General features: G+C 38.1%; 2 protein-coding genes and 1 pseudogene across 2 annotated transcripts; 2 read left to right on the top strand and 1 right to left on the bottom strand.

The window, feature by feature from the left end:
• The first annotated feature begins 14,605 nt into the window (after positions 1-14,605).
• Positions 14,606-14,690, top strand: LOC124171965 (annotated as a pseudogene).
• A 47,909-nt stretch (positions 14,691-62,599) lies between these two features.
• On the bottom strand, positions 62,600-87,586 carry LOC124171385 (dnaJ homolog subfamily C member 21-like). Its single transcript, XM_046550556.1, has 11 exons — positions 87,402-87,586; positions 87,119-87,247; positions 85,841-85,949; positions 82,230-82,335; positions 77,276-77,500; positions 76,895-77,038; positions 75,018-75,154; positions 73,348-73,508; positions 70,318-70,475; positions 65,020-65,196; positions 62,600-63,135 (listed from the first exon to the last, which is right to left on the bottom strand). Exons 1-11 carry the CDS (start codon positions 87,496-87,498, stop codon positions 62,989-62,991), a joined length of 1,590 nt encoding a protein of 529 aa, XP_046406512.1. The 5' UTR covers positions 87,499-87,586; the 3' UTR covers positions 62,600-62,988.
• A 1,447-nt stretch (positions 87,587-89,033) lies between these two features.
• Positions 89,034-143,931, top strand: LOC124171043 (tyrosine-protein phosphatase 69D). The gene is made up of 25 exons (XM_046550192.1): positions 89,034-89,322; positions 90,245-90,395; positions 99,127-99,281; positions 100,870-101,011; positions 103,801-103,949; positions 104,646-104,755; positions 107,591-107,771; positions 108,081-108,389; positions 108,614-108,735; positions 109,668-109,814; positions 110,863-111,041; positions 111,135-111,266; positions 112,063-112,547; positions 114,028-114,268; positions 115,974-116,118; positions 121,684-122,074; positions 125,359-125,554; positions 127,752-127,887; positions 130,080-130,229; positions 131,931-132,101; positions 132,201-132,317; positions 133,573-133,710; positions 133,793-133,953; positions 134,739-134,874; positions 141,136-143,931. Exons 1-25 carry the CDS (start codon positions 89,235-89,237, stop codon positions 141,208-141,210), a joined length of 4,407 nt encoding a protein of 1,468 aa, XP_046406148.1. The 5' UTR covers positions 89,034-89,234; the 3' UTR covers positions 141,211-143,931.
• Positions 143,932-144,179: the final 248 nt, after the last annotated feature.

Here is a 144,179-nt window from a genome sequence, read left to right as displayed (position 1 = left end):
AAACATATGAGCGAATGGCTAATGGAGGAAGGATTTTTTTAATCGGGTTGGTTGGTGGCTATATTGTTGGCTTCCCATCCCGTGGGCTCGGGTTCAAATCCCGGCGGTGGCAGAGAATTTTCAGAGATTGCCTGATCCCTGCTTGAATGTTGTGTGGAGGACATTTCAAGCGCAACACTCCGTCCGTCGGATGGGACGTTAAGTCGCGGTCCCCTTGGTGCCTTTCGTTAAGAGCAGGCTGACGCCGACGCCGGGTTTTCCTCCACCCTTCCTTACCTACCCCTCCCCTCATGGCGCAAATGACCTCAGCTTTCGGTCGCCTCCTCCAAATACCATACCATGGAGCTTCCTGTGTCACTTAGCACACCACACTTCAATTGTGGCCACCTGAGAAGTGACTCGTCAGGTGCGTAGGTATTAAGAAAAGAAGTGTCTCCTCTGTTATTTCTTTCGTCTTTTTACAAGAATATTGAAAACAAATAAGTTGTGTTTACATAGTTTTAGCTACATATCATATTTTTGAAGACTATTGTGTTTCATTTAGTGCTATTGACAGCGTGGAATAATCACGTGTTTAGGCAGTGGAAATGATTTCATATGAAATGGCAGTCGCTCCTAAATCGCACCACGTTTTTCTATACCTGTGCGATGTAAGAAGTCTTAAAAAACCTGCCTTGAAAAGACTATTCTACAGCATAAACACTTCTACAAAAGACTTATAAATTATGTATCAATTATTTCAGATTCTTTATCAAAAAAACTACATCTATTATTAATGTCAAAGATATGACTTATTTAACCTTTTCCGTTCTTTATGTTAGGGGTATTTTAATGCACATGTTTTCTCTGTTTTGGGATCTAAAAATGACCTCGAAAAAGTTGCCTCTATATTTCTCATTGTCGTTGAAACATGATCTCCAAATTTTGGCCTCCAGTGCACAGTGGTCCCAATCGCTAATCTAGCGGGACAAAAGTCAGTTTTTCAACTTTTAAAAATAAAGTCGCCGTAGGTGTAGCAATATTATCCGCAATTAAATGCTTCATCATGATTGGTAACTTTTACAACGTTTATATAAGTTATAACAATGCTATGCAGCTGCAAAATCACGCGTTGGGATTGCCTACCCTCAAAGACCCAAATACTCAAGAAAGGACAAAATGAGAGATGTTTTTAACCTACTATTAGACACATTTGATCCTTATGTTTCCAGTATTAGTTCGTTGCACCCAAGGCATTGTTATTCCCTCTCGGTGGATGTCAGACAGCTTCTCAGGGAACCAAAATTACCTTTATCTTATGAAGTGAGTAATGTTAAAGATATGGAGGATGTGGAGTCGGTAAATTTCGGAGATGAAGGGAGTTGGGAGAGTAATAATGATGAAGGTGACTAATATTCCGCGGTTCACATTCTGTGAAAAACGATTTTATGTGTAAATCCTGTGTTTAGGAGTATATTTTTAACGTAATTAGTTCATTAAATCAAGAAAACCGCATTACTATAGATTTTTTAAATGATTTTCTGCATATATTTCTAAGTGTTGAGTAACACGAAATTATTTTGTAAATTAAATTTCTTTTTTTTTTCATAAAAACCACCTTGAAAAGACCTATGATAGTGTTATTTTGTGTTTTTGTCTATAATTTGGCAATTCGAAATGTTTTCACGACAAAAGCTCTAAGTTATTTGGGAAAAATAATTTTGTCCCGCTAGATTCGTAATTGGGACCACTGTGCAGTGGTGCGATTTGAGAAACCTGCTGCCTAAATTGCACCGTTTGCAGAGGTTTCAAATTGAATTTTTAATCATGTGTTCAACTTGGAATTGATTGTCCCCAAAAATTTTGAGAGAAGTAGACATTCCTCCTCGTATTAATCAGCGTCAAAAACGTATATTGCGTCTTTTATTTTTGAGTTGATTCGTTTTTTTCCTAAACTGGTGCGATTCAGGCAACCTTCCCCTACGCATTGTTTTACTCTTCGTAGTACTTGTATCACACAAGAATAACTACATTTTGCATCCCACATTTTATGACATGGATGTTTATTAATAAATTTTTAATGGATAAAGTATAATAAGTATTTTAAACAATGTACTGTAAAATTTTGCTATGGTTGACGTTGATGGATGCTCTGAAAATTTTGAATATTTTTCTGCTTCATTTGCTTAATTATTATTTTTAATTAATTATTGGCCATGATATACCTTACCATATGCATGGAGTTTTAACATTTCATATAAGGTTTTAAATAATTACCGATAGACAATAGTCATTGGCCCAGTATACAGAAATAAAACATTCCATTATCTGCACTTATGATATTCGTATTCTGAACAAATTTTATCCTTACTGTCCATAGGAACATATTTGTCCCAGACTGTATCTCAGAAACTATTTGAGATATCACGTTTTTGGAATCTACGCATCAATATTAGCCTTAAAACAAATTTTGTTATGTATCTTAATGGTTGCAATCCTTATGGACATCAAAGGGTTAAAGAAAAAATTGAATGAGCATTTGGCAAAAGGACAGATAGTGCTTTATCGCACGTGCTTCTTCACCTAAGAAGAAGATATATTGATTTTCAAGGAACCAAGAACCCATAAATGGGACAGATAAGGACGTCAGAATAGATATTTGAGAAGAAAGCTATAGCCCTCATTGAGACGATAAAGCAAACAATCGAAATGTGACGAATGATAAATGCTCCCACTAAATCCAAAGCTAAGGTCCCGCCGCGGTGAGTAAAGAATATGATCCGTTTGTCAAAGTCGAAGTGGAGAGAAGAAGTTAATCAAACAGGCGAACACTGCTCCAACTAATAAGAGAAAGAGGGGAAACCAACCGAGTCGAAAATTATATAGAGGAACATACTTAGAAACTTTTCCAAAAATGTCCCTTACTTCGTTTCAAATGCCATTTTGTGGTAAATTTTAAAGTGTGCATTCCTTATTATTTTATTCTTACTGCCATTCGATGACATTAGGTGATTTAACAGCATTGCGTTACATTTTCATTTAAATTTTTAGCAAATTTCGTTAATTTTGTATGGTCAGGGCACCTTCAGCATGGTATAAGGGCTCCTACAAAATGTAAGGAAAAACGGTTCCATGGAAATTAAGTGATTCACACTCTTCCGTTGCATTTTGATTCAAATGTTTCACTAATTTCGTTAACTTCGTATGGTGAGGGCACCTTCAGCACGGTATAAGGACTCCTACAACATGTAAGGGAAAACGATTACATGGAAATTAAGTGATCCACATTATTGCATTAAATTTTAATTCCTAATTTTCGCTCATTTGGTTAATTTCGTTTGGCGGTGCATGGTCATATGAATAAAATATGGTTTATTTTAACTGGAACATAAATGGCAAAAAACTAATGAAGGTGTTCCGTAACACAAAATATCTTTGCTTGATTAATGGAATGCCTTTTCGTGGTGAAAGTCTTTCTTTTTCCAAAAAATTCGTCACTATACATTTGTTGAGATTCAAATTTATTGGATTCATGCATTTTATCAACTTCATAAAATTTAATTGAGCTCGATCAAGACTCGTGTCTTGGTTTGGTTTATATTTTTTACCGTCCATCTTCATTTTTTTTTACCAAAGGTTACTAATCGATCAATCCACGGATCTCTCCATTTGTTTCCGCTGTCAACGCACTGCGATTTGTGAAACGTGGCATGACGATTCCCTCCTGAGGCTTTTTCTTTCACTCCATCCTCCACTTTCTCAATGTAAGCATTGAACATCAAGAGAGAAAGTGCGCACCCTTGTCAGTCCCCTCTTCCTGTTTCCGCTGAGATGGGTCCACATCTGATCACCACCTCCACCCGCCCTCACTGACGATGACTGTCCTCTCCTTATAACTTATTCCATTTACTCTCCTCGCACAATTCATTGCATTCAGGAGCAGTTTAATTTCTGACGAATTCAGCCATATCTTATGAACGCTAACATACTACGGTATATTAGATCGCGAATATTACAAAAGAAGATCCTCAAGTCGGCCTCTAAATGTGTTTTCACCCACCACGCGTTTAAATGCAGCGAGCATATGGGATCCGGTGCAGAAAGACTTAATCCGCGAACTGAATAAAATACAAAGGAAGGCTGCGCGTTACGTCAAAAATTGCTACGGGCGTACAGACAATGTTACCCAGATATTAACCGAATTAGGCTGGGAGCCGCTGGAGACTCGGAGGCTGCGCGCTAGGCTTAGATTGCTTGAACAATTGAGAATGGCTATCTTTAACAGCGACACAGAGAACATAATATTGGAGCTACACAATATTTCCAGGTCCTATAGAAGCGATAAATTAAGAGAGATGTTTTGCCGAACGGATTGATATGGGAATTCATTTTTCCCCCGAACCATAAAGGATTTTAATAAACGCTAGTCCCAACTTCATTAGAGCACTTCATTTTTTTAGCTGTAAACGGCTGGTGTCCTAACACCCACTGCCACACGCCTTTTAGGCGGCTTGCGGGGTATTATGTAGATGTAGATGAAATGGGATTACAAAAGTCACCACTCGCGTAACTGACGGAGAAATTGACCCGAGTTACTCGGAAAAATAAAGTATAAATAGGGGTATTGACCGAAATTTATACACATGATGATGTGATCTATCAAGTTCATTACATTTCAATACTATTTCTCGAGAGCAATACGAAATCCACGGAAAAACAGCCCTGCATCGTCCTCACCGCCCTGAGGACGATGGCCGAATCGGTCATCGAAACGTCGGCAGTTATGCAGTTCCTGACCCGGTGGCGATCCCGATAACTCTTCACTAAGATATTTTACTGGTTTTGACTTTCGTTTAGTTTCTATTGCGATCCCTGGTTCTTGGTGAGGAAATACCTCTGTTGATATACCCCCATCTTGATGCAATGGATTTCGAATCCATTTGTAACGTACCTTATCATATTTAATATTTATAACAGCCAAACACTTTAGTGGTGACTTGCAGGAACGCTTTCTCTTACAATGTGAACACGGACATAATCAGTTCTGCACACAATAGACTCAAATGGATTCATTATTTGGAATACCTACTTCTTACCACATTTTCGGCAATCGAAAGCACCAAATAAATAGCATCATCTCGATCCAAAAAGTTCACCACTAAAACGTGATTATTTAGCTTTATAAAGGGGATAAATAACTGACACCTATCACGCTGGAAATGGGTATGTTAAGGATAAAAACGGAGAAACGGTGAGGAAAAAGTAGATTTTTCTTAAATATTCACACAAAGGACATGTTTGAAGTTCATTATTTTCCTGATTTGACGATAAAGTGTTATACCCCATGGAGTTTGCGAAAATATTATTTAAAGGAATCTTTGCATTCGTTTCGTTTCACTTGCCATCCCTGCTTCAAACTCTTTCATATTCTTCGTTTTGCTCCACAGGAAAGAGAAGGATCATAATGAATTCTTAGGTGCTTGTACTTTTCTGAGAACCAAATAGAATGGCTAAAAGCATATTTTATGGGAAGAATTTTGAGAACAATTAAGAGGACGTATCATTCCAGCTCGACAAATATTTTTAGTACCACATTACCGGTTTAAAACCCCATCACATTGAATTGGTCAAAAATATATTCTTGAAATTTTCATGTTATATGAAAAATACACGCTGAACCAACACGAAAATATGTGCACACTTCCTTAAGATGATTTATTTTACGATTGTTGTTCCGTCAAACAAATTATATTGTAAGGACATTTCAAAGTATTCCTCATTTATGCCGACTGCTCAACGGACGTAAAATAAATCATCCAGTGTCAATTAATCAATTAATCGGAAAACAATTTATATTTGAGCTTCATTTAAGGAAAGCATTGCAGCAAAAGGGTAGTTTCCTTCATCAAAGAAAACGAAAGACATTGATTTTGATTCATCACCCATCATTAGTGCATTCATAATATACTAATTATTTGGTTTTAGAAATCTCAGTTTAGACGAATGATAATGGTCAATTTTAACCTTATTTGAAAAAGGCCAGATTGGCGCCCATGCGATTCCACTCCACGTGACGTCGCAGTTACCTAGTTTCTATACGAGCAGATAGGAGTTTAACATCGTCTTAGATTACCAATGCATGCATGAGGCACAGAGCTCATGGTAACATATCTTAATAATCACCTATAAAAATTACCCAGGGTACTCTGCTACCTGCTAGCAGCCTGCATCGTATCGCTCATAGCCTCGCACCAAGGTGGACCTACACGGCGGCAGCTGTAACCAGAATGACGTCACACGGGCTTTCCCCAGCATTCATACTAAGCCGTGGCGTTTTCGCGCGCTTGAAAATTTTCACTTTTCATTAAATCACGAAAAATAGATATTGTCATTTAAAAATCTAAAAGCGTGAAATACGTGCTCCAGGTGTAATAATCTTTCGATTTAAGCAATAAAAAATAGTAGGAAACCACACTATTATCAGAAATACGATTACGCAGTATTACCCATTTTGAGAATAATTATTTCAGAAAAATAATGGCAACTTTTTCGTCCAACCTAATTATTTAATGCCCTCAAAGATCCAAAGTATTAATAAAATGTCGAAAAGGTTGGATGCCCAAGAAAAACCGTTTTCATGGTATCTGCTGAGTGCATCCAAAAACATAATTGCGTTGTCATAGCCCAGTAACGAAGGAGTTGCGACCCCATGCTCATGGGTAAACAAATCTTAAAATTGTCTTCTCTACCATCCCCTGAAGTATTGCAGATTCCTCCTGAAACACTATGTATGCAACAAGAGTGAGAACTGTTATGAAAATAGTATATTTGGCATAGCCGGAGAAATTTAGGGGACGCAATTAGAGGGTATATGCGGGCCTTTTGTGCACGCTCCTACGCTTTCTAAGTCAGGATGGGTGTATGCTAAGGACAGTATTTCTTACACGACAACTGAAATCATGTCTTAGGTAGCAAATTAGCTTTAATAAGCTTTAGTCATCACCACTTTTAAAATAAAATTTCTGTCCAATTTATAAATTTATTAATTTTTAAGTATTTAAAATAATGTATAAAAGTTTTTAATTACAACTTAAATGCATGTAATTATCTTTTTTGTGCATCAGTATGAACTCCATTTACCTTTTCAAGAATTGTATGGTGTCCATTACATTTCTGTAGGTTCCTCTCTTGCAATTTTTGTTCCATTATCCGTCCAACATCTATTACATAATTTAATTTTATTGATAGCATTATTTTTAATAACAAGATAAATATTACATACAGGGCCCAGGCGCATAACTCAAAATATTGACAAAATTTGAAAAACAGCCTAAGAAAAAAGGTTTTGGTAACTGAAAAATCTTTTGATTCGGAGACAGCTCTCAAGTAATTCAAAAATGGCCATTACAAAGAACGAATCGCAATTTACTTATGTGCGTGGAAAAAAGGCATTGTTGCTCAAAACCGGGCGTGAAAAATTTATAAAACGTTATGCTTATGAAGACATTTTATGATGTCACCCGCCACCTGCAGAAAAAAAACTCGTGACGTCTTAAGATGCCACCTGCATGGAACGTGTTAATAAATTCCCCAGAGCCATTAAACTAATTTTTCCCTAAGTACTTAACTTGAGTTTCCGTTAATTTTATCTGTAAAGCGACCTTATCATCCAATTGCGGACATAGAAAAAACTCGAGGGGGGCGTAAAATATTTCTTGAGCTACCTTTACTTATATCGGAATGAACAATAAATCGCATGCTAAGTTTGAGAAAGTTTCATTTAAGATGATTTTACGCGTATACAAGATAATGCTATCTGATGACGTAAAAAAGTTACAATTATTGTTTTGCAATGTTAGGCAATGCAGGTGCAGTGGCAGCTTGCCCAATAAGGACTCTCGGACGCCGCACAGTGGTCTGGGGAGCGCTTTTTTCCGGACAAAAGTCCACTGTTCCATTTGTAGAGGTATATGTTGGTGTTAAACAACTTAAATATATCTTCTAATGCATGCATAATGACTTTCTCAAAAAATAAATACGCATTCGCTATTTTTTCTGAATAATTATTCTACAACGACGTGTGATGCAATGGTGGTATGAAAAACACTTACGCATTTATAAGTCGCCAAATCCAGTTTTACACGAATGAATGGATGTTTTCTCACTTAGAGATAATTACATGATATCTTTAATGAAAGTATTTCGTAGAATTATTAATTAATGAATCAATAATTAAGGGAAGCAAATGGATATGAGGAAGTAAAACAATTACTTCTCATCCGTAGTTTCTTCACTGTCTTTGTACACGGGTGCCGAGTCTACGTTTGGGGATGAAAGCAGTCGTAGCACCAAAAGAATTGCACAGGTTTTTTTACAGAAAGAATTTCTTCTTAGGGAGGATAAAGACTTGCTGCCATTAGAGATCTGGCCCCTTTCCTGATGGACATAGTATACTGATGTTTAGTCAACTTTGCCTCAATCATTAAGCCTAATGCCTCGTCTGCATTGTAGGGAAGAACTACCTTGGTGTCAGATCTATGGATATTACAAGCTTGCCTTATATTTCTGGCTCTACTGGGGCTTATATGAATTGCCTCATCTACCATATGAGCTGCATCGCTTTGTTTGTTTGGCCGAAGACTTGCGTTCGTCGCATAAACCAGCTCTTCAGTTGTTTTTGTGTCGAGCAATTCCGTGGTTCTCCTCCGCTTTGATCGCTCGCACAACGTTTCAGAATTCTTACACGGACGACTGAATGGACTACACACCTAAATAAAATCAATCTTCTGATAGGTAATACTCTCATTTACGTAAATGCTATAATACATCCCATTGATAACATTGAACTTACCCGAGGTAGAGGGTTGAGAAGTTTCCGAGCTCGTTATCTGGGGCTCGATTTTTTCCCGCCAAAAAATCAATATCTGAATTAAGCCACAGATTTTTTTTCTCCAAAAACACGTTTATTGTTCTTCGGCTCTTTTCCCATCTCAGTGTCGCCCGAGTAATGAAAGAAAACAGCCAGTTTTGAATTCTTAGCTTCCTGTCATTTTTCACGTCCGACCTTCCTTGTGACCTTAGAATAAGACACAAAAATGATATGATACGCAAGCTATGGGTTAATGAATCCACTTAGTACGTTGCACCTCGGAATTAAATCACTTCCACCTACCTTAAAATGTACTCGTATAGATGCTTGTAACGAACGCTGACCATCTCGGCCCACTTCTCTCGTAAATTGAAAAAAAATTCCTTCACGAGTGCCATATCCGAAGACTGGTTCACAGAAAATAAGTATTCAATTTTCACTGAACAATTAGAGGAATCTTAACAATGTCTGGAGTTGTCGCACACTGGGAGAAGCCTAGTGGCAGCCGAATTGTTAGTTTAAGCCGTGTCAAATAGGCTATATTGTTGCTGATATGGTCACTGAATCATGTAGTGTTTAGGCATGGATAAAATTGTTGCTGATAATGCTAATAAATGAACAAATTGCGTCTGATAGAGAGACTCAAAACGGAGGATTTTATCAGCGAAAGCGACTTGCCGAGAGATAGCGCGCCATGGCGTTAGGTTAGCCAGGCGTCTCTGTAACACATTTCGGCTTATAAATTTAAAAAAGGCAACTAAAGGCAGATAATTCTTTCTAAATTGCTTCAAGGATAGTATTTTCTTTGCATCCTATTACATGAGAACACAGTGGTAGAGCGTGGTTTTTTTATATCTCTAACTGTGCATAATTAAAAAAAAATATTGGCATATGATATTTTAGCGCGCTATCCTGACACCCCGGACGCTTTCATAACATTAGTAATTAGGTTTATGGATCATAAAAAAGGTGAGTTTGCTGAAATAAACTCAAAAGAAAACAAAAAATGGCAATTGGTTATGGTATTTATAAAGTTAAAAAGCCGTCAAAAATTTGAGAAATTACACTCCAACAACTTTCGCTAAAAACCACTCCTGTAATTCGAAAAATGGGCAGTAAAGGAAGATATAAAGTTCTATTTAGAATGGAATGATGTTTTAGCTTCACATATTTAGCATTTTTGGATAGTTTGAACGCAATCGAAAAATCGACTTTTGTCCGCCGAAAAGGGCATCTCAGACCACTGTGCGCCGCCCCTCCCAAATATTTGAAAAAGGAAAAAAATAAATACCCATTCAATTATGATTATACATCTAATTAATCAAAGTGTTTTTTTCAATCACATACATGGAAAATGCAGAAAAAATACGCAAAAAAAGCGCGAGAAGTTCGCTTTTGTAGCCGCAGGGCGCTGGCCAGAACGTCTCAATCCATCACCATGCAGTTATACGAGGAGTGGTAGAGGTGGGGGCTGCTGGTGCTATGACGCGTCTAAGCTTGTGCCTTATGGAGGTCTTGGGACGCCGTCCGAGTATGCGAAGAGCGACGTATCTAGTGAGTTGACATCGCCGCGACGCCCAGCGGCCGTATAATCTTGGTGTGTTGCAGAATTCCTTTGTTTTGGTGACCAGTCGACTTATTATTTGTAAATTGTTTTAATGTAAATATGCCTAGTTGTAGTTGAGTTAATCAAGTTAGTGATTGTTAGTGTTTTAGTGATAGTGATTGTTTTGTGTATTATTGAGTCATAATGGTCTCCAGATTGCCTTAAAACTCACTAAAATTCACAAAATATGTGAATTTTTTCAAAGATTTGAACAAAGATTTGAATCCCCGGTGGAGTGTGCCCCTCCCAGCAATTGACTCACGAGCCGCCACTGTGCAGGTGGCCCCACAAGGGGGGGGGGGGCGCGCCGTCTGCGCCCCCATATGTATCCGCCACTGTTAGCATCCCATTACGGTCCAGGCATTATCTCTCTATGCCTGCTCCCAAATGCTTGCAGCGTACTCTGGGTGGGGCCCGACGAGGGCGAGATGGTCGTCGTGGAAACATTGGATGAGGGGAGGTGGGAACATTTCACTGCCTTGGTTCCTCTCAAGGAGGTTGTAAATACACTGGAGGCGCTGTATTCGAGTTTTAAGCGTGGTCAGAATTCCGCCATCTTGGTTTGACCATTTTCGGACTTAGTCTCAAACCGTGTACGTATATGATCAAGTAGTCTTTTCTTTATATCGCCTCTGATTTATAAAATGAAAATGCAACAACTACTTCTTGAATGTCTTTGGAGTTTTCCGATCGCTCGTCATACCATTGTGTATATTAAACTGTCCATATAGTCATATCGTGGTGATAGTATATCGTCGTGAACATACTTTCATACTATAACTGCGACCGGTCCGCTATCGTAAGATCACTATTAGATTTAATCTTATAAATTACCGGTAGAAGTGCAGGGGAATGGATATTTTACACTTTTAAAATGTTATTTTCGGCTAAACTAGTTGCACAGCGGAACCGTGGTGATTGACAATAATTTTTCCTCGGGAAAAGATATTCGAGGCATATTTTCACAAAGCCTTCCCATAATGATAGAAAAAAAGGTTTACATTGTTCGTTTGCGATAGTTTGTTTTAACGTAACAACGATCATGACCGAATATTTCACCAAACAGTTAGCATTGGCTCTTATGGGATAATCAATGTTTTGGTCAAAGTAGGAACTTTGTTTGGATTTAAGTTTACTTTTGCTGTTGGTAATGATCACAATGCACAAGGTTCCTATTGGCTCACTATTTGCTTTGCAAGGATACCTAATAATGTAACAATGAATATTGGTGGCTTGGAGAGTTTTCCATCATCTCATGTTTTGTGTTTTAAAACTATTCAAATGAATAATTTTCAATCTTATCAGAAGGAGTATTGTACTACTGTTTCTTCGAATGTTTTAACATCTAAAAGGTGCATAAGGTTTAAACCTGAAGATCGTTTAATGGTATTTTGTAAAAGCAATATGACCCCAGATACAGCTTCCATTGGTGTGTTTGGTGATGTGCAATTTTATGTTAAAGATTAATAAATAATGTAATACATTATATCATTGTTTAACTTCCATGCGCATATTGCGCCCAGCGCCATCTTGGATTCTCTCGACTTAGAAAAATTTCATCTATCCTACCCAAGCACCCCCATTCCTGCCACACTGCGCTCAACGCCCGGAACCAGTGGTGCCCTCTCCAGTATATTTACAACCTCCTTGCTCCGGATTGACTTCACGGTACACACCACTCCCTGTGCTCAAGCAGTTGAACATTTCCCACGCGATCGCCGATCTTCTCAGCCTCCTTCACACCGCGTACCCTATCCCTCGGACCTTTGAGTGACAACGCCTCTTTTCTTTGTGGTTGTCAACCCGGTCACCAAGTTGTGCTTACGTAATCTGCCTTTCGTATTTCCCCCCCCCCCCCCTTAATCGTCAGGGATGGTTGCCTACGTCGAAGGCAGCAGCAGAAATGCTCAAGGGGCGTAATAATAGGCGTTGGGATGATGAAGGTCGTAATGCATGGAAGGGAAAGCGGGAAAGGAGTGGTTGGAGTGAAAGGGAAAGGACGGAAGGATGACAGCTCCGATGGCGGCTTTCCGACCACTCGAGTGAGACAGTTCCTCGCAATGACCCACACAAACAAGTAGCGGAGGAGCGGCTTTTCTAATGCCCCGTTCCGATTACGAATGTCGCATCGATCGTCCTCACCAGTGGCGCAGCGAGGGGGGGGGGGTTTGGGGGATACAACCCCCCCCCCCCCAAAGCTCAGAGAAATTTTTAAGTTTCATCCATTTTACTTAATTGGATTGATATTGCTAAAAACAATAGTGTGAGGATGAATAAAATATTCCTCAGAAAACCGTAAAACTTACCATTTCTAAACCATTTATCTTTATAATTACGCAATTTATTAATCTCGCACCTACCGCTTGTCCTGGTGGGTATAATATACTCCCACACACCCAGGTATTAGTTGCACCTAACCACCCCCCCCCCCCCAGCCTTAATCCCTAAAACTTCCGGTAAGGAGGACCTCGGCATAAAACCCCCAAACACCCAAGGCTGCCCCTGGCTCGTGGTACTATCTGTTAGGCCGTCGCGGTCCATCAAGGATGGCAACGCGAGGGTGAAAGGACTTTATTGAAGTCACAATGGTTTGAGAGCCTCAAACCTGCGCTAAAGCCACGCATGACGGTAATGTGCAATATTTCGAGCCTTCCGCGTGAACGGCGGTGAACTTTAGTTGGCATGAATTGCCATGGGAATTTAGGAATCTGGATATCGCAGTGGTGTGCGTAAAAATAGTTGCAGACTTGGCTCCAGCGATTCTAAATCATTTGGAAACAACTGTTTTGATCGGTTTTCAAAGAGGGACATTGAACTGTCTAAACTATTTGCATTTTTAAAAACAATGGCAGTCAAAGGTTGGTAAAAAAAATAATATCAAATTACGCTTTAGCGGCTCGAAGTCATTCACAAATAGCTGTTTTAATATATATTTTACTTTTCTAAAAATTCTATTGTTTAAATAACTTGGTAGTATAAAAGTGATATTCAAATATGAGCGAAAATAAGTGCAAACTCGACTTCAGCGGATCAAAATCTTCAAAAACAAAGGTTTCGGTTAAGGATAAGGTGTAAGCACAATCCAAAACGTGTTCTGAGGATAAAAATATTATGAAAATAGCAAATATAAGCAACTGTTGCATACTTAGTAGTTTTTGGTATTAATATTTTTCATACTCTCCATGATTTTATTTCATAACTTTCGGTTACGGAACGTCTTAATACGAACCGCCGGTTTTTTTATCGAAATAGTCAGTTAGAAATTGTCTGGTTACCAATTCTCGTAGTCACGAGATGTCGTGGTTACGAACTGTCCGTTCACTCAATTTCGGTTACGAAATAGTCCTTTACGCATTGCCATTGATACCCATGATGGCCCGGAAACTTATGGGTTCGTGGTTCTATTCCCGGTCCAGGGGAATTTTTTCTCATAGTAATTCGCATAGCTTGGTTTACACGCCTTGAGTTTACTGTTATTAGCTACGTAGCGAAATCTCGTTACCATACGGAATCCATACGGAAGTGTCCCAGGAAAGGGGATGCGCAGAGGAAGCACTTAGAAGCTTGATTTCTGTTGCGAAATAGGAAGCATTTTAATTGGTTTTCAAAAATGTCCGCAGCGCAGCTATAAGTCCAGAGCGATCAATTCATTTTTGATATATGCTATACAGTTTTTGCTCCCCCGAAGAATGGCATTGTAAAGTAATGAATTTGATGTATTCTATATTCACGAACATATTTTGCTTCTGGTCCTATAGCTGTATGCGACCAAATGAATAACAAAAAAATAAATTTGCTTTACGAGCTTCATTTAAATCACTTCATGGCAAACGGATTAAGGGCTCAAGGGGAGCCCTTCAGGGAAACAACACACCGGGGCCGGGAACCAAGTCAGAGACTTATACGCCCGATCACCCGGGGAGGGGCTGGAGAGGAAGGGAAAAGGAAAAAGGCGCCGCCGCGATAGGAGCACGTCGACGCCTATGGGGTAGGATAGGTTCGGAAGGGATGGGACGGGGAAAAACACCTCAATGCTATAGAAGCGAAGAGGGCCCAACTAAATAGCGAAACCAAGCAAAGCCATTACTATTCTAGCGATTTTGGAGGATTATTCTATGAGGAAGAAAAACCCATCGATCAAATCCCTAGATAACTTTGCGCTGTGGCGATATCGTAACCAATGAAGTTCTACTGAGGTGCGATTATAGCTAGTCGAAAACTTACTTCATGGCAGTCGTTCGCAGCCTAGCGCTCTACGCAGGAGAACCGCTCGTTGAGGAAAGAATCAAAGACAAGAGTGTAAACAAAACGTAATAACGCGAGGCCCATGAACAAGGCCAAGGAATAGCTGAGACGTGGAGACACCCTCCGTATAAGTTGGTGATGTCATCAAAGTATATGAGAAAGGGTTAATGCCATCGAATTTTCTCTGCGAACGGCTCGAAAAGTAGGCGACGGATTGAGAAACGTAAAAATACGGTCTCCTTGTTTTTGTAAGTCCATCATTATCGACAATAAACAAAAATATGTGAACCAGCTCGTTTTGGAAAGAACGTGAGAACCCATCTCAGCACACTGGTAACAGCAGTCTGCGATCAGGATTTTGATCCACTAGTCTACCCCTGAGATGGATGCTTCATGATTCACGGTGGTGATGTTGAAAAGTAGCATTCGTCGTACCTGGCTCGTTGCAATAAGAAAAAAACATTTCCTCGCCCTTACTTTTCTTTGCTACATGTGCCATCTGAGGTTGAAAAAAATAACCTTCGTACCTATGGCCTCGATAATCAGCCGTGTGTGAGTCTTCGAGACTGTAGCTCCCCAAGAAAATGGTCTTAGCGGTAGTAATTACTAGTGGTTCCCCTAAAAAAACGTTGAGGGAGCTCAACCACGAGTCTGCGATCCGGAAAAAACTTCAATGAATAATAATTTTTATGATGCTTTTGCATGTCATATCATCATCATCGTCATCATTATTCAACAATCGCAAGATTGGTTGGACCCAGCTCTCTACTCCTCTTTCCTATCCGCTTGCCTTTTCATGGTGACGTATTTCATCTCTATTACATCCTTTATTACCAGGGATGGTCGAATCGGATACCTCGGATCCAAATATCCGCGGATATAGCCCTTCATCGGATACATCGAATCCAAAGTCGCGGAAGACATCGGATCTGGATCCGAAATTTTAAATAGTAGCTTCAATGAATGCAACGCCCCATAAGGGTGGAAAGGTTTCCGATTCTAGCTTCGAATGCACCGTCGCATGCGATTCTTGTCCTACTCATGAACCGTTGTGTTTGAAAGCTCTCGCAGAGGTTATGTAGGAGAATTTCAGCCGTGGAAAATAAAAAAAGGCAAAATACGACTGGAACATAGTGTGACTCTTCCCAAGAGATTGACCAATCATCGGGGGAATCTCAGCGTCAGGAATTTGAAAATGCATTTGGATCCGAAAATATCCGATCCGAAAGATCCGGCTTCGAAAATCAAGGATCCGATCCGAATCCGAAAAAAATGCTGGATCCGTCCATCCCTATTTATTGCCTGTCCTATGTAACTGATTCGGGGCCGTCCCTTGCCCTTCTTCTTCCCTTCCACCTGTCTTTCCACGATTATTTTCATCAGGCCATCATATCTCTTAGTGTGGCCAACGAAGTCTTCTGATGAATTGTTTCCTTACTTTTATGCTTGCATTCTCAACCGTAGGAATATTCTTATTTTTGTTGCACGCCCTCTTCAACTGCGCCATTATACTGACGCATACCTCGTCCTGATAATAAGTGAAGTTATTCTTTCTAAGATGCAGATAAATTGATTAATGTTTTTCAATTCCGAGTTATTCTTGCTGCTTCAGTTGACGCAAGCTCAATTTTCATTCAGCTCATATGTACTCCAGTTGAATAATTCATTCGGTAATTATCCAGAAGATAACAGAGTAACGCGCCCATGTTTTTTTGTATTTCACTTGATCATAATATAATGGCGGATCTTACATAAGTTTCTGTTGCCAAAACGATATTGATATTAAAGTCGTAAAGTACATATTTTTCTCGTATACAAGCCTTGCTATGAGTTTATATGTAAAATAGCGATATTTCATAAAATTGAAGCCATGTTTTCCTCAATGGCACAAATCAACTATACAGTACTTTTGAATGAACATTTTTTAAATGTATTTGGGCGTAATATAGCTGTTGGTTCGATTTTTTTCTAGAAATAAACATTATCAGAAGTAGCATCTACCCACGGGGCTCCTAGAATGGAAAACTCCTGTCTTCCCAATCCAAGTTCCTCAACCCAGTCCCGGTAGGGGTTCAGTTATGTTTTCAGTGGAATCCTGATCGTCATTTGGGAGCAAAATGTTTCAATAACACTTCTTCGTCCGTCGAAGGAGACGTTAAGCCGTTCCCCCCTAGTGCCATTCGTTTAGAGCCGGATAAAACCGGCGTAAGATTTATTTCCGAAGTGAATCCTCTCCCCTTTCTACTGAGGAACATGTTATATTAGCTGTCGTTCAACTTATTTCACTAACCTTCTAATAGCTGCGAATCTTCTATCATGATATAATTGTTTAGTTCCTCCTGCGTCCTATCACTTCTCATCCACTGACTATATTCTTCCTTCCTCTTCCAATGTGTCCATGAACAGATTGCACGTGTCATTACTTCGGTTCTTTCTTTAGAAATTTCTCCTTTTTCAGGAACATGATGGCGAATACGAGGAAACAGAACTGGTTCACGAATTCCTAACGACGACTCCAAAATAAAACGAGACTATAACACAGTTTATGTGACGCATAACGGCGAGTTCATCATGCTTTAAAGAAGCAGGAAATTTTACATACGGTAATTGACGAGATACTTGTTCCGAAAACAAGGCAGCTCAACCATAAAAAAGTGGTCAGACCCGAAACTTTGGTGAAGGCAGCTCTGTAATTAAGTTTATAGGATATCTAGCTTCTCCCAAATAATATGCCCACGAGCGCTCGAGAGAGAACACAATTTACATATCGTCGTTGCTTTCCAGTGGCTAAAATATTCCCGTAGCTTGCTTGGATCGAATAGTTTGTAGCAGGTAGAATCATGAGAGTACACTTGGAGAGAGCTCACTCTATTCGCAATTACGCTAGCGTAGTTGTTTTCGTTTCCGGCACAATATATCATTCAGCGTAGAACAAGTTCCATTAAGCTCACCTAATGTTACAAAAGTGGCGGTCATAGGGATGTCTCACAACTTTGGCTGAGCAGTAATTTCCGGCAATATTTGATCTACTCGGAATTTTAGTAGGAAATTATTTGATAACGGATCAACTATTAAGCCACATTTTCTAACAATAGCGTAGGCTTTTAACCATGGTGATTCTTAATTTAATTATTTATTGTTTGAAAACTAAAGTTTCAATCACTTAAGGAGCTTGTTTCCCTAACATTTTTATCACTGCCCATTTTAACATATTGAGTCGGTAATTGGAACTATCGTCTTAACACGACGTATTGAATATATCCAGCAATAAAACCGAGTCACAATGGTAATTTAGTACAGGGTATACTATAGAGTTATTGTCTAGAGACGACGCATAAAACGTCATAATCACACGGTAACAGTTTGCATTTGTTCATGTGTATATTTCTCTCATAGTCTATTTTGTTAACTCAGCGCTTTCTGCGAGACATTGGAAATCCTTGGAACATATATTACAAATGTTTCATACTCAATCTTGATGTACGTACATCCATTGGGATATGCTTTGTCAGCGGTGTTGCATAAATGTAAAATTCGAATATTCGACGATTCTTATTTATTATGCGCGTAGAGTTGTCGCATCTGCTCTGTGGAAGCGATACGGTTCTATCGATACTCAACGAGAGAGTTGTTGGACTAGAGTGGTCGAGACAGCGGAAACATACGTGCTTTGCACGTTCGACACCAGTGGCGTAGCCAGGATGGGGGTCCGAGGGGTCCGGACCCCCCCTTCCCCCCGAAATATAAAAACACAATTATTATCCTTCATAAAAGAAAATTAAATATTTAAAATTCATGAATTTACAAAAATATTTTTTTTTCAAATGAAGGTTTTTCGATTATGAAAAGTGTTACAATTACTTTAAAACCCTCTACTTAGTAGCCTGTTTTTCAAAAATTTTCCCCCCTGCTTTTGGACCCCCTTCGAACGAAATTCCTGGCTACGCCACTGTTCGACACCAGAGTACTTACGTACTCATCTCATATTCTATTTTATTGATTCAAGTCCAGCAGGCTCAGATTATGAAACCTTCTTCCTGGAGCTTGGAACACCTTGAAACACCTAAGGCAAATCTTCAGAACTTATTCTTTGGAGTATAAATTGGAATGCGTGTTAGTTTAGGTGAAGAGTGGATTCAAAATTCTCCTGACATCCAGGGCTGGGCAAAATACAGGCCGAGGAGTATTTGAAATACGAAATACAAAATCTTGCTCCAAATGTATTTGAAATTTAAAATGCAAAAATACCTTTGACTTGGCTATTTGAAAAAAAGCTACAAAATAGTATTTTAAACACCTTTTAAAATAAAAAATACATTTGTATGGAAACTAAGAGATCTTATAAAAAAGTCTAACCTGCGGTGGCAAGTTATGGATAGTCGCAAACGTGACGAAAACGAAGTAATCTCTGAAACATAATGTTACAAATTTGTTATCAGTGCTACTTTAAAAGTATTTTACAAATGTATTTTTTATTTTAGAATGGGAAAATACCAAAAATTTGTATTTGAAATACAAAAAAATACAAGATACATTCAGATCGTGTACTTGAAATACCAAATACAAATTACAAATGTAATTCAAATACGTATTTTAAACTACATGTATTTGAAATACTTCTCAGCTCTGCTGACATCACACGAGTGTTGTCGCTTCTACCGCGTGGAAGTGAAACACTTCTGCCGATGTCCAACGAGAGAGCTGTTTAACTGGAGTAGTCGAGACAGCGTACGTATTTCGGACCTTCGACGCGAGAGCGATCAGTCAAGATGGCCTCCAGCGGCGGGTGCCTTATTAGGGCAGTGGGAGCGGAAGACGGCGACGACCGCAGAGGGCGGCCGGCCGTTCTAGTCTCCGCCCGTCACCACCGCCCAGCCCCCCTCTCCGCCGCGAAACACGCATCCGCCGTCCATCGTCGCGGGTTAAACTGGGCCACGGCGCGTCCCGTCCCCCGACACCGCCCCATTTCCCCCCGAGGCGGTGGCGCTGCTGCGACGGCCGCCGCCGCAACAGCTGTTCACGTGAGCCGCGTCCGCGCGTTTTTGTCGAGCCGCTCGAAATGGCTCCCCCGTTTTTGCCTCTTTCCCTTTCACTTCCTCCTCCGCCCGTAACTTTTCAATTTCATCGCACAAGTCTTCCCCACGACTCACTTCCTCCGCTCCGATCGGTTTCTCTCCCGAGTTTATTATTTAATACCTTGCAACGGGAAGAGAGACATAAAAGGTAACGGGGCCTAGGATATTTTTTTTGCCCTTTGTAGATTCCGTTTAGGTTCCATTTATTTGTTATAGTAACGGTCTGGGTGTGGATGATGTTGTTATTAATTGGACTACAAAAGACTTTTGTGACTTTTTTGATTTGATTAAATCCACTGTGAGCGATGTAATGCATGCAGTTAAAGAGAACCTTGCACCGGGAAGAAAGAAATAAAAGGTAACGGGGCCTGATTAGTTACTCTTCTGACATTTTTGTCCATTGCAGATTCTGTTTAGGCTTCATTTATTTGTTTTAGTAGCGATCTGGGTGTAGATGATGTTGCTAATAGTTGGTCTCCAAAAGCATTGTAGCTTTTGATTACATATAATGTGAACGGTGCATTGCCTGCAAGCAGTCATTAGCTTTAATGGTAACTTTTCATTTTCGTCACAGATATCTTTCTATTTATTTTTTGTAGTAAAGATTTGGGTGGAGATGATGTTGGTACTTGGAGAAGAATTGGAGCTATTGACTAAATCCACCGTGAACGGTGCAATTAAAGAGAACCTTGCAACGGTAAGAGATATAAAAGTTTACGGGGTTTGATTAGTTACTCTTTTGAACTTTTTCTCCTGTGCACATTCTGTTTAGGTTCCGTTTATTTGATATAGTAACGATCCGGGAGTAGATGACGTCGGTACTAATTAGTCTCCAAAATAATTGTAACTTTTCACTAAATTCACTGTGAACGACGTCATTCCTGCAATTAAAGAGAACCTTGCAAGGAGAAAGAGACATAAAAAGTGACAAGGAAATTTTAGTTACTACTTTGAATTTACTGCCCTTTGCAGATCCCGTTTAAGTTCCCTTTATTTCCTTAAGTCACCATGTTGATAAAGATGATGTTGGTACTAATTGGTCTTCAAAATAATTGGAGCTTTTGGCTTAAGTCTCTATGAACGGCGTAATGCCTGCAAGAAATGGTTTTTGTCTTTAAGTGTAAGCTTTCTTTTTCTTTCTAAGTATTCTCCGATAGATTTCCTCTGCTTCATCAATTCCTCTGCAGAGTGTATTGTTAAATGTCTTGCAACGAGAGGCGAGGAAATTGGCAAGAATGGCGACGAGTTCAGTTATTCTTGTAAAGTGTTCTTCTACTCGAGCTGTCCTTTGAAGCAGGGGCGCAGCTAGGAATTAAGGCTGGGGGGGGGGGTTTAGGTGCAACTAATACCGGGGTGTGTGGGGGTATGGAATACCCACCAGGATAAGTGGTAAGAGCGAGATCAATAAATTGCGGAAATTATATATAAATGGTTCAAAATGGTAAGTTTTACGGCTTTCTGAGGGATAATCTATTAATCCTTACACTTTTCTATTAGTAATATCAATCCAATTAAGTAAAATGGATTAAACTTAAAAAATTCCCTGAGCTCTGGGGGGGGGGGGTTTATCCCCCAAACCCCCCCCCCTCGCTGCGCCTATGCTTTGAAGGCTGTAGTGACCGATTGAAAGTGCGTAGAGGCAAAGTTGGTCCCAATTGATCCGCACAATAATTGAAGCCTCACTATATTCAATGCGAGCGATGCATTTCCTGGGAGTAATAATGAACTTTAATGTTAACTTTTCATTTTCTTCGCAGAAATCTTTCACGACTCCCTTCCTAGGCTCATTTCGTTTATTCTTTTAAATTTAAGTATACCGGGACTAGCCAAGGTGATAACTTTACGGAGCCACCCGAAACGCACCAATTGTGTGAAAAATGCACTCATAAAAAGCATCGCCTTGATCAGGATTTTTAACCCGGATCCCTCGAATTCCGGCCGAGTGCTTTAGCAAGTTACCGAGTCGTCATTCTCCCCTCTGGAAAATTGTGGACTACATATTTTTTTCTACTACCACTACTACTACTACCGTAAAACTCCTGACTTTGCCCCAAATATTTTGACTCCTCAGTTTATTTTTTGTTTAAATTGCTTGAAATATTTTTTAAAATTTATTTTCTTTCAGGTTAGATTGGTGATATTTTACAGTTACTTAAAATCACCTTTTTAGATCAGTAAAGTATTAAAAATATTCTTTTTTGTTTTTTAATGTCGTTGGAGCAAAGTCAGGCGGGAATCGGGTGACTTTTCCCCAACATTTTATTCCTATTGTAATACACTCAAGGAAAGATTTTTAGAGAAATGAAACATCATAGGAGTATTTTAAAGAGTTTATATGTTAGAATGTATCAACTTTAAGACTAGGCTCCTGGCTTTCTTTTATATTTAGAGGGCATTTTACTACCTACACCAAAAATGAACGAAAATAAAGTGTAAGGACATGGGAGGGGAAGGGAAAACAGAAAACTCAAATTCAACAGTAATTTTACGATAAAACATTGAACATTCCCATGCAATGAGAAACTATGTGACTTTTTTCCTTGTATTCAGAGACTTAAAGAGTGATACAAAAACTACCTCGGCTCTATTGCAGACACTCCTTAAATTGTAGAAGTCGAAATGATATCATAATACCACTAATAACAGGTTTTATTGGTTTGAAATGATCTTGAAAATCAATCGAGCCTAGGAAGAGGTTGATTGTGAACAGTTAGTTCTTGTGATTGATGGTTCCTTGTAATGATGGTACATTTTCAATTTCATCAAGCAAATCTTTCTTTACCCATAATGCTTGATCGGTTTCTCACTACTTCAGTTTATTACTTAATTCTTTACTGTCAATTGCGACGAGAGAACGGAAAAAGGTAACGCAGATCATTGACCGAGGTAACATAATTCAGTATTGGATCATTTCAAGTGTAAATAAAATTCTGATAAAACCCTCTAATGCTCCTAAAATATTGCCTGTACTGCTTTAATTAAAAATAGTGCAAAAGGTCCCAAGGATTAATTGTGATTGGAATTTTTTTATGCCTGTGCTTACCACCCGTTAAAATATTAGAATGTTTTGCAAGCTGAGGCGATTAATACAAATGCATTACTATTAGAGGAGTATACTTTTGTAGAGCCACGCCATGCCGAAATATCTTTTAGTTGTTGGTTCACCATTCCCAGCCATTGGCTGTCCACGGCATGTTTCAATCAATGTAGCTTCAGGTATATTAATATCACGGAATAGTCTTAGTGTGGCAGGAAGAGATAATTAAGAGGAAGGGATAGAGTGGGGGAAAAAAGGCGTGTTTGGGGTTTTTTGTGCTTATCTGATAATTTTGGTTCATACTTCCAGAGATTAGTTATGGTTTGGTTTGCATTCGTTGCCAGAGATTCACTAAAATATATCAGATTTGCCTTTAGTTCAGTTATAATTGGAGTTATTCGCAGGGCTTTTGTAGAACTCTCACCGCTCTCCAAGTATGATAGAGCTTCTAACGGAATACGGAGCGGACGATGCAATAGCTGCGAATCATAGTTACCTTCGAGACTGTCACTTTTCCATTTCATCGAACAAGTCTTCCGCAACTCACTTCCTTCGCTTGACCGGTTTCTCTCTTGAGTTCATTATTTAACGTCGTGTAGCAAGAAGCGAGAAGAGTACCAAAAACAGCCATTCGGAGCTAATTCGCAATTACTCCGCTGCAGTCGTATATTTATGACATGATAACAATGAAACAATCTCTTAACTTGCATGTGTGGCTTCATTTTTCTTTCGCGTTATGGCTATAAGGAGCTAAAATTGCACTTTATAAGGAACTGGTTGAAGTCCTATTGAAGTTAATGAATCTCTGCAAAGCGTTTTACGATGCTTACTCGTTTATTTAAGAAATAGGAATAAACTCTCTCAGCAAATGGGAATAATATTATGGATGGAGCCGAAAAAATGAGTTTGTTTATTTTTTATGCTGGTAGTAATGTGTGAATGGTGAGCAAATATTATAGATTAAATGAAATAAAGTTGCGTTCAATACTAGTCTAGATCCGGACAAGCCAAAAATATTTTAATATGTCATAGGCTGGATTATTCTCCCATACTTTGGTCGATAACTATGACAAAAAAGGGAAGAATAATACTTTTTTAGTTCTTTTATGGATTGCGCGAATTATTTCTACCCCGAATTTTTATACTTTTATTTATTTAATAATTTTAAGTTCAACCAAAATGAAAAAATAATAGGGTAAACTTTTTTCACAATCAAACATAGTTACTATCATAATACAAAAAGAACTTAGTACACTAATGGTGCAATTAATAACCAATAGCAATCAAGACCTACTGAATGTCACATACAAAATACTGTACACATTTATAATGTCGCTAACAACGACGACATTTGTCGGCGAAAAATTTCCTTAGTCAAGTTTATATTTAATTCTCTTGAAATTGTACTGAATATGATACATATTCTATTAATGGGTGCATTCATACAATAATTTTTATTCGCACGTCTTACGTTGAATATTCTTCTTAGCCTAGAAAAGGGCCCGAGATAGTTTTTGTACGTTTCAGTCGCATTGAAAACCTGGAGATTCTTACTACCACCAACGAAACCCATTATTTATGCTTTCTTTCCTAATTTTATTTTTAATATTTATTGACTCTGTTGCCTCATACCTTCATAATGTTCTTTGTTCCTATTTTAAATGTTTTTTTTCTTCAATTCCACCCTATCGCTCTACGGGTCACGTAGTCATTGTTCCCAGAAATTGCTAATGAAGCAAATAAGATGATGCCGTTGCTCTGCTTACCTTAGTCTAGTATAATTTCCTTTGACTCAGTATGATGTTTATTGATTTGAAGAAAATCGTTTCTTCTTTTCGAAAAAATATTAAATGTTAAATGATATTTTAAAATTGAAATTTTTGAGGAATGGAAATATGTCAACTTAAAACTGTTTTCTTTTCAATTCCAAGCTTTAATTCGAGGCATAAATCATTGCTCAACAATAATAAGGAGCAGATAAATAACGAAAAAATGGGATTCAAGGTACGGATTCTGGGCAATAAAAATACAAATTTAAAATATGGATGAGGCGAATGAATCTGTTTCATGACACTGTCTCAGTTTCTGAGTATGAGCTGATTTCCTATACCCTCACCCAAATTTCGATTTAACTCCGAGACCCTAAGGTACTATGATTTTTTAAGCTGAGGTGAAATTACCCTGTTATAAATTGAGTCTTCATCTCAGATTCAAAGAGGAATTTTATTTGAACACTTGGGTAGATGTAATGCAAAGGAAAGTTACCACAAAAAGTCTTCCCCATCCCGCCACCCTCTCAAAAAATTAAGATAAAAAAACTAGCGGATTGTTGCCCTCTCTGCATGAGTTGGTGACGTCATCTAGCCCATTTACTCGTTCAGGAGGAACCTTTCATTGAGAGACGGAATCACTCACAATAGTGTCAATAAATACGAGCCAAACGCGATCCATGCACGTGGCTGCGAAGTAGTGGAAAAGTGGCGGCACGCTCGGCATGAGTTCTTGACGTCATCAACTTATCTGCGAAAGGGTTGAGGCAGTTCGTTGCCCGTCGTAAATAGTTCGAGAAGTGGGTGACGGATCAAATAATGGAAAAATATTGGTCTCTTTTTTACAAGGTCGGCAGTAAAATAAAATCGGCGAACGAGTCCATTGTAATACTTCCCGTTTTAGCGCCATCTAGGCGGCGTGGGCGCAGCGATTGACGTAATGAGCTCATTCACCTTTTTTTATCGGCTGTGAGAGTCTGAACAGTAAATATTTAAAAAATAAAAAATATTAAAAAGCACGCTTTTTCGATATACAGTATATTCTGCACTAACAGTTAAAAAATAAGCTTTAACTTACTTGGAGAATAAAGAGTTGATGTTGATTAGATTTATTTAAAAATGAGTGTAGAAGAGCCTGATAGGTGAGCAAGTATTTGCACGCAATATTTATATCTAAACCTAATTCGCACCTACGCTTTATTCTCCGAGTGATGAAAAGATAATTTTTTTTATTTTTAGTGCATGGTATACTGTTTTTTGTAAAAAGCGTATTTTTATCTTTATTAAATTTTTTTATATTCTACTTTTTAGTGGTGAGTCATGTAATCGATTCAAACCAGAGCTGTTGAAGAAATTTTCGCCAAAATAATCCATTACTATATCCATATTCGGAGGAAATTTAAAACTACTTTTCTACTTAAAAATCTATTTAAATATTTAGAGCTTAATGGAACAAAATTTCAAATTTCTGATTATTGAGTCTTGTATCGTCATCGGTTGCAATCAATTTTGCCGTATTTCAATAAATGTTCCGATAAAGGGACGTGGGTTAAAAATCAAGCACAAGATTCTATCCATGAAACAGGAAGACGAAGCATGTAAAGAAAAAGAGTGTGTAATATATTTTTAAAAAATACCCGAACTTAAACATTTTTAGATCTGTCATCTACTTCTTGAGCTACTCATGCCGTAACGTTGACTTCTTAAAACCTTTCGCAGATTAGTTGATGACGTATTGATCGTATCACTGCCAGATACCCCTCGCTCCTTCGTGACTCGGCGTTGTTTTCACACTAAAGAGCGAATCCTTCCCTCAACAAGCGGTTATCGCGGAATGGGTTAACGAATCAGGACTCTAATGACGTCACCAGATCATGAAAAGTAGGCGGCAACATTTCATTATTTGATTTTAAAATTGAAGAATTTTTAATTTATAAAGGTATAATGGCCAATTTCTTAAGGCTTGTTTATACGATGCATTAACACGTACAAGTTAATGTCTGTGTTCACGAACGATTTTTGTGGACCGGAACGGTACATGTGCGAACGCATTAACCAAATTAGAACAGGTTCTATTTGCCGTACTTGCATTCGCACGATTTGTGTGGTTACGAGGTGCATTTTCGTGCTCATTCACGTATTCATGCATTTAGACATTAACTTGTATTGGTTAATGCACAGTGTAAACATGATTTTATAGTTAGCATTTAAATAGGATATGTAAGCCAAGCTAATCGACAATCCAAGGGTTTTATGCTCAAATTGATAATTTGCTTGGTCCTAGAGTCCCCATTAGATGATATAGACCCCAACTCTAGTGAAAAGCATGGGATATCAAACAGATGAAGATGCTAACTAAAGAAAAAGAAAATTGGCACTTGCACCATTATGAATTACAAGCATTCGATTATTGAAAAAAACTGATTAAGGTAGTTTTTTGTGTTAACTTATCCTTCCCTTCCATCTACCGAATTATATTGTTATGAATTGCGATTCCGCTTTTGAGCGAACGACCTCATTATTTCTCGGCCGTCTCGAGGAATTATCGGCTAAGCCCTTCACAGCACTCTTTGAGTTTTCGTCGAAAATCAAGTTCCCATTTTCTTGACTCCGTCATTCTTGCCGTCCCTTAAAAATGACTTGCATGATTTGAAAATGGTTCGTATGAAATTAAATCCCATTGCTACATTGAAAGTGTAAATTGATTTTGATTTTCCAGGATAATTGAATCCCAAAAAGTCTCCCGGGCCTGGTACCGGGTGAGGTTGTGTACTGATGTCGACGTTTTCAAAAGTGATTTCCAAAGGCAAGGGGATACTCTGCCCGAAGTGATAATAGGGTGGTTTCCTATTATATTTTTATTGCATAAATCGAAAGATTATTACTCCTGGAGTACGCATTTAACGCTTTTAGATTCTTAAATGACGATATCTATTTTTCGCGATTAAATGAAAAGTGAAAAATTTCAAGCGCGTGAAAACGCGGCGGGTAAGTATGAATGCCGGGAAAAACTCCGCGTGACGTCATTTTGCTTCCCGCTGCCGCAAGTGAGGTGACCTTGGGGCGAGGCTCTGAGCGCTGATACGACGCAGGATGCTAGCGGGTAGCTGAGTATCATGCTAGCTGGTAACGATTGGCTTAAATAAGGATTATTAATACCTTATCAAACGAAGAAAACTTTCCGACCTTAGCCAGTTTTAATAGGTGATTATTAAGACATATTTCCCTGAGCTCTGTCCCTCATGCATGCATTGGTAATCTCGACGAGGTGAAACTCCTATCTACTCGTATAGAAACTAGGTTCCTGTGACGTCACGTGGAGTGACATCACATGGGCGCCAATCTGGCCTTTTTCAAATGAGGTTAACATTGACCATTGCCATTCGTCTAAACTGGGATTTCTAAAACCAAATAATTTGTATATTACGAATACACTATTGGTGGGTAACGAATCGCAATCAATGCCTTTCGTTTTCTTTGATGAAGGAAACTAACCTATTTCTATTGTAATTGTTCCTGTTCTGATTGCCCCCTCCCGATTTGTGGGGGGAAAACGGTTGGTTTGCATATATGTGAATTCTGACACAGCGGTTAGAAAGAAACTTATCATTGTCGTCATTAGAAAAAATAATCACCCCGTCTGTAATCCGAGAAATGTTTATGCATTCCATTAGTGCGATAATACCACTGAAGAAACAAATTTAAGCATTGACCGGGATTCGAAGCCGGATCCCTCGATTTCCGGTCGAGTGCTTTAGCCAATTAAGCTATATTATTTTTTTAAATTATTAAATCATCGTTTACTGTATGGAAATTTTAATAAAACACAGTAAAAAGTATTTTTAATCATGGAAAATCTCCAAAAAGTTACTATTGGCGCTGTTTCAATGATTCATTTTTCTAAATCCAGCTTCCAAGTGTGTCCAGTGAAAGAGAAAGTAGGTAGGGTTTCCAACTTCCACGCCAACATTGTTTCCGACGCGATACGATCACATTGCCGCCCTATTGTCTTTCTCCTTCCCTTACGGCGTTACTTGCACGAGTTCCCCAACCAACACCCAGTGCTAATACTCTCGCTTGATTTGCGATGAGGCTCATTTGAATTCGCTCGTTTTTCCACTTCAAAAAAGGTTCTCCATCCCCAGCATAAAATGTACAAAATTGTTTTCAAACATATACGTTATGCAAAGAACTGCATAGAACAAGTGAATAGGGTAGTTCCCTTCATCAAAGAAAACGAAAGGCATTGATTGCGATTCGTTACCCACCATTAGTGTATTCATAATATACAATTTATTTGGTTTTAGAAATCCCAGTTTAGACGAATAGCAAGGGTCAATTTTATCCTGATTTGAAAAAGGCCAGATTGGCGCCCATGCGATTCCACTCCACGTGACGTCACAGAGACCTAGTTTCTATATGAGTAGATTTTTACATCGTCTGAGATTGCCAATGCATGCATGAGGCACAGAGCTCAGGGAAACATCTCTTAATAATCACCTATTAAAACTGCCTATGGTCGGAAAGTTTCCTTCGTTTGATAGGGTAATAATAATCCTTATTTAAGCCAAGCGCTACCTGCTAGCAGGGCACTCCGCTACCTGCTAGCAGCCTGCGTCGTATCAGCGCTCAAAGCCTCGGCCCAAGGTCACCTCACACGGCGACAGCTGGAACCAGAAATACGTCACCTGGACTTTTCCCAGCATTCCTACTTAGCCGTCGCGTTTTCGTGCGCTTGAAAATTTTCAATTTTCGTTTAATCGCGAAAAATAGATATCGTCATTCGAAAATCTAAGAGCGTGAAATGCGTACTCCAGGAGTAATAATCTTTCGATTTAGGCAATAAAAAATAATATGAAACCACCCTATCAGTATATCTGAGATTATGTTTCGTGTTAGCATTGATTTCGGCTTGCAAGCGCCAATGAACTGCCAATTCCAACGAATACTAAATCTTGCTTTCGAGGAGACTTTCTTAACCGTCATGACTTGGGATATTTGCTCGTCCTTAAACCCGACCTGGCAGCCACCGTAAGACTTGCTCATTCAACCCCCACCCCACGGCCAGGGTATTCCTGAAGCGCGTCCCTCCCCGCGGCACGCCCCTGCCCGAAACCTGCCCAACGAGTGGTGGCGATCCTCTTCCGGAGCACTTGCCTGCCTTTCCATTTCTCTCGGAATTAACCCGGTCAACATCCTTCGCTTCATCCTTCTGTCTCGGCCGCAGGCTCCCAAGTGGAATCTCTTCTGGCGGAGGCTTCCCCCCCTCAGATTCGGTTACTGCACGCAATTCACTTTCCAAATCCAACCGTCCCATCCCAATGAGCCTTTTCCATCGACCCACCCCAGACGTATTCTCACTCGCCTTCACCGGTCCAATATTTCGACCCTTCTCTCCTGTAGTTTGTATACCGTAAGTTGACGCACGGGCCCGCGAAGTACCAGAGCCGCGAGCAAAGAAGGGGAGGAAAGGACCGACAAAAAAAACTGTATGAGACCGACACAGGTAGCAGGCGGGTCCGTTCTGCCGTCCCTTTCCTCCCCCAGACGAAGGAAACTAGCACCTCTACAGGCCGTTTTACACGGTACACGGAATTGCGCAGGTTAGAGCTGCATTGATTTCTAAAATGGCGTGGAATTGCGCGAATGCATTAACGAAATTTGAACAGGGGCTATTTTGCCGTCTCGCATCCACGCATTCTCGCATGTGTTCCAGCAATTCACCGCTTTAAGGCCGTTTTACACGGTACACGGAATTACGCAGGTTAGAGCTGCATTAATTTCTAAAATGGCGTGGAATTGCGCGAATGCATGAACGAAATTAGAACAGGGGCTATTTTGCCGTCTCGCATCCACGCATTCTCGCATGTGTTCTAGCAATTCACCGCTTTACACGACGCAATTTTGATTGTGCCTTCGCACGTGCGTCAGACTGCGCAATTCCATGTACCGTGTAAAACGGCCTTTACACGACGCAATTTTTTATTGCGCCTTCGCACGTGCGTCAGATTGCGCAATTCCGTGTACCGTGTAAAATGGCCTTAATAGAATTATTAAATTTTTTTACTTTCTCATAACATCTCAATCTAAATAGCATATTTTTAAAGTACTAAAAAAGCTAAGAAGAATGACGTATAACACGAAGTGCTCCGATCATAAATAACGAAATGGTCGAAAGTTAAAACAAAACATTCAGTATAACGGTTAAAAAATAACTTTCGACCATTTCGTTATTTATGATTAGAGCACTTCGTGCTTTATATCATTCTTCTTAGCTTTTTTAGTACTTTACAAATATGCTATTTAGATTGAGATATTATGAGAAAGGAAAAAGAAGTTAATAATTCTATTAGAGGTGCTTGTTGCCTTCGTCGTGGGGAGGAATGGGACGGGCGAACGGACCCGCCAACTACCTGTGTCGGTCCCATACAGTTTTTTATGGTCGGTCCTTTCCTCATAGAATAAAATAAAATAACTTTGTTTATTTATGTATATATAAAATAACTTTGTTTTATACGACAGGTCGTGCTATTTAAAATAAAGTGTGGAATAAAACAAAGTTATTTTATTTTATTCTATAATGAAGCAATTCCACAAAGTAACGCCTAAGACAGTGTCTTATATTAACGGTCCTTTCCTCCCCTCCTTCGCTCGCGGCTCAGGTACTTCGCGGGCTCGTGCGCCAGCTTACGGTATACACACTATGAGCCATCGGTGCCGGTGGTTCATAACTATCTATATCTACAGCTACATTCTACCGAGGACTCCTCTACCTGCTCCTCCCTGATACTACCCCGCAAGCCGCCTCAATAGGCGAGTGTTCGGACGCCAGCCGTTTACATATAAATAGCGAATGCTCAAACAAAATTAGTACTTGTGTATTAGAGTCCTAAAGAGAGGGAAATTAATCTTAAATCGCTATGATGCAGAAATTGGAGATTGATAAATATCAAGCAAAATAGCAGCTATTGCCAGAAATTCTTCAATCAATGTCAATATTGCATTGTAAAAGGCTCTAAGAGATTACGGAGTGTAGTATATCGCATTGTTCGCTTGATCGAAAGTGTTGCCGATAATTTCGATAAATTGCAATCATGATTTCAATATATCGAACTCTCGAACAAGTTCAAGCGGAAGCTCTATCACATCACCTGGTAGAAAGGCAGAAGCATTTTATCGTCAATTTCAACCTAAAGAGTCGCATTTTTATGGATCTAGGGATAGACACGCATAACGGGAGTTCCAACGTTATAGAAGGGCATAGCAACGATGAGCAATAGCGTCTGGGGGGGGGGCACGTGCCCCCCCCCAGACGCTTAAAAAAAGAGATAGTTTTTTATACTGTTATCATTACGTTCGTTTTGTTTTGTGTATCACGAAGCCTCAATCATTTAATTTCATATTAAAAACATTTATGTTAAAATAAAGAGAATATTTCGTGCAGTAATTGTTGTATGTTGTTTTTAATCTCAAATATGAGAAGACCGTTTGCATGTCAGCCCCTTGTGCCCCCCAGAAAAAATCCTGGATCCGCCCCCTGACAACAAGGGCATAATAACAGTTTCAACTGGCGCTGAGTACATACTAACAAGCTCGTGTGATGAAGTTACAATTTGCAAAATAGATGGTCGGTCATATCAAAAATATTTTCATTAAAACTAGAGTCATGCGCCCACCCTTGCTCTTGCTAAAATCCTATGGAGCCTATATAAATACGTAGATACTCAGACTATGAAGATGCTGCGTAAATAATCGTAAATACACTCGGCATAAATTTGGTAAATAGGAAAACGAAAAGAGCAAATCCTTATGCCGATTCAAAAATCAAATTTCATCAAAAACAAATGAAAAAATATTTTTTATATTTCTAAAATCATACAATGATCATGCTGCAATAGAAATAAATGTGATGGACATGAAAACACGCAAATAAAAAATTCTTCATGCTAATAGAGATATCAAGTTTCATAGAAATGAAAGGAAACATTCTCAATTCTTATGGTATGTGTGTTAAGACACCATGCTTTATTAAAACATAAAAACGCAAATATGCACGTTGGAGAAGCAGGACTTTTCTAAGTCCCACCCAACATTTATTGAATTCCTTTATTTTTCGGAGAAAAAAACTGAACGGAACAAAGAAATAACTATCCGTCTTTGTCTTGCGAGCCGAAGGTCGCGGGTTCCATTCCCGCCTGGTATCATTGACAGGGATGTTTTTGTGCGTTGTTAATGTTCGAACTTCTGTTGTAAAAATCGTAAAGTGCTGTTTATGGGGGAGTTAGAATTAAGTCAAAAATAAGAAAGCTCCTGCATCTTCAATTTGTTCATTTATTTTTTATTCCAGTCTCCCCGCAAAAAGCCCCATTTACATCGGAGATGTTTCGAATGATAAATAATAAACGAGCAATAACACCAACGCCCTAAACAGTGATTACATACACAGTCGTGACTCGAATCCAGGGAGTAGGATGCTTTGCTCAGAAGCCAAAATTTGACAGCGCGATTAAACATTTGTTAGTCAAAGTCTCTGGCTTCTTCACTAGCTAAATGTCATTTAACACGAAAAAATAGTTATGTAAATTTCCTCAAAATTTTTATTTAACCGACATGGTTTTCGGCGAGTTAATTGCCATTATCAAGACCATGATTACAATTCGGCAAGTTATCAATCAGTAATGCAACCAAGGTTGTACCCAGGATCAAATCAAGGGGGGGCAAGCCATGGTTGTTCAAGTTGTTACCTTTAAGCATGGAAAAGGTGATTGAAATGAACATTATAAGGATGCCATAACAGCGCTTCTAAAATCATTTGCTTGAAAAAATTTGTCACGTCATATACCAATAAAAATATATTTCGTGGGTTCAAAGAAAATTTTTAGAAAACTTTCGTTTCAATCCAGTTCTGGTTTCCCTTAAAGACTTGCGATTTTTGCATCTAGTGGGGGGGGGCAGCTGTCCCCTCTTGACCCTCGCTAGGTACGCCCATACATGCAACGAACTTTATGGATCAAACAAAGTTGCTTTTATTTCTCTTTTATATACTAATCCTCATTAAGTCCGGAAGAATGGGAAGATTCTTTGCCAAGATGCCAGCCCGCAAGCCGCCTCACTACAATAGGCGATGTAGCGATGGGTGTCAATACAGTAGCCGTTTACAAAAAAGAACTCGCTTTCGCTCTCTCTGCCCGCCCTGCGGCCTTTTCTGGTCACTCTGCCAGTTTTCCCGCCGTTTGTTCCTGAAGGATAGTTTTTTCGGTGATATGTAACCTACTTAAACTGAATCCTAGGAATACCAAACAGTTCTTGGCTTCCAGGCTTTCTGACTGTTATAAGGTGTGGACTAATGGCTGCCACAATCAATGGCGCAGCGAGGGGGGGTTTTGGGGGATAAACCAGATAAACCCCCAGATCTCAGAGAAATTTTTAAGTTAAATCCATTTTACTTAATTGGATTGTTATTACTAATATAAAAGTGTAAGGATACATCCCTCAGAAAGCCGTAAAAATCACCATTTTGAACCATTTATCTTAAAATTCCGCAATTTATTAATCTAGGACCTGCCGCTTATCCTGGTGGGTATTCTATACCCCCACACACGCCGGTATTAGTTGCACCTGAACCCCCCCCCCACCCTTAATTCCTGGCTGCGTCCCTGGCCACAATGACTTTGGTGCCATTAACCCATTAATCCCCAGCGTTGCGTTAACGCAACATTATTTAATCCTAATTCTCAGAACAATTTTCTACTTCAGAATAATTTTTTCTTCGATTTAATGACCTTTTTTTAAGTATCTCTAGTTCTAATGTTGTCATTTCCACCAACATTTTCATTCATATAATTGTATTTTTATGACTGATGGCGTTTGGCATAAAAATCGATGCGTACATACGAGACACGCTAGGAAAAATGACATACCCCTGCATGTCCGTTGAAAGGCAGAATGGGGAATTTCCTCCAAAGGAATACTGATTAACTCCCGGCGAAGATGTCGAGTGTGCAAATCAAGATAAAAAATAAAAGACTTAACCCAAGTTTTAAAAAATCACTTTTTTGTATTTATTTACCGGAGTTTTTCCAGCGTTACGTAAACGCAGCATTATGAAAATCATATAATATGATGAAAATATTTTTATTCCAAAAATTCATTTTAATTAGGCCAAAGAAATCGGGAAATGCGAAACAACCGAAGCTAAAAGCTCTGAATCCAGTCTGGGGAATAATGGGTAAACAAGCTTCTTTGCGATTGAAGTGGATATTTAGTTCTGCTACTTTGAACTTCACTGACAGTCCGAGATGAAGCTTCATTTTATGTGGCGAACTCGTACTCGAAATTCAATCGAAACTTGAAGCTTGTGCGTGGAGAAAGGGCTCCATATTATCAATAACAGATAGTTTGTTACTTCCACAATATATTTGAAATTAGTTTTCGACCTGTTACGGCTGTTGCACTATTATCAAGTACCGAATACATATTTTCTGTACTTGATAATGGTGTAACAGCCGAAACCGGTCGAAAATTATTTTAAAATATATTGTGGAAGTGACAAAGTGTCTATTATTGTTAATACTTCTCTGCGATATTCAAATTCCTCATTGCCATCGAGTTTTTGACTCGCAAATGTACCCAAAAAGTAGAGGCAGAGCATCAGTTGGCAACACTTTAATTGGTAGAAAATATAAAAAACAGTGTTTCGGCAATGTTTTTCTAGGGTTTCAGACGATTTTAGAGGGATGCGCGTGGGAGATTCGTGAATAATGAGTCCTACCAAATTTTTATTTCAATCCTTTGTTTCTCGTTTGTTTGTTTTGGGAAAAGCGAATTCTTCTAGCTATCCGTTCGGGATAATATCTCTATTATTTATGGCTTCTGTCGCATTAAGAAAATTGTGGTGTTCTACTCGTATGATGTTGCTTTCCGTATCGCTCTGAAATATATCTGTTTTTAATTACTCAAGCACTTTTAAGCTTTGCACAAAATCTCCGAGTCTCAAGGTGTAGATGAGAGAAATGCGGTCAATTTCGCGTGATTAACCTATTTTCAAGATTTAAGGTCGGATTATTTTCAAGATCCATCCTTAGTGTTTAGACTCCCTAGTATTTACGCCTCATACACCCTATTTCCCGGAAGAAATAATACTTTTATAAAAAATACAAGCATAGAAGTAAGGAAAATATTCCAAGTAGGATTCCGCGGAGATTATGATGATATCTGGTGATTTTTCCGGGTATTCTTCCGCGTTTATCCATTTTGTAGGACAATATTTCGCCAACATTCCAGTTGGCTTCCTCAGGTCCACTGAAGTGTTGATGCAGAAAGTTGTTCATCTTATATCTTATCTCGCCAGCGTGTGGAAAAGGGTCTTCAAAGATCCTGACCAATCAGGGCACACCTCCACAAAAAAGGCGGCAAACGGGGTGTATATAAGATGAACAACTTTCTGCATCAACACTTCAGTGGACCTGAGGTAGCCAACTGGAACGTTGGCGAAATATTGTCCTACAAAATGGATAAACGCGGAAGAAGACCCGAAAAATCACCAGATATCAAGGAAAATATTCATCAGATGCCACACACACATGATGCAAGTAATTCTTAATAAGCTTGAAGAGGTGAGAGAGTTTCCTTACCTGGGAAGCCAAATTACGTTCGATGGACGAAGCAAGAAAGAAATAGTCAGTATAATAGCGCAGGGAGAGAGAGCTTTCTACGTAAAGAAGAATCTTCTTACAGTTAAAAGTAAAATCATGGAAGCAAGGGAACAATTCATCAGATGCTACATATGGAGCATGTTTCTCTATGGAAGCAAGGCTTGGACGTTGACAGCAGCAGAGAAGACAAGAGAGGAAGCATTCGAAATGTGGTGCTACCGAAGAATGATGAAGATAAAATGGATTAACCGTGTCAGTAACGAGGAAGTGCTAAGAAGAGTGGGAGGAAAGAGAAGCCTCCTAAAAACCTTAAGCAGAAGAGGGGACAACTTAGTTGGCCACATTTTGAGGCACGATGGCCTAGTGAAGACAATCGTTGAAGGACAAGTGGAAGGGAAAAAGGGTAAGGGACGGCCCCGGATGAGTTACATAGGACAGATTATAAAGGATGTAAAAGGGAAGAAATACGTCGCTATGAAAAGGTTAGCGGATAGGAGAGAGGAATGGAGAGCTTAGGATTGTTGACTCTTAAACTTTTTGAATTCATCGCCACTGAATAATTGAAGGTTTAACTGTTTATTAAACATGTTTTAAATACTTTATTTAAAACACTACGTTTTTGCAGTGAGATTTCTTCAGCACCGAAATGCCCATTTTCATGATTAAACAACAATCATTCATGATGGAATAATCAAATGTTTCGTTTTTGGAAAATCCATCATAAATGCTCCTGGATATATTATGCATAACCCTTGAAGTCATCAATTCTGAAGGAAACATGTTTATCTAGAATATCCCGCTCATTGGCATCGCAACCCCAGGATATAAGTATTGCAAGTGGAATTGTAGCATACATTTTGATCATGTATATTGTTTCCACGTTTCACAAAGGATCGCCTGAATTCACAAATTGGTTCTTCTTAGTGTATTATTTTAGCGAGTTTTTTAGAAAATCTAAATAATTTACCATTGCTCATCTGTCTTCTGATGATATTTTTTTAAACTCTGTGTGGTTATCAGCTATTAAAATTTAACCTTGTATTTTGCTTATTCTTGGTTGCTATCTTGGGAACAAACGGTTTGCAACTCTCATCAGGAAGTGTTTAAAATGTGATCGTTTATTGTTTATATCTCATTGCACTCGGGAAAGGTCCTCCTTATATAATTCTTAATGAAATGATTTCGTACTTACTGGGTCGTTTTATTGTAAATTTTTTACTTCCTTCTGTTTAATATGTATTTTGGCAGTGCTGTTTTGCTGATATATTTGCATATTTGTATTTGCATATCCATATATGTACACCTGATAGCAAACCAATACACTTCTTCTTTTTTGCGTTTTTCATGTGAATATTCCTATTAACCCTTTAAAGACCGAACTGACTTACCAACTGATTTTTATTTTTTATGCCCATCCAATTTATTTTACAACTAATTGTAAGATATTGTGACAGAAAACTCGAGCCAAAAGTTTTACATGCGTTTTCAAGCATGTTCCCATTTGGGAACACGCCACAAAATTTTGTTATTGATTAAAAATTAATATACACTTGACCAAAAATTTCAGCTTAACAATTCAATAAATATTGATTGATGTTTCGAATAAATGAGCATTTGTTACTGGAAAGCGAGTGTAGGGGAAAATATCGAATAAACCGCATAATCACAACGGAGTAATGAAAATAACCAATTTTGAAAAGATATAATTAACCATCACTTTATACACAAGTCATGCGATTCACTTTAAAAAACACTTCCATACTTTATTTACACAACAAAAGCTATAAAAGTAATCACATATACGAAATATAATTTTCATAAAAATGTTCCCGAATGGGAACCTTGGGTTGTAAAGGGTTAAGAGCAGAATTTCTTCCAACATAATAGATAACAACAATTCTGCACTCCCTATCTCTTCATTACAAAGGGCACATTTTTGAGTTATTGAAAGAGCAATTATTCTCATGACATACTAGCTGAATCCTATTTGTGCTCCGTATGTCGGTGAGACCGGTACGTATGCTACTTTCAATGCGTATCCCATCAGATTCCATGAGCGCCGTTGATACAGACCTCAATAACCAGTTATGTGAGCCGTATAAACGGTATCTTCCTAAGCAAGGGGTAAAAATTTAACTAATTAATGCAACGATCATTTTAATCTTCTATATTATTTCTACTGTATAGATACCTTTTTCTCAACTTATACGCAACCAAGCTATACAAATGAGGTACCAAAATGCACAGAATTTATCAGAGAACATGCAACGGCATGTCTTACTTCCTAAATATTGCTAGTTTCCTAAAATTGGTTTTTAAATAATTAAAAAAAACGGTAAATATTCCTGACGTTAACGGCGCGCAAACTGATACATTTGTTCATTTGCAACAATATCTCGCATTCTTTAAATAACTTTTATCAAAATGCGGCTAATTCCACATTCAAGTCTCCTGTTAATACGTAAGTATGAGTCATCATGTGCGTTTCACAGAGGATAGTGTAATTACTTCCAAGGTTGTGTTTAAAGAGGTCCTCTGACCTCAATTTGTACATGAACATTCCAACTAAATTTGTACATAAGACCCTGCCATTTTTTTCTACACTTTAAAATTAGAAACGCGCCTATCCCTCTGTGGACCTGCATTGAAAAGAGCGGGGGAGCCCGCTGGGAGCGGGCGCATCACGCTCGTTTAAGCAAATAACTGAAAACCAACGTTTGCTGGCAAAATCACTGAAACTTCGGAGTCAAAATGAAATGTACCCTCAGTATTAAACCATCATTGTATTTTTTTTAATATGACACATTTAAAAGCTGCAAATGTCATTTTCAGGTGGAGAAAGGTTTTCCTATAGATGAACTTAGTTTTCCCCACTTTGTGTCGATTCCCTCGATAGCGATGTATTACTCGATTTTCGATTTAATACGAAATCGATTTTTTCATCGTTAGACCCAGACAGTCCCGTGGATGCTTGATTAATGATGCCGCTTCAGTCCTTTTTAATCGGGTTTGAAATATGCTCGCAACGTAGAGTGTGCAAACCTAATGTTCTTCCTTAAACTCGCGAGTATTATTTAAAAAAATAAAAGATCGTGGTACTTTTCCACAAGATTGTGGATCTTGTGGAATCTTGTAATCTTGTGGAAAAGTGCTACGATCTTTTATTTATTTAAATATGCCTAACTTCCACTAACTGAAGCCTGAATCTGTTGAACTTATTCGCGAGTATTAGCTTTAAAAATGTTTGAATTCGACGGATAACATCAACTCGAATTTAAATTTCGACCAAAAGCCTCAATTATTTTGAGCAAGACTTGTAAAGGCAAAGGAAAATGTGAAAGACTGTCCATAAAAAGAAGTTCAATTGATAAAATTGAAATGATGTTGTAAAGTGAAAAGTCAAAGAGCCCTTCCACTAGCAGTTACGGAAGCAAAGAAGTGCCCGCTTCAGTCTTAAGTGATGCAAATGGACTTCCGGGGTGTGTTGCCCGCGTCGAATCAACTTAATGGCTGCATGCTGGCCGCGTTGCACACGGCCCGAGATCTAGATCCTCAGTGATTAACTTTCTCAACACTCCTCCTCTTGTGTTAATCTAACTTTTCCATCCTCCTCCGACGAAAGTCACCCCCAAAGGAGAGTACAGAGAGGAGGACCCAGACTTTCGCGTGGATTCTTGATTTATGATGCCACCTCGATCGCTTTTTAATCGGTTTTCTAATATGCTCGCATAGGGTGGTCCTTATTTTTCGATTTTTCGAATTTATTTCGGGGCACCCCCTCATTTTATGCACATTGGTGTAAAAACATATCCTGTAAAATATAATTGCCATTGAATAACGGGAAAACGTGCTGCATCGCACTCAAAGTTGAGAAATTTTGGTATTTTCGGCTGTTTTTCGGATATGGATGGCGATAGGAAGGCGCTGGTATTTTTCAACTGATTTTCTATGATAACTTTCAATACAATGGACATTAGGCGTGCTGCTTCTAAAATATTTTCCAATTTTGACCCGTGGTTCCCGAGATACGGCCCCATGAGTGAGCGCGCCCCACCCGAAGCAGACATTTTTGGTGGCACGCGGGTTGTATACGGTCAACATTTGTTGATCATTCTCGCTCATCGTAAAACCATAAAATTCTTTCGATAAACTTTAATATTCGTCAATATAACCTTTAATGTTATATTTATCACTTTTTATGGCCAACACGGGTTATTATTTGGACTTAGTGATTTATTCTCCATGGGTTTTGAAATATTTAAAACAGGGGAACATTAGTTTTAAATGTGTCCGACGACTTCCCGATCTAAGCGTCGAAGACACTTTTTAAAACCATTGAAATGAATTTTTAAAAGCGTTGCTCGCTCATATGCATTATTTATATTAGCTAATAAGCATTGCTCGCAGTTGACGTATGTATGCATGTTCTAAATGATATTGAAAACCCTCACTAACTTTGCTGGCAAGCTATCAGAATATTAAGCGTTATTGATTTGCGATTCGAAATCTCTGTATCAATTTATGGTAGGCTAAGGTAGCTCTGTTTTGCAATGTCTCATTTATGCCATGCCATTCTGTACTTACGAAGTTATCCATAGCATAAATGAATGGGGTATATCGAAGACGAAGAACGTGTCAGAATAGTTTTGGATATTAATTTTAATTGCATAAATCAATGAGTTCAAACAACTGCTGTTAAATTATTTTTTTAAGTTAATTTTAATTGCTTAAATCAATGAGTTCAAACAACTGCTGTTAAACTGTAAATGAATATGTTTGAAAGAAATTCAAAGTTGTATCAAAGTTGCCTTGGAAAAAAACAATAATGGGTCGTTGTTGATTTTGACGGGAGCTAGAGAACGCAGAAGTTCATAATTTTCGTACGTCAAAGTTTAAGATGAAAAATAAAAGAAAGAAAGATAACGAACTGTAAGTATGAAAATAGGTAACTTTAGGCAACTTTAATTTAGTGGTCAGAAAACTAATTATATTGCTGCATGACAAAGTTCATAATTTTTGTGCGTCGAATATTAAGAATAAAAATAAAGAAAGAAAGATAATAAACTGTAAGTAGTGGTCAGAGAATTAATTCTATCGTTGCCTTACGAAGTTCATAAATTTTGTGCGTCAAAGATAAAGAAGAAAAATAAAGAAACAACGATAATAAACTGTAAGTAGTGATCAGAAAATTAATTCCGTTACTGCATTACGATACAGTGCAAATATGAGGCCAGAGAGTGCAGACCTAATGTTCGTAATAATTATATGCACAGGGGATGAAATTAAGAACATTTGGTCTGCACTCTCCTCAGGGCTGGATACAGGATGTAGGCGGCCCGGAGACCATTTTGGTGGGAGAGCCACTGTTTCAAGGTGTTTCCAATTTGTAACATCATCATAAAAAGAAATGCAAGTAACACAATTTTCAGCAAATTTATTCAAAATTAACCAAACTGAGCTCTTCGTCTTCCTAAATACACAAAGAGTTGCGCGCAGAACTCATTCTTCCGACGACACCACTTGGCGTGCCACTGGTTGCGTTCAGAGCTACATGAACAACGACGATGGATAAAATGTTTTTTCCGCGGCGTTAATCATTTATTAACGTCAATGTTGATGACTGCATGTTAACCCTTAGAGCGCCGGGGAGCGCCATCGCTCTCGCTAAAAGTGCCAGGAGTGCGATGGCGCTCCTACTGCAACTATTTTTTTTACTATAAAAAATAACTCATATTACCAAAAATTCGTCAAATACTACATTAAAAAAGTGAAACCACATAATAAATATTTCCTAGAGTTTTTGAATACATACCTTTAGTTGTTTTTGAGACCTCATTTTTTTCCTAACCTACTGCAAAATTGGTAACAATACCTCAGCACTTCTAGCATAGTGCCCAGAAAATCGGGTGGCACTCAAAAGGTTAAATAAAGAAACCAGCTTCACTTCGAATCCCCTCATACATGATGGTTTTTTCTGTTTTTTTCCGATTTTGTGAGGTTTACGTCTATATTGGTGGAAAGCTTTTGCTTGGTGGGTGGCCCAGGGCCAGGGCCTCTTAAGCCCCCATTTTGATCCAGCCCTGACAATCTGTATTCATCTTCGCACAGCGAGCATATTTGAGAATCGATTAAAAAGCGACCGCGGTGGCAACAAATCAAGCATCCACGAGACAGTGTGGGTCCTCCTCTTTCAAGTCCCCTTGGGAGGGACTTTCGTCATCGGAGCAATGGAGAGGGAGGAGGATGGAGAATGTGGCGTAATACCAGGGGGCGCAGCTAGGAATTAAGGCTAGGGGGGGTTTTAGTTGCAACTCATACTTTGGGGTGTGGAGGTATTGCATACCCGCCAGGGTAAGTGGGACTTGCGGGGGACTTCCTCCAGAAAATTTTAAGATTAATGATTCAAAATGGCGAGTTTTATGGCTTTCTGAGGGATATTTGATTAATCCTAGCACTATTCTATAAGTAATACTAATCCATTAAGTAAAATGGATTAAACGTAAAAATTTCTCTGAGCTCTGGGGTGGGTTTTATCCCCCAAAACACCACTTGCGCCACTGCATAATACCATAGGAGAAGTGTAAAAAAATCTGGTAAAAATGAATAAAATACACACTTTCAAAAGGTGGAACACATCTTTCTAAGAAAAAGAGCGAGAGAGAAAATGGACGCCAAAAGTAGATAAAGACGAATAATAGCAAAATTCACTAACTCTTGATTTACTTTGTGGTATTCCATTATATGTTTTCCTGGATATTACACAATTACTTATAACACTTATTTTTACAGAGCGCGACCCGGGCTTCAATTAATTATCATCATCTTATATTATTATCATCTTATTATTTGCGCCGGAAGATGATGATAATTCATTGAAACCCGGGTAAAAATAAGTGGTATAAGTAATATCCAGGAAAACGAATAATCGCATTCAAATGGAAGAAAAAAGATCTTCCTCGTTGGTTTGCTTCCGACGTCTAACTACACGCATCTGTCCACGTGATCTCCTGAAGATCTATTTGAATTGCTCTTCGATGAAGACGTCATCCATTTTCTAGTAAATGAGTCGAATGATCACACAATTTTTAAGAATGAACCAATTTCCAGCATTATTCCAGAATAAATTTGACATATGTTTACTAAATTTGATTCAAATTGTACATATGTCGAATCGCAGAGACTTTAAGCACAGAATTAATTCAAATATCCCAAAAGCAGTGTAGAACCACAAAAAAACTAGGCGCCGACGCGCATTTAACAGAAAAATAAATATTTATTCTTTCAAACGGATAGAAATTGTAGAAAAAGCTTCTAATATGGTAAATCCAATCGATAAAATTATTTTGGTAACATATTCAAAATTACCCCATATCCTGCGCAGGCAAATAGATAATGCGACATTTATTAATCTATAAAGTCTTTTGATCCGAAAGTTAAATTAAGTTTTACATGGATGAAGACGTACATATATACACGAGAAAGAATAGTAACTAACTTTAAAAAGTAACGGACGGTAATATGGAGTAAATATTCACTTACCGCCATTAAACATCTCACTCAGTCCTATCCGGTAACCACAATGATTGTCTTCCAAAGTAAAATAACAAGAATAGTAGACGAGTATAGCCTTAAGTGGCAATGCGTTTACCATTTGACTGCGATTGAATTATTAGTCAACCCCTAACATTGTCGTACACTCAGCCCGGCGTGATGTAGCCATATGGCCATGGTGGGCGGTAATGGGAAATATACCATTTCGGCGCTCCAATATCTACTGTCGATTTTGCTGAAGAAATATGAGCCTCTCTTTCTCAGTACCTCTTGTAAGGGAAACATGAGCAAGAAATCTGCTGGCAAGCTATCAGAATATTAAGCTTTATTGATTTGGGATTCGAAATCTCTCTATCAATTTATGGTAGGCTGAGGTAATTTTTAGCTCTGTATTGGAATGTCTCATTTATGCCATACCATTATTCTGTACTTACGAAGTTATCCATAGCATAAATGAATGGGGTATATCGAAGACGAAGAACGTGTCAGAATAGTTTTGGATATTAATTTTAATTGCAAAAATCAATTAAATGAGTCCAAACAACTGCCGTTAAACTGTAAATGAATGTGTGTTTGAAAGAAATTCAAAGGAGTTTTTACGCACGTTTATGTCTCTCACTGCATCGTAACTTCTTCGCGTATTTAGAAGCGAACGGTTAAGTATGGCTGCTCATAAATATCAACATTCATGCCGCACAATGCTTTGTCTGAAAATCGTTCACTTTTCGCGGTAAATCGAATTTTGGAATGAAATTAAGTAAGCTATGTATGCCCATTGTCGTTCCACGAAGTACAGTTACCTCTGCCCCGATCCGCAATATCTCGAGAATGGCCACTCGAAGCCTTAAAAACAACGTAAACACTACCCTACTCCAAAGAGCCATTAATTTCAAACGGTGAGTCGTGAGTCGAGAAGAAATTGAAAGGGATCGTTTGCGTCCGTCACTCTCCAATTACGTGTCGATACGTCGGCTCGTCACGAGCTTCGCCAGCTGGAAGAGAATGGCCACTCAAAGAACAATGTAAACACCATCCTCCTTAAGAAGACGAATCACTCACGCTCGGACGGTCGTATTTTGTTTTTTTTTCCACGAATTACTCATTCGAAACTTTGTGCCATCACATTGAATTTGCAAAGTGAATGGAGTGAAGCCTCGTCATCGTTTTTTGTGTCTAAAATATGAATGCATCGCATGTGATAAAATACTTTTTAATGGTAGAACTTAAAATTTAAAAATAGTAAAATGTTCAAATTTTACATACAGACTTATATAAAATATGGTACACTCTAAATGGTTATTATTAAATTATTCTACCGATTAAGGCAGGTTTCCATGGAGTACTTTTTTAGTAAAATTACACAAATGATGGTTCGTCGGGAATCTGTTTTGCTAAAACATATAGGTGGAGTAGAATAAATTTGTTTCATAGGTTAATATTTTTATGTTAAAATAAATTGATTAAAATTAGTTGTGCTTACCTCTTCAGTTCACAATATGGACTACTCCCTTTCATCCTATCTAAATATTCTCTTCTCTTCCTTCCTCTCCCTCGTTTAACCAGCATTCTACCCACTAACACTGTTCTCAACATCGCCTCCCGACTAAGTACTCGCACCATCCACACCTTCGGTCTTATCCATAACTCGTCTAGAAGCTGTCTCTATTTAATAATGTGGGTAATTCAAGATGATAGAGTAGGTATTAAATAATAGAACTAGATTTAACGGGTGTGTTACGTGATGATTTTCAACCGAGAAAGAAAATAAATGTCCTCTTATAAGTACACATAAAGTATTCTCTTAAACTCTTCTGACTGACTTCCTAAGGAGCCTGGCTTTTCAGACTGTTCATATTTTTAACCACGCTGAAAAATCCGCTTAACTGTCTGAACTCTTATGAGAGATGATTGCCCATGCAGGCGTATGCATGCGTAATGCAGTTTACAGGTAAGACATGGATGTATTTTCAAAGAAAACTGATTCTTAATGCGTCGCAACCCATAGCATAAAAGTATTTTATTGCAATTTGAGTTTTTAATTACGTTTAAAAATCTGCAAAGTTCGATTAGCTCTTACTCGCGGTGACTTTCTGCTTTTGCGTATTTTCGGAAAAAATTACATACGATGCAAGATACATAGTAAATCAGTGATAGTATTAGAACATGATTTTGAAACAGACTGTTCACCCATCTAATCTCTAAGTAATTGGCAAATTTGTTCTGTAATTTGAGTCACGATAAGTTACTAATTAGAAACTGGCGAAAAAATCTGTTCATACTTCTGGAAAAAATGAATGTCTTTATATTTTTGGCATTTCTACTCTATTAGCCTTAAATTTGTTTATTAGCATCATGAGAACTGGATATTTGCATATCCATTGTGCACGCATTTACACTCTGTATTTTCCACGCATGGACAGTTATAAATCAGACGAGCTCATTGAAGTTTGCAGTCTTTTAACTCTAAGTAATTCTAAATATATTTTATTATAAAATATTTGCATTTCATGAGTTGCAACGCATTGTGTATCGGTTGGTTTTCTTTGAAAATCCATGCACATTTTAGCTGCCATCTCCATCTTGTAAACATGCACAAGTTTAACGAGGGAATGGGACAAAGTAGTCGCTATGGATCGTATGGTGGCGGCAGATCCTCGTTGCAATCGTAACTTTTAGCGGTAGCCCGTGCGATGGTAGGCAATCGAAAGCTTTTGTTTGCGTCCGTTAATGCCTCGTTCACATTACGATTGTCGGAGCGATCGTCCTAACGATAGTTGGCGGAACTAGCCGTGTGAATGCATGTCCTGACAATAGTTCACGTAGTACCGAACGTTGCCACTTTACGATGGTTTAGGCGCCGGGAGACCGGAAAAGGAAGCGACAAGACAAAGACGATAAGTTCGTGTAGCTCTCTTCGCTCTATTTTTTCATGGATTTGTCCTAGGAAGGAAGAATACGGGCGGAAGAAAAATTATTCGGTAAATACACGTTGAACACAGTAATATCTTGACCCTGCATATCTCAACAGCTAACCCTCAATTTCCCGTTCAGTTTAGATGTCAGCACTAGAGGGCAGCACAGGTTTTAACCATAGTCGTATGAATGCACGATAGTTCCAACGATCGCTGGAACAATTGTAATGTGAATGAGGCATAATAATGTCCAATAAAGTGCCGTTTCATGTGCACACCGAGCGTCCCGCCAACTGCGATGGAGGAGAATGGCCGCCGGAGAAGGCTTTAGCCGCGCACCCAGGCCGTAAAATCTTTTTGGCGGGCTCCCATGCGGAGGCGCTGCCGCGTCGGTGGGGACGACGCACTTGCGCGGGTGGCCGTGGGGGCGGAAGGGGCGTGGGGGGCCGTGGAGGCGGAGGCCCGCGTGTCACCACGCCCCTTTGGCTCCGTGCCACCCACTCGTGGGTGTAGTGTCGGTCCGGCGTCCGCCGAGATCTTCCTCCGCCCAGAAATGTAATGGAACTCCCTGCACTTGTTGCAATTTTGCCGCGAATCGAATCTGATAAGGGAACTTTGATGGATACTTTCTCATTTTTGCAAACAAACGAGCCGAAATTTTTAATAAGCTGCGTGATATAATGTTATGTGGAGGAGGCGACTGAAAGCTGAGGTCATTTACGCCATGAGGGTAGGGTATAGAAGGACGGGTAGAGAGAAACCCGGCGTAGACTTTTTCCTAATCTCAACGATTGACGCCAAGGGGACCACAGTTTAACGTTCCATCCAACGGACGGATTGTTGCGCCTGAAATGTCCTCCACACAACACTCAAGCAGTGATCGGGCAGTCTTTGAAAATTCTCTGTCACCAGAGGGATGTGAACAATAGTCCACGGAGTGGGAATACAACACTCTAGCCACCACACCAACCCAATCCCCGTGCGATATGGAGTTTAATAACAAATAATAATAAACATTTATTGACATGGACTCATTGGTCCTTTAGACATTGACAAATCAACAACTGAAATAATACAACTCAAAGATCCTGAATAAATATGAGTATATATGGGTCGTGCACATATTAATATAATAGTTAACCTGACTATGTTTTACTCCTTTATTTCCATTAATATTAGATTTGACATCCACAGCAAAGTCAGAGACCATGAATACTCTCTTTCTGTTGCTTTTTCAAATTAATTCCATTCCAGTTACCGGATGAAAATTTATAATTTTGAAAACCTGAAGTACTACTCAACCTTAATTATTAGATGTTCTTGCAATTCATTGCGTTCCAGGGAATTAAATTCAAAGCTTGATTTCCATCATTTCTCTGCTCAAAAATTGTTATTTATTCAGTAATGAGGTGGGAATATATTTTTAATTATAATTTATTGGTCACTAAAGAATCTTCCCGCGTACAATCTTTAGAAGTCTGGGGAAGTGTTTCACTCCAAGGTCTAGTTTTTCTTCCTCTATAGAGATACTTCCATTCTTCTCTAAGTCACTCACCCCGTGTTGGAGGTGATGCTAGAGATTAAGTACCTCGGATCACCCCGGCGTGGGTTCAGTTTCTTTCTCTGAGCCACCTCGCTCATCGAGGATTTTTGTTAGGAGCTACCCAAAGGCGTCACCGGGGTTTAAACTCAAGACTATTCTTTCAGCTGTCAAATGTTCCAACCACGGGTCCACCATAATCCCCATTCCTCCTATTTTTAATTTTAAAAACGCTTATTTTGTGAACATCAATTGCTTCTTAAACAGTGTTACACTGTAGAGCAGGTAAGGTGAGCTCCACGGCCACAATAGTGAAGCAAAAAATTGTCTACTATGGCCGGCCATTAACCAAACATTGAAGACTGTTTTCTGTACCTGTGTTACACTGATTTTTTGGAATAAGGTTGGAAACTCGTACGACACGGGCTAGGTATAGATCTCTCACGTTATTAAGAACAGATAGCTTCCACAGCGACTCAGAAAACAGCATCATAGAACCGCACTACATTTCCAGTTCCCTAAGAACGATAAAATAAAATAGATAGTTTGCGAACGGAGAGGTGTAGGAATTCACTTTTCACCCGAACAATAAATCACTGCAATAAATGCTAGGTAGAATTCAAATCGCCCAACTAACACATACGAAATAGCAGTAATGCAAGAATCGTAACTCCACACGCCGATTGAGGTATGTATCTAGCGGGAAAGTGTTGAGGAGGTTCAAATCGTAAAAAATGATCTGTTCCTTCATTTTTAAGTATTTATAACCTGAGCCACAGTCAAGTGACAGCCACATTTCGTAGACACAGCCAAATTTTGCACAAGCTGGTGCTAATTTTGCCATTTGTCCAAGTTTTCAACGTTAGTTATTTTTTTCAGTTCCGTCAGTTTCAGGCCCCTAGAAGTGGCATCTAATTTTTTTATAAGGATGCCAATAGACTTAGAATCTGTTCAGGGAACAAGACAAAAATTATATTTCAATTTTTAGACCATTTTATTCGATTCGATTCCAAAGCATGCATATTGACGTTTTGGAATCAAATTATATTCAATTGGAAAATGAATTGAAACGTCATTTTTTGAAAAATATGATATTTTATACGGCTTCACACTTTAGTTGGAATACTACCAGGCAGGCTCGATAAAGGAACATTTGGTCCCCGCAGGAAAAACTTTTATATTGCCACGAGTAAATTATGCTAGTTCAACACTCTCTATCTAGTCAATATTCCATTTTTCGATTTCACCAAAATCACTTGTATCCTAAAGGACCGCACCACGCATAGCATTACGGGAAAAAGTGCCCGGCGAAAGGCGTGGGTGAGAATTAAGTCATTACGGTCTTGGGGATAAGAAAAAAAGGAGGAGAAGGAACGGAGGGAAAGTGGAATGGGGAACTGGGGGCTGAAGGGAGGTGTTATGGATATATAGATTTTTTTCAAGTATTCTACCGAATTTGGTAAGCCTGCATATAGTATTTAACCTTTTCTAACCCAGAGCTGCTTCTGGGAGAAATTAAATGTCAACACTTCTCATTTTAAAATTTTGAACATTTTCTACTCAATCATAATTATTGAAGCAGCTACATATTTCGCCAATTAACTTTACAGCACAAAAGAACATTAATAATGAGAGACACTTTGTTTCTTCCACAAATTTATAAAAATTTAAATTTTATGACCGGTTTCGGCTATTACACCACTATCAAAGACTTATATATAAATAGGCATTTGATAATGGTGTAACAGACGAAACCGATCATAAAATATTAATTTTTATAAACTTGTGGAAGAAACAAAGTGTCTTTCATTATTAATATGGAGCCCTTCCACCACGTACGTGCTTCAAGCTTCGATTTAATGAAAGAACATGTAGTATAAATCTCTCCTAAATTGGCCTTAAAATATATACATTCTTGATGTTACTTATGAGCAGGGGTCTCCAAAATACGGCCCGCGGGGGGCTTTCATCCGGCCCGCGCACTCGTTTCAAGTAGCGCGCGATTCTCGCTCGTTTAACTCTGTGAGACGCCGCTAGGAGTATTGCAGCGCTGTACTGCACGTCAAAGTCGTCTTCAAGTGTTCGTAAATAAGAAATACGCCACCGGATTCTTCTGTAGACGTTGGTATCGAATACTTCAGTTATCGGCAAATTTGCTATCCGGCCCGCGGGGCGATTCGGAACTTAGAATGTGGCCCTCGTGGCCTAGTACATTTGAGACCCCTGCTTAAGAGCAATATTGGGTTATAATGAGTTAAAAAGTATTCTGGCAGTCTCTCATCCCTACCTGGGCTTCCCTATTCAATTCAAAATTAGGCCTTCTCCTTTTCGTTCTATCTAAAAATCCTATTCCCTTCAAGTTTTCCTTTCAAATTCCTCATCCCTATTCTCTTCTTCGTGTAACCAACATTCTACCTTCTAGCACCGTCTTCAATATTTTCGCCCCGCTCAACACTCGCTTCATTCAGTGGCGTAGCCAGGAATTTCGTTCGAGGGGGTCCAAAACCAGGGGGCGGGAATTTTTTAAAAACAGGGTACTAAGTAATGGGTTTCAAACTAATTTTAACACTTTCCATAATCGAAAAAACTTAATTTGTTAAAGAAATGTTTTCTAAATTCATGATTTTTCAATATTTTGTTTTCTTTTATGAAGGATAATGATTGTGTTTTTATATTTCGGGATGGGGGGGGGGGGGGGGTCCGGACCCCCTGGGCCCCCCCTGGCTTCATCCACACTTTATGTCTCCTCCGTATCTCATCAAGAATATACCCACCATGCCCAGCAGTCCGTCGTTCCTCCTCCTTTCCGTCCTCTTCACCTTCTCCATTCTCCACACCCACGTCTCGAACGCCTCCAGTATTTTCTCGTCATCCTTCCCAAGTGTCCAACGTTTCCGCTCCGTAAAGCGCTACACTCCAGATTAGTCGATTGCATTTATTTTGATATTCATATCGGACAACAGATCACAATTTTTATCGCACGACTATTTTCAAATAAACTAACTAACACACACGAAATAGCACTAATGCAAGTATCGTAAAGGCCGTTTTACTTGGGGCACGGAATTGCGCAGGTTAGAGCTGCATTAATTTCTAAAATGGCGTGGAATTGCGCGAATGTGTGAACGAAATTAGAACAGGGGCTATTTTGCTGTCTCGCATCCACGCATTCTCGCAAGTGTTCTAGCAATTCACCGACGCAATTTTATTGCGCCTTCGCACGTACGTCAGATTGCGCAATTCCGTGTACCGTGTAAAACGGCCTTAAGACCACACGCCAATTGAGGTATGTAGCTTGCGGGAAAGTGTCTTTTCTTTAAACTGTTGCATAAGGATCCTCTGATAAGTTCCTTCCTGTTCATGAACGCCTGCTTTGCTAACGCAATTCTCTTCCTGATATCCCTACTGCTGTATCCGTTTTCCTCTAATGTGCAGCCCAAATAGTTGAATGCTCTACCTGCTCAAGTTTTTTCCCACCTACTTTTAACTTGAGAATTAAATTCGTAGCTCTTAATATTTAACAAAATCGCATAACCTTGGTCCACTGGATATATGGATAGAGGATACAAATGAAATGGAGTGCTAATTTCTATAGGAGCAACTTGGCACGCTAAAAGGAAATGCAGTGTTTACATTAGCAGCGGCCTCCTCACACTTCCTAAAATTGACTGGTTACCGCGAATTATATTTATCTCACGAGTGCGGTACTAGGAGTCGAGGGTAGGTCTGGGCGATACATAAAAATATCAACAAATAGATGAAACAGACAAGTTAAGATAAAGCATGTAATAATATCAGGACATGCATTGAAAATCTGAAATTGAGTTTTGAGCATTGGCTAGATTTAGTCGTGCGATAAAAATTGTGATCTGTTGCCCGATATGAATATCAAAATAAATGTGACGGTTAAATATTTTGCTATACCATTCGATAAAAAATCGCCGCTCGATAAAATATTTCGGTATGTTATCCGATAAATTTCTATGCTATGATGTATAGTCCGATATATCGCGATAGGGGATGATATTTTGTAAGGAGGTGATTTTTTATACTTTTGACACGCAATCACGATATTTTATCTCAGATGATTTTTAATGAGGTGACGCATCATCATGTTTTATCGTGGTATTTTTTCTGGTCCCCATAAGGCGTTGGCTATCGTCCTGATATTACACACTTTTTCTTAACTTGCTTTGTCTGTTTCATCGTTGGAATCTTGTAAATGAATTTTAACTCACTTCCCATTGTCAAATCGCCTTGAAATTTTGCGCATTTTCTTGTTCGTGATGACAACACGATATCCAATAATCAATCATTTGAAATTATCCGTCAGAAATCATTTGGCTGTCAGAATCGTAGCCCAAAAACCATACAAACATTCATGCAGACCCTTATTCAAAGGGCTAATCCTTCTACCGCTTCCTTGAATTTACATAATGATCACAGTTTTGAGCATAAAATCGAATATTGGTAGCTTTCTCCTTAATAGTGACATCACTCCCATCACATGAGGAGCAAACACGATATACACTACACAAATATAAGAACATAAGAACAAACCTTAACAAACTTTGCCCCAGGGAAATGAGGATACGACGACTTACAAAAAACTTCCTGCTGATATAAAAAATATTTAAAATTTTAATACCTTTAAAATGCAATTAAAAAGGTTCCTTCAACTAGGATGTTATTATCCCTTGGAGGAATATTTATGTGAGTAAAGGAAGGGCTTTAAGAAATGTTTACGATATGTTTTTTTGGATTGGATGTTAATTATATGCGATACATGTTTAGAATGATTTATTATATATTTTTAAGCAATTAGTGTTTATGATTGACTTGTTTTATATCATTGGACAAATGTGCCTTGGTCTTAGGGTAAATAAAACCTGTTATTTATCATTATTATTATTAATAATACTGGTATATAACGAATAGTAATCAATGCCTTTCGTTTTCGTTGATGAAGCAAACTACCATATTTTCACTTCTGCATTTCACGTGCATCGCCTTCCATCGCCCTGCTACCACTCTCTTTCCCGCATTCCGTTACAGTATTTACCTTTCAAATCCCACGCATCGATTCTCTACCATTTCCGATATCTTCACCCAATCTATACTGCTTCCAAGACAGTGTATAAGAGGGTACTCATCCATTAAATTTTTTTACCGGAGCTATCTCCTTTTCTATTCCCATTTGCTGGCACGTTGCATTCTTTCTTGAAATCCACTTTCCACCCACATCCACTTCGGATACAGGTTTTACGCTACGCATTCAGCTGATTCGCTACGCACGACGTTATCTTGCTGGTTCTCAAAAGTTCATCCGAGTTTGAAAATGGATGATGAAATGATAATGAATTCTAAAAGACAATTTGCACGATATTAAAACGTACGAATTAATGTGAGAACACGTGAACGATATTAGTGGATATTAGTGGACCGTAACGGAGCATATACGGATGCATAAAACGAATTAGAGCAGTTTTTATTCCTTTTCGTATATTGGTACGGGTTGAGTGTTTACACGGTGCATTTATGCGTTCATTCTCTCGTTCATGCATTTACACATGAAATCGTTCGTATTGTAACCAGGACTTCACAGATAGAAAGTGAATGATATGAGTCTGTCCCTCGGCCATATATTAAATATTGTTTAGAGATATGAAAGAAACTCTCTTTAATCGAAGATTTTGTTAATGTTTTATGTTCTAAATGTGAAGCCGTCAGATTTTGGAGGCATTTACTCGTCAGGTTTTGATGGTGGAGCCGCTGGGGCACCCCTAATCAAAAGAATATTTTACTTAACATCTTTCTTCTGCCAAACTAGAGCAGTTTCTATTTTCTGTCCGTGCATTTGTTCGAGTTGAGTGATTACAAGGTGCATTTTTTCGTTCATGCGTTTACCGATTAACTTGTTCGTGTAGTAGCCAGGACTTCATAGCTGGAAAATGAATGATATATGTCTTTCCTTCGGCCATAAATGAAATATTACGGATATAAGAAATACTCTCCTTAATAGAAGATGTTGTCAATATTCTATGTTATATAGGTGGAGACCGGTACCATCACTCTATGAGAACTGTAGAAACTAAAACTGGTGAAATGTAGATATAACTGAAGGAAATAATAATCCGAAAGACTATAAAAATGGGTAGTATAGTATAGTATTCTTTTACATCAATTTTTGGCTGTCATAGACAGCTATAAACGGGAAGTAAAAGTAGCCTTTTACCCCAGGGGGGCAAAACAGATTATAATCATTCTAAGTATCGTTGCCGGCCTCGGTGGCGGTGAGGTAAGTCCTCGCCTGCCAGACCAAAGGTCGCGGGTTCGAGTCCTGCCTGGGTAGTTGCCTTTATCTAGGGCATGGATGTTTGTGATCGTCCTCCGTTGTTGATTAATGTAAAAACTTCCCTGTTGTAAAGGCCTGTTTGCTGTTTTCTGGGTGACGAAAAATAAATAAATAATATTTTTCGTGGAGAACACAAATCATGATCTATGATCCGACTACGCATAAACCTGTTTTTTCACTTCATGCATGCTCGTTCGTTGATCAAAACTAACCACATATGGATGATGACGCACATTAAGCCTTTGCAATTTGGGGAAGGAGTTCGAAAAGCTATGTTTGAGGCTGTTATGCAAATAAAATTAGTATAATACGTGAATAATAATATTGATGCCAATTTATTGCTACAAACAGTAGTCTTAAAAAAACATCTGAAACTTTTTGGAAGGGGGAAGCAAGCCATCTGATTTTTTGGGTGTTTGGTCGTCACGTTTTTATTGGGCAGCCGCTGAGGCACCCCTGATTAAAGAATATTTTTTCCATCTTATTATCTAAACAGTTTCTCTGTGGGAAAAACTGCGAATCATGATCTGCTTTTAGTCAATATACTTCACCAAAGGGAGTCCGAAATCATCGGGGGCTATTGGATAGGAACAGAGTTGGTGAATAGAACTAATGACTTGAATCATCAATGGCCTGACATTCCCAATGGAAAATTTGCGCCTCCCTCGAAAATTGTTATAATCCAGCCCTATTCAGTCTGTTATAGCATCCAAAATGTAGGTACTGAAAAGTAAATTTTTCAAAATAGGTGCTTATTACTTTTTCCGTGCTGAAAATGGCCTTATTTCTAAAAATTAGCACTTTTTTGGGCGTTAAGTTATTACTTTGCGAGTTTTATATAGCCTAAATTAAAAAGGCAAGGGTTTGTACCAGTGACGTCATCGCAAAATTAGTAGTGCCGGAACGCAATTTCCTTAACTTTCTTTACAAGTGAAATATTACTCTGTGCGTTTTTTATCACAAATCATTATATACATTTTATTACATTTTTTGTTTTGGTAACGAATGTATATATTAGAAATTTTCAGGCAACAAAATTGGTCAACGTGTTATTTGACTATTATATCTTTTGTTAACCAGTGCCGTTCCGGCGCGTTCCGGCACCATGACACCACTGGTTTGTACACTGTACAGCTAAGCTACTTAGTGAAATGCTTGGTGTTCAGGTTCTGCTCTTTCTCAGCCTTTGCTGAATTTCTTGTTGAAAATACGTCCACAGGTACGTTATTCGTCATTATAATTGATGCTAATTTAAAATAATTTACCTCAATATCACTTGTTGTGGAATTATTTACTACTATATGATGACTTATTTACTAAATAATGAAATTCATTCGAAATAAATGTTATTTTATCTGCAATATAGCCCCCAAAATGGATATTCGAAACGATGCTCTACCTAGGCAAAAAATGAGTTGTGTTGCGCGGGTGGTCTATACTCTAATTTTGTTATAAGACAAGGTCTCAGGCGTTACTTTGTGGAATTTCCTGGACCTGATGATAGCATTAGATGCTGAAACCCGGGTCGTGCTATTTAAAATAAAGAGTGGAATAAAACAAAGTAATTTTATTTTATTTTATTCTCTAATTTTGTTGTTTATTCATAGAGATGTTTGAGCCATAGATTTTGTCAAATAAACTTCAATTTTCATTTTTGTAAACTATAAGCATGTATCCACTCTTTAATATTATTCATTATCCCATATTTGTATAAAATTAGTCTTCATAACCGTTTGATTCTGATATCAGCCTAAATTTCAGCAGAGTTTTTTAACTTTTGAGCTCGTGCGGCAGTGGTTAATATCATCCGTTTTGAAAAAAAATTGTGCGCGAGATCCTGATATCATTTCGCAACTTTCTCGCATGGGGAAAATTTGATCAGGGGAAGAACCCTATCGCACACTCCAAGACTGGTACTGTGATTGGGACCCGACCGGAGAGTTTGAGAGATTGGTCAAATAAAATGTCGTTTAGGGCTCTAATGCTGGATATTATAAAAAATTAATCCTGAAAATCAAATATTTTTGCGAAGATTTTGCAGTTAGAATGATTTTTATTCTCCTTCACAGGGAGGTCTTGCATATTGATTAGTGATGCAGTACGCAGTGGACGTGAGAGATTTGACGCCAAAGCTCCTCATGAATACAAAACTGGTAAGATTACAAATTTATTAATTAATATTAATCTATGTAAATAATAAATATCTGTAATATGTAAATAATATTTGAATTAATAACATTAATACAAATATTATTTACAATTTTACAGATTTCTGACCAGATAACAAATGTACATAAACGTTAATTTAAAAAACTTCATTTTTTGGAAAATTAGTAACGAGACAACTAGGGATGGTCGGATCGTACACTTCGGATCCAAATATCCGCGGATATTGCCCTTCATAGGATACATCGGATCCAAAGTCGCCGAAGACAACGGATCTGGATCCGAAATTTTAAATAATAGCTTCAGTGAATGCAACCCCATAAGGGTGGAAAGAGTTCCGATTCTATTATTCAACGTCAGTAAAGAAGTAGCTTCCCATCAAGCAATTCAGGATTGCAAGAAATACATACACAGGAAAATTCTTGCAACATTTATTCCATACTTTGCAAGACTGATCAAAATAAATGACCCAATAAAATTGAAGAATGTAACATTTGAAAGTCATACTGAACTTAATTTAAGCAGGAGCTACATTTAGGATGAAAAAAGATGTACAAATTTTAAATTAGGGATGGTCGGATCGGATACCTTGGATCCAAATATCCGCGGATATTGCCCTTCATCGGATACATCGGATCCAAACTCGCAGAAGACATCGGATCTGGAACCGAAATTCTAAATATTAGCTTCAGTGAATGCAACGCCCCCTAAGGGTGGAATGAGTTCCGATTCTATCTTCGAATGCACCGTCGAATGCGATTCTTGTCCTACTCATGAACCGTTTTGTTTAAAAGCTCTAGCAGAGGAGAGGAGAATTACGTAGGAGAATTTCAGCTGTGGAAAATAAAAAAGGCAAAATACCAATGGCACATAGTGTGACTCTTCCCAAGAGATTGAACAATCATCGGAGGAATCTCAGCGTCAGGAATTTGAAAATGCATTTGGATCCGAAAATATACGATCCGAAAGATCCGGCTCCGAAAATCAAGGATCCGATCCGAACCCGGATCCGAAAAAAATCCTGGATCCGTCCAACCCTAGAGACAACCTTAAAGTGTTGTTACAAGCTTTCAAATTCTCAAAATTTTCGTAACCTTCCGGGCCCCCACTACTGCTGGGACGTTACGCCCTAGGCCCCTCACCTAGCCTCCCCCCTGTCACTATCCTGCGGATCCGCCAATGCTCCTTCGTACGGGACACCCAAAGTCCCTTTTAACCCTCTCTAACTCAGAGCTGATTCAGGGAGAAATCAAATTTCAAGATTTTTCATTTTGTACACTTGAAAATTTTACTCTCAACTATAATTATCGTGGAAGCTAAATATTTCTTCATTAAAATTTACACTACAAAATAATTGGTAGTCTAAATATCTCCTAAATAGATCTGAAAGTTTAAACATTTTTGATGTTGCTTAGAGGCAACATTGGGTTATAAAGGGTTAAATGAAAGAAGTACTCAGAATCCAATATCGTTCCAAGATCCAAAACCCACCAGCATCATTTTTTATGCGTTCTACCTTCTTCACTGGCTCACAAAAAATAAAATCAAGAATCTTTTCCCTAATCTTTCAAAAATGCCCACTATTGCCAATATTTCCCGCGCTGTCCTAACCTTATTCTGTGAGTTATACTGTTACATGGAGAATTCTTCAAGTATTCCACTCTGTCCGACGGATAAGACCCAGGGGCGACTTTGGGGGAGGGGTTCATGACCTGGGTTGGGGAGTATGGAATATCCCCAGGGTTTTCCGGTGTAAATTTTTTAAAAACACCCGTTCTCCACACATTTTGGAAAATAAAATTTAATTTTTATTCTTAAAAACAGATGAAATTGAACAATTTCAGACATTTAAGGGCACGAAAACTAATACAACTATAAAACTAATACAATTTTTTTTAAATTTGATAAAATTGGGGATGGAGTCATGCAGGGGCGCAGCTGGGAATTAAGGCTGGGGGGATTTGGGTGCAACTAATACCGGGGTGTGTGGGGGTATGGAATACTCACCAGGATAAGCGGTGGGTGCGACATTAATAAATTGCGGAATTTTAAGCGTAACGGTTCAAAATGGTGAGTTTTACGGCTTTCTGAGAGATATTTTATAATCCTTACACTATTATATTAGTAATATCAATCCAGCTAAGTAAAATAAATTAAACTTAAAAATTTCTCTGAGCTCTGGGGGGGGGGGGTTTAACCCCCAAAACCCCTCCTCGCTGCGCCACTGGAGTCATGACCCCATTGATCCCCCCTAAATCCGCAAATGACATGACCGTAAGATGCGGCTTTCATTTAGCGCTTTAATTATTCCTCTCTTTACAAATCAGTACTTGATGAGGTCGTATCGCGTCTACTTGATCACAAAAATAATTTTCGCTAATGTTAGGGAGCATCCATTAATTACGCGAGATGTTTAGGGTTGGAAGGGGTCACGCCGATTCTCACCCAATCTCACGTGGGGTAATCACGTAATTTGTGGGGTGGCAAGTATCACGTAATTTTTTCCGCAAGAAACAGTGTAAAATTGCCTTCTTAGTAATCTTAAATATTAGTCCTAACTAATCTTAAATATAAATAATGACGATTGTATTTTTAATAAATAAAACGCAATGAATCATATATTCAAGGGTTTACCCAGGAACAAAACTCATGGGGGGGTAAGTCATGGTTGTTCAAGTTGTAGGTAAGATTTAAGTATGGAAAATGTGAATGAAATCAAAATTTTAAGGAAACTGTAATAGCTCTATTAGTTTTTAAAATTATTCGCTTGAAAAAATATTATTTTCCTTAAAGACATTTGCAATTTTTGCAAATTTTGTAGGGGGGAAAGCTGCCCCCTCCTGCCCCTCGATGGGTACGCTCATGCATGCATTGATGTATTTACACTGAAAATACACATTTTAAACAATATCACGTGATATTAGAGGGAGGGGGTCGAACCAAATCTCACGATATCTCACTAAGGGGGCAAGGGGGTTCCAAAAATCGCCAAAGACACCTCACGTAATTAATGAACGCCCCCTTATTAAAAAAAATTATTTCCCGATAGAGACAACATCCATCATCATCATAAGTCATAAATCTGAAGATTGGCTTCACATTCGTAATTACTTTTCCTATGTAATTCATTCGGGGTGGTCCTTACCTTTCCTCCTCTTCACTTCTCCGACGTTAAGTCTTCACGAGACCGCCATGCCTCATGCTTTGGCTGATGAAGTTGTTTCGTAGTTATGGAAAACTTCTCCCTCACCCCACTCGTTTTAGCGCTTCCTCACTACTTACTCGGTTGATTCATTTTATCTTCATCATTCTTCGGTAGCATCACATTTCGAATGCGTCCACTTATGACACTTCAGCCGCTCTCAACTCCCATACCTCTCCCCCGTAAAGGTAGAGGCTCCATAGAACCATTTTTTAAAACAGAGGATAAAAGCATAGATGTAATATGGAAACACTTCTTAGAAATTCTGCGCCAAGGTATCGACGAATATATTCTGCAAAAACTGAAATGTGATAATAAAAAACCGCGCTGGTACAACAAGAATGTCAGAAAGGACCCTAGGAAAACGAGAAAACTATACAACTTGTACAAAAAGTCCATTACGTTAGGTAATAAATCGAAGGAGCTTGAAGCAACAGAGAGCTACGCTGCACAACGCTCAATAACCAAGAAATCAATGCGAAAGTTCAAGGAAATCGTCCAACTATAACCATGTTAATTCTGTGGACAGGGGCGCAGCTAGGAATTGAGGGGGGCTTTAAGGTAACTAATACTTACGGGTGTAGGGGTATTGCATACCCACCAGGGTAAGCAGGAGTTGCGGGGGCCCTCCTCCAGAAATTTTTTAAGAATAATGGCGAGTTTTACGGCTTTCTAAGGGATATTTGATAAATTCTAACATTATTCTATGAGTAATACTGATCCAAATAAGTAAAATGGATCAAACTTAAAAATTTCTCTGAGTTCTGGGGGGTTTTTTATCCCCCCTCGCTGCGCCACTGGCTGTGGATGGTATTAACATAAAGGCAACATACGAAGTGAAGTACCTAGGAGTTACGATAACCTCGAACCTATTGTGGGGGACGCATTTTCGGCATAGCCCTGAAAAAAATAGGATTCGTCAAGCGTATTGTGGGAAGATTTTCGGATGAGAAAGTAGAAGAAAGGTGCTATTTCGCACTCGTTTGATCGCACCTTCATATGCAGCGAGCGTATGGGATCCAGTGCAGAAAGACTTAATCTGGGAACTGAACAAAATACGAAGGAAGGCTTCGCAATTCGTCAAAAACCGCTACGGTCGCACAGAGAGCGTTACCCAGATGGTAATCGAATTAGGCTGGGAGCCGCTGGAGACTCGGGAGGCTGCATGATAGGCTTAGATTGCTTGAGCAAATGAGAATGGATATCTTTTGAGAGTGACACGGAGAACATAATACTAGAGCCCCACTATATTTCTAGGCCCGACAGAAGCAATAAATTAAGAGAGATGTTTTGCCGAACGGATAGATATTGGAATTCGTTTTTCCCGCGAACCAGAAAGGACTTAAATAAATGCTAGTCGTAATTTCGTTTGAGCATTTCCTTTTTTGTGCAAATGCCTCGTATCCTAACTCCCCCTGCCACACGCATTTTAGGCGGCTTGCGGGGTAGTATGTAGGTGTAGCATCGAATGAATAGTTTCTTGACTTCTCTGCTTTTACTCGCTGTTACAGCCTCTTCTGGTCACTGTCAATTCTTACAATTTTGTCTGCCGTTTGTTCATTGAGAATTGTTTTTTTTGTGATATCTAGCCTATTTAAATTGAATCCTAGATACCAAATAGTTCTTCACTTTCTGTTACAAGGCGTGGACTAATGGCTGCCATAATGACTTCGCTGTCGTTAACAAGCCTCTTCGCGATGTTCAAATTCCTCATTACCATCGATTTTTGACCCACAAAGGTACCCAAAAAGTAGGGGCATAAAGGCAGTTGGCAACACTTTAAGAGATAGAAATTTTAGAGTTTTGCCAATTTTCTCTAGTTTCAGACAATTTTAGAGGGTTTGATTCTATGACTTTTTGTCTCGTTCACCCAAAATATTTGTATGAATCTGTTAGTCAGTGGTTGAAAATATAGGGATTTATAGTAAAATAAATTCTCCGCTATACGTAGATCCTTCTTCACGCAACATCTTCTCTGAGCTATTCCACTGACTGCTAATTCATATCCGTGGATGCTCCCCCGGAATTTAGGCAACCCGTCAGTCTCCATTCGACGCCCGTTGAGAAACGCATTTTAGGCCAGAAAATGGGTATTGAACTGACAAAATTTTATATGAAATGAATTTGAAATAAAATTTTTGAAATTCCCAGTTGGAGCAAAAAAGCATGATTAATTCCAGGGAGTAAACCTTCACGCATAATTCCAGATTTTCCTGGTCGATGTTCACCATGTATTTCTTCCTTTGAGTTCTTAGGATTCAAGTTTGCCTTTCATGCTTGATTCTTAGGGTTTTAAAGGTTACTTTTGCAGCTCTTAAAGGCCTGGTTACACGATACATTAACACGTACGGGTTAATGTCTAAATGTATGAATGCGTGAATGAACACGAAAATGTACCGTGTAACCACCCAACTTGTGCGAATACTTGTACGGAAAATAGAACCTGTTCTAATTTGGTTCATGCATTCGCACATGCTCCGTTCCGGTCCACCAAAATCATTCACGCAAACGTACATCAACTTGTACCTGTCAATGTACCGTGTAACCAGGCCTTAAGAGATTGCACGTGGCTGTGGATGGGTCAACAGTTGCTATCAAACATTCATAGGTAATGGGTTTCATTTGAATAAAAATGGACATAATTAAAAAACCATTTAATAACTTGAAATTTTGCATCTAACACTTCTTGTACAATGTAACAAAGAAGTGCTCGTTAAGAAATAAATAACTGAACGCCTTCACACAGTGTAAACATTAATTAATACACTGTTGAGCAGATAATTTTTTTAAGGTAAGACATTGGGATTTACTAAATTTAAAAAAATGCTAATTTGGAATAAATTTTTTCCTAATTATTCATTGGTCACTTCTCACAAATATTTATTTAACTATACGAACTCACAGCCATTGAGACGACACAAGCACAGAGGCAACTGCAACACTCCTACTTGGTCCAATAAATTATTCCACTTCCGCAACAACTTCTTCGTTGCAATATAAAGTCCCAACACAATGGGAATAATTTCATTTACTTCCTACGCCTAGAAGGTTTTTCCTCTTCGGTTGAAGATGACTTTGGAATATACACTGAATGTCCCGTAGATTTAAGGTGGTTGAACAGTTTATTTTTGGACGTGAAGGAACTGTTGCACACAGCACAAGTGTTTTTGAGATCCTGGAAAATATTCAACCAATACACACATTTGTATTGAAAATAATCATTTCAGAGTGAGGGATGCATTCCAGCAAATGACGCAGCAACCAAGCAAAAAATTCTTCCTTGAAATCAACTACTCTATGGCTACATCAGGCCTTGTCAAAACACTCATGGCCATAAATAAATCCAATTGTTCAGGTGCATCTAATATGTAATCACTAAGACTATTTGATAATGAATTAAATTTTCAGAGCACTTTCTTTGAAAGGAACCGTATGCATTATTACATTAACTGTTTTAACCCTTCACATTTTGAGAAAATTAAAAGTTATTAAGTGGCTCCTATTATTTCAATACTACCTTTTGAACACCATGGGCAAAGTTCTATCAAGTAAGTATGTATTGATGGGTCCATGCAATTAATTTATTCTAGACCCAATATTGGAATAAAGAGTCCAGTACTTCAAATACGAAAAACTGATTCTTTTTTAACAAATACTTGTAACCATGAAACTTCTCCACTACAATTCTCCCATAGATCATTTGTATTTTCGAGCCGTGCAGACATACACTTTGACAAAATGCCCCTGAATTGGTATATTTTAAGGAATATGACACATTTTTCTAAGCTTATAAAAAATTTGAAACAATATACATACAGTACTCTCTCGATTACACAACGTCACTGGGACCAGAAAATGGTCACTAGGTAATATTGAGTTTGGTAATTTCAAACCTTTGTAACAAGTCGCGAAAAAATGCTTGCTTTTCTTCCCATTGCCATTTTTCTGTCTTAAGTGGGCTTGACTAACGTTTTCGGTGGCTATCTATACCATTTTTCTGAACTGACGGTGGCTGACCTTGAGTGTGCTCGAAACCCACCCACTCTTCCAGCCAATCACAGAAGAGCGACAGGAGAAAGTGTGTAGGAGCCCGCAGTCTCTCCGAACTCCAGATAGCCACCAAAGTACAGATGAATGTGTCATATTCCTCAAAATATACCAATTCAGGGGCACCCTGAATACAGAGCACACACGAATGTTAATGACCCTATATTTTCCCCAAAATGAACTACGTTATTTATTGAGCCACAGTTTACCACATGAATTTAAAAGTGAGCACTTCATGTTAGCTTCATTTCTAAAGGCCGCTATACACGGGGAATGATTTCATTCACATTATCATTCAGCATGGTCATGAGCATGATCATTCACCATGTATCACGGAACAATTTGCAAATGAACCTTCGTGCGCATGATCATTCAGTGAAAATTAGAACATGTTCTATTTTGCTCTCATGATCCTGTGAATGATCACGTGATCATTCAGCATGATCATTCACCGTGCATAGCGGCCTAAACTGATCGCCAGCAATTAAAGATTAGGGACTCTTGGTGAAGGTTTTCCGGCAATGGAAACTCTCGCTATGGCGAATGTCAATCCTAAAAGGGCCTCGTAAAAATGAACTTTTTTACATGCTAATCATAGGGTCAATTGACGGTGCCTCGGCTATCTCTTGTAACGGTGGGGGTCTTGCAATAAGCCCATTCTTGCTTAAATGTAGTTCCACTGTATTTTAATTGAAGAAATTGGAATTAGGAAAATCAGTATCAAAATGAATAGAAATTATATTTTCAATGCATCCCTCATCACTACACACACAATAAATGATCCTGGATACGATGAAAAATAAAAGATCAATCATCCCTAAGTCGAGTTTTCAACCCCTTAGACAGACATTCTTACCCTGGTCATGATGTTAAGGACGGGTCGGAGACTGTAACTGAAATACGTTCCCAATATTACCATTCCCTCATGCATTTTAGGCAAATACTGCTCTGTATTCAGGGTGTAGGAGAACTAGTGATGAGTGAGTTTAGCTAAGGAATGTCAGGCCCTCACCTTTGAACTATCTTTTGCAGATTTGTTCTGGTTATCCGATTGCACCTTTTTCTTCCTTGTCTCAGGCATTTTCTCAGGCCTACTGATTGGTTTGGGAAACTGTTCAGCTTCTTCACACTTGGAATCATCATTCTGTTGAGCAATTACCTCAGTATCTACCGATTCCACCTTGGAGTTCTGCAATAAAAAAGTAAAAAATTATATTCACAGTTGAAATAAGGTATTGTCCTCCATTTGCATTGAGAGAAAATAGCAAGGGCAGGTGAAATACCATGAAGCTTCAAAGTAGGCTTCAGTATGTATTGGAATTTGTACAGTCAATTTCAAAATTCGGTAACCATAGCCAGCACGAGTAGGATTTCCACTGAGCTTGAGCATCACTTATTGCTAGGGACATGCAAAAGGTGGGGTTATTTTATAGCCAAAAGTGGTGTTATTTTTCTACAAAAGCGATGTTATTTTGCCCTGAAATCGGTGTTATTTTAACGGCAAAGTAATTTATGTTGATTGAGAGCCATCCTTCCAGTGGCCCACCCATTGCCCTAAATTTAGGATATGATTGATCGGGAATAATTAAAGCAATAATGTACATGAAGTATTGACTGAATTAACCTATTTTACATATTCATCCTTCACATATACATATATCTAGCTTACATAGAGAGAAATTACTTTTAAATGTCTGTAATTTCAAATGAAATATTGCTATTGTGATCAAGTTGTCATCTTTTACATTTGTTCTCTTATCTGTTAACACAGTGCTATAGCAGGAAAGAAATCTTTCTCAGTCCATGTTTGCAGAAGGGATCCAAATTGCTTAAAGGCACTTAGATGCAAACGATGTCTCAGACATTTGAGCTCCTGGATTGCTTTAATTACATCCACTGAACCGCGGGAATTTTGCTTTAGTAGTAGTTTCTGTAATTCTCCCAACCCCAACATCAACTTCTCTGTCTCCATTGATTCCAGGCCATGAATTTTTTGTTTTTAAGTGTCTGTAGACGGAACTTCTTGGGGATCAAAAACTGAGATCTTTTCAAATACCTATTTTTCTGCTTAGGTCTTCTACCATAAGAGAACTAAGTTTGGTTGATGCTTTTTCAGCCATCTGCATAGGTATTGACTTTACAGCAGCTGCTTTAGAGGTTTTCATGTTTTGCAGATGTAATAAGTGGTTTTATCTAAAAAAAAGTACTCTTTATGAATTTTCTCGAGGCTCATTTTTAACTTCCTTAACTCTTTCTAAATGGTGGAGCACTCTCCTTAACATGAATGCGGGACTGCGCTCCATGAGACTCTTCTGTCCCCTCTGTATGGAGCATTTATGTTGGACATCTGTTAAGAAAGGTCTTGCAGATAATCAAACACTCTCTACACCAACCTTTTCTGATCCTTCCTAGTGGGCATTTTGCATTATCTTGGACTCTGAGGGTAGTTGGTCTCCCTCCTTTCGTGGTTTACAACCCTACCAGCAGCATTGGTTCACTGTCAACTCATGCTTTGTTTATGTGGATAGCTACATGGATGATTGTTGCTTGCACGTAAATTACAGACTTTCAATTGAATTCCTCGATTTATTCTGAGAATTTTAAAATTTTGAATGAAGCTCTACCGTTAGCATTAACGAATTTAATGCCTTAACAATTTCCATGTTGATTTTATACTGAAATCGAGATATAAGTTAATATTTATGGTAGAATTTCGTTTAAAAATTTGTAAACGCTGCCATAAGACAAAGAATTCAATTCTTCGTTTATATTTTTTGAGAAAGAACCATATATTTATTTCGCAAACTAACTGAATGAACAATTGTATGACTGCGGTCCCTTGCCACAAAGAGGGGTAATAAGAGACGAGGGTCTAGGTTTATGCTTCCGGATTTCGGAAGTTACAGATTTTGCCAGTCCATGGTGTTGGCCTGTGTTGGGTCCCGAAACTAAGACTTTGCGAACCCACGAATGTCATAAAAGGAGGAGAGCAAGGAAACGTATTTTCGGCATTAGGCCTGCGTAGGAAAATCTCAGACGAAAATTTTCGCCTTTCGTCTCCCGGGTCAAGAAACATCCTGCCGCACATTTTCGTCATTAGTAGCGAAAGGGTCAACTCTTTATAGAATGTGAGGACATATTTGGATAGTTTGAACCCTCCAGTAATTTTATTAAGTCAACCATCAGATTCCCATGGCATTTTTGCTACTTTGTAGACATCGTGAATTCGGTTTAGACATCCTCCGGACAAACAAGTCGCCTTATTTCCTCGAGGGTGTTTCTTTGTGGAAACCATGAATTTTCTCCAATTCATGGGCGATTTTCACCAACTCAGACGCAAATTTCATCGTTTTTTCCTTCTGCTCTGCATGAAATTGTTTTTCGATGCGTAAATTTAAGCCGTAATTTTTTCACGGCATTGGCCGCTCACAGACGCGACTAATTTCCGCGGGCCGCCGTTCCCGCCACAGCGCCGTGAAATCCAGAGAGTCATCTTGTCGGAAAGTGGCCTGAATTTTACGGCGCTGTGCAGGGAACGGCGGCCGGCGGTAAGTCGTTTTGGCACAAAGCTGCCACAATGTAGCTCGGTGTGTATTTCACGGAATAGACGGCGCACAGCCACTTTTTGCCGCTTTCAGACTTTTGCTTTGCTCCGGCCGTCGTCAACGGCACGGCACTGTGCTTTCAAATAACCATTGGTCTCAATGCATGTCTTCAAGCGAGTCGACTCGCGCAGTTGACGGCACGGCGTTGTTGACGGTCAGCAAGGCAAGGCTCAATCCGGCCCGGCGGTGCACCGTTTATGCCGTGAAATACACATCGTGCTACCTTGAGGCTACTTTCAAACGCGACGACTTTTCGCCGGCCGCCGTTCACGGCACGGTTCCGTGAAATTCAGGCCACTTTCAAACGAGACATCTCACGGCGCTGTGCCGTGAACGGCGGACCATGGAAATTCGTCGCGTCGGAAAGCGGCCAATGCAGTGAAAAAATTACGGCTTAAATGTACGTCTCGAAAAATAATTTCGTGGGAGGAGCATGAGCAGAAGAAAAAAATGGTGAAAATCGCGTCTGAGTTAGTGAAAATCGCCCATGAATTGGAGAAAATCGCAATTAATACGAAATTCGCGTATTCGCGGGAAAACCCCGGAAATCGCGTATTTCGCGGGAAAATCCCGAAATTCGCGTTAAGATTCGCGTTATCGCATTTGCGACTTTTGCATGTCCCTACTTATTGCTTATACCCTCTGTACCTTGTAAGAGCTAGGTTGACTTTGACCATCCACTTAAGTCTTACCGAGGATTTCTTCGCAAGCCCTAAATTCCTTAAAAGTTCTCCTTGAACCCCTCTGAAAGAGGATTCCCTCTGAAAAAGGATTATTAAAGTACTCTACTTAGCAATCGTCTAGATAAGGTCTTTAACACACGATTACCAAATACAATCACTGTACATATATGTATTGCTCTATTTTAAAGTATTTTAGACATTTCTTCACTCTGATTGGCGCATTCATTATTCTTAAAGCATTTGCTTTGGATGTATGTTATTCCACAGTTTTCTAAATGTCTCATCACATGATACATCTAAAATATTATTGTGCACAAAATTACTATCTTCACTTTGGCATGATACTTATTCCAATCAATACTAACATTTTCACAATCAAATACATATTTAAATAATACCTTACATATTTCATGTATAAGTATGTAATTTACCCACATTTTCATATTTATCAAAAGTTCAAATGTCTAAATAGCTATCAGAAATATATTTTTGATAATTTTAAAACTATTGGAAGCACTAATTACATAACTTGTTAGCCATTTCTCAACATTTAAGTAGTTTCAGTGATAGTTTCGATGATAAAAAAATTGTCTCGTGCCTATGCTTGCCGCAATTAAAATTAACGAAAAACTCGACGCCGTGTGATCACAATGAAGACGACAAAATTAACTGCCGAGACGAAGGCCCGGACCCTGGCCCCCCAGGTGGGTATCACGTACGCTGCCACTACCCCACCTGACCCGTCTGCAGAGTGGTGAAAAATTTTGAAATTATACACGGCTTGTGAAAAATACCGCATGAAAATTAATTAATTACAGCCAAACTAAGGCCCATTCAATGGAACCACTACTAGTTCAGAGATGTGCTCACCATTCCAAAGGCCGTAAAAAATACGGCATTGAAAAAGGCGGAGCAAGGTACGTGGTCTCCCCTTGTAAGTGATCTGTTTAGAATGCTGTTGGTCATTCACTAACAACTTTCACATATATACCGCATTAGATCCTTAGATTCGATTAACTATTTCTGGATACATGTGTATAAGCTACATTACAGTCCCTCTCTCTGTTGCTTCTGACGCTTAAAACTACAACACAGGTTAGATACCTATATGCTGGCAAGTACATATTCAGCTGTTAATCTCAATGACATTTCCCAACCTATCTCTGAGGTGGTCACTCAAATATCAAACCAAAATTCATCCACTTTTCCAAACAACCAACAAAATTTTCCACACGGTTTCAGAGTACATAGGTATTTATTTCATGGAATATAAACTAATTTAATAAAGTATTTCACCAAAAGATAATCAACCCTTTCACTGCCACCGGGCCGATATATCGGCCCATGCTGGTTGAGCGAAAACTGCCAGGGGCCCGAATTATTTCACTTTTTTTCATGATTGTGGCCTTTTCAACAGCTGTAATTTATGTAAACCCCCATAATCTATCTATGGTTATAAGATATAAATATATCTTAACACCTCTTGGTCCGGCACCCTTTAAACTAGACTAGCCATTGGGGCCGGTCATATTATATGCCATAGGCCTCAATATATGTTCAAACTATTATAACGTCTATAAAAAAGACGTCAATAAGAAAAACTTTCACAAAAACAAACAGTAAAGCTACCTGAAGACGCACAAACCAGAACTAGGTCGAAATAGTTCCAAAAAAATCCGTAGAGGTCAGCAGGAGACTGCACTGCATTAAAACCATGAAAACGTAAAAACGCGTGATCGGCACATAAGCGCTGGCGGCGGAAACACTTAAAAACACGTGTGCGGACCATAATGTGTTAAGAACTGGGAAAAAAATCGAGACATATTGAATAAAATTAAGTAGCTGTAAAACTATTTAATGCGAAATGTTGCTAATTCCAGAAAATAGCCTTGGCAGTCTTCGTACATCCCACCAGAAATGGGCTGGCAGGAAAAGGGTTAGCACAATGTTGTACACATGATTGAAGCCCCTAACATTTTACACCTAAAAAGCTGAAAGAAATACATATAATGCATCTCTTACCCTCCTCCTGCTCTTCTTCTTGGATTGCTCTGCTGACTTTTTAAAGGATTCACCCTCGCTTGAATCTAGATCCAAATGAGGGCTGCAGCCATTACTCAGAGAATCATCTATAGGTTTAAGAACTTTTTTGCTTTTTTTCTTCTTAGAGCTCGATTTTACTGCAAAAAAAGAAGGAAAGTGGAATCTAAATGTCCAAACTGGAAAATCTGTGGAAAGAGATAGAAATCTCCAACAAATTTTTTCATGATAAATTGAAGATATTTCAAAAATTCATCTAAATACTGCCCTGTGAACCTCATCATTGGCATACAGTAGGGGATGTTATGATAAAAGCAATGAAAAAGGTGGTAATGACAAGCTCGAGATGTTTTTAAGTAAAGGTCAATTATTGCTACAGTTATTTTGACTGTAAAGAAAACAAATTCAAGAGCTAACCTGCATGAACATACATATCTTCCTTGATTTACATATGGGCCATTCCACTTCAATTAAGGCATTTAATGTGTAAATAATTAATTAAATACCATTGCTTATTATTTTTTATTTAAATGTTTTAAAAAATTCTAATTGACTTTCCTGAAATATTCCACCTCAGAACTGGCCCAAACTTGTACTTTATCACCTAGACGTATTAAAAAAATAAAATTTAGATGTAAGTCATGAATGATTTTCTTCGATATTTAGAAGTTAAAAAAAAATAAAAATTAAAATTAATTTTTCTCCTATGCAGCATTCCAGCTCCTCCGTTAGAAATGCATACCGTAGCCTTATAACAGAAGCAACTGAATGATATAACTCCTCCATACATAGTTCCGTATAAGCGCGTGTAAGAGGCGCACCTTTTTTCCCAGATATTGCAGCCGAAAATAGGGGTGCGCCTCTTACACAAACTTCTTATCTTCCCCCCCTCCCCTTCACCGGTTGCAAGTTCAAGGGGAACTGAGTGGCCTTGGTTTTCAGCGTGAGTCAGTCATCTGAAACCCTGGGTCAAAATCAAGCGGCAGGCAGGGGAGTTTCTCCCTTAGTGACGTATTTTTAAAATGCTCCTGTTTGAATTTCTTGCAAGCATCGCGCCGTCACGTCGGTACTCCAGAGGTGAACATTGAAAAGATCGCGCGGGGTGATTCGCTCCGGAGCGCGCGCTAAATTTATTGCCACGAGTGGGCATCCCGCGGCATTTATACTGCATATAGTAATATTGGTGTCACAACCTGCGGTTGAAAAAATTCGAACGAGTGTGCTCATTTTTGGACTTAATGGTGGTTAGAAGAAATCGGAAATGCTTATAAGTGAAGAGCGCTGAAGGAGAGGTCGAGGGGAAGAGGGCTCCCTCCCCTCCGTATTTAAAGCTACGAGCGAAGGAGCAAGGGAAGAACACGTCCGATCTTGCATGTGACGTCGTTGCCTTAAAGCGAAGGGGCGAAGGCACAGCAATGTGATATACGCAGTTTGCGTTGCCTGAGTTTCCAGTCCGTCTCGTCTTGTTTGAATGCGCTTATGCTACGCTTGTTTCTTCCGAAATTGTGCTGTTTCGACTATGTTGAATATTAGTAGCCTTATTTTAGCTATAAATCTTTGTGTCAATCAATTAGAGCTCAAAAAACTTAAATGCTGTAAGATATACGTCGCGTTAGGTCTAATTCTTTTTAGAACCTCGTGCGTGTCATACAATTGCTGAAAGATATCGAGATATCCTCTAGCTCAGAAGGTGACTCACGTAGCATTTGACCTCCTGAAACTCGGGGAATTGAACCTGGTAGACCGAAAATATTTTCCTGTGGTCTCGGAAAGGAAAAAACGGCAGAGGCATTAGCTGATGGAGAGCCGAGTGCAGTTCCGTTAGGCCCCTTGCACACACACCGATTTTGGACGGCCGGTAAAATATTGGCCGATATTTTACCGGCGAAGCGATGCTTGCACACACGCAGGATTTTTACCGGTCAAATGATACGTTGCTAAGTTTTTGAGCCGGCGTCGGCGATCCACAGTGACAATAGCAGGCAGCTAACCGGCATTTTGCCGGTGCCGGCGTGTGGTCGGTACGTGTGCAAGCTCCAATGCTCTCCCATTGTTCACTATTGGAATGTGGACGGCCGATATTTTACCGGCCGTCCAAAATCGGTGCGTGTGTAAGGGGCCTTAAATCTACGACGTGGTTATTATCCTACGGCGCTGAGATTGCCCTGATTGTTGTTCAATCTCTTGGGAAAGCTCATGCCATTTGCCTGTCGTGTTTTGCCTCAAAATTTTCCACGGCTGCAATTCTATTGCAATACTCCTGCGAGAGCTTTTAAACAAAATTGTTCGTGAGTGGGACAAGCAACGTAGAGCGATGGCGTATGCAAAGAGAGGATCGGAACTCTTTCTACTCCCTCTTATGCCGCCGCAGTTATCAAAATTTCCTCTTTCAAATAGTACTGAAAGAGGACATTTCGATAACTGTCGAAATTCCAGGCAACACCGCACGATAGGATAAAAAAAATGTCGCAAAATTTTTTTTCTTTATAGCTTCGATCCTCAAAATAGGGGTGCGCCTCTTACACGTGTGCGCCTCTTACACAAGCTTATACGGTATTATGACCTTTGGCTTCAATTATAAACTATCAATGTTGCCTACATTTGCTATATATATTATTAACAATGTGATCTTTAAGAGCCATACATGAAAGTCACACAGAATCTTCAGGAGAGACAATCAGCTAGAATGATTTAATTTTTTATTTCCCTCCAGTAACAATAACTAGTTAACATATAATTTTTTTCTTGTACAGGTGAGATATTATTTAAAAATATATAATTAAAACATCATTAGGAGTGATCCCATGGTACATAATAAAGTGCTCATTTTTCTCTGTATAAATATGATCCCCTTTGACTTGATCGGAGGCTAACTTTTTTCCTATGGTATATTTTTGCAAAATGGTCAAGATGTATTTTGCTTTTTCATCAAAATCAGAGACCCTGAGACAAAAACATTGGCTGTATTGAGTTGGAATGACCCATAGTAGCAACAACTTTTCTCTAGCTTACCCTCTTCTATTTTGCTAGGTTTTTCCTCCTCTTCTGAATTCAAAATCTCATCTTCCTCCTCCAGACCATTTAGATCATCATCCTTTATATCACAATCAACAGTTAGATTAAGAGCAGCCACATTTTCTTTATGCTTCTTGGAACTTTCATGGTTCGCGAATCTGAAAAAAGAAAAATAAGCATACTGAAAAATAAAACAATAAATGTAAGAACTAAGCCTTAGCTCAAGAAGCAAGGGCTAAACAAAAAAAGGACCTAGCCGTGAGGTTGCACTGGAGATAAGATTTTAGGCACCTATTTTTGGATGCTGATCATAAAATCTAAGGTTTCTCTCCAAAATTTCTGACCAGGAAATCACTTGTATTTGAATTCTTACAATATTAGTGCAGTTCCTTATCATACAGTATTTTTTGGGTACAAGAGTCACAGAAAAATTAGTCGCACATTTGATATCTAGATAAAATTTCGCACAAACTTGATTCCATTCATTTCTACAATGGGAGGAACAGAAGTCAAACATGATAAAGTTAAAATTTAGTCAAGCCATGTGAATTTTCCCAGAGAAAATAACCTCAATCCGAACATATTTATAATTATTTTTTTAACATCGCTCCTAAATAAATTAGTGAGTATTTTGCTATTTTGAAAAAGAGCACATGACTTTTTGTAACTAAATCACAAAAAAAGTCAAACACTCAAGCATTTCTTCCCAATATTTAATACTTGATTGCAGTAACAATACATCATATTTTTCATCACACTTAAGCATCGCTTTCACCATCTTCTAAGGCTGCTATATTTTTTTTAATGCTACATTTAGGTGCAAAGAACAAATCCATTTCTGCATTCATGGCAATTACGAAGAATGCATGATTTGTGGGTATGCAATGACTCTGTGAAATCAGTAATGGATGAATGAATTCTGTCATTCCTGATATCTGGGAATTACACCATTTGAGGCCGATTAAACCATCATCTAGACTTTGTGAAAGTATACACCTTGATTCTCCGTGGTTATTTCTAAAAGTGTCAAATATGCATCAAGGTATACGTTTACCGGAAAGTCATTATTAATAGCATATATATTTCATGAATCAAATAATAACCTCCCCTGATTTCCAAGATTAAAAAAATTCACTAATGCCCAAGCCATATGCCCTCCAAGAGGAGAAAACCTTTATGTGTACAGAAATTTTCAAACAGACTTGAAAAATGAATCTAATGCTCTGCTGGTGAGTTAAATTTTCTTCCTTTTTCTAAGAGATGGATACTCAATTGCACCCAATCTTGCATACTGTTTATTTTTACATTTCCTATTGCCACTGTAGGTGATAATGTTGGAGTGTATTGTTTTCAACCATCTGGGCTGATGACACGTTTGGTGAAGAAATTAAGACATGCTAGCTTCACGAGAAGGGAAATGTTCCCGTAGAATTCTGAGATGGAATAAAAGACAATAATAAAATCAAGAGTGTAGACAATGAATGCAGATTGACATTTTCCACAGTGAATGTCAGAAAATTATTATATTTGTAAGGAGTCCAAGTTGCTTTCAAGCATTGAGATGCACCATTTGGTATTGCAGCTAGTAGTCACCAATCTTTAATTAAAAATTCACTTTATTTGCTCAGAAAATTCCTAGAATAGCATAAACATAAAATACCACTTACGAGTTTTCATTCTTGAACATTTTGTTACAGGCCACACAATACAGGTGATTAGATGCACTGGAATTACCATCTTCCTCGTCAATATCTTCTTCTGTGGTATGGTCACCAAATTCATCTGCTAAGTGACTTTCTATTTCCTGGAATTAAAAGAGCAAAAATTAGTGATGGCCAAGAAATAATGAACTGAAACAAAAACAATCAAAAAGCACACAGAGAATACATTTGAATTTCAATAATCTATCATAACAGAGCAGAAAGTACATACAAATAAAAGAAATACAAAATATACCCCAAGTATGATGGCAGTTGCATAGAAGATTTTTATGATGACTTTTATCAACTACAGTAGAATAGAACTTAAAGCAGAGGAATTTTGGGATAAAAACCAATTCAGATTCATTAAAATATGTAGCTAGGATAAATGAGAAGCAATAATGGCCCTCAGGTTGTTCACAGAGAAGAGAATAGAGAAGAAAAACTGACATAAATTTTACTTGCAGACTTGGAGAAGACTTTTGATGGAATAGAATTCAATGCTTTGGGTTACGAAAGACATTAGAGCGCTCTCTAATAACCAACAAATTAAATGGTTTAAATAAAAACCAAGTAGCAAACATTAAATCTGAACTTAGTAGCAACAACGCAAGAAAATAGAAAAGAATGAGTCAAGATTGTCTACTGCCTCCAGTTATTTTCAATGTTTACAAACAAACAAATCATCAATGAAATCAAATAGGATACTTCTAGGAGAAATAACTAAGAGGTAAAAACAGGCACACTGCAATTCGCCAACACCATAGAAGTCACAAAGTAGCAGACACAGAGAAGAATTTGAGGAACCTTCTAGAATATATGAGCGGCAAATAGCAATTTGTACGCTTAAAATTATCACAAAAAAACTAAAATACCTATAAGTATGCAACAGAAAAAAAGAGGCCAAGATAAATTTGGAATTATGGGGGAAAAACCCTTAAAGATGAAAAAGAATCTGCGGATACAAATGACCCGTGACGTATGAAGCAAGAAATAAACTGTCAGGAGTCAAATGTATAGTGTGACACAGAAAAATGATGAAAACCAAATGGATTGACCAAACCATGAAAACAAAATGGATATGGAGTGAACAATAAGAGAGGGAAGTCTCATGAAAACCTTTGGGAAAAGGCCAAAAAACTAAATAATGAACACCTTGAGGCAAGTTGGCCTGATGAAGGCAACCATCAAATGACAAGTGGAAGGCAAAACGGAAAATAAGGCCTGGGATGAAATACATTAAACAGGTGATGAAGAGAGAGTAAACGTAATTATACAGGCGTGAAAAGATTACCTGATACATAGAAAAACAGAATGGAGAATTCTACTCAATCTTAAGGCCGTTTTACACTGAGCACGTCATTGCGCAATCTGACATGTGTATGAAGGCGCAGTCAAAATTGCATCGCGTAAAGCGGTGAATTGCTAGAACACATGCAAGAATACGTGGACGTGAGATGGAAAATTAGCCCCTATTCTAATTTCGTTCATTCGCACACGATTCCACACCATTTTAGAAATTGGTGCAGTTCTAACCTGCGCAATTCCGTGCCCTGTGTAAAATGGCCTTTAGGGTTGCTGACCTCGAATTATGATGCATTTTGCAAATGATGTGCTATTAGTTCCACATAAACAATACATTATGTAGTGAGATAGTTATTTTCTCATTAAATTACTTGTTCTTTGAAGTACATACTGATATTCTCTTCAACTTCAACTGTATATCACAGAATTTATGATTAAGACAGACTCAAAAAAATCTGAATAAACCATATAAAAACTAAAAATACAGCCATAAAATGGGTCTCACAAGATAATAATGCATTATATGGATGCTTCCTTACCTGGAGTTCTCTTTCGATGTTGTGCATTTTCACCCAATCTGCTTCTTTTGCTTCCGCAATTTCACGTTTCCTCTCTTCTAGTTGCCTTCTACGATTCATCTCCACTTTCTTAGCATTCTCTGCAGCCTTTTCAGCCAAATTTTTCTATAGGTGGCAAATCAAATATTCTTTTTACAACAGAAATTTAAAAAGAAGAATAAGAGACACAATTTCTGCACTTTTTCTAACATAGAACCATGCATCACATTCATGAGAATATTAGAAGTCTTGCAGGAGGTGACCAAACGTTAAATAGTTACTGGGATCTTTCCATGAGTAACTTCAATAATAAATCTTTCACCCATTACGTAAATAGCATTAATTTAAAGTACTTTCACCGACCCTATGTTCCTCTAGCCTTTTGTCCCTCTTCCGCACAAACCGCACCAACTGCCGAATTTCTTCATTGCGCTGTTTCTTTGCTTTTTCTCTAAGCTTCTTATTCTCTTTTTCCATTAATCTCATCACCCGCCTGTTTGGTGCCTCCCTGACATCAAATTCATCTAGCCAAACATACGTCTTCGTAGTGCAGTAGTTTTCCCAATATGCATAAAATGGATGTACTACCTAGAAGTAAGAATAAACATACAAGAAATGAGAATTAATTGCATATGATTCATTGAAATTTCAGCATTAACATCAATCTAAATAACTTTTAAAAGTAACAAAAATGACAGAATGAACTAAGCAACTAACAGTACACGTTTAAATGCCAGCCACTATTTTTTTACAAAAATCACACATTATCCAATCATTATTTCAGCTAAATATTCAGATATTCACTTTTAAAATATAGAAAGCTTGCAAACAACCATCACATATGATTATACTAACAAGCATGCAAATATGATTTTTCTACAACACCTAGCACCATGAGCCTCGCTATGATTGCCATGGGAATTAAAGAATCTGGATAGCGTAGGGGTCTGCAGTGTCCTGGGAAGCCAAAGGTCTGTGGTTCGATTCCCAGTCCACGGGAATTTTTTCTCATGGCAATTCTTGTATATTACACCTCAATTCACACGGCAGGATTAGAAATATTACACATCACCTTTCAGTTAACTATATTTTCATCCAAATAAATATGTATGTAATCATCAGGATGATGAATCAGCAAAATTACAAATTTGAGTTGCTTCAATCTGTCGCAGCATCGTCGAAATAACCAGAATGGCTCCCAGCCAAGTAGATTTATATAGACTTGGGCAAGATGAGACTTCATCCACAATACCATATCCATGTTTGTGACAAAAATTCCCATCATATCCACTAAGGAGTCTGGACTGGGGGCACCACTCTAGATATCTCAGCTAGAGGCCCTGATTTTACCACATAGCTTTCTCAACCTACGTCTTGGAGGGAATCATAGCAGTCTCGCCACAAACTTTTTGTATTCGAAAACTTGCTGGAGGGTTACAAGAACAACTTTCAGAGAGAGGTTTCTTGAACATTCTCTACAGTGAAAGGGCTGTAAGAGGAAGGTATAGTGAAAAGTTAAGAAATAAAAACAATTTTCATACAGAAGTCAAATGACTTGCCATCATTTTTGCATGCTTGTGATTCCAAAATTTCCAATGCAGTAAATCAGTTTTCAGATTGTGGTTAGGATTAACGATGAGAAATAGTTGTCATAACACTAAAATACTCCCATGAAGGGGTTGTTTTGATAGTGACAAAATGTAGGACATTGAGGAAAAGAATCTTTGAAATACAGCCTATGATAAACTACTACGAGATTGAGACTGTCCCAAATGTTCTACAAAAATTTCATCTGACTGAAACTAGGTGGCTCAATTCCAAGATCAACTCAAAGGACATATCTAATTTGCACAGTAGCTACATAGTTATGCAGGGCATACATCCCTTCATTATTGCCAGTATGATTTTCTACTATTCATATCCTCTAATTAGTTTCTCTGTCTATGAACACTTATGTTGGGACCACCTTGTGATAAGGTTGACTCCTGCCAACATACAATGCCCTTATAATCATTCCCTTCCCTCGACCATTTCTTAATACAAGGCTACAAAGTGGACCCTCTACCTCATGGGAGCGGGACCTGAGAAATTTGACTAGCTTCATTACAATTTCTACTAATTGAAATGAAAGTTAGCAGCACTTTTCCACAGTAATTTAATATGGACGATGCATTTCGACTTACAAAGCCATCACCTGGTACACGACATTGCAGTAGGTAAGAAAATCACATTTATACCTTTGAGGAAGGGATGGGGGAGGATTTGATAGGTTTGAGGAAGGGGTGGGAAACAGGCGTACAGTAGGGTGATAGTGAGAAAACATTCAACTAAAGAGATACCGAAAAACCCAGGGGTGGAAGGACTCTAGTCATAACTGTAGAATAACAATACAGGGGAAAGAACCACAGAAACAGGAGGGCCAAGGTAGTGGAGAAGAATAGAAAGGGCAGGGTAAAAAAAAAGCATGTTAAGAAGAGTGTGTCATCAGAAATGGAGAGGATGGGGATGGAAGTCCACCAAAAGAGTAGCTGAGAAAGGATTCAGAATTAGCAAGGATGGGGTTGTAGGTTGAAGAAAATGGTCAATACAATATGGAGGGAGGGTGGGTGGATGGATGGAAAAACCCTGTGGAAGTTGGAGTCAGTTAAGAAGTGGATGAAGAAAGAATTTTACAATTTGCTTTCAGGAAGGGGATATTAAGGAGAACATATCCCAAAATCAAGATCCCGGAAGTAAACTTACATACCTATTTTATCACTTCGATGGAGAAATAAAATCTCAAGAGGATTTTCTCGGACAAAGCATGAAAATCCCAGATGCTTTAGATTTTTCCTGACAAGTGACCCATTTCCCCTGAATTTCCTGATTTCCCAGACATGTGGCCACCCCAGTCATATATGTACATATTCAGTCTGCGAAAGCTACCCCAAGTAACAGCATACGGTTGTTACCCAATTCTGATAGCAAGTTCGAAACTATCAGAACTTGAGCCTTGAGTTAGAGAAAACCCCTCAAATCACTTCCAGCAAGCTTATCTAGAGTATTTTTGCCTTTTGCTGCTAGCCAAAGGTTCATTTTTTTCCCTGAGATTGTGCATACTTCAACAGGCAGGAAATCAAGGCAAAAGTGAAGCCTAGTTTTGGAGACCAAAATTCGCACAGCAGTCAAACTTTGAATGCCAAGCCAAACTGCCAACAAGGTTGTGTCTGCCACTCCCACAGCATATGCTCAGGAATCCCAGAAGAGTGTATGGACTTGAGATTACAAAGGAGTTCAAAATGCAATATTGGCTTCATTAACACATACAGTGCGCAGCACATCAATTGACGTGCTCTGCCTGTCGGGCCGGGAGCCCTTTCACCGCCTTCGTACGTCACTAATATCTGCTACTGAGTCTTCTGATTCAGTGTATGGCATTGAGCAAGCTTCCCTCTTTCAAACCGTGTGCGCCATTTGTAAATAGCAGTATTTGAATGGAAGTTATGGCGTGGAAACCTCCCTCTACTTTTCTTTCTTATTTTAATGGCCAATAGGATGGTTTCCTATTATTTTTTTATTGCCTAAATCAAAAGATCTCCTACTGGATTATGTATTTCACGCTTTTAGATTTTTAAATGACCATATCTATTTTTTGCGATCAAATGAAAAGTGAAAATTTTCAAGTGCGCGAAAACGCGCCGGGTAAGTATGAATGACGGGAAAACTCTGTGTGACGTCATCCTGGTTCCCGCTGCCGCAAGTGAGGTGACCTTGGGGTAAGGCTCTGAGCCCTGATACGATGCAGGATGCTAGCAGGTAGCAGAGTACCATGCTAGCTGGTAGCGCTTGGCTTAAATAAGGATTATTAATACTTATCAAACGAAGAAAACTTTCCGACCTTAGCCAGTTTTAATAGGTGATTATTAAGAGATGTTTCCCTGAGCTCTGTGCCTCATGCATGCATTGGTAATCTCAGACGATATAAAACTCCTATCTGCTCGTACAGAAACTAGGTCCCTGTGACGTCACGTGGAATGGCATCGCATGGGCGCCAATCTGGCCTTTTTCAAATGAGGATAAAATTGACCCTTGCCATTTGTTTAAACTGGTATTTCTAAAATCAAATAATTTGTATATTATGAATACACTAATGGTAGGTAACGAATCGAAATCAATGGCTTTTGTTTTCTTTGATGAAGGAAACTACCCTATTTTGAGGACTTTAATGGAAATCGGGCCCACATTGAATGTGTTAAGCAGAAAATCCACTACATAAAGATGGAAGCCATGCCTGAACCTTATCATCACAGTCAATTACAATTCTATTCATAATTCCACCATATCAATTACAATTCAATCAATTTGGGTGTTTTCATTTTTCATTCGAATTAAACTGGTTGTTTAAGGCAAGATATGGTGGAACCAATCCATCATAAATGAGATAGATCTTGAGAATTGAGCAGAAAAATTTTCTTCACTACACGTTGTTTAGTACATACAATTTTACAATTGGAATTCCCAAGATCCCTTTCATTTATGACATTCATTGTTTATGTTTGCAGATTTTCTTATCAATGGTATTCAGCTGCCTTATGAGTAAAGCCTGGTTCAATAATAGTGTAACACTTGGCTACCTTTGTCCATAGACATTACATCCTAAAATATTATTGATACACTTAACAAGAGGAAGAAAAATGTCATACAAGTGTTTGAAAGTTATAAGAAGAAATTCAAATGAATTTTTTACATAGGCTAGGTAGACAGGTAGTGTACCATAGCACTAAGAACAACAGTGGTTCATGATGATGCGCGAAGATCTTTTCAAATTAAACTTAATTTCCCCTCTATTACAATAATTTATTTGACTCATGAAAATTGAAAGTACATACCTATACTGGCATGAGGTTTTTCATAATGATTCAGCTCCAATTATAAATATGTAATGCTACAATACATATAAGGGAGCAAGCTCTTCAAAGTTGGACAGGGGTACCTACATGATCCATTCTCACCAAGAATTTAAATGTGAGTGTTCCAGTATTTTTTAAAGCCGAAATTACCTGCATTGACTTTTAACAAATAAATTCAATTTGTTTCCATTATCCATACCACTATACTTTCCCCGCACTTTTTATGCGTGAAGAAGTCCAATAGAATGAAACAGTAAATATTTTCTTTCTTTTTTTACCCAGCCTTTGCACGAATAGCAAGCAGGTAGCCACACTTGTGTGATTAGGCTAAACTTCATCAGTTGTCTATAGCTTCAGTAATGAGCACTCACAACCTATTGATCAAGAATTAAGCACTTGAAAAATCTAGTATTAGTATTAAATGTTACCTCTTCATAGGAGCTATCTGATTTTCCAAATGTTGGGACGGATTCATCCGGTTTTTCCTCAGGATCAAAATCCACATCCTCAGCATATATTTGATGAAACACTTCCCTGGATTACATAAAAAAGAAAGAATGCACATCTCATATGAGGACTTGAACACAATAGTGACATTTTACACACCCATTTTGCTAGGTAGCGCTAGCAGAAAATATTACAACATAAAAATAACACCTTTTGGAATGCAAATACCGTATATCTCCGAATATAGTCCCCCCTTTTTTTCCAAAAATGGCTGCGGAAAAGTAAGGGGGGGGACTATAATCGAGTGTAATCCAATTTAGCATACTAAAGGTGACCATAAAGTAATAAATAACGGCATAATGGCTAATGTTCTCGTAGTCTTTCTATTTGAGTATATTTATGAGGATTATAATCGGAGATATTAGTAAATACTGCCACGTTTTACCGGAAATTAAGACAATTTTTACCACAAATGTTGTACAGATACGATTATTCCGATTCAAATAGCATATCGAATATGCGTTTTCACGGAATCCATCGGGTAGCCGCTAATTTTTCTTGGAAAAGTATTGTTAGAATAATTCAATCGACACTGATCACTTAATGACGCAAAACAGTAAATAATTAAAATGAAAACTAAACACACACTATCATTACATTAATCGAACACTAGAATTGAATCAATAGTATATGTACCCGTCGCTCATTTAATAACTACACGATTTAAATAATTGCGAAAAATAAACAGATAAAGTGAACCTTTCATGACGATTTAGCATTTCATTGCGTCCGTAGCTACTATACGTCCGTGCGGTTCGTGTTTACAACCACTGCCTTTACCGCCTTCACAGAACAAGAATGCGCAATAGGTGATGCATTTGTTTCTGAAAAGGCGCAATAATCAACGACTTTAAACCAGAAGCGCCGGCATTACTGCATTTGATCGAAATACAGCGACTCAGCATCGAAAGTGTAATCAATTTATTGAGGAATATCTTCAATTCGTCAGGGTAAATAGGATCGATAAATTACGTCGCATAACGTTTCGCAATTATTTCCGCGATATTTTCTTTATTAAAAATTATTTTACGTTCAACAGTGAGGTGATGGATCAAGTAGAAAGATGAGGATCAATCCTGCCGCAGATTAGAGGCCTTCAAAGACGGAGTTTCGATGCCAATTTAAAAATAGCCGTTGCAGAATACGCCGTAAATCATAGTATTTACAGCGCTAGCAAAGCGCTAATACATCGCGGAAGTCATTTCGGGGGTCTCGATGCGGCAGATTCAAAGAATTAGAGGAAAATATCGTCGAATTTGTGCGCAAATGCAGAGCAGAAGCTCTTTGTGTAACTTATGCAATGATTCGCGACGAGGCATTGAAAATTGATATAATTTTTTTTCAGTTTTAATGTTTGTTGGAAAAAGTTTATTTCTTAATTTTATTACTTTGATATTTGTAAGTCCTGTAGTTTAATTGTTTTGCGTAGCAGGCATTTGATAGCAATATTTTTATAATATTTATAATTTATTTAACACAATTTTATTTAGATTTCCTAAATTCTTCAGGTCACTTGGATTTGTGATGACTTGATGGGTGTGTTACACTGGATCTAAGGAAGTTTCAGGGCCAAATGCAATACTGTTTATGGGCTTTAAGTAAAAGCTTATATATTGACATTGTCTGTAGTCATTTGGAAATCAAAAATATTAATAATTTGTGAAGGTTTAAAAAATACAATAGCCTTGGATACTTAAAAAAATTTCTCATTTCTTCATTACATCTGGTTAAGGAACTATAAATTACTGATACATGCAATGGATCACAACATGTTTTAGGTATAGTTATTTTGTTGTGATGGAAAATATGTGAACAGATTTGTTCTTAATCTTCACAGAAAATAATAGTTTTTATCGAATCTAGAATCTTAACTTGCTAACCACAGAAAAATTGCCTTCCTTTACATTTTAAAATTTTTCCCAAAACTGGACTATATTCGGGGGGGGACTATATTCGAAGATATACGGTAGTAAAAAGCAGTGCCACCTACTCATAAAAAGGAATATCCAAAAACTTCTGACAACATGTAGAAATGAAAAGAGAAGAGTAAAGCTGATGTCCCACCGTCAAATTTGCATCAAAATATTTGCATCAAAATTTGATGCAACTGACCCACACCCTGTCCCACGGTCAAAATTTCATCCAACTGGCTTTTGGTCCTATCGTTTGTACAAATCACCGATTTGTACAAATGGATAGGACAGGTTCTAAATTTTCATCCAATTGGATGAAACCAACCAATCACAGGGCCTTTGACAAAAAAGCATCGCCAAGCGCTGACACACAAGCCAAATAGGTTAAACTTATTTATCGTCTGCATGAGTATTTTAATTAATAATTATGTATATTATGGACACAAAAATAAACTTTGTTGTTATCCACACAGTATGCATTAAAAACCCAACCAGTTTCCACCTTTTCAGGTCGTTATCCTAATTGTAAACCTCTAGATAAGGATCTGAAAAGGTCGAAATTGGTTGAGTTTTTTCATTAGTACTGTATGCAATACTAAAAGGTTTAGTTTTCAATTTATAACATCACCATACCACGAAGTGAATTCACAAAACATTATTTCAAATGTATATATACGTTAGTGATCGTCTATTTCATCGCCTGGTGTGGTCCTAAAAGTAAATATGAGCAAAAATTGGTCTTCATGATAGGCGATAGAAGCTCTCAACTAGGAAATCCGTAATAATTAGTTGATCTTTAGTAAGAAGGAAGCGATCTTTAGAATCGCAATACAAGGACGGATGTTTTGGAAAGAATAAAATATTTACTTAAGGTATCGAGGCCGAATTTTACAAGCTAGCTTTGTGGAGGGCATACAATGAGAGCGAGCAGCTGGAGAAATGACTAATATGAACTGACGATTATACCTGTGAAACACTACAGCTGCCCGTTTCTATTACTATGATAAGGACCTTATTTTAGCAACTGCTAGATTAGGAGAGAAAAATGTGATTTAAATGCACGCTTACAGCACTATTCATAACATCTCCTCAACCACAATGTCCATCATTTATTAATAACATTTTCCTCGCGGGAATAAACTGCCTCACATTTGTATCCTGGCGTTTTATTCTGCCATCAACCTTGCTGATAAGGGACATGAAAATATCCTCACTTATCGTCAATTATTATCTATCGATAATAAACGGGAACATCGGCGACCAACTCCTTCTCCAACATGTTTATCATGCTTATCCCAACGCTTTCATACCCCCTTCCAGCCAAGGCCAAGTTCAGCATTCCTTCTGTTTTCTTTTTTCCGCATCTTTAATGTTCAAGAGGCCTGTTCAGACAATTTCGCCTGCTAAAAAAAGACAGAATCCCTCACCTCCACAAGTTTCCAAATTTGTTTACATAAATATCATCTTTCGTTTGTTTTTTATCAAAATGAGATGCATCGTGGGACACCGGCCAGTTGCATCAAAATATTTGGACAAAAATTTTGATGCAAATATTTTGATGTAAATTTGACCGTGGGACACCGGCATAAGAAATGTGGAGTGGTAGGGAACATATTTACCTGTACACAGCATAAAATCCCTTGTCATCATCTCCATATCCTTGATAACAAGATGAGGAGTAATACGGGAAAAGATTAATGCTATCATCCTTGTAGTCCTTTCCTAACCCTATAAATAAAAGACAGATGGCTGTTAAGTACTGATATTTAGGTCCAAAACACTTCAGATATCATTTATAAGGCTATACATAAATATCTATGCAGAACATTCAAATATCCGTCCAAAAAAGTAAAACAACACGCTATCAAATTAAGAAATTAGTAACATGGTCCAGTACCACTAAAGAGGGAAAGTAATTTTAACAGAATTGATTGTTTGAGGCATAACTTGATGAAAGCGATTATTAATTAAATTAAAAAGAAGGACTTTGTGCTTTCACATTAATATTTATTCACAACCATGGATTCAACGTTAGACGTCATCATCAGGTGAACTCTAAAAGGATGTGATGGACCTCTATAGAGTTCACCTGATGATGACATCTAACATTGAAACCATGGTCGTGAATAAATATAATGAGAAAGCACAAAGTCCTTCTTTTTAATTTAATTAATTTTAACAGAGAAAAATGGTAAGAGAGGGAAACACTGGGTAATAAAATTTAACACGAAAGGAACTTTAATATTAATTCCAATTTTCCTGGATAATGTCAGAGATCAATACATTAAACTATAAATATCCGGTTGTCACAGCATATTCCTGGCTATCAATGACGATAGGGCATTACTCTTTATTGATTAGGGAAGGAAATTATCAAGATTTGATTAATACGCACAATGCAATCCTAATCAAAAATAGCGAAGTATAATGAAGTATATGAACTGCTTCTTTCGGACTCTAGTCTTAAACAGCAAAGTTGAACGCATCATTCATGCCATCAGATCACACATAGAAAAAAAGGTGAAAATTTTAGCCAAGAAGCAACCTCGATTCATGACGACAAGCTTTCCTGATTGGCAAATAAGTTTGAATGGAGATGCAACCGCATTTGGTAATGGGCAAGTTCAGCTGCCAAAAATAGCTCAACAATACACAAGGAAACTAACTTCATCTAACTGTCAAGTTTCGCCAAGTTACCCCTAATCATGACAATTTATACAAGGCTCCCCATCAAATAATACCTCATAAATATAATGGTAGGGTAGAAAGTCGTGAAAGGATATTGCAAAAAGGCTAAATTTTTTAGGCAAAATGACAGCAAAAATCAAGGACTAAAACTTCAAGCAAAAATTTTGCTGGCAGTAACACAAAAACTTTACAAGCCTACTGTTCCTTACCTCCTTTGAGAATAGCCTCACGATGTGTGTCGTACCAAGCACGCTCATGAGGGTCGCTGAGTACTTCAAAAGCCTGTTGCACCACTTGGAATTCCTCCTTTGCCTTTTCTACATTATCCAAGTTCTTATCTTAAGAGACAAAGGAACAGTATTTACAGAATGAACATAACGTGAATTAAAATACAATCGTACAAGAAAAGTATTCATCACGTAAGATACGAAACAGAACGCATGAAATTATTACAATGTAGATACTGCTTAGGCTCTAGAGTAGATTTATTACCTGGATGCCATTTCAAGGCGCACTTTTTATACGCAGCCCTAAGTACTTGTAAGTCGGCATCCCGTGGCACTCCCAATACTTCATAGTGGCAACGCATCGGTGCAATTGTTGTTTTTGTATATTTTTGCAGCTGTTTACAGAACAGTTCCCACCTGAGATGTTCCCACGCTGCAACAATGGGTACTTTCTTTTCTTTTTCTTCTTTGAAAGACACGATGCGCAATTTCTTTTTAAATGAAAAATGAGGCGGCTGATGGCGCCAGCATCACCACAAATTCGGCGCGGGAGCGACGCGCCCCAATCAAATAATATCAACATTTATCGGATAAAGTTATAAGCGTTGTAAAGGTCCACGATTGATAGTGACCCATCGCACCATGATTAATGTGATTTCCAGATAAAGATATTTGATTTTACATATGCTGAAAAACAAGAATTATTTTCAAAAGTTTCCATTTACTACCTTAATGAGTTGATGTGTAAAAATGTAAATGAAAACCGTGGTGACTCCTGAGTGATTCCTTTGCAGTAATGCCTGTTCTCTTGCCATTAAATTATTACCATCATATGGTTCTCTTGATGCTTTCAATTAAGCTATCCTGCCTCCTTCACTAGGTTTTCAGAAAATATCTCTTTTCATCCTATCTTTGGACTTCCTCGCACTTTTTACTCTCAATGCATTTGATCTACATGCATTATTTCATGGCACCTTAGCTAGCTTAGGTGCTTCCTCATACCCTAGAATCTCTGCTGCTGTTTTTTCATCCCTCAATGCCATAGAGAAGCATACTCGAGTACAGATCTGTACAATAGTTCCGATATTTTTTTCATACTTATAACAAAATATATGGAACAGGCAAAGAAAGGTGTGAAAGAGGAGAAACACGTAGGTGTGAAAAGGCTGATAGGACGATTGAGTGGAGTGCGTCAAACCAATCTGAGGACTGTTGACAAGTGATGATGATAAAGTTGTATCTCCCAGCTTTTGCTTTTCTTCTTTTTGCAGAATGCCCTCCGCCTCAGCTATTTCAAAATTACCATTTCTTTCTTTCATCTTTCATTTTCACCACATGTTATCCAGCTTCCCAGGAAGAGTATCTTCAGAACCTATTGACCTCTAAAACGAGCAGAATAGTCATCAGGGAAGTGGAAAGTGCACTTGAGAGAGAAAGGAGTCGACGGGGATGGAAATGATCAAGTAGTCTAATTTTGTTCAGAATTACAAGTATTGAATTCCAAATTGCTCCCTCTTTCACAAAATACACCTTTCTCTATGTTGTAGTGTAAATGCCACCAGGCACTTCATGCAGTCAAAAGCCTTCCCTGAATTCACATATGCTATAAACGTCAATATCGTAGTATGCTGAAGCATAGCTCCAGCCCACTATGATACTGCCTTGAGGATTTTAATTTTGATTGGGCGCCAGAAATTTCGTTGATTAGCAGTAGCAGCACTGTCGATTACACTGATGTGAGTGTATAATCTTTCATTTTCTTCTTGAATCTTGAATCGATATGATGGCTGTCGATAGTAACTATCGACAACTATCATATCGATTTGACTACTAGTATCGACTCTGTCGCGAACCTATCATCCAATCGAAAACATTTCAATTTTCTAACCAACTCGCTTCAGACGATTGACAGTGGACAGTCCATGGGACAGCGTAGTTAAAGATCTAGAAAACAACCTCTTGCTGTATTAACGTTTCCTATAGTATGACTCCAGAAGCATCATATTTCGTCGTGGGATTTAACCTATATGTCATGACGGCATAACGTCCTATAGGCTTCAAATAAAATTATATACACCGTAGCTACCGGTGGGTCGCCATGATGGGAAGCCAAGCCCAGATGCCGAGCAGAATGTTTGTTGTCATCTTTCTGTCATGTTTCGTGCTTCAGATATATGTTACTGCAGGTCAGTTCCAGCTGGCACGTATTACTTGTTATATCCTTTCCAATGGATTTTCGATGGAGTTTGTTGTTTACTTTTTTCGATGTAAACACGATACACTAACATGGCTGTTGATAGGGCTGTTTGAATACTTGTCTTATATTTTGTCTTAAAATTCTTATGTTTTGGAATAATTCCATAGTTAATGTGTATTTTAATGAATTATTTTTGCCTTGGCGAATTATTCCTCTTATGAATCACATATATTTATCTTGAAGTCATCATTGTCTAATCAAGTTTGCAAGATTTCATGCATGAGTATCTCACTGACCTGCGAAATTATATCGGATAGTATTGTTTAAGTTGTATAATACAAAATGTGTATTTCCAGTTAGTTGCTAAAATCTTGAGATGGCCTCATGGAATCATCTTAAGATGAAAGTTCAGTTAAAATATGGAGTATCAATTGTTACTCTCAAACGTTTACTGTTTATAATATATTGACGCAGTTGAGGTTCCGATTAGCTGTGATGATTGACAGTTCAGTTCATGGCTAATGGTGGCAATGGTCAGCTTTCTTATCAAAATCCCTCATGGTGTCAATTTGGGATTTGAGGTCTGGAAATCTCAATGATTTATGCGTCACTTATGCTTATTTTACACGTTGAATGTCTTGTATTATGTTAGTGTTGGAATACATTAATGTTTTGGGTGTGGGAATATTCATCGTTGTATTCTAAAAGTGCACTTATGTCACTGTCAAAAGTTACCCTAGTTCTAACCGTAAACGGTCATGTTTCAAATTTTTGACCAAAGCGGGGACGTAACTAATGGATGATCGATCGTTTGAGTGGCTCAATCAAAATTTAATTCTTTGGGTGGTACATGCAATTTGTATGATATACCCATATAATTCAGAGACTAATTCAGAATTGTCATTTTTCAGACCAACCAACGGTGGAAATCACAAAAATTCCTTTGGAGAGAAGTGATTACTCTGAATGTGAGAATGTGACCATGATTTGTAAAGTGGCACCTACTGATTCCATCATCTGGTGGGAAGATGGTGATGGCAGGAATGTTGTAGATGATAGAAGGTAAATATGTGTATCATTTACTGTGTTCATCATTTTAATAATGCATTTTTCTCTATTTAGTCATTGTGTGAGCTGGTTTTCTGTGATTGGCTTCTCTGATAGTTACGTTAACCTTCTTCTCTGTCTCCTTTCACAAAATGCACCTTTCTCAATGATGTTGTAGTGTAAATGCCACCAGGCACTTCACATATAATTAGCAATACACTGACGCTGTTGTGTGATAATTTCTCCCAATATCCAAATTCATCAGTTGGCACAAAGAAATAATTAAGGGATTTACGTGATAATATGTTTTGGTCGTGTGAGATGTTGAATTGCCTACACCACTGGTGGCATGGTTCGAGTCCTTGCTTGCTAATTCTCGGGTTGTGGGTTTTTATCTCTCACCATATGGTCGTGTGTAAAGTTCTGTTGGTCTGATCCCTGGAAAATGTGATGACAGACCATGGGCTGTAGGAATTCCAGGGCAAACTGGCCAAAACATTATTTGGTTAGAAAAAAGGAATATTAATGGGGGTCAGAGTAACTGCAGAAGTGTAGTAGCCTTGTGGGTAGAGTACTTAGGTTCTGATAAAAGAGTCTCAGATTCAAATCCCAGGTGAAGCATTTGGACACCCCAAAAGAAATCTCTCAAGAGTGAAGTGGCCCAGGGAAAGCAACTGTCCCTCCTACCCTGAATTTGTAATTTTCACATTCCTGTGGTTGTGATAACTCGGGGGTGAGCTCTAGCCTCACCTATCTAAACCAACCTTTGGTTTGAACCACTGAGTGAGTGAAGGAGATACACTAAGCCACTGTTTATCAATCTTCCGTGTTGAATGTTATTATTTTTTTGTGAATATAGAGCATGTTGCTCAGTAGACAGGGTTCCCACTCAACCGTGAAAACCTTAAAACCGTGAATAAGCCGTGAATTTCTTCTACCGTGAAAAAACCTGAAAAAACCCGTGAAATTCATCATGAAACCTTAAAAACCTCTCAAACTTGAATAAAATCAACAGATTTAGGCGTTACTTCTTGGAACGATGAGATATTCATGGTTAAATAAAAACACAGTACTATTCCACAGCCTTATGGCTGTGGAATAGTACTGTGTTTTTATTTAACCATGAACTCTCAAACTTGATTGTAGAACTACAATTGGCCGTCCAAAAGAAAAATCGATATGTCGATCTTGTTTCGAGGTCAGCAATTTGCAGACACCGTCCACGCATTTGCCTGCACATGCATATTTGAAGCTCAATTATTGGTCCGAGTGCTATGACGAGACGCAGACCTTAAGCCTGTGATTGGAAGACCGGTAACCAAAGTGTTCATTAATCCTTGCAAAAAATCAGACACTTCTTCACTTCCCTACCACCCTGCTCTCTCCAATTTCCCACTCACAACCTTTAGCCGGCTCTAAATTTTGCTAACCATAGGCGACGTAATAAGAGCACTTTCATTGCTGCGTTTTGCATTCCTGGCGTTTATCGCGTTTGCTATGTTTTTAGTTAACGTGCGGCCAGTGATTTTTATGAGATCAATATTTCTTCCTAAAATGGCATATCAAACAGACCGTGAATTTGACGCAATATAGACCGTGAAAACCTGGAAAAAACCGTGAATTTTATAATTCAGTTAGTGTGGGAGCCCTGGTAGAGAGCCTGTGGTGTGTAATTGGGAAATCTAACTCCTGCCCGTTATTGCAAAATGAGGAAAAGAATTAAAATATTATGTACTGTCATCTGAATTTGTTTGATTAATTATATATGATGGAATAGCTGTTGCATGAAGTGATTCTCAGTCATGTGGATAATTATTCCTATTTATTTAAATGTGAAGTATAATGAGGTCTCCTTGTTTAAAATAAGTTATCGAGACCTTACAGTGATCATGACATTCCCCCCGCATCTATCATTGATCCATGAACTTAAGTTATTGCTGAGCATTGTTAGGCCAGGTTCATGTGAGAGATAGAAAACAGCGAATCCGAGGAGCCGAAATTGATTTACTGACTTTGTTGAATATTCTTGAATTGCTTTGATAGGTGCGATTGCCTCTTGTCACTGAGGTTACACTCTGCATTTTGGCCTTAACAAACTTTGGAGAAGCTAATGGTAGTCCCCTCAGGGATGAATACAGTGGAACCCCAATCTATCGTTACCGCATTGATCGTTTTCCCGATTGCATCGTTCGCCGTTCCTGGTCCCAAATGAAGTTCCGTAAAGGCAATGTAATTTTTTCCCGCATCTATCATTCCCCAAAGTATCATTTTCCCACATTGATAGTTTGAAGATCGTGGTCCCGACGTATAATTTTCCCGCATCCATCGTTTGACAAAAATGGGACGAAATGACTACGTGTCATTTATGGCTAATAACAACAGGCACACAGATTGAATCTTCCCTAGGAGATGAAATTATCATAGAGAGAAGCTCAGTTCCCTAGGATAGTAACATTAGCGCATTTCACAAGATCCGCTATCACCCTCCATTCAGCACTCACCTCCCCCCTTCTGAGGCTTTCCTCTTATCCGAAATCAAACAAAAGGTCCCAGCTCACTCAGTGATCATATTACGAAGACCTTACCTTCGAAAGAAAATGTCAAGTTACATGAGAACAATAGAAAGTGTTTCACGCCCCCCCTTTTCTCACCCACTGACCTTTTTCAGCCTACCTGCTGCAAAGTTTCCAGTTTCTGGAGGTCAACTGCTGCATGAGTCACCTATTAGCACAAAAGGTGACTAACAATGACTTTCGGCAATTGATATTACACCTTTATTGGATTGAAATATTAGTAATGTGCGCGTAATTTCAAAAAGAATAAGACCAAACACGATGTATTTCTGACTTTATTTAAGCATTTTACGAAAGGAAATAAATGTCAAAACACAACAGAGACTTAGCATTCTGGTGAAACTTGATATCCTTGCAGCTGAGCTTCTCGGAAGTTGATGCAGTATTTTTTTTCGAAAACATATTTCAAGTTACAATTTATGAGTAATGCTATAAATCTCTACTGTTACAGTCACAGACGAAGGGATATTTTCTCAAGATATTTGGTTTCTCCCTGCTAGCAATTCGAATTCATCTGCTTATCTCGTGAGAACTTCCAAAGATGGACTGAAAATAATCGAAGAAGAAAATCCAGTGGAGAAGCGCGCGTATTTTGCAATACGCTTCAGATTGTCCGCTAGCACTTAACAGTAGGACTGAGGGTAAAGTGAGCTTCCTGTTGAAAATTAGAAATTCGATGAAGCCAAGTATCAGATCAGCATGCCGCTGAAATGGTGTTTGGTAGATAAGAGTATATACATGAGACAGAAATCCATCGTAGCAGTGTAAAGGCCGAGATGGCATGCAATCATTTTTTCACGAGGTGGTGTGTCCCCTTAGGATATTTGAAAGAGATGTTAGTTGAATCAACTATATGCCCAAATTGTTTCCATAAAATTAAAATATTCCATTAATCAGCTAAATTCCTGTTTGAATCCTCTAAAGGATATCTCAATTACTCGCCAAAATCCTGGGTTTCCTGCTGCATAGGCAACCCAGTCAAACATTTCTGCAGTCATCGGTTTTTTCGTCCCCCCAGAAAAACGACAGATCGAGGTTCCACTGTATACCTCTTTATTTATACATTCATCAAGGTAAATAGAAGAAAAAAACATACGTTCAATATGCTTTGCGCAATTCTAGTATTCGAGGTATTCGAATATTCGAGCAATGATTTAATATTCGAATTCGATATTCAAGTTTAAGAAATCTGCTATTAGACCCATCTCTACTTTAAACTCTAAGTCAGTGATATGCCAAATTCATGATTTAAATTGACACATCAGCTTATAGTCAATATTTACCCATAAATTATTTCTTTTATAAATTAAGGCATTGAATGAAAGGAGACAGTAAAAACCTGCTGACTTTGATTGTAGGTGACTTGGTGATAAATTAGAGAACCTGGTTTAGTGATTGTGGGCTGTCTTCTGGTGAATGGACCAAGGTACAAATCTTTTGGGTGGAAGATATTTTTTGGAGATAACTAATCCTCTTCTTCATAACAAATCAAAACCTGAGATTTTCCCAGATTTTGCAATCTGATAAGCGTGCTAGGTTAGCCTAAGTGTGTAAACATCTGCAAATATTTAGGAGGATAGGGAGATCCAGAGGAGAACAAGTAAATCCGTGAGTGTTGCTTATACAGTGTCTGCAGTATATGGATACCCAGTACTTTTCAATACTTTCACTGTGTCATTACTGAAAGGATTGGCACATTCTCGGTGGCAACGGCGCATTGAAAATACCACAGTCTATGGAGAATTCATTAGCAATCTATGTCTACTGGGGTAGGGCATTTTGTATTGCCATTTTGTCATGATTTTACAAATAGTTGTATGTATATTGTTATGCAAGATAGCAAAAACTCATCTTGTTTTGGAAACAGCCTTTTAAAGAAGCACTAGACAATAAGCTGCCTGCGAAACCTATACACTTCAGTTTTTTTGACACCAAAGAAATATAAAAAGATCTGAAGGTTTTACTTAGATCAGTACAGACATCCCCCGAGTTACGAATTTCTCGACTTATGTAAATCCGTACATACGTAAGTGATAACCGTATTTCAAGTGATTGCGTTAATTTTCGAATACGAGCGCGATGAAGTAGATATTCGCTCGTATAACCAATGGCAGAAAAAATATCGAACAGTTATCAAGTTTAATACATGCTAAACAAAACAAAGTGACCCATTATTATCATTCCTCGAAGGAATTATCATTAATTTCTGTAGAAAAATCACTTATAAATCCCAAGTCACCAATCAATGTGAAAATTTGCATTTTTAGCAATGGAAGTGGTTGCACTCACTCCTGTACGATACAGCTTGTTACAACTCCGACTTTCAACTATTTAAAAATTGTATCCTTAAGTTTGGACATTTCCATCTGTGGATCATCATCACTGGTCAACAATCCTAGGATTGGTTTGACGCAGCTCTCCACTCAGTTCTCCTATCAGCTAATCTTTTCACACCTACGTAATTCTTCTCTTTCACATCTCTCTTTACTTGTTCCATATATTTTGTCCGAGGTCTTCCTTTTCCATTCTTGCCTTCCACTTGCCCTTCGACGATTGTCTTCAATAGGCCATCATGTCTCAAGATGTGGCCTATAAGGTTGTTCCGTCTTCTTATTAAGGTTTTCATGAGGCTTCTCTTCTCTCCTACCCTTCTTAGGACTTCCTCGTTACTAACTCGGTCAATCCATTTGATTTTCATCATTCTTCTGTAGCACCATCTGTGGAATTAAAAGAAAATGAAGTTCGAGCAGAAATCCTTATTGTGGAAAAGAATTGGTTAGTACCGACGTAAAGGCATTGAAATTTTGAGTGTTGGCAATGAGCACTGCGAAAAAGTGAAGAAAAAGTTGACACACGATATTAAATGTTGTTAACACATGTGCCAATGTAAATTAACCTTTTTGCGCCGAGCACCTTTGCGGGAAGTTGGTTTTGGCTCTACGAAGGGTTTGAGATTTTCTTTTTCGCCCCGTACGGAGTTTTTTTCGGCTCGGGACTGACCAGGTAGTCGCTTCCTCCCCTTAATGACCTTTCCTAGCGGGGTCCCTCGGCAACTGGGCAAATATAATCCTCGACCCTTTTCCCCGAAGGCAGTCCATCCCGGCGTACTTTTGCGGTCAGTTTATTGTTGCCAGTGCAATTTTAATTTTTTAAATTGTTACTGTTGCATTAAATGTCAGTTCATCAATGTATTCCTTTTATTTTGCAATGCCTGTAGAACTTTTAAACGAAGTTCTACGGTTATTTTTAGGGTTTTCAGCAAAACGGCACTATATTATAGCCAAATGACCTTTTCCGAGAAGAGTGAGGTTATCATCTTCCACGTACATATATCAGTATGAGAATACTTACACCAATGAGAGTACTTACAATATGAGAGTAATTTTAATATAGAGAGAAACCTGGGTAGAGCAGTTCTTATTCCTGCAATGGTATGGAATGCTTCTCACAACATGTGTCTACGTAAAACATTCCCTATTGGTACATTAAATTTACGAATTTTTAGGGTTTGCATTAATCAGTATTTATAGCGAAATTCGTTTATAATACCTTTGTATTTAAAGGTTGGTAAGAGGTTATTAAAAATAGCCGCTGTAATTTTGGCTCACGACAAAGAACTGAGGGAATGAAATTTTATTACATTACGAGGGCTTTTTTTCATAGAAGTTAAATCGGATATTCTATCGAATTTCACCGCAAATGTACACTTAGAATGTAGCTAACAGAGTAACGTATACTTTAAGATGTAAATCATTACAATATCTCTCCTATAAACTTGCTAGTAAGTTATAAAAATAACAATTAAACATCTAACCTTAGCGTCTCCAAAAATTGTACTAGGTGATGATAAACTCCGTTAATATGAACGCTAGAATTCCGTTTAAAATATGGAACCAATCAGCAGAACATACAAAATGTAATTACTCGCATTGATTTTCAAAAAATGCAACATTTACGTTTTTAGTTATTCCACCTTATAAACAAATAAGTGACCATGAGCACCTTCCTTGAGTGGGACACTGAGAGCCGGAATGGGCCGAGATAATCCCCACGCGGACAATAGGAAATGGTCGAACCTCTCACGCTGAGGGACCCTAATGGCGGTTGGGACCCACTTGGCATGCTTGACCGCGAAACCGTGAAAAAACGGCCTTTGGCCTTTTGCTTCGAAAAATTCCAGCCGTGTAAAGCCGGCCTTCCTTCTTTAGCATCAGAAAATTCAGGCCGTGAAATCACGCCCTGCGTAGGGAAGAGGTTAATACAGCGTTTTGAAAGCTTTTCCCCACTAACTTTGTTGCAAGTTAATGACGGAGTTGGCTGAATAAAAGCTCACTTTTAATTAGCTTCGTGCATTGGAAATACTCTTCGATGTTTCCAGTGAATTAAATATTCAAATGATGATATTTTCACGTCATTTTATTGAGATATGAGAGAATGAAAGTATGTTTATGTGTGTGAAAGATTGAGTGTATGTACGTGTGAATGTATCTAAGAATATAGTGATTTACTGGTATTTTTTGTGTGTTCCTCGACACCCCTCCTACGTGTATTAACTGTGACACCAGATTCATCAATCAACGTAATATATAAAAGACAGTAGATATAATGATTAAAGGTAACTAGGCAATGCAAACTATGGGCCCTTACATTGCAGTATAACATAATGAATCGATTTAATTATTCAGTTTAGTAATGTAGCGTTGGGATACCATACTTTCCCAAATCCACGCGATCGGTCAATTCGGGGAATAATAGTATGCATTTTCATTGGCAATGCTCGAGATGCAACTCTCAATAAATATTAATGTTTATTGATTTTGTATCTAATAACGTAAGAATACACAGAAGAGTTCATGAATATCACAGTGAATTGAATGAAGCTTCACCGAGAATTTACCGCGCATTTCTCCGCTAAGAATTCACCCCACCGATCGAAATCTCTGAAGCACTAATGCAGAATGTTCGACTTACGTAAATTTCGACTTACGCAGAGTCTGCCGGAACGCATCTCTTACGTAACTCGGGGGATGCCTGTATATGTTTCATCAATTAGATACCCATTTTCAAGATTCAGTTAAATAAAATTGAGATATTTCAACAGATTATTTGTAGTTTATCCACCCCTCAAAAATCTATTTAAAAAACAGAAATATAATTTTTTAAATTTGGATGCGATTTGTTGACTGCCAGTTTTTTTAACACCTGGGGTACAGACGACACAATGACTACTGGTCTGTAATTCCTGAAATCTCTTTTGTTGCCAGGGTCTACTTGACTTCATTGCTGGTATTTCTAATACTACTCCTTGATTTTATTTCACAACATGTGTAGTTGTATATTTCCATAAAATCTCTGTATGTGACTACTGATAAAACAATTTTATTGGGAATTTAGCCGTTTAAGATTTTGGGAAAGCTTTCTTTTAATAGATGAGTTTTTTATATTGATTTAGTTCACCTTAGTTTGCTTGTGGAGTAGGGTGGTTTCCTATTATTTGTTTATTGCCTAAATCGAAAGATTATTACTCCTGGAGTACGCATTTCACGCTTTTAGATTTTTAAATGACGATATCTATTTTTCGCAATCAAATGAAAAGTGAAAATTTTCAAGTGCGTGAAAACGCGACGGCTAAGTATGAATGCTGGGAAATCTCCGTGTGACGTCGTTCTGGTTCCCGCTGCCGCAAGGGAGGTGACCTTGGGGCGAGGCTTTGAGCGCTGATATGACGCAGGATGCTAGCAGGTAGCAGAGTACCCTGCTAGCTGGTAGCGCTTGGCTTAAATAAGGATTATTATTCCCCTATCAAACGAAGGAAACTTTCCGACTATAGGTAGTTTTAACGGGTGATTATTAAGACATGTTTCCCTGAGCTCTGTGCCTCATGCATGCATTGGTAATCTCAAACGATGTAAAACTCCTATCTACTCGTATAGAAACTCGGTCCCTGTGACGTCACGTGGAGTGGCATCGCATGGGTGCCAATCTGGCCTTTTACAAATGAGGTTAAAATTGACCTCTGACATTTGTCAAAACAGCGATTTCTAAAAGCAAATAATTTGTATATTATGAATACACTAATGGTGGGTAACGAATCGCAATCAATGCCTTTTGTTTTCTTTGATGAAGGAAACTACCCTATTAATAATTTCAACTAATTATGCAATTTTTTTCAGGTACATAATGAGCAATGAAACTATTGGAGATGTGGTGAAATCATCCCTCCATATTCTGTGTTTAGGGCTGGAAGATGCTGGAAATTATACCTGTCATGCCTCCGATAATACCTATTCTGAAAATGTGACTGAGGCTTTTCTAATTAATGTAGAAGGTAAGTACTTAATTCCATTTTCCTTTCCAGTAGACCTTAATTTTTTGGGTGATTATTCATCCAGTGAGATTCATTTTCGCTTTTCTTTTGTGAAGGGGAATTTTGATTAGATTCACTGCCAGAAATAATTTGGTTTTGAATTCTGGAAACTACAACATTCGACCTCTTCTCCTCGTAATAATTCAGAATGGCTCAAACTCTTTCTGCCACTGCCTCCAGGTGTGAAGCTTTCACTCCTGGGCTATGATATAAATTATATTAGAGTAGTTCTAGGACACGGGGGGGGTTTCCGGAACCCCTCCCATGAGCCTTTAACCCTTTCACTGCTGTGGACGTACCTAGTACGTCCGCACGGCAGACTGCTGTGAATGTACTTTTTCATCCTCCCTGCCATGCACTTTTGCAAAAGCACTTTGAAGGGTCCTTAATCCTGGACCCTTTCCTCGACGAGCTCACCCATGCAGGGCCATCTCATCGGCCCTACCAGCGGTGGCCTCCCTTCCGAAAAGTGACCCCTCTGACTGCAATTTGAACATCAATCAATCAATCTGATCATCAAAAAATGATTGTTTTCATTGCACTCCTGCCAATCAAGCAATCAAGTGCGTCTTTGAACCGTGTTTCTGCGATGAAAAATAACGATTTTGTTAACTTTGCTAAAATGGCCATTTTCCGGTGGACCGCAGCCACGTTTTTAGCAAAGTTAACAAAATCGCTGGTAGGGTCGATGAGACGGTCCTGTGTGTGTGAGCCCGCCGAGGATAGGGTCCCGGATTAGCGACCCTTTGGAGGGTGTACCACGCCAATTATTGAAGTACCTGCTCCATGGGCCCACGAAATGCATTTTAACCTTTTCGCTGCATGTGAGAAGGTTTTCGGAGATTGAATAGCAGCAAAAGTGTTAAAAGAGGTGCCTAAAACAAGTAAGATGGCTTCAATGAATAAAAAATACTCTATTTTAGCAAAGTCTCGTGCAAAATTACATTTTTTGAGTCCTAAAAATAGCGTTTTCAACTTCAAAAATCCCTAAACCCCCTTTAACCCTGGAGTGTTTTCCATACATCCGGGGAGGACCCTGCAATCTTCAGTAAACCCCCTATTTCAAAATCCTGCCTGCCTGGACATATGGTTGACTTTTATAGAACAAATCATCCAATATTGACAACAATAAGGGCACTGAAACAACATACATGCATATTAAAGTCTGACCTCTTCTGATTGTATAAAGTCAAAGATTTCTTCTTTTTGTACTGTGTTCATGTATTGTGGTGTTTGTGACATATATTTTGTTTTTTAACATTCCTCTTATTTGCTTAAGCTTTTCCATGATAGACTTGACCCTCGCATATATCATTAAATCATCAATATGGTTCCAAATGTCGGAAATGAGTGCTGCGAAGAATTATATCAATATTGAAAATTAAGTAAATGCATGTGATACTTATGAATGACCTTCTGCTGGAACTTAAAACTATCTTTCAGTTGTATAGGATTTGGATTAATTTTAATTATTCTTTCCTGATTTTCCATCTTTATTTGATGCATATAGCTCACATTAGTACTGTGTTTGACTTTTTGTATTTTTCAGTTTTTGCAGAAGTTTTGGAAACTAAAGGTGCTAGAGAATTGGAGGATAAAGAGGTTATTCTTTCTTGCTTATTGAAAGGATATCCACTCTCTCTCTTTTACTGGCAGAAGGGCGATGATGACTCCACAATTGAAACATACAAGTGAGTATATACATTTCCGTTAGTAAAGAATCGACTTTCCTCTTATTTTTCCTGTTGACTCAATTCATCTGACCTCTGTGGTACATCATTATGAGTAACTCTTCTGTAGCAGTGATGACATCGTATCAAATTTAATTTTTATTCCCCGAGTTTTTAGGGATTCATTTTTTTCTATTTTTCTACTATCGTCCATCTGATGAAGACATGGTCAGTGGAACAACTGCCAATTTCGCTCCCTTTTTATTTCCCTGGTTTTGCCTCCTGAAAACTTATTCCATGTATTACCGTATGTGTCTGAATATGGTCCCCCCTTTTTTTCCAAAATTGCTTGTGGCAAAAGTAATGGGGGGACTATATTCAAATGCATTTTTTTTACTTTTACCGAAACTGAAGCTTCAAAATAAGGGGGGAGGGACTATATTCGGAGAAATACGATACTTAGTAGGTATAATTATTGCATGAAATAATTTTAGGAATGCAGATTATGGGATATTTAGAATGACCAACACAAAAATAGAGGTGATGCACATGGCTAATTATTTAATAAGTCAGCTCAATAGAAAGAACATAGGTGAAGTGGAAGAGAGGAAGTGGAAGTTTGTGTACATAGAGTACCAATATCTCGATAGTATTGTAATCAATTCCAATTCGATTGTATCATCTACTGCGATAGATCGCAATCTGTCGCTGATTAAGGATCAAGTCGGCCCAAAATACAATTATGACACATTTTGTACAATAATTAGTTAGATAGAAACTGAGAAACACAACAAAAATTAAGTATGAGTTGGGAAAAATCTTCTCGGGATTGCGCGCGGGTTAGATTATTTAAGAGCGCCGACGTTTCGGGTATCGACTCGCTACCCATTCTCACGGCTACTGATAGAAAATTCGAAAAGACCGTTGAAGCCCAGCGTTAGGAGGAGCCAGATTGGTCGAGATCCGATTGTTGTCGCGGAAGACCGTGGACCAGCGTAGACTTAGCTCTGGCAAGCATAACTCTTTTAAGGGTTCTATTCCAAGAGCTGCTGATCGAAAATCCGGTGTCTCTGTTTACTTTCTTATTTTCAACTATAATTTCAATCGCCTCTTTGGTTAAACGATCCCAGAAATGATCCGATCGCCATAAAACTCTGGTGTCATCCCACCGTATTTTGTGGTCCTCATCCAAGCTATGCTCGACTATGGCTGATTTTTCCGGTTGACCAAGTTGGAAATGCCTTTGATGTTCTTTGAGACGAGTAGATATTGTTCGCCCAGTCTCACCCACGTAGACATTACCACACTCATAGGGGATTTTATAAACTCCAGGAGTCATAAGGCCAATTGGATCTTTTACACAGACGAGGCGATCTCTTAAACTCGTCATAGGGCGATGGATGGTTTCGATATTATACCTCCTCAAAACCCTAGAAATCTTGCCCGAAATAGTGGAAATATAGGGTAAAAAGGCCCTGGCTGTTGGTTTAGGTTGGTCTTCCTTCATAACCGAGCTCTTTGCAGTTGCGGAGGATTTTCTGAAGGCCAAAGTGATCTGCCGCTCTCCGTACCCATTCTGGCGGAAGGTATTCTTAAGATAGTCCAATTCCAATCTCAGATCTCGACCAATCCGGCTCCTCCTAACGCTGGGCTTCAACGGTCTTTTCGAATTTTCTATCAGTAGCCGTGAGAATGGGTAGCGAGTCGGTACCCAAAACGTCGGCGCTCTTAAATAATCTAACCCGCGCGCAATCCCGAGAAGATTTTTCTAAAGTTATTCACCGGGAAAGTGTAAAATCATATATAAAGTATGAATTGGTTCCAAATTAAATGAGAAGGTGTAGGATTGTAAGAATTGGTTCTATTGAAGAATAGGCTATAGGCTTCTAGTTTTAAATTCTTATTGGAATATCCTTTAAATATTGTAGTTTCCACATTGTTAAAAACTTTCACTTGAAATGCTGTTTATGAAGTGGAAATGTGTTAGTTTAGAACAAATAAATGAGAAGGTCGATTATAACAGGACCTTCTGTTTATCTTTTATGTGTACCTTGCCTGTGGAGTTAGTATGCATTTGAGCTTTAATTTTCGCAAAATTAGTGTTTTATGTTATGGGACATACATGTCCCTATTAGGGAGCGAGAATAGACATTATTTCACATCCCAGACTGTATCTCAGAAAATATTAGAGATATCGTTTTCATATAAATGTTGTTCAAATCTATGGATTAATATTAGCCTAGTAACTTATTTTGTTATGCAATCTAAAGGCTGCAATCTTTATGGACCTCAAAAGGTTAATGAGTTTAATGTAAAAATAGCTGCTTATGTGTATTTCTGTATTTACGGAATACAATCCAGATATTATTTTCCTTTTTGCCTATTTATTGTTGAAGTCAATGGTGGAGTTTTTTATTCGAGGGATCCTAATCCGTACGCGTTCTGCATAGACGATAGTTCAAATTCATTTGTTTAGTCTATTTAGAAGAGGTGTTACACCAAGCTCCCCTCCATAACCTTTGTCCTGAGCAGTCTTATGCGGATGCTAGGATGCTCTTCGCCCTTCCTGTCTTTTTGCTGTGAAACTTCAGTGGTTGGTCACCTACATGCTGGCTGCCAAAACATAAATGTGACTTTAATATTACTTTAAAAACATTTTTTCTACCATATGTCTATTAGATTACCTCCCCAAGGATTTATTTGACAAAAGCAGAAGCTTTTTTATAATTCTATGAAACCCTCATATTTATAATTATTATTATTAATAATGTGCTTACATTTATTCCCTTAACTTTATTCTACTATTCCAGGAATTTAATGGAAATAGAAACCAAAAACCAAACTTTAGTTGAGATGAAATTAAAAATAAACACATCTGTGAAAAGTAATGGTACATATTACTGCAAAGCCATGGGTCCTCAAGGAGAAGTCAGCGGATCAGTTCCTCTTTTTGTTCGGCGTAAGTACTATGCTTGGTTTAAATGACTTTGTACCTTGATTCTTGCTCTTCTTTTTCCAGCCTTTATATCAACTCACCAACCTGTCTGTTTGTCTGTTTGTTTGTCTGTTTGTCTGGTACAAATCTTGTAACTCAAATTTGACTCACTTCCTGTGAAGCAAAAACGCTGAAATTTTGCACACTTCTTAATTTCCGATGACAATACATGAAAATATAACTTTTTCTCTCCAACCCCCCTTTTACCACCCCCCAGTCAACCTATAGCCCCCCAAAACATGTTTTTGATCTAAGAAGTTCCAAATGGTCGATTTTCTTGTTTTGCGACCACAGTAAAAGTTATCCACTTTAGGCATATCCACATAGTAGGCATTTAAAAGCATAGGGGTGGCATTTTGAAACATAGGGGGCTTACCATTCACTGAAAATTTAATAAATATAGTGACTTTTTTAATACGTCACTTTTGGTTTTTCGGGGTCACTGAGTTTTTTTGCTTTGTGTCATATATAAACGTTGCTCATCCCCTGTAATCTAAATATAAAGGCTGGTTTTAAAAAAAAATTTTTTTATAAGAGCTTATTATGTGTGCATTGATAGAATTGTGCATGCAAGTCTCCATTGTGGGAGTGGGAGGGCCAATAAACCTCAGCCAATGACAGTGACATGTGATTCTTTACATTTTTACTCTTCTTTTTTAGATAAACCTCAAGCCGTGATTGATTTCGTAAAAGCAGTTGGTTCAACGAAGATGTATGTGAATTGGACGGTAAATTCTGGTAACGAACCCATCCTCAACTATCTAATCTGGGTTAGTATCTAAAAATCAATCAAATTTCCCTTTCATTATGGATTAGTTTTTGGTCATCCCCTATTTTATTCAGTGTTCAAAAGTGTAAATGTTGGTAAGAAGTAATATACTGTCCATGGGCCCTTGAGATTCATATTTATTTGTAAATATTCAGAAAGGGGAAATTTGTGTGATTTATTTTTGTATTTCTGCTTCCAGTCTGCAGTGGTGAGAAAAAGTCCTCGCTTGTAAAATTGAAGGTTTCAGGTTCGAGTCCTGTCTGAGTAGGTTAATTCTTTCCAGGGCATATTTTTTATGATTGTACATTGTTAAATTTTTCAATCCCTTGATTTAAAGGCCATCATGTGCTGTTTTTAGGGATCCTTGAGATACATAAAATAAAAAAGTAAGTCAGGAATATTTGAAATTTATTTACGAGAAATCCTAATTTTATCATTGATATTAGCAGTGGTGGCAACTGCATGAAATGATGTAATGAAATAGGAAGGCAAATTTCAATGGCTATAAGTTTAGTATTGAACTGAATTAGCTCTATTTGGTCAAGTTAACTATTTAGTGCCAATATTGAACACAAATTTTCATTATTTACTAAATATAGAGTGGAATTAATTTTATGAGGTACATTTGCAAGTACCCTAAATTCCCAATTATAGAGTGCACTCATGCATAATGCTTAAGCCAACATTTGGCTTTCATCCATGGCTCCAAAATTTCAAATATAACGTGCACTCATGTATTACCCTCTGGACACTACCAGAACCTTGACTGAAGAAGTTCATATTCCCAGAACAATGAAAATGTGCATTTTTTCATTTAGGTAGAGGAAAATTCAAAGGAATTGCGTACGGGAATGCTTAAAGATATTTCTATTTCCGTTTACCTTCGTAATTATGTGCATAAATTAACTTTGAGAAAAAACTGGGTATAGTGCATGATATTTAGTATTTGGTACTTTATTATTTAGGATACTTATGGGTATCTCAGCCCTGTAGATTGGCCAAATTTTCTTCACATTTTCTCAGTAGACTGTATTTAGATGATTTCATTATTGTATTTAATCTAAACATAATTTCTTTTGGCATTGGATGAGGGTGGAGATGAAAATTCTTTTTGAATCGGTGCAGTCTTGTGGATATCAACTACTAGTGTGTATGTTGAGTTTGGATCTTTACTGCAGTCTGAGAGAAATTGATTCAAATACTCTCTGGCTGGATTTGCCAAACTGCGCACCTTGCCTTTAATGGTACAAAAGAATGTAATGGCACCATCTAGGCAAATGGTAATGAAAGCAGTCTTTTTTTTTTACTTCAGACAAACTGAGCTGAGGAGTTTCAGCTACAGCAAAATCCTGATTATCCGGGCTAACACTGGGTAGAGGGGGCACAAATAATTGGAAGACATGAATAACCCAAACTTTCACCTCATTTTCTTGTAAATTTCATAATTTAAGTAAATCAAACATTCTATTATTATTTATGCACATTGTCTGTGATTTTAGATTTCTTTCCGGAATCATTGAGAGCTTTCTTTTCTCAATTGCGATCTTTTTAGCGGCGATAGCGCAATTGTACTCATTTTTGTACTGCTCCATATAGTACCTGGTGTCTGCAAACCATGCATGCGTGGCTGCGAGATCACGGATTCAGAAAAGTGGTTTGCGTGAATGCTTCAAAACCACTGCACAAAGTCGGAAACTACACTGTCAGGTACCACGCCGTGTAGTTGCATCTCGCGCAAATTGCCTGGGATGCAACCAACCCGGGATGATACAACTGCTGTGGGATGCGAGTGTGTGAGGGTGATTGCTTGCCGCTGTGCTTGGAAAAAAGGAACACAAAACTCCCATGGAGGTAACTGACTCACGATCACGCCATTGCGCAGCAGCGGTTATAAGAATCGAGGGCTTACAGCAAACTGTCTACGCAGGCGAGTACCTGGCCGGGACTGGAGCTGTCTCTACTTCCACTTTCCTGGCTACCTTCACTTCTACTATTCCCTTCCTCTCCAGTTTGACCTTGGCTAGTCACGGTGTTAACATGTCCGAGTGCAATGAAATCTCCAGTTTCCTTGGGCCGCATTAAACAGCATGTAAGGCCACCGCAATAATTGCACATTTGCGCTATGAAATATACATTAATAGGTTGTAGATAACATTTTTCTTAACTTACAATTGGTAACCATTGAAGAATCTTCTATCAAAATTTTTTTCCCCGCCGCTGACTGTCATTTGCAATGCTAGAGTTCACGTCCAAGCAGGGGCGGATCCAGGATTTTTTCCTGGGAGGGGCACAAGCAAGGCCGTATCCAGGATTTTGTTCAGGGGGGGGGGGGGGGCACAAGGATACCTTGTCATACAAAACGAACGAAATGATAATGGGACCATATTAAAAATCTAGCATATTCTTAAGGGTCTGGGGGGGGGGGGGGGGGCACGTGCCCCCAAGCCCCCCCACTCCCCTGGATCCACCTATGCGTCCAAGTAACCTTGGAACATTCCTTGTCAACTAGTAAATGAAATATGTACTGTCATTTTATGAAGGGAATTCCAATGGAAATAGTAAGCAGGTGTTGTGTTACATTAAAATGCAAATATCATGGTGCTTTTTCGTCCAATTTAATTTTCTATGAAGATCGAGGAAAGCATCAAAGGTTGTGAACTCGTGCGCAGATAATCCACAACACGGATAAACTGCAGCCGGATAATCAGGAGTGTGCTGTACTTCCAAAGCCTTCTCATTTTGAGAAAATCATCATTGCATAATATCCAAAGATATTCGCCATTATTCTTGCTGTAGTTGGGGCAATTGGCTGACATTTATTTCTTAATTTTTGCAGTACATGACAAATGAATCAGCACAATGGACATTATTTAATGAGAAAATTTTAGGAGACAACACCAGTGCCATTATTACTGGACTGAAACCTAATCATTCATATGATGTGAAGCTACAAGCCCGCAATGTAATTGGGGATGGAGAATCAAAGTATGGCAGATGGGTCAGGACGTTAGAAAAAGGTAATGGATCCCCTTTGGGTGTTAAGATTATGTTTGACAGAGTATTTCAAGTACACACACATCTAATGGTGAACAGTGGAGTCATTGGATGAACAGACAGTGGATGAAGTATGAATGGATTTAAATTTGTAATAAAATAAAACCGTGGAAAGAGTAAGTCATTAATTAATACTCTGTCAAATCATTTTATTTATTTTATATCTATACTTCCTTCTTCTGTGTCAAAATATTAAACTCAATAAAATGATTTTGTGACCATAACAATTCTTCAATTTTTAAAATCTACTTTCTGTACTCTTTTTATTGCAGATCCTGAGTTTGTTCCTTATATTGAAGTGAAAGGTGTCTCTCGTAGTTCAGTGACAGTTGGCTGGTCAGCCCCACCTCCTGAAATTGTAGATCTTGTGCATTACTATGAGCTAAAATTGCAGGACAATAATACTGAGGAAGAAGCTGACTATCCCACATCTGACTCGCCTGTAGATTCCAAGCCATCATACTCATTTGAAAATTTGTCACCAGCCACTACATATTACTTCAAGGTTAGGGCTTGCAGTGAATATGGCCGGCATTGTTGGAATTGGACAAAGGGAGTAAATGGAACAACGATGGATGGAGGTAATTCACAAGTTTGGCTTTATCAGGTATTTAAGGTCATATTGTTCCCATTCAGTCTTTTAGGAAGAGTAATTGTTATATAGGAAGTTCATAAGAAGTCTGTTTTATTGACATTTCTTTGTAAAAGTTCTGAGTTAAATTTTGTGAGAAATTTTTCTCCAATTGTTTACCCTTCCTGTATTTGTTTTTCATGAGCTAAAGTGGGTTATTTTTAATGATTCCAGAGCCTGGACCTCCAAAAAATGTTAATGTTTCCTGTAAGTTTGACAGTATAAGTCGGAAAAGTATTGTCTACGTATCATGGGAACCACCTACTCAGATGAATGGAAAAATTATGCACTACAGGGTGAGTTTGTATGAAATGCTATTTTGCATAAATGCATTTGAAATGTTATGCAGATAATCTATGGTTTCATTAGCACAACTTCTGGGCACCTAAATGTGCAACAAATGATGGCTCAGTGGAGGCCACAGTAGGATAATTACAGTGAATGATTAGTGTAGATGGCCTCCAAAAGATAAATCAATGAATTTTGGCTCGAATCGTCCTTTGGAGTTATTGAGACACTTTAAATACTAAGCTCATTTGTGTAGTGTTTCAGAAGTTGTGCTCAAAAATGTGATTTTGAAACTGAATAAGATGAAGTTTTTTGGGACAAAGCCATAAAAAAATTTCTTTTTAAGATTGGGAAAAATGGGTCTAAATTTCAGTGAGTGTGTATGATGTTGTCTGAAATTCTTCGTGCTTGTTTCAAATTCTATTTCTTAGCCTCAAAATATGTAATCCCCCTTGTAACCTATGGGCTACCTTAACTAAATTGATTGTCATACAATCGGGACATTTTTACCGACAAAATTATATGAAAATTAACGAGTATCATTATAAATCATTGTCTGATATTGTTCTAATATACAAGAGTATGTATTCTCATAAGCAAGAATAACATTCTGGTAAAAAGGCGATTTCTAAATAGCTGCACAATGCATAAATGGAAGCTGGTTGTTGGAGAGAAATTGCAGTTGGGCATATTGCTTTACGAAAAATGTTACCAACTTTTGTGCATAATGACTGGAAAAAACCTGCGTACATTTTCTGATGCTTGTAAAATATGGAGTGACTGAAGTTTTATACTTTCTCTCTTCTAAATCATTTATTTGTGATTAGAAATTTGTCATCTTATTTGCATGTTTGTACTAATACAATTCAGAAATTTCTACCCGTTTTCAAATTTCAGCCATTAGCATTGAATTGGATTTTCATATTTTTTTTCTTTCTAGGTTATTCTGGAAGGTGATTCTATCTACAAAAACGAGAAAGGAGATTGGGGGAGATTAACTTTACCAATCAAGTCAAAAAGTGTGGATGAGAAATACCGTAGCATCCTGTTTGATGACATTCCTCCAAATACCAATTACACGGTTAAGGTAAGCTTTACATAAGCATTCCCATAAATTAATCTTTGATTAACTGATCGAATTACTAATTCAGTGATTAACCTAAGGAAAATAGTGATGTTCAAATTTTTTTTCAAATGACTGCTCCTTGCACCAGAAATTTGCAGTCATTTCGACTTGAGTTCAGATTTTATAAAGCAAAATCTCCTGTATTCTCATTATTGGAGTCTTTCGTTTTGTGATTCTTCAAACTTTTTTAAGGTGTTTTTATTTGGTTTTAAGGATTTTGAAATGGCAAATTTGTTCCTTTTTAAAAACTAATTGTATAAAGAATTCCTTAGTAGTCATTTATATTGCAGATGCGACGTGTAAACATGAAATGTCATGCTTTTTTTCTGATTCACCTTTTAATTTTTATAGAAATTCTATTTTGGAGTGAATATGGTATTTAATGATTTTGATTGCCAGTACAGCCCTATAGTCTTTTAGTACGATGGATTCCTGGGGGTGAGAGAACTAGGTTTCCCATTGTTTTATATTTGGGTACATTATCACTTGCTATTTTTAACTCTAGATGATTCTTGTAGATTCCCAATCCTGCTTCACAACCATCAGTTGCTTTGAAAAATTCTTTAATATGGTGAACTAAGCTATGAGATAAGATTTCTTGGTCGTATGTCATCATTCAGGTTAACGTGTATAGTTACTCATTTTTAGCAAAAATCTCGGAATATTCAAACTGCCTCTTATTAGGGCAAAATATCAGCTTTTTTTGATCCATCAAAATTGTATCTGGTGTTACGGGTAGAATATATGGTTGCTTTTTGGGTATCAGCTGATTATCATCACCAGGAATGTAAGCATGGCTAAGTATTAATGGATTACTACAGCTGAGCATTGCATGAGTTTACTTTGAATACAAGATGAAATTTCAAGTGAATCAATATGTATATGCTAGTTGATGTGAAACTCTTAAAAAAATATAGGAAAATATCTACAAATATGAAGAAAGTCTAGCCTAGTAAAGGTACTGCTAAGGATTAAACAAAGGCCTGAAGTAAGTTGGTTTTTGTTACAGGTATCAGGTTTCACTCGTAGCAGAACCCCTGGGCCTGAGGTGAACAAAACATGTAGTATGCCTCCTACAACACCAGATAAGCTGAAAGATATCAGATGGAAAAAGATTGAAGAGCAAGGGCTTATTAAATTATTTTTACCTCGAGTCTCGGAAAGAAATGGCCCTATTTGTTGCTATAGGTTGGTATTTATCAGGATTATTTGTAGTTAGTATGTACATAGTTATTTCATGATTACAGTTATTTCAGGCATTAATTTATTTTTCCTTTTTAGAATAATTCTCATCAAGTTGGAACCTCAACAAACCACTACGTTCCTCCCAGCCCCACAAGATGTGCTGATTACAACATATGATGATGTCCATAACAAGAAAGGAGGTGCATATGTTGCAGAAATGTTTGAGAGGTGAGCTATATTTTATTGAGGCTATTCAGTAATCTCAGGGAATGATCATAATATTCTGGTGCTTACTCCCTCGAGGACATTTTAGAAAAAATAAAAGAATATCTGTATTCAGTCTTTTATACTCACAGAAAGAATACCTTTACCTATAAATTGGGGGTCAGCACCAAATTAACTTATGGTGTTACCCTGATTAGTGGTTGGTGGCATCGCTAAATACATAGTTTTATTACCTGTGGAAGTCCTTTTCTCTTGCTTATCGTTCTGGCTAAAGGAATTAGGAGTGGAAAGTGATTCAATTATATCAGAGAATCAACATCAAACATGTAAAACATCAAGGTCTCCATACTTTTTGCTGGGGCTCCCTTTTGGCTACATAATTTGATCAATATTGTAAGGCAAGGGTTCCCAATATATGTTACATCAGTGGTGCAGCGAGGGGGGTGTTTTGGGGGATAAAACCCCCCCCCAGGGCTCACAGAAATTTTTAGTTAAATCTATTTTACTTAATTGGATTAATATTGCTTATAGAATTGTGTGATTATTAACAAAAATATCCCTCAGAAGGCCGTAAAACTCAAAGTTTTGAACCATTTATCTTAACTTTTTTTCTTGCGGAGGGCCCCCGCACCTACTGCTTACCTTGGAGGGTATACCACACCCCAGGCACCCCAGTATTAGTTGCGCCTGAAACCCCCCCTAGCCTTAATTTCTAGCTGCGCCCCTGTATTACTTTGCTTTAGCGTGGTGATGTAATTGTGCTAAATTTTTTTTTACCAAACTTCCTCTTTATTTTCAGTGATAAGCTTGCGAGTGAAATTTTCCTTGGTGATGGTATCACATCAAACGTGGAGACAAGTCAGTGCCGAGCTTGTTTGGCTACACAGCCTCCTCCTGAGGAAGCGACCACTAGCTTTGCGCCCCTCCCAACCCATCCACCCACAACTGCGTACGTCTCTTCGAATGCTCCCACGACCACCCCTTCAACCCCTCCCACGTCTGCACCCAAAACACAGCATCCCATCACTCAAACCACCACGCCTGCACCAGCGACAACCTTTGAAGTTATCAAGACTGAAACGAATCCACCTAGTACTGCCGAACCTCCAGCTGCCTTCCTTTCGGAGACTGTAACCACCGCTGGACCTCCTTTGAGTTCCTCAGTGGATTCGATAATTTCAAGAGTGCTGAGAGAACTCAGATCAAGCAGGCCTTACATGACAAGGGTACAAGATGGGCAGCTGGATCTGAAAAGTAATTACACAGGATTTGTTGAAATCACAGGTATGTTTAATGCCCTGCCGTTTTGCATAATTGGTGCCTCTTCTTGCATTGATTTGATTCCAAAAGGAATTTAAAATAGGGATGGACGGATCCAGGATTTTTTTCGTATCCTGATTCGGATCGGATCAGATCCTTGATTTTCGGGGCCGCATCTTTCGGGTTGGATATTTTCGGATCCAAATGCATTTTCAAATTCCTGACGCTGAGGTTCCCCTGATGATTGTTCAATCTTTTGGGAAGAGTCGCCCTTTGTGCCATTCGTATTTTGCCTTTTTTATTTTCCACGGCTGAAATTCTCCTATGTAACCTCTGCGAGAGCTTTCAAGCAAAACGGTTCATGAGTAGGACAAGAATCGCATGCGACGGCGCATTCGAAAATAGAATCGGAACTCTTTCCACCCTTATTGTTAACGCCCCAAGTTTTGGGGCGTTGCATTCACTGAAGCTATTATTTAGAATTTCGGATCCAGATCCAATGTCTTCCGCAAGTTTGGATCCGATGTATTTGATGAAGGGCAATATCCGCGGATATTTGGATCTGAGGTATCCGATCCAACCATCCCTAATTTAAAATACATCTTTTTTTCATCCTAAATGTAGCTCCTGCTTAAATTAAGTTCAGTATGAGTTTCAAATGTTACTTTCTTCTATTTCATTGGGCCATGTATTTTAATCAGTCTTGCTTAGTGTGGAATAAATGTTGCAGGAATTTTCCTGTGCATGTATTTCTTGCAATCCTGAATTGCTTGATGGGAAGCTACTTCTTTACTGAGGTTGAAGTCTTTTATGTGACCAAGTTGAGCACCCCCCTTGCGTTATAAACGTGTCATGCTTCACCTTACAGTTCATCTACTTAAAAAAAACCAAGAGCCTTGCAATTCCCTCTCCTGTTTTTATTATGTAAATTCTTCGAACATTGTTTATTAACTGTTCTCAAATTTCTTGGCCAAAACTTATTTTCTTATCTAGATATAACATTCTTAATAATCCAGAAATAAAGTTTTGTGGAAACTCATAAATTAATTTAAAAAATATTTATGCCCTTACATTTTTCTCCCATTCTTGTTTTCCTGCTCTCCCCATTAGAAATACATGAGGTAGGCTTTTTATAATAGTCTTTGGATGTGCTAATTACTCCAGGCCATGCTAATATGATGTATTGCTTCAATGTTAAACTATCATGACCGCCAGAATTTGTCATTCATATTATAAAAAAATGTTCTTTTGATGAAGTTCATGCAGGAGTGAACTGCCATTGCTCAGACTTTACCCCTGCCATATTGGTTAAATAAAATATAAATTAATGTCATGTAAATATGAGATATTATTTCAACAAATATTTAAACATTTTAATGCACACATGTAAATCAAAAGAAAAATGAAAAAACTACATATGTTAGGGTATTTACATAGTTTGAGGTGAATGTATTACTCACCTACTTTCATTGCTACTATTTACTCTCTTACAATTATTTTTCAGTTCTTGGGCCTAACAACAGTGTCTATACAGCGTACAGCGATTATTTTCCTCAATTGAATCCGGGTCCTCAGGTGATAATAGCCGAGTCATCATCTCAACTGGTTTCCATCATCTTGCAAGTGTTGTGTGCCATAATTTTTGTGGTGCTTATTCTTCTCCTAGCCATTTGTTTACTTCAGCGATATACGAAGCAAGTGGCGGAGGCTCAGGGAGTGGAGATGACTCTAAGAAATTCATTCAGGTGAGTGTGTGGTAATCCTGTAGATTTCTATTGCAGTTTTGAGTGGGCTTGGTCAAAGGCAGCCTGCAGATGTTGGGTCTGTTTAGATAATTAAAGATTGTGGGGTTCATCACTTGTATGAGATGCAGTACTCTCCCGAATATCCGGGCTAATGATGGGGAGAGATGGCACGATTAATCTGAAAACACGAATAACCCAAACTTTCACTTACAAGGGGAGACCACGTACCTTGCTCCGCCTTTTTCAATGCCGTATTTTTTATGGCATTCGGAATGGCGAACACATCTCTGAACTGATTGTGGTTCCATTGAATGGGCCATGGTTTGGCTGTAATTAATTAATTTTTGAGCGGTATTTTTAACAAGCATTATATAATTCCAAAATAGAGCCATCCCTCCATCACGGTCAGTTGGTCTGGAGGTGAGCGGGTCCGGCTCTCTACCGGGGGGCTCGGGTTCGATACTTTGTTACGGCAGTATATTTTATAGTTTTCATTTTGATCATTCGGCGACAAGTTTTTCACTAATGTTAATTGCTGCAAACATAGGCATGGGAAAAATTTTTTATCATCGCAGGTATTTAAGCAGTGTCATTTCGAGCGCGGCCTGCTCCCGTGAATGCAGCTAGCACACGATTGCTTCCATTTTACGAAGGGGATTCTAACGGAAATAATAATCCTGATGTATCCTAGCATTAATGCAGAAATTCCAATGATTTTGCTTTCGATTTTATTTTTTTTTATAAAGATCGTGGATAAAATTGAGCGAGAGTAAAAATCATGCACGGATAATCCAAAACCCGGATTAACCGCAGCCGGATAATTGGGAGTCAGCTGTATATGTCACATTGAGGGTAAGGTGAAATTCATATCATTGTTTTAATGGCCTGCTTCTGAAGGGAGAAAGGCTGTGGGAGCTACAGTTACCCCTGAAAAAGATCAGGTATTTACATGATATTGGATTTATTAAAGAAAAAAGTGAGGGTGTATGGTACTTTTATCAGAATTCAGGTCTATTTGCAGTTGTATAAGGAGCAGTAAATGTGATTAGTAGTTGTATCATATGTATGAAAAAGAAAACATGGCTAAAATGAACAGCAGTGAGATCAAATTATGACCATTCAAAATCTGTGACAAATTACCACATAATATCAAATGTCTTCCTCCTGTACCATTTAAGAATGCTCCGAAGAAGTATTTAATGAGCAACAGGTACTAGCCTGAAGGATTTCATGTTGGGCTGTCACTAATTTTTGTCCATCTGCTACTAAAATTTTGTAACTATTCCTATACCTAATTTATTGTAACTATTATTTTTTAATGAATTGGATGGATGAGGCAGATACTTTGTGGAGATCCATTATGAGATATGAAGTAAAACACTTAGCACTTTCCACATTAAAATTTATTAAACTACAGGCGACATGTTTCACTGCACTGCGGCATTATCAAGACTTGTCTTTGACTTTGAGTCTTGATAATGCTGCAGTGCAGCCAAACATGTTGACTGTAGTTTAATAAATTTTTATGTGGAGAGTGCTTAGTGTTTTACTTCATATCTATTATTTTTTTCTTTTTTTATGACTTCCATTGTCACATGTACATGTAATCTCTAGGAACAATGAAATTGTTGTTATTATTATTTGGATGAATTGCCTTGAATTACTGTGTAGGCTAAAAATTGATGTACTAATTTATAATTTTCAGGCATCTCTGCCGAGGCTTGCGTGGTGGACATGTATTGGTGTCATCGAGTCCACCAGACATGACGCCCATTGCAAAAGAGAATTTGGTGGCTGCTTTTATTGAGAGACATCGTGACTCAGATTATGGATTCCAGCATGAATTTGAGGTGTGTAAGGTCCCTTTTTTAACTCATGTTTTCATGCTAATAATTAGAGATGTGTGAATAGTATCCGCGAATACCTCGAATACCAGAAAGTATTTGATACTCGAGATCTCGAATAATTATGCTGAAAGTAGTATCTCGAATACTCGAATACTTTGAATTTTGCACCATACACTGTCGCACGCACGTTGGTAGTAGTTGACTCGGAAACAACGTAGATGACTCTAGTCGTTTTGTGCATGCGGTACTGTATTAGACAAGTTGACGAACTACATCAAATTCGCAGAAAAGAGTGGTGAACAGATATCGTTCAACGTGGGGGATTGAAAATGATCGGGGGGAAAAATCTGAAAATGAACGTTTAGTATGCTTTGCGCAATTCTAGTATTCGATGCATTCCAAATTTGAGATATTCGAACATCCGAGGTATGATTTAATTAGAGAAATCTGCTATTTGACCCATCTCTAGTTTAAACATCATCATCATCACTGGTCAACAATCCTAGGATTGGTTTGACGCAGCTCTCCACTCAGTTCTCCTATCAGCTAATCTTTTCACACCTACGTAATTCTTCTCTTTCACATCTCTCTTTACTTGTTCCATATATTTTGTCCGAGGTCTTCCTTTTCCATTCTTGCCTTCCACTTGCCCTTCGACGATTGTCTTCATCAGGCCATCATGTCTCAAGATGTGGCCTATAAGGTTGTTCCGTCTTCTTATTAAGGTTTTCATGAGGCTTCTCTTCTCTCCTACCCTTCTTAGGACTTCCTCGTTACTAACTCGGTCAATCCATTTGATTTTCATCATTCTTCTGTAGCACCACATTTCAAAGGCCTCTATCCTTGCTTTCTCCGCTGCGGTCATTGTCCAAAATTAAATTTCTCTTCTAGGTTTATGCTTTTTCGTGATAGCTTCTTGATTTTTTCTACCCCCATTCCTATTTTTTGTCATTGTTCCCTTGGTTTGTCTTCCGTATGGCTCTATCGAAATCACTTTCTGCTGGGCAACTGCTGCACTCTATTCTTGAGATGCAGAGGGCCGACAGATGCTGGGAGGGAATGAAGCCATTGTGTTTGAGACTCTCTAGCGGACACTTCTATGTGTTGATGCTATTCATACGCAACTCGGGCACCGCTCTATTTCTCCCCCATGAATACCGATGGCCTTGAAGGCTTGAGGCGTAGACCCTCTACGTTGAAGTCAATTCGCCCAATAACCTATGATGGCAAAAATTACGTCTCAAACAGTATTGCTTTCAAAAATCTCATTTCCACTAGCTCAACACCAAATTAATGATCTAAATTCACTAATGTCATTCTCATAAGGAGGCGAGATAAATGGCTTTGATAGGCCGGCTATCTGGACGGCATGATGAGTAATGCTTTTGGCCATTGCTCAACAATGGATTTCGATTAAAATATAAACAAAGAAGAAGATTTGAGGCCAGCAATACTATTTATCTGCGTAAAATGATAGCAATTTCGTGTTTACGTAGCGCAAGTTCACATTTTATGAAGAGAGTGTTAAAGGTATTTGATTAGGCTACACAGCGTTGGGATGTTTCCCTGAGGAACGATTTTGCACTACCGACATTGCGCTAGGTGAGGCATGGGTGTACCGTGGGTGAAGGCAGAAATCTAAGTCTCCATTGCATTTTTCCAACTACAGTAGAATCCTGATTTAAGGTTTTTCAGCGGGGACACAATTTAAAACACTAAATGCGGAAAAACACTAAATGAGGACCTGCCATTTTTTTCAGGTTTTAGGGTCTGTAATGATTGGAATGGCATTTTATGAATAAAAAGTATTATTTTAAGTAACTAAATGGTGCTGAATGCAGCAAAAAATTCTTTAATGAAATGTTCTTTGCCCTATGAAGGTTGGATAATACTTTTCAGGAATCAGCTAAAAAAATGGGTAGTAAAAATAAGTAATGATCAGAAGATGACAATTGTTTCAATGAAATATTTTAAGAAAATTATAATATTCATCAACTTAAAAGCATTCCCACACGGAATATTATTATGGAAATTAGTGATTCCATTTTACGCATATTTCAGTGGCCTCGAAGAAAATTTAAAATTTTTTCTGTAAAAGTGACATGTAGGTGACTATAGCATTTCTAATATAATAAAAAAGGTGTAAGTAGGTACTCGCAAAAATCGTCATTTCATCAATGAAGATGAGTGAAATAAAGGGACAGCAGAAGATCGCTAATCCCGAATTCTAAACTACCGAATATCTAGGAAAAGGGAGATTTACTGGAATTTTGCCAATTTAACGTTTTCTGTTGCCTCGGCGAAACGAGCGATTTATGAGCCTCCTGTGCGCACATTTTGGATTTCGAGGCCATCCAAAAATGGAGAATCTTTTTTCTAGTATGCGTACAAGTCGATGGTGATTCAACTCGATGACAACACCAGACTCGTTGTCATATCCGCGGCCTCATACAGGACGAATGGAGCCGGGAGAAGTTGCTTAGGTACGCGGCGCGCTGATCACCTTGACTCCGACTCACCGTTTCTTGGCAGCTTTTAATAAAATTTGGTTGGACCTTGAATAACGATTAGCTAAACTCTGTTAAGTGAAAAGTTTTAATCTTCAATAGAACTGGATTTCATCTGAAAAATTGTCAGTGCCTCCCGAGTTTGTCAATTTCGTCCGAGTTATGATGTCGCAGTCAACCACCAAGGGATTTCTGGACCTGCTGGATTTTCGTATTTTTCCGCGCTCATCTATTTTACCGTGGTTATGCGGTTATTTTTTTCAGCATGAGCGATTTATTTAGAGTCATGGACCGTGATAGTTCGTCAAAACTCCCATTGTCATTCGCTTTTCACATAAAATAGCACCAGATAAATATCTTTGAACCGGCAGCGATATCAACCAGCCGCATGTTGGTATATGGGCTCCGGGATATCTAAATTACGATGTAAAATAATGTTGTTCCGTTAGGAAAAAATGCTTTCACTCACGATCATGACAGGGGAAACACTTCCTCGGTTCTTTCGCTGTTCCTCCGTGGAAACTGACCTTGGAATGGATTATAAAAAGAATCTTCTAGTGAACTGCGCAAATGATATTGGGCCTCTTTTGAAAAGAGAAAGTAGCCGACTGGAAAAATATTGGGCTAACAATGGACCACCCGTAGAGAGTAGAGTTGAAAGGGGCATAAGCTGTCAGTTGAAAACATTACGAGGAAACCATCATTGTAGCGGCCCTCGGAGTATAACTCGTGTCATCAGTCGTCACGTATCATCGAAGTTCACGAAGTGCAGGATAAGGTAGTTAAGAAGTTATTAAGGGATGAATTTGCTCCATTAGATCGGATCTCATACAAAAAGTGTCTGGTGTTTGGATCAGAAGGGGAGCGAAACATTACGAGAAGACAAATCACCTAGCTTGCGAGTTGAAGGTCCCAGCGCTGCGCTCGCGGAAGAAAGCAGTTGAAGAAGCGTTCCCCGGTAGATTCTATTGACTCTTGGTAAACTTTCATGAGACTCTTCTTGTTGATGAGCAGAAATTCGAAGATTTGGATAATCATTTGCATGAGCCGTCATGAAAAAACGTTAAATCGGGCAAAATAATCTTGTGCGGGAAAACTTTTTACAACCATAAATGCGGAAAAACGCTAAATGCGGAAACACTAAATACGGATAATTTTTACATTGCCCTAATAGGGAATGAATCGGGACCCTAAAAAATAAATGCTGAATGCGGAAAAACGTTAAATGCGAAGACGTTAAATCCGGATCCGACTGTATTTCCTTGCTTAAAATGCATAAATAACCTAATAAGTACGCCGTGTTTGGTCTCATTCTTTTTTAAATGATGTGCACATTACTAATATTTCAATCTAATAAAATAATAATACCAATTGCCGAAAGTCATTGTTTGACGTCTTTTGGGCTATTAGGTGACTCATGCTGCAGTTGACCTCGAGAAATGGGGAACTTTGAAGGGGGTAAGATGAAAAAGGTCAGCAGGCGAGAAAGGGGGAGGTGTGAAAAAAGGTTTTTTGTTGTTCATATGTAACTTGGTATTTGGTATCCATGCGTGACCCTGAATCTTTTGTTTGATTTTGGAGAAAAGGAAAGCTTAGAGGGGGAGTCAAGTGCTGACTGGAGGGGGATAGCGGATATTGGGAAATGCGCTTATGTTACTATCCCACGGCATTGAGCTTCTCCCTATGGTAGTTTCATCTCGTGGGGAAGATTCAAAACTATGTGCCTGTCGTTATTAGCCATAAATGACACATTGTATGTATTTCGTCTCATTTTCGTCAAACGATGGATGCAGGAAAATTATACGTAGGGACCGCTATTATTCAACGCTAGTATTGGAGCTATGATTTACTATTCAAATTTGATATTCGAGTTCGAGAAATCTGCTATTCGACCCATCTCTAATTTTTAATGATTCTTCGTTTTAATGTTATTTTTAATTGCGGTTTTTAATGATGTTATTGATGCAATTGATTAAATCTGAAATAAAAAGTTGATTTTTAAATGTATTTGGTATATACCTATTTATTTATGTATTCATCAAGTGAAATAGATGAATGACATTTAATATGCTTTGTGCAATTCTCGTATTCGAGGTATTCGAAAATTGAGATATTTGAGTATTAAAGCTATGATTTAGTATTCAAATTCAATATTCGAGTTCGAGAAATATGCTATTTGACCCATCTCTACTAATAATCCAATTTTCTCTATTTTAAAACTTCATATTTTTAAGTGGTAGCAATTGGTTATTTGTTGACCGGCGTAATTACTGACTCTGATGTTTAGTTTTAGGTCTCATCTTATTGCATGAAGTTCATACATCATATTTTCAATATGCTACCTTATTTATGCTGTCTGATCGAGAATTTATATCTGTACATTGAACGTTCATTTGCATTTAACATAAGCTTGTTGTGTCTCAGATTTATGCCTACTTAAATTAAAGTAACTTAAATTGATTTTTATTCCTCATATAACAACATTGCATGCTGCTTTTAAGTGCATTCTATGTCTATAGCTCATCATCAGCTGCAATTAAAGCTAGATTCAGCACCTCTAAAATGAATCACAGGGCCCATTGCACCCTAATTTCAATGTTATCAGCCTCATTGGCAAACTTATTGCAAGTTCCAAAACCTCTTTTAATGTTTGTCCTAATTTTATGTTCGAAATCTGGTCATCCCTGGAAACAGCTTAAATTGAGAAAAATTAAGGATTCCTTTGCATTTTCATATAAATTAGGAACTTAATTTGTATGCAACATTTTTATTCCATTTTCTTTGATTGACTCCGGTTTTACAGGTAACACTTCTCTTAACGTACAGAAGTTTTTTTTTAATTTCCAATATCTCACCATTATAGCAAAGGGTTTTACATAGCCTCTTAAATGCCTTATCCTGCAAAATGTCATTTGTATGGCCATAGATATTTGATAAAGTTTACTCCTTCATACCACCTTCATAGAGTCTTCAAGATCTCATGCTCAGTTTGGGTTAGTGGCAATTATTTTTCATGTCTAAGTCATGTTTTTAAAATCTAGTTGATTTCTTATTCTTCCAGCTTCTACCGGATAGATTTCCAGACAGGACTACGAGGGCATCTGAAGCAAGGGAAAATATGTACAAGAATAGGTACCCTGACATTAAAGCTTATGATCAGACAAGAGTGAAGCTATCTTGTGCCGAAAATGTGATTGGAGGAGATTATATCAATGCCAACTTTGTGGTTGGTTACAAGGAAAGAAAGAAATTTATATGTGCTCAGGGACCTATGGACAATACAGTTTGTGATTTCTGGAGAATGATCTGGGAACAGCATTTGGAGTTGATTTTAATGCTAACAAATTTGGAGGAGTACAGTAAAACCAAATGTGCTAAGTATTGGCCAGATGAAGGCGATAAAGTTTGCGGTGACATAAGCATCTCACATGTACAAGAAAAAAGATACTCAGGTAATTATGCCTTGTCTTTCTTATGTACATAATAATTTTTATGTGAGGTACAGCAGTGGTGCAGCGACACATTTTACTTAATTCGATTGATATCACTAATAGAATAGTGTAAGGATTTACAAAGTATCCCTCAGAAAGCCGTAAAACTCACCATTTCGAACCATTTATCTTAAAATTCTGCAATTTATGAATCTCGCACCTATCCTGGTGTGTATTCCATATGTCCACACACCCTGGTATTAGTTGCACCCAGCCTTAATTCCTAGCTGCGCCCCTGAGGTACAGTATAGCATGAGTAATCTGTTGTTTGATTTGCTGGCCTTGGAAATGAGGAGGACCCACTAGAGAGTATAAATGTCATTTTTATGAGAATTTCAAAATATGCCCTTTTCTGTGTCCTCTACTACCACAACCCCACAAAATGTTATGAATAGAAAACTTTCCTCATGCTTCTGGCAATGCTCTTCTGTGCATTGAAAGAATGTAGATTGCAGCTAGAATAAAAATGCTGTCTTCACAAAAACTAATACAGTGGAACCTCGTTAAAGCGAGTACAGGCTATAGCGACACCCTCGCTATAACGAGAGATAGCCGATGCACCGTCAATTGACCCTATAATAAGCGTGTTAAAAAATTCGTTTTTACTACACCCTTTTGGTGCTGCCTCTCGCCATAGCGAGGGTTTCACCGCCGGAAGACTTTCATCAAGATTCCTTAATCTCTGTATTTTCTAGCGATCTGTTAGATATGAAGTTAATGGAGTGCTCAGACTCAAATTTATGTGGTAAACTGTCGTTCGATAAATAAGTAGTTAATTTTGGTGAAAATATTGTGGCATTAGCATTCGCGAATGCTTCATCTTCTTTTGTTCCTCGGACGGCAGAAAGCAGTCGGCAGCATACCCGCACGTCCGTGAGTTGCGTGAATAGAAAGCATTTGATGGCAGTCACCATGGCCAAAAAAACACCAAACACGTCTAAGTGAGAAAATAAAAATAAAGGAGTAATATGAGAGTGTCGAAATTAATTTTTCTTCCTATTTGCTCTGCAAAATTAAAAAAACAAAAGCGCCCAAGGAATGCAGACGATGAAGAGTTATAAGGAGCTTTGTTCGGATAGTTTTGCCCACTCAAATCTGCGGGAACTTCTGAGAAAGGGGCTACGCCTAAGCCTAAAGCGGATTATTTCAGGGATAGATTGCGAATCGAGAATTTCAAGAGTGCGGAAGGTTGATTATACTAATGCGAAGCACCAAAGCGTTATCTCCCCTCATAATTGCTGGTGATGCCTGCGGTGTAAACCCGAAGTCGTGGAAGAAAGGACTCCGATCGCAAGTATCTTTAGAAGTATTCCCCGCGTCATATAACATAGACGAAACGGAACTTTTTTACATACAACTCCTCGACAAAACCCTTGCAGTATGAGGTATTTCTTGCAATGATGCCCCTGAAGGTAGGTAGTGCGCCTTAGCGATGATGTAGGATGTACGAAGCAATGATACTCAGTGTGAATTGCCCGGATGGACGTATTTATTCTCCGTTGCGGATTTACAAGGGTGAACTATTCGCGTCAGTGGTCGGAGTCGTACTGGCGCTCTCTTTTGTCACGTGGGTAGCCGAGCATCCCCTGGTGGCCGCTGGAAGAACTCGCAGAACAACTAACTCTCGTTTGCAGTGCCGTGGTAAACTCGGTGTATTACTTCAAATACGTTGCGAGCGTAACACTCAAAAAGAAACTTTTTTTCAACAACGGCAATTTTAATCACATCATTTTTCAAGCTTAGCAAACTTTTTACCGTAGATTATGTAGGTATTACATTATTTGATAGAAAAAGTCTTCCAAGGCGGGAACGTTATACAACCTTCCACCGTTTTCGCCTGTAGAAACAAATGCAATGCGTTATTTCACTTCACTGCCGCATAACGTACAGAAACAATAAACATACACCAATGGAAACATTTGAGGCATTAAATAACCGCGATACTGTTTTATCAATTAATTTTAGAATTTTCAGTGGAAAATACCAAAATAATAGAATGATCACGTAAATGAACTAATTAAGTGCATAGAAAAATGGCTTCGTCGGTTGTGCATTGTCATAATGATTGACGAAACAATGCTTTCCATGATTTTTATTCAGTGCGGCGCTTATAAATTGTTTGAATAGTTAGTCATTGTTTAAGTAAGGAAATTTAGTGATGCAAAAAAACATCGCCTTTCGTCTGGATTTATGCTTACGTTTATCGGATAGATGTTTATCTGTCGCCGCACCACTTCCGTTCCTGTAATTCTGTTCGCAACAGGTATACTGGCTATTATTTGCTCCACCTCCGGTAAAGCGACAATTCGCTATAGCGAGTGTTTATTAGTACACCGTGGGGTGTCGTTATATCGAGGTTGCACTGTATAAGTTGCATCATAGTGTAAAAATCATGTTCAAAATTGAAGGTAGGTAAGAAGTATCCTTTTACAGCTAATTTTGTTGTTTTACTCTAACTCGTCCCAAAATTGATACAACATGCTCTGGGGGATTAGGCAGGTTTTGTAAATTGTTACAATGATTGCTGAATAACTTTGGAAATTCTCTCCTTGTAATGCTAACTTGTTATAGCTGATGTTTATTGAAAATCACACCTTCTTCAAGTTATTATAGCTCAGAAATTAGAGTATTTCCATTATTAATGCATTTACATTTTGCGTTGATATAGATCAATCTATCGATAATCGATCAGTAAATTGTAACCGAGCATTACAATTCAAATTTATGCATAACAACTCTGAAGTTACTGAACATGAACTCTTCATCCTTCTGTTAACTATCGCCAGCTTCATTGTCTCGAGGGAGTTGGCTGAGAGCTATGGTAGAGCTTTTTAATTATTCAATTAATTATTGTTTTAATTATTATTTCTCTGCATATCTTAACCCTTTGCAGTCCAATGTTGAGGCTGGCTCGACAGACCTAGTGCTAGCATCATGTCCAGTGTCGAGTTCAGCTCGATGCAGCAAGGCACTGTGATTACCGTATATGTCTGAATATGGTCCCCCCTTTTTTTCTAAAAATGCCCATGGTAAAAGTAAAGGGGGGACTATATTAAAACGCATTTTTTTAACTTTTCCCGAAACTGAAGCCTCAAAATTAGGGGGGGGGGCTATATTCGGAGGGGGGACTATATACGGAGAAACATGGTGTATCATGTATAGAAAAATTTCGAAGAACTCTGTGAATGAACATAAGTCGGTCGGTAGTGGGATCAATTATTAATTTTAATTTTTTTTACTTTCAGACTACATTATTAGAGAGCTGAAGATGACAAGGACCTTTGCGGATAAAGAAAAAGAGGAGAGGAGTATTATTCAGTACCATTTCCTGGTGTGGAAGGATTTCATGGCGCCGGAGCATCCTTCAGGGATTTTGAAATTTATTAAGAGAATGAATGAAGCCTATTCATTGGAGAAGGGTCCCATTCTTGTTCATTGCAGGTAATAATAATGGAATTGGTTTAAATTGTCGAGACTATTTTCGATATCCCTTTAAGTATTTCAGGAAATGAACTTGAAAATATTATTAGCCAGAGGTGTGCGAACAACTAGAATTCCAATTCCAGAGTTAAGAAAAATGTTTTACTCGACCACTTTTTCAAAACTCAGTTAAGTTATGAAAAAGTGGTTGAGTGAAAGGCGGTGGTTGATAAAAAACTGGTGTATTCCTTGATAATAGTATTTTTTATTGTCAGAGAGCACGCGTGGCCAGCAGTAATTTTAAATTTAATTGCTTCATTGCTGAATTTTTTCGAAATAAGCAGCCTGTTGCAGAAATTTCTCGGAGATGACTGGAAGTTAAAATTTACTGAAATTTTCCGCAAATACTTCAATTTTCCTTCCACGGTCAGTTCAGTACGTTTGATATTATTGTCAGGTGAAATCAGGTCAGGCCACTTGACAATGGCACAAAATTTATTGAATCTGGTCGTGGGCAGTAACGATGATGCGAACCTTCTCCCATTACCGAGCAAAAGTTACGGCACAAAATTGCCAGCAATTAATGTTTGATGAAAGGTACAAAATTAAACTTTTGGAATTGAATTGATAAAAATATGATGCATTATCTATTTAGCTATGATTGTGAGAGTGAATCGATGTAGTTGTTCATATTGGTTTTAGAATATACCATTGATTGTGATAGTGTGAATGGTTGGTATTTAAAAATGAGCTTTTTCTAAATTTAAATATACAGCAAAATAATAAGAATTCAAGAGTGTGAAATGCTAAAAATGTAATGATGGCACCGAGTGCTTGAAGCATCTGCAAGTCTCTTTTCCTGGTTCAAAATAATATCTAGAAAAAGGGCTGAAAATATACTTTGGACAAGCTTTTCTTTGGTTAAAATGTAGAAATGAAATCACTTTTAAAGACTGTAGGCAATGAAGTTGTAAACTTTTGAGTTAACTGATTTTTAAGTTTGTTACTAGAGCAGAGGGCTAATGGAGTATGCTTGAACAGGAAACTCCGTGTATAATGCACAATATGTGTTTTTCTAAAAATATCACTTTTTGGTGAATAAATGGTATTATCGCAGTTCCCAAGGCTAGTGCATATAGTTGTAGCGCAGTAGTGAATCATGTGGTCTTTCATTAAAACTGCCCATTTCTACATCCGCACTATTATCATCCACTGCACACTACATCCACTCTATAATCATCTAACCATGTTATTTTGAAAAAAAAAAATAGTTGAATTGGATACAATGTTAGGTAGTTTGGTATATTTTATTCATTGATGTCAAGTTGAAAGTTGATATGGAATTAGGTTTAACCTTTTTACTGCCAGCCCGTTTCATGTGGGATTTGCAAAGACTTCCAAGGCTATCTTCTGAAATTTGTAAGATTTCAGATTTTAAATAATTATAAGTACTTAATTTTATAGAATGCATCTAGATTTTTTCCAAATACTAAAGATATAATTAGAGCTTAGAGCTATAAACGTTATTAATGAGATGCCGGTGAAACAGCCGCAATCATAAAGTAAAGTAAATGAAAAAAAGTCTAGCCAATATGTTGGCTCGTGGCCGTCTTCCAACAATCAGCAAAGGTTGTTATATTGCCACACTGGTAGTAAAAGGGTTATGGAATGTAATTGTTCATTAAAAAAAGTAAAGTAGACTCAAAAATCACAAGCTATCGTCCAAATCGTCTCAAGCTCTACCCAAGTTGAAAATTATTTGTTCACAGAGCTCTAAAATAAGCCTTTATGAACATGAACAGTTATTAAATCAAACTGAAAACACAGTGTGAGTGATCTTAAGTTCAAATCAGACAGGTAAAAATTAGGCGGTCTTTGTTTTGGGTACTTTTTTTATGCTTATTCAGATATTTATCCATAGAAAATTTTGACAGTTACATAGGATGCTGCATCAGTAGTATCTTATTAGCAATATGTTGAGCTAGTCTAAGAGTTAAGTACTTTGAAGTATTGTGATCGTGTTCGGAAAAAAATTGCTTAATCCTTGTGTATAATTTTTATTCATCATGTACTGTGTTACCTGAGTTTTAAATTACTGTTTTGTTTCTTCTGTTCCAATCTTTTGTAAGCTTTATTTGGCAGAGAGTGAACTGTAGTTGCTCTACTGGTCTTTAAGTTTGCGTATTGTTATGCACAAGCTTTTTCTCTTTTTGAACAGTGCGGGTGTGGGCCGAACTGGCACATTGGTTGCCCTTGATTCCCTGCTTCAGCAACTGGAGGATGAAGGCCAAGTGTCAATATTCAACACAGTTTGTGATCTCAGGCACCAGAGAAATTTCTTGGTCCAGTCATTGGTTAGTCTTGTTCATATCTTCCTTTTGTTAAAAATTTGTTCTTGTATTAGCATTGTGACATTCAACTGGTTAAACAGTGCCAAAATGTCTGTTGCTGAATCTGTCACCTTGCTCTGGGCATGTATTGATGTTTGAATTCCTGTTTGTTAACCCTAATACGGGAAACATATTTTTCTGACGTAATCGGGCAAGGTGAGTCCAATGACTCTTTTAACTTTTGCTTTTAATTTAAACTATTAAACAGTGAAAAATATTACTTTTCACATCCATTTGTACATATTGTGCACTATAGAATCATTTAACATAAATTTGGTTATTTTTGTTCAACAAAAGTTTTACATTACTTATTAATTTCATACTTAGTCAAACAGCGAGTACAGTGAACTTTTGACTAATTCTTTCTGTTTTCACTACATAAAGCACCAAATATTTATCGTTACATGTACACAGTGATAATTTTTGGCTATATTTTGACAATTCAAACCAAATATTTGTAAAATGCACAATACTTTTTACATTTCGTGCAAACAGACTCACCTTGCCCGGATTTGTGGGAATTCTGGGAAAAAAATTATTTCTAAGTTACTTTCATTCCGAAAGAAGTTTGAATTACTCTAATTTATAGGAAATACAGTGGAACCTCGTTAAAGCGAGTACGGGCTATAGCGACACCCCCGCTATTACGAGAGATAGCCGATGCACCGTCAATTGACCCTATAATAGGCGTGTTAAAAAATTCGTTTTTACGAGACCCTTTCGCTGTTGGCTCTCGCCATAGCGAGGGTTTCACCGCCGGAAGACTTTCATCAAGACTCCTTAACCTCTGTAATTGCTAGCGATCTGTTAGAAATGAAGTTAATGGAGTGCTCAGTCTCAAATTTATGTGGTAAACTGTCGTTCGATAAATATAATGATTGACGAAACAATGCTTTGCATGATTTTTATTCAGTGCGGCGGTAATGAATTGTTTGAATAGTTAGTCGTTATTTGAGTAAGGAAATTTAGTGATGCAAAAAAACATCGCCTTTCGTCTGGATTTATGCTTACGTTTATCGGATAGATGCTTATCTGTCGCCGCACCACTCCTGTTCCTGTATATCTGTTCGCAACAGGTATATTGGCTATTATTTGCTCCACCTCCGGTAAAGCGACAATTCGCTATAGCGAGTGTTTATTAGTGCACCGTGGGGTGTCGTTATATCGAGGCTGCACTGTATACAATTAGAAGAAGTAAAAAAATTACAACATGCTGACATTTCAATAACATAATAAAATTCTCAAAAATGTGATGCGATGAGTCCAAGAGACTCACCTTGCCCGTACTAGGGTTAATTTATCTTTATACAGTAAAACCTCTGTACATCGTAATCCAGAGGACCAAAATTTGGGCAATTTGATGCATGGAGGTTCGCTATTGAGAGGTTTTAGTGATAGGCACAATTTTTTCATAACCTTCGGAAATGAAAGGCATAACTGTCTTTTAAACGATTATATTTATGTGTTTAAACAAACATGCATGCATTGGTGAACATATATATATTAATTAATAATAACAGAAAGCGAGCGCTACTGCATGATTTTTACCATGATTCGAAAGAAAACAATGTGAGCGCTCTTAATTCAACAGTCACTTAAAATTATTAGGATAGTTTGATACGTTTTTTCTTATTTACTGTTAGGTATGCTCTCATATGGAACAAAATGGCCACAACTAATGGTTAATGTGAAAATCACAGTACATCAAAGGTGTAAAAGAAAAAAAAATAAGCATGAAACATTTATCGCTGAAAATGTCATTCCATGTACGTAATCGCGGCTGCATTAATGGTCTCTAGTTGTCTCAGTGCGATTTGCGGAGGTAGTTAGGCTGTCTCAGGGGTATCTTCTTGGTATGATAAGTGGAGGTTTTACAAGATAAAGAGGTTCACTATATAGAGGTTTGCCTATAAATTTACATGTAAATCTGATGGGACCGTAGGGGTGGTATGAGGTATGAAAGTTAACAATGTAAAGAGGTTCACTGCATAGAGGTTTAACTGTGATTCGTAAAATCAGTACTTAATTTCTGCACCATTGTCATGAAAATCCATTTTAGAATTTTGCTTGTGGTACTTGCTTCATTTTATTTCTCAATGTGTGCTAAGGAGTATTTGTGTTCTGATAATTAGCTTTTGTTTGTTCTTTATTTGCAGAAACAGTACATTTTTGTGTACCGAGCACTTATGGAAGTGGCTCAGTTTGGGGACACTGAACTGAAGATATCCAAGCTGAAGTCTGCAGTGGAGAGATTGCGGCTGAGAGAAAACGGGAAGGAGAAATGTCAGATGGAGGAAGACTTTGAGGTAAGTAAAATACCCTGTTAGCTGAGGCCATTCTTATGGTGAATGTAGAAAGCCAGTGAATTTCATTGTGTTTGGAAAGTCATGGGATATCAGGGATCGGGTTGGTGGGGTGGTTAGGCTTCCTACCCTGTGGGTCTGGGTTCAAATCCCGGTGGTGGCAGAGGTCTCTTTGGGACTGCTGGCCAATGACTGCTTTGTCGGTAGGCACTTCAGGTAGAGCACCAAATCCATTGTAAATCCATTGCTATGGTAAAGGCTGCAGGGTTTAGGTTTTAACCTTGGAATGCGGGAGCAGGTACCCTGACCCCTCGTCTTTTATTACTCCTTTTAGCGGTAAGGGACAGCGGTCATTCAATTGTTTATCCAGTCAGTTTTCAAAATAAATATTTGTTCATTTCTCAAGAAAAATAAACTAATAATTGAATCATTTGTCTTTTGAGCAGTGTTTACAAATTTTAAACGAAATTCTACGATAAATATTAACATATATCTCGAGTTCTGTGTGAACATCAACGAGGAAATTGTTGCTGCATTAAATGCGTTAATATTGACCTTAGAACTTCGTTTAAAATTTGACAATCCTCACAAAAAAATGAGGAATTCGATTCAAAGTCTGCAGTTTACATGCAAGCAACAATTATCGATATGCCAAATACAAATAAGCAATCCATAAGTTGACCACGAACCAATGCCACAGGTATGGCCGTAAACCCGGAAAGGAGGGAGCACAACTACCCTTGGAGTCCGAGATAATGCGGAGTCCTCGCTGGGAGGGGTCGAAAAAGGTTGGAGCTGAAAGCGTGTGATTATCTGGGAGACCCTTCTTTACGAATGTCCACCAAAAATGCTCCATACCACGAGACAGAAGAGTCTTTTGGGGCTCAGTACAGCAGTCATGCTAAGACGAAAACTCCGCCATCTCGAAAGGGTTAAGAGTTGGCTAATACCCATGCTGTGTTTCTCTCTACCATTCTGTCCCTTCCCTTATGCCCCAAATGACCTTAGCTGTTAGTCGCCTCCTCCAAATGCGGTCAAAGCAATATCAGGGAAAATGAATTTAAAATATTGTTTTCGTAAATCATGTTGGCTATGAAATTCAGTTGAAAATGTTTCCACATCCTCTTATACGCAGGCATATCTTCAATATTTGAACATTCCATTTCCATTCCATTCAGAAGGTGCTCCATAAGTCACTGTTCACACAATCCTTTTTCCTCTCCGTTGATATCCTGACAAATCACGATCGATCAATGAGATGTGATCTGATCGATGATCGATGCTGATCTGCTAAGAAAATCAGCATGAAAAGGAAACAGGAAAGGAATAGGATTTCTTTCTTTTTTAAATACAATCTGAATCCATTGGATAAGCCCAGCTTGATTGCTACGTCATCAAGAGACATCGATAATGGAGAGGAAAAAGGAACGTTTGAATGGTGACTTAAGAGTTAAAATGTTTTTACTATGGTAACTTTGCTTAATTTATTTTAAGGTTAATATTTGATTAACTTGGCCTCATTTTTATCAGCTCTAAAGATATTTGGTTAGGCGCATGCTATGAAACTGTTAGATCAATTTGAATGATATCATGGAAATTCTGTAAAAGCTTGGGAAAATCATATTGAAACTAGAGTGGCCTCCTTGTTTTATTTTTTTGTGTGATTATTATTTTCAGAAACATGACATATCTTTCAATTCACAGAAAATTAGCAGAGTTATAGAAGATCGGAAGTCATTTTCTGTCGGTGGTGGTGAAGAGAATAAAATGAAAAACAGGAGCGAGCTTGTGATTCCTTATGATAGGAATAGGGTAATTTTGACTCCTGTACCAGGGCGTGAACATTCCACTTACATAAATGCCTCCTTCATTGAGGTAAGTGTGGTGTAGCTTTGTATTTCTCTATTTTATCTATGATTCTGTTGCTCTTGATACCTTTTGATTGTTATTTGAATGAATTGATTTCATCCATAGGGCTATGACAACTCTGAATCTTTTATCATAACTCAAGATCCATTGGAGGTTACGATTGCAGATTTTTGGAGAATGATATCCGAACAAGGGATCACGACTCTGGTTATGCTTTCTGATGTAAGTTAGTGCAATGGTGTAATTTTTTCCGTGGTTGCATGAGTGATGGTGAATGATGATTGAGTGCGGCTGTGAGTGGTTGTGTAGATAGATATTTTTGTAAAGGAATGAAAAGGAATTTCGAAAACTAATACTTTCTAACTGTGGTAATAATGAAAAGACTTCTAATTTCTTGTGCTGTGGACTCAAATGTATGCCATTATGTGCTGAAGTGGGCATTCATCTTGCATAAAATAATGATGGCAGAATTTTTCAGTGAAATAGATTTTCATTCAAAGGTCGAAATGAGGCCCAGTTTCCTATTTCTTTATTAATTATAATTGTGACGATCTGCATTGGGGAATGTAAATCTTGAAATATCTATTTGTGAGACTTCATTACTGGAATAGTTAAGCAACTGTACCAATGCTTCCATGACAGTAAATTTACTCATTATTCAGTGCATTTATACTTTGTGTGGGTAGTAGTGCTAAAAAATTGTAATTTTATGTTTTGACATATCAGTAGTATTTTGAAGTGTAGACTTTTGCGGTGAGATTCTTTGGTATTAGTAGTGTTCCTATTATACTACTGATATTCTCATTATACTATAGTACATTCTATTCCTATTTCGATGCTTTGTTTCAATGATTATGTAGTGAATTATCTTTAGCTTAAAAACACTATTTTTCTTGGGGAAAAAAATTTTTGTCTTGAGATTTCTGTGTTATTCTGGTGTTATGGTACCCATATATCATTTCTTACTTATTTCCAATCTTTGAATGCATCCTATTCATATTCATTTTGTGTTAGCTTAGCTAAGGAGAAATATGTATTTTAATAGGTGTATAAAACTAAGCATATTCTGTTTGGTTCAGTTCTACCATTGATATAGTATAAGGTTTAGGTTGTATCTCTTAGTAGGTTAATTTCCCTTATACTACTATCTGTAATAGACATCAATTGGTAAAATTTGCCTTGAAATCTCTAAAGTTTCCTCTGGTGTCAGAGAAAAAATGTATGTAATTGCATTTGACTTGGTGGGTCAATGGTCTGAGGTTTGATACCTTTCATGGTTGATTTGTTTCTCATGGTCATTCTAGTGTATTTTTCATTATGCTTTTACATTTATTGCCTTGTAAAATGTTTCAATACCATTGATATTACTGGTTTGTTATTAAACTCCATTTGTTTTTAATTTTACCTATTTGTGCTGTTGACTTTGTGGCCTAGATTTCATGTAAACGCTGTCATGTCTTTGTTTCTTCTAATATAGCTGGGAGAGGGTCCTAAAAAGTGTTTGCGATATTGGCCTGATGATGAGGTCAGTCACGATCACATTAAGGTCAAGTACATCCAGAGTGAAAGCTGTCCATATTATACGAGAAGGGAATTCAGCGTCACAAACAGTAAGGTATGGGTGATGCCTACTTTGACTTAAGGCAAAATTTTCCTTTCCTTCAAGGCAGTAAAGCATTTGTGTTGTTTATTTTCAGACTGATGAGAACTTCATTGTGACCCAGTTTCAGTACAATGGATGGCCCACCGTTGAAGGTGAAGTGCCAGAAGTAACCAGAGGTCTCATAGAGCTGGTTGATCAAACACAGTCACATCAGGAATCAAATGGTGGAACAGGGCCTATCACTGTCCATTGCAGGTAATATGTAACCCCAGGATAATAATTTATATTGAATAATGGGAAAACCCTGTGTCTGTGCTCTAACGTAAGGGACACACAATGGGCACAGATGACAGTTAGCATCTTTGGTGATTGTACCAGTTAAAAGAAGGCCTTGACGATATTGAACAATCATTGAAAATACAATTGTAGATGAATTCTACTTAGAATCGCATATTTTCTTAGTTTTTAAAGCTTGTTATGAATTAATTACCCTTGATCACTATGCGTAAATATAGGACAATTCAGTGAAAACTGCATTTTTGAAAGTGATAAATTGGGAAGTTAAATAAATAATTGTGAAGTGATGAAACAAGAAGTGGTGAATGAACATCAGAAGGCTTGTTAATGGTAACTATGAGAAAATTGCATAGAATTTTTGTTAGTTACGTAATCTTAAACTGGAGAAAACGAGTGAGATGATGGTCAGTCTGTCTGCTGCCGAGCAGCATGTGATGTGGCCCAAAGACAGTTGCGCAGCCATATTGGAACATAGTTATTCCATCTATATCAACAACTTAGCAGTTAACTTCTTTTTTGAATGCTCATTATTTGATTTTGGAGGTTCCATTTTGTTTTACTTAGTGTTGAGGCCTTCCTTTGGAAAATATAGCTTCCTTTGAAATGTATCCTGCATTAATTTTTATAGCCTTGATTATGAATGAATGTTTTTCCCATTAGAGGTCTATTAACGAAGGGAAATGCTTTTTCGTTAATTCTAGGTTAACAGAAGCCTTTATGTTTAATGATGATTTCTTCCACAGTTGTGGTGCTGAAAGAAGCTCAATTTTTGTTGCTCTCAGTATCCTGGTACAACAGATGCGCACGGAAAAACGAGTTGATATTTTTACTGCAACTCGTAAGCTTAGATCTCAGCGGCATGGAATGCTGCAAACTTTTGTAAGTAGCGATTTTATTTTTTTTATTTATGTGTACATATTTATGTATCAGTGTGTTATCCAGTTGATCATTTCTTTGTGGTTATGGTGTGGGATGTAGAGCTTTTGACTTGCCTGAAATAACTATAAAATAGTCATAATTTGTCACAGGGCCATTCTTTCAATGGTTTTAACTTAGTGACCTGTCCACAAAGCATCTTTTAAGTTAGATAAACTAAAAGAAAGTTATATATAATAAACTAAACTTAAATAAAGCAGAGCTGTTTAAAAAAGTAATGTGGTAAAATGCGATATCACAAATTATATTCTCTTGAGCAAAAATTATTCAATTTATTATGATTTTAATGATGAGGGAATAATTTCAGCTGTCCAAAACAACCTTGATGCTTTCCATTACTTTTCTTTGAGCATTTTTTGAAAAATTTGTGGCTCTGCTAAAAGTTTGGTTCACCTACATGAGTTCTGTAATCCTTACTGTAATTGTTGCTACATGTTACCAATCACCTGGAAATTGATAAATAATGATCCAATATTTTTGCTCATGGCTGGTAGAAACCTGCATCCATGTACATCATTGTGTCTCATGTAGGTGTGCAGCTACTACATTTGTCTTGAAACAACTTGAATGGTTTTGTTCATCCTGTAACGATGCAACCCACAAATCACCTACATTTGCAGCACACACTCGATTATCCGGGCTAATGATGGGGAGAGACGGCATGAGTAATTGGAAAACACGGATAACCCAAAATTTCACTGTAATGCCTTGTAATGTTCATAATTAACGTAAAACAAACAATATATTATTACTTTTACAGTTACAGTAGACTCTTGTTATTACAAAGTTCACAAGACCGAAAAACCGGAGGCTCGGAATAACGAAGTTTGTATGAACATTTCTTTTAAGAATCATCGAAAGAAAAAAAACACACTGTCAAAATTTCTTGTGTCTTCAATATCCCGCATGTATAATCTTCAGAGTCAAGTGTATAATACGCACGATTAAATTATGCGCAAGTCCTATATACGAAGAAGATGCTTTGCATACTTTGCTCGTGAGTTGATAAACCGATACAAGGCATTGAGGAGAGTGGTTATCCTGCGGAATACAACACTGCATCACAATCTTGCATTAACTCATGATTGTGACGAACTGATCTAGCTTGCAACGTAGCTGGGGCCGAAAAAAATTGCTGTCTGCGTGAAGAAAGAATGGGCGAAACGCTGAGCAGTTCCTGACTTCACACCAGAGTAAATGATACTTTGTTCAGATTATGCCCAAAGTGCAAGTTCCTATACGCTACGTAGTGTCGCAACGACAAACTCCAAAGGTGCCAAATTTGAAATTTCTGGCACTTGAATTTTTCGAATATTTGTATCTCTGAAATTTCGTAAATCCAATAGGAAGAGGACTGACTGTACGTCCAATTTACAAGCACTAATGAGTGGGTAACCATAATTCCACAGGAATGAAGCTTATTTTATGATGTTAAGTGCATATTGAAGTATCTCCTGCTGAAGGAAGAACCAAAATTGACGCTCTCGGACACAGTACAAGAAGAGAACTTAAACGTAGGTCAATGATGATAATGTAGGGAAGTGTATATCCACGTAAATGCTGTTGCGATTTCGTGGCACTTCGTAATTAAGTTCATTTTGTAATCGCTGGGACCAGGACTGAGGTTCGTAATATCGTAATAACGAAAATTTCGTAATAACGTTTCCTTTACTATAGATTGGATAGGCCTTTTCGTTGGGACCAATGAATTGCTTCATAATAACGAGAACTTCGTAATAACGTTGTTCGTATTAACGAGAGTCTACTGTATTCCGTTATTTTAGAGTGCTTCCTGGACTCATTGAGAGCTTTCTTTGCCAGTTCGCGATATTTTTATTGGCGAAAATATGGTTGTACTCATATTATTAATGCTCCATGTAAGGCCTGGTTTCGAAAACCACACATCCGTGGCTGTGTGATCAGGATTTCAGAAAAGTGGCTTGCACAAATGCTTCGAAACCAATGCGTGACATCAGAAAATACACTGACAGGCACCATGCCAAGTAGTCGCGTCTCGCACTAGGTGCCCTGGATGCAACTGCTGCAGGATGCGGACCCGTAATACTTGAGCCCGATACTACACCATGATGCATGGAAAAGAGGAGCAGGGAACTCCCATGAAGGCATTGGGCGCACAATTACACCATCGTGCACGCAATTATGCCATCATGCAGTAGCGGTTATAGGAAACCAGGGCTTAAGTCAAAATATCTATGCAGGCGAGTGCCTGGCTATGACTCATGCTACCTCTACTTCCACTTCCCCTGCTGCTTTCAATTCTACTATTCCATGCCTCTCCAGTTTGACCTTGACTGGTAACAGTGTAAACATGCTGAGTGCGACCAAAATCTCTGATTCCCTTGGGCCGTATTCAATTGCACGCGAGGTAATAATTGCATGTTTTCAATAGAAAATATACAATTGTAGATCATAAGTAACATTCCTCTGAATTTCTGAATGATTAACCAATGAAGAATCTTCTAAAATTAATCAAGAGATTTTTCCCACTGCTGATCGTCGTCTGCAATGCTAGAGCAGACATCTGTTGTAAAGTTGCCGAAGTAAACGGGTAGCATTCCTTGTCAGCAAGTAAATAAAATAATTCCACTCTAAGAAGGGGATTCTAATAGAAATAATTAGCCAGTTGAGCATTGTATTTACAAATGCAATTATCTTGGTGCTTTCGCATCTGATTTTATTTTTTTATAAAGATCACTGAAAACTTTGAAGGACCATAAACTCATGCACGGATAATCCGCAACCCAGATAAACTGCAGCCAGATAATCGGGAGTCTGCTGTACATACAATGAATTCCCTTGTAACGAAGAGGCATTCTTCCCCATCATCATCATCATCATCATCATCATCATCATCATCATCACTGGTCAACAATCCTAGGATTGGTTTGACGCAGCTCTCCACTCAGTTGTCCTATCAGCTAATCTTTTCACTCCTACGTATTTCTTCTCTTTCACATCTCTCTTTACTTGTTCCATATATTTTGTCCGAGGTCTTCCTTTTCCATTCTTGCCTTCCACTTGTCCCTCGACGATTGTCTTCATCAGGCCATCATGTCTCAAGATGAGGCCTATAAGGTTGTTCCGTCTTCTTATTAAGGTTTTCATGAGGCTTCTCTTCTCTCCTACCCTTCTTAGGACTTCCTCGTTACTAACTCCATCGATCCATTTGATTTTCATCATTCTTCTGTAGCACCACATTTCAAAGGCCTCTATCCTCTATTCTTTCCCATACCATCGAATTTCTGATGTGGAGGACTTACTGTACCAGCTACCACACTTCCTCCCTTTTAGCTGTCCATAAACCATGCATTGGGCCAAGTATGAAGGTCTTTTCCACTAAAATACCACCCAAAAATTGCCTCCTTAAATATATCCCTTGACAGCGGAGTTGTATTTTTCCCCATTCCATCAAATTTATTGTATGGAGGTCTTACTATACCAGCTCCCAGCCTTCCCTTCCTCCTTCAGCTGCCTGTAAACTATGTCTAGACCCCATTGTCAAGATCTTTCTCCTCATTCCTTGCCTACTACTATCCATCTAATTGGTGGGATAAAATTCACTTAGTGTGTTCCACAATAGCACCTTATTTCTGACCATGAATTCGACACTGTTATCTATTTTAGGGATGAGTCGATTCCAAATGTCGATTCTCGATTCCACCGATTCTCGGGCACGGAATCGGAATCGAGAATCGATCGCCTAAGGTCGATTCCGATTCCATCGATTCCAGAAAGATAAATGTTTTGAGCATAGACGATAAGCTTGAGACATAAAGGCTGCCACACACCTAAGCGGCCGCGGTGTCAGCCTTGCCCGCGCGGAGGATATGCCCGACACGCGGGTGCTGCGACGAACATGCCTAAGAGGCCTCGGAAACATGAAAATGTTGGCAAGAGCGACAAACCCTGAAATGGCGCATGTTCATGAGCAACTTCCAGAGAAAAAAAATTGGAAACCACGGGATTGGGAAGCAATGCATGCGTTTTCCGTTCTTTTATTAACCGCTGATCACGGCAAATCAAATTATTGCGATTATGAATCACATTCGGAGAATTCATCTGGACCTCCAATTTTAAAGTATAATAGATCGAAATATATTCTTTTATTTTTGAATGATATTTAAAGTCTGATGATAATAAAAATGTGCAGAGAGCGAGTTTTCCTGTGAAAAAAAGTTTCTTATAAATACGCGCTGAGAACGGTTTTTTTATATGTATATGTATCTTTTTTAGACTAACACGCGTCTGCGTCAATAATAAAAAATTTAGACACATTCGCGTTTGTATATCCCAGTTTCATCAATGCAACCATTGAGAAAGTTGATACTTGCTTGGCATAAGCCGCCGCGGCCTCCGGGCGGACTCGACAGTTTGCGTTCGGCCGCCACCGCGCACCCGCCAGGCTGCTCTGGTATGTATGGACGCAATGAACGCTACATTATTGTTTAGCCACCGCGGCTATTGCTATTCTTAGGGATGGTCGGATCGGATACCTCGGATACAAATATCCGTGGATATTGCCCTTCATCGGATACATCGGATCCAAAGTCGCGGAAGACATCGGATCTGGACCGAAATTTTAAATAATAGCTTCAGTGAATGCAACGCCCCATCAGGATGGAAAGAGTTCCGATTCTCTTCTTCGGCGGCGTATCGCATGCGACGGCGCGCCGTCGCATGCGATACGCCGTCGCTTTTGTCGTTTACTGCGATGAGACAGTAAAATTCGGGGGAAACGTGCGTGCGGAAAATTTGAATTCAGTCGATGGTAGGGCGATAGCCAGGAAATTTGTTAAGGGGGGGGTCCAAAACCAGGGGGGGAAATTTTTAAACAACAGGGTACAAAGAAGAGTGTTTCAAACTAATTTTAACACCCTTCATGATTGAAAAAACTTCATTTTTCAAATATTCATTTTTTTCATTTTTGTAAATTCATGATTTTTAAATATTTTGTTTCCTTTTAAGAAGGAAAGTAATTGTGCTTTTAAATTATTGGGGGTCCTCTCGCTATGCCACTGGTCAGTGGTTCATCCTAAGATTTTTCCTATTTTCATTTCCAAACCCAAGCGTAACAGTTTAGGCCCTGAGTATGTAAAGATGTTTTTAAAAAACAACTTGAAAGCCCATAAAATAATTTTTAATATATAAAAATATTAAAATGTGTATGAAAATCTAAAAAGCATTCCATTGATTGTATGTACCCAGAATAAACTTGAATAATGAATTTGTTTAATGGCAGGAATTTGAAAATGCATTTGGATTCGAAAATATCCGATTCGAAAGATCTGGTTCCAAAAATCCTGGATCCGTCCATCCCTAGTTATTTTATTCCATTCAATTCTTAAATTTTAATGACAGCAATGCTACAGATAAATCAAAATACCACCTGTTAGAAGGAGTAAGAATCGATGGAATCGGAATCGAGAATCGGGAATCGATTTGAAGGAATCGGAACTGGAATCGGAATCGAAAAAAAGTGGAATCGACTCATCCCTAATCTATTTATCAAGTTGATTTTCATTTCCTATTTTATGAATTTACAAAGTAAAGCGACAAACTGTTAAGTACATGAATGTGGATTTTAAATGGTGATGAAGGAGTGTTGTAAACATGAGAAATGTAGCTATTTACCGTATTTCTCTGAATATAGTCCACCCCCTAATTTTGAGGCTTGAGATTCAGGAAAAAATTAAAGAAAATGCGTTTGAATATAGTCCCCCCTTTACTTTTACCATGGGCATTTTCGGAAAAAAAGGGGGGACTATATTCAGACAAATATGGTATAGTTGCTATAGGTAGAGCCCAGTTTCCATACCATGTTATTTGTAGTGACCTTTTTTACTGAGTTCTGTGAAGACTAAATAAGAAAGTTTGAATGTAGAAGTTAAAAGTTTTGAATTAAAGATGACATTCCAATTGAAGAATCAACCATTCTGGTGATATCAGTTATTCATTCCTCATTTCATTACTATTAATAAACTGGAACTCATTACTTGAAAAGCCAAGAATCTTGTAAAGCTTATATTCTGTGGATGCCTTACTGTTTGTGAACTTTGAGAAGTTTTGTTTACATTTTTAAGTACTTACAATCATGGATGATTACCCCATAGTTGAGGGAAGTATGATTTATTTTTTTCAGGCTCTAGTACACAGGTTACTAATCAAAAATTTTCCTTCTTTCAGGCTCAGTATGAATTTTTGCACCGTGCCATTGTAAACTATGTAGATTTGCATCATTTAACTGAAGAGGAGTGCTAAAGTGTAAGTGGTGTGCAGATCGTGATTATAAAATATGGCAATTGATCGATTCCAGCACTTGCGGAGGGTGAATCTTTGGAGAGGCATGGCGAAAGCATTTCACTGCCTGTGAGTCTCTCGTGAAAAATCCAGGCATGGCACAGTTTTATTTGTGATGTCTTTTGGAAGTATGCACAGTTAATGAGAAGATCACTTGTACTCACTTATTTATTTCTCTTAGCTTTGCATTAATATGAATGGTCAAGTGATGGAATTATACTTTTTAAAATAATCCCAAATGAAAGTGTTTGTATGCGTACGTGATTGGTGAGATCGGGAAGAGTCAAAACGGAATGTCAAAATATTTCATGTAATGAGCAGTTGGAACAATGAGCAAATCTCTAATACATGTTTAAGAGACTGGTTTTTATTTGTGTGGATTTGTTTGAAATTTTATATAATGTATTATTGGTACTAATTTATTTTGGTATCCATATTTTATAACATTTTAAAATGTTTGTACTGTTCTGAATGAGAGAAAACATTTTTGATCATATTCTTTGTACCTAATAATTGTGCTTAAATATGTTTCTTAGTATTTTTAAACTGTAGAGTTTTTCCCAAAGAGTAACAATTTAAGATCAAGGCAGGTGTATGTTTCAAATGATGGTACAATGTTGACCTAGGTCTGAAGCTTTAATGAATTAATTTGCATAATTAGTGCCATAACATTATTTTTTATTATGATAGCTCATGGTTATTACGTTGCAATTTTGCTGGAGCTACGGAGAACGTTATTCATTTCACTGTATTTGAGCAATCCATGGTTAAGCTCATCATGCAACTCGATGATATGTATCCGTTTCCTAGTGTGGAATCTCACTGGCAACAGTTGCCATCCATCGGTGGGATCTTTAATAATTTTTATGCTTACGAATGAAGCATATACTCGTTGAGCTTCGTTTTGTAGCAAGCTTAAAATATTTTATCCGTTTTTGAATGGTTAATTGCCTTGAAATACTGCAAATATGTATTTCAGATCCTCAATTAAAAGGTATCCTTTTCAGTATTTTGGATGATATTGTTATTGTTCTCATGGGCAAAGATATATTTTATGAAATAGCAAATGCTCAATTTATTGCAAAAACCTTAAGTAAGCCATAATTTTAAAAGAGTATTAATTGGGGAATATATATATATTTTAGAGCTTGAAAGACTACAGTTTTGGCTGCCATTTTATTTAATGTGCTTGATTAAATATTAGTTCCATGGGATGACTTCATTTCACACATAATAGGCCATGAAACATGTAGTCCTGGCCAAAAGTAATGCAAGACAGTGGCATTTTGTGGGTGGCCTCTATGTGGGAATCCTAAGTATAACTTGGAAACCTAGTGCTAAGTGAATTAATTCAATTCTCAAAAATGTAATACCACCAACTCAGCATTTAGCAGAGTGGCCTGTGTGTCAATTAAAAACAATTGAAAAAGATTGCGCAGGGTGTAGGACTGTAAGTTGAAGCTTCAGATGAAGAGCTTTATTAGTGGAGTATTCTCTTGTGTTTTCCTGGCGAATAGCGTCTTGTAAGGCTACTCGGTTTTTCCTTCAGGTCAGAGCTGAAGACAAGAACCGACTTGGTTTCTGTAACGTCAACAGCCGTGTCAATGCTCACCCAATGAAAGACATGAGTAGCCTTCTAAAAAGCTATATTAGTGTTATTGCTCCAACTCATGGTGTTGATTGTCCATATGATGAATTCTTATTGTATACAATGGTGCCATGGAAATACTTTAGTGTGAGTCCTTGTGTTTTCCAAGTGTTATTTTTCTCAACACTAGTGGCACCCAGGGTACTGATACGGCCAATGTGTTTGTATACAATTAGCAAGTATGCTTGAGACGAAAGTATTTTGTAAACTATGGTGCAGAAGCACGTAGTGGAGCCTCGATTATTTGGTGTTCCATTGCCCGTTGGGTGGGTTTTCTGCGTATCACTTCCCTAGCCAATCCTCACTGCCACTTGTGCGTTCTCCCTCTCCTACCTTCCTGTATTCGACCTTTCCTAGCCTTCCCCATCCAAAAAAAACTGGTTTCTCAAGGAATGGGCATAAAATATGCAGACAAAAGCATGCAATGGAAACCAAATCTCAGATAAAACCATCATGAATGGCTCTTCAGTCTCTCGTAATCATCCACTCGTGTTTTCCCATCTTTTATTATGGATTGTCAATACTATCCTCAATTTGATATTTGGCTATAGCTCAATCCAAATTGCTTCCAGCTATTCCTTAGTTTTGTACTGATTGTGATGTAATTCATTTTCAATGTTCAACTTCTATTGCTCATGAACATCCCCAATATTTGACTTGACATGCATTATTCTGTTACACAGCAATACGGAAACCATTAATCACTATTATCTTCTGTCTTGGTATTTTTTCAACAGCACTGTGTTATAAATGTTTTCAATTATATGTTGAGATGTGAGGATGACAATTAGTAAGGCCCTGTTTTGTCTTCAGGCTTATGAATTCATGGTAGAGGTGTTGGAAAATAATTTTTCAATTGAGTTCTCAACACTTGGCTTTGCTAGGAATTCAATATTCATTTAACTTATGTTAATTGATTATTGTAATTGATTAATTTTCTGCAATTACAGCATGCTACCGATTATCCGGGCTATTGATGGGGAGAGGCGGCATGAATAATTGGAAAACACGAATAATCCAAAAGTTCACTTTAACCCTTTCGCTGCTGTTCAATCTCCGAAAACCTACTCCTCACATGCGGCGAAAATGTTAAAATGCGTTTATTGGGCCCAAGGAGCAGGTACTTCCAGGATGGGTGTGGTACACCCTCCGAAGGGTCGCTAATCCGCGGCCCTATCCTTGACGAGCTCACCCACGCAGGACCGTCTCTTCGACTCTACCAGCGGGGGCCTACCTCCCGAAAAGGGACCACTCTGACTGCAATTTGAAAATCAATCACTCA

The sequence above is a fragment of the Ischnura elegans genome, chromosome X, assembly GCF_921293095.1.
Source record: "Ischnura elegans chromosome X, ioIscEleg1.1, whole genome shotgun sequence".
Lineage (NCBI taxonomy): Eukaryota > Metazoa > Arthropoda > Insecta > Odonata > Coenagrionidae > Ischnura > Ischnura elegans.
The sequence above is the reverse complement of the archived record's forward strand: the minus strand, read 5'-3'. Positions and strand labels throughout refer to the sequence as shown.

Bases quoted from the DNA above. Each gene is read 5' to 3' on its own strand.
- LOC124171385 (XM_046550556.1), bottom strand. From the start codon at position 87,498: ATGCGTTGCCACTATGAAGTATTGGGAGTGCCACGGGATGCCGACTTA. The intron at 87,248-87,401 runs GTAATAAATCTA...TTGTCTCTTAAG, and splicing joins CGCCTTGAAATGGCATCCAG to ATAAGAACTTGGATAATGTA. The intron at 77,039-77,275 runs GTCGGTGAAAGT...TGCCACCTATAG, and splicing joins AAAGGCTAGAGGAACATAGG to AAAAATTTGGCTGAAAAGGC.
- LOC124171043 (XM_046550192.1), top strand. From the start codon at position 89,235: ATGATGGGAAGCCAAGCCCAGATGCCGAGCAGAATGTTTGTTGTCATC. The intron at 101,012-103,800 runs GTGAGTATATAC...CTACTATTCCAG, and splicing joins TCCACAATTGAAACATACAA to GAATTTAATGGAAATAGAAA. The intron at 125,555-127,751 runs GTAATAATAATG...CTTTTTGAACAG, and splicing joins CCCATTCTTGTTCATTGCAG to TGCGGGTGTGGGCCGAACTG.